This window comes from Argopecten irradians, chromosome 4 (genome assembly GCF_041381155.1).
Source record: "Argopecten irradians isolate NY chromosome 4, Ai_NY, whole genome shotgun sequence".
In the NCBI taxonomy this organism is placed as follows: Eukaryota; Metazoa; Mollusca; class Bivalvia; order Pectinida; family Pectinidae; genus Argopecten; species Argopecten irradians.
In genome coordinates this window covers 10,420,278-10,564,456 of record NC_091137.1, presented here as the reverse complement: position 1 = coordinate 10,564,456, position 144,179 = coordinate 10,420,278, and the positions used below count along the sequence as shown (strand labels likewise).

At 35.1% G+C, this 144,179-nt stretch overlaps 4 protein-coding genes and 1 pseudogene across 11 annotated transcripts; 2 read left to right on the top strand and 3 right to left on the bottom strand.

The window, feature by feature from the left end:
• Positions 1-14,452: 14,452 nt before the first annotated feature.
• On the bottom strand, positions 14,453-20,483 carry LOC138320574 (uncharacterized; annotated as a pseudogene).
• A 12,965-nt stretch (positions 20,484-33,448) lies between these two features.
• On the bottom strand, positions 33,449-55,191 carry LOC138320570 (contactin-like). Its single transcript, XM_069263627.1, is given in 26 exon segments — positions 33,449-34,371; positions 34,771-34,945; positions 35,430-35,545; positions 35,840-36,026; positions 36,295-36,416; positions 36,665-36,812; positions 36,928-37,026; positions 38,493-38,587; positions 38,852-38,915; positions 38,917-38,993; positions 41,347-41,511; positions 42,198-42,324; positions 42,447-42,610; positions 42,989-43,282; positions 43,722-43,994; positions 44,491-44,675; positions 45,033-45,138; positions 45,922-46,155; positions 46,553-46,648; positions 47,326-47,661; positions 47,814-47,921; positions 48,187-48,341; positions 48,551-48,636; positions 49,261-49,355; positions 54,032-54,101; positions 54,489-55,191. Coding segments are annotated over 25 exon segments (3,684 nt in total). The 5' UTR covers positions 54,093-54,101; positions 54,489-55,191; the 3' UTR covers positions 33,449-34,255.
• On the top strand, positions 50,329-62,487 carry LOC138320571 (toll-like receptor 4). Of its 7 annotated transcripts, XM_069263630.1 has the most exons (3): positions 50,329-50,493; positions 53,177-53,420; positions 59,075-62,487. In XM_069263630.1, the coding sequence occupies exon 3, from the start codon at positions 59,075-59,077 to the stop codon at positions 61,679-61,681; it is 2,607 nt and encodes an 868-aa protein (XP_069119731.1). In that variant the 5' UTR covers positions 50,329-50,493; positions 53,177-53,420; the 3' UTR covers positions 61,682-62,487. The 7 variants fall into 7 exon arrangements, with proteins under 7 accessions (XP_069119731.1, XP_069119730.1, XP_069119729.1 ...); XM_069263629.1 differs by lacking the exon at positions 53,177-53,420; XM_069263628.1 differs by lacking the exons at positions 50,329-50,493; positions 53,177-53,420 and adding an exon at positions 55,723-55,990.
• Positions 62,488-64,406: 1,919 nt separating this feature from the next.
• Positions 64,407-77,573, bottom strand: LOC138320573 (toll-like receptor 2). Its single transcript, XM_069263635.1, has 2 exons — positions 77,224-77,573; positions 64,407-67,111 (listed from the first exon to the last, which is right to left on the bottom strand). Exon 2 carries the CDS (start codon positions 67,109-67,111, stop codon positions 64,568-64,570), a length of 2,544 nt encoding a protein of 847 aa, XP_069119736.1. The 5' UTR covers positions 77,224-77,573; the 3' UTR covers positions 64,407-64,567.
• Positions 77,574-96,916: 19,343 nt separating this feature from the next.
• Positions 96,917-104,278, top strand: LOC138320569 (NXPE family member 3-like). Of its 2 annotated transcripts, none has more exons than XM_069263625.1 (5): positions 96,917-97,392; positions 98,052-98,149; positions 100,421-101,167; positions 101,804-101,853; positions 103,072-104,278. In XM_069263625.1, the coding sequence occupies exons 1-5, from the start codon at positions 97,345-97,347 to the stop codon at positions 103,851-103,853; spliced, it is 1,725 nt and encodes a 574-aa protein (XP_069119726.1). In that variant the 5' UTR covers positions 96,917-97,344; the 3' UTR covers positions 103,854-104,278. The 2 variants fall into 2 exon arrangements, with proteins under 2 accessions (XP_069119726.1, XP_069119727.1); XM_069263626.1 differs by having other exon boundaries at positions 96,917-97,406.
• The last annotated feature ends 39,901 nt before the right edge of the window (positions 104,279-144,179 follow it).

Below are 144,179 nucleotides of genomic sequence, written 5' to 3'. Positions count from 1 at the left end.
TAGCAAAGTATAAAATGAATTCTGAGTATTACTCGTGTTAGAGACGTTGTAAGAAACATTAGCGTATTCTTATAAATATATCGGCGGATGAATGGCATCGTTCAGCGGGAGGTCGTTTGGGAATGTTTATATATAGAGTGGTCAGTTCCATAATCAGCACACTCCCACCTTAGTCTACATAACTATGTACTTAGAGTAACTAAATACGGAAGACCCGGACAGGCACTCCGGCCTGAAGGTCATTTCACAGTGTCTACATTCTTACATGTGACATAATGTACTTGTACAAGATAAAGATCCTTCTCTCATCGTTACGCGATACCTGCCATAATGTGTGAAGGGCAGTGATCTAAATCTTGGGACATGTTTGTAAGAGTGAAAGTATCGACATCGCAACATCTGCTTTAACCTGCCGAATAGCATGACTGGTGAAAATAAACATTTTCGTCATAAAAGGCTTGTAAGGCCACTATCAATTCACTGTTGACAGTTTTATAGGCCGGTAATATTGCACTATTACTTTCTCATAAAATCCCACTTAAAAATGAAATTTGTGTTCAATGGTGTAAAATTTCCAACAGTGGGTCAAGCTTCCTGTTCTATCAAGTATCAACAAACTCTGTGTGAACTTGTTATAATTCCATCAGATACGAAACATATAAGGTGGATAGAGAGTCAGATATAAAGCCGGGTAACATAGCGAAATCACATCTAGTCAGTTTATACTCTTGCATCGAAGAATACAACTGCATCAGCCATCTCAACAAAGGTAACTATTTGCAATAACAAGGCACGTGAACTTATCATATAATACGGAACCCTTTTTATTGTTTAACCTTACAGTGATATGCCTGTTGACTACAGGTAAATAAGAATATGGTTTCAACAAGGAGAATCTTTTAACAGAGGTACAAAGGGAGGCGACCAGATAAACTGGGATTATACCAAAATACATAAATTTACTAAAAGTCTTTTTCGTGGAATTATTTGGAGTCGTAGGTTCGATCAAATCGAGATGACATGTTTTACGATAGACATTTTTTTCCAGAATATCGACAATTACGAAAAAATATAAGCATTTAAAGATATTAAATACTATATCGCGCATTATTAAGAGTGTAAGGTGATTAGAATAGGGCGATCAAGATGTTTTCTTTTATTTAAATAACGTTACACGAGGAAGTCGTTATACAGATGTACCCGTATGTGGTCATTGAGGTTTTAGTTAGGGACGATCAGCCTTGGTTAAATAAAGAAACTGACAAATCATATAATGTTCGGTAGAGATAAAGAATGAGTGGTATAAAGTTATAGATTTTTGGAATGATGATTCATACAGTCTTCCAAACGAACCCCGTCGGTAGGCCTGTTTCATCATAGGATATAAATAATGACTAACACCAGATCGGCCTGGTCCGCACACGCTATTGATTTTAGCTTGTTCTTTTAAATTAATCAAAATTACAAAAAGTACCGTCCCGAAGTGTAATGATAAAAAGACCATAAGCGACCCCTTAACATCGTTGCCCATCAAAATAATGGTAGAATAAACCAAGTGACTTGTGGTCCCTTATTTCCAATCTGCTCTTCAGGAGGAGATAGTTGGCGGATATGACGCGATAACACATTTACGTCAGTTACACCGCCGGTTTGCTGGGCGACCCGGTCCCCTAGACAATTATGACTCATTAGCCTGTTAGGAAATTGATTTATTATGAGCTGAATACTATTATTTTAAAGTTTGTTTTTGAAAACTCGTATAAAAATCAGTTGTTACAATTTCAAAACAAGGCTACTTGAAGCGCTATTTTTGCCCGTAATTGGCAATGACGGATCCGAATATCCGTCTATCTAAATCCGTAATTGGCAAAGACGGATCTAAATCTCGGACTGCATCTGGATGATTGGTGATGATTTCCAAATGGAGTATTTGTCAATTATTATTTCATGGCGTTGTGCTATAAATGATACTATAAACCATTCCCATAGGCCTCCTTCGTGTCTTCAGAACTCCAGCAACTGTTGTCTGTGTGTGGTGTTACGGGGGTATTTTCTCAAAGATGTTTGTTTGATTAATTAAACGTCCTATTAACAGCTATGGTTATGTAAGGACGTCCTCCCATGCGGTGTTTTGCGTGTATGTTGAAAGAGGTGGTGTGTTTTGGTAGACTGCGGTATAATTTATGTTGTGTGTCTTCTTGTATAGCGGAACTGTTGCCCCTTTTATAGTGCTATATCACTGAAGCATACTCAAAGAAGTATGATTTAAGATCAACCTTAATCTCGACATAAAACTGAAACCATTCAAACAGTAAATCTGCAGTATACTTTGTTAATCCGAAATAATACCTAATTGCCATTTCTTTGCGAAAGCGTACTCATTTTAACTTACTTGCGTTTCCCACTTTTACGAACGCAACCACGCATACATTCATATGATAAACTCACTCGTAGAGTATGCTGTTATAGTCGTCCATTTTTAGAAAATAAATTTGAAAATCTTTCCTTCAGTCTAATGATGAGATTTATTATTTAGGAATCATTTTATAATGCTGATGATTCAAATTCATGCCATAAAAATTCAAATTTTGAGAGACTATGTTTACGTCGTATTGTTACAGTTATTACCCAATAACACCGTAATAGTCTAATAGGTGTAGATAACATGTTATAACTGTAATGGATCGTTCTTATACCGACAAGGATAAAAACGTCAACGGACTTACACAATACCACGTAACAAACAACAATGACAACACTTCGCATACTAGACTGGCCACCAGACCTAAGTTGTTGATAAGACTTTCTCAGTAGAGTTTTTTTTTACTAGAGATTTTTTTCAATACTCTAGAAACTGGTGACCAGTCTAATCGCATACATAAAAGGCCGTTGCTTTGCCAACGTAGTTGTATATAAAACGTATAGCATAATGTACTTACCATAAAAAAATGAGGTATTCATTGTGTTACTGATGATTTTTAGAATGCCAATCACCTCTGTTGGCAAAATTCGATGGCATTCGTTATTGCTTTTGTACTAATTTTTAAAAGAACTACCAGTCCATTATCGTCGGAGACTTTTCACCTGGATTTTTACATTGCTTACCTAAGATTTTATTTCACCGTACTATTAAAATAGATATAAGTTTTTTTAATGATTGTATACAAATAGTCATTTCTATGGGTTTTAACAATGCTACATATATCTAAACTTCAGATACTAAAGGTATCGTAAAATTACAAACGCCCAAATGTATTCACACGTCAGGATGTCGAGTCAGGTCGCCGGTTTCAGAACATATATAATGGTGTGCTTAATAATCTCTAATATACATGAAGTTATAAAGTCGATGGAGTTTAATTTTGTTTAAATAATTATGAGATGGAGCCAATGAGCATTTTCTTTTTAAGTTTTACTCTGGTTTTAATGTAAAACCACCCGTTGGTCCGACTAATTTGAATATCATTGTCAGTAACAAACTCAATACTTCAATATTATATGGAATAGTTTTAAAACCAGTGTTGTTGTTATTGAAGCTGTTGCCTTTCAATGCATTAGCATTGTATCAGCTGACAATATTACATGATCGTAAAAGGCGACTAAATTTAGAATGATTTATTTCTGACTGTTTTCTTCTTAACGTCTCTCCTGACATCGCCTCACTTTTGACCTCTAATTGAGGGTTCTGTCCCTTAACTATAGTCTATAAAAGTGGTAGAATGACTAATACGCTCCTGTTGAGCGTTCAACAACATTAAGTGAATTGGACGACTGGTTCGCCCGTTATCAATATAATTTAATGTGACCGAGTGGTGTGTGTTACTTGGTATCTTCGGAGGCATGCTCCGATGATATAGCACAAAAAGGCAAGGGTTCCACTATCCAAGAAGAATATACCAGTCTCCCAAATCACACAGGCAAGAAACAAACTGCGCTAGAGGTCGTCTTTTAGTGACCCTAGCTGTTAATAGGACTTACATGTAATAAACCAAACCAAACTATAAGGTGAGGGTACCCAAATTGTGACAGTACCCAGATTGTGACAGTTTTCACTAAAATGATCTAGAAGCTGTAAGATATCTTGTATGATGTCTTTAAGATATCTTTTTAGGTACCTCGTAGACTTGTATTTATCTGAAATACTGTCCTTTTAAAGGGACTTCCCGTGGTATGATCGTTTCAGTGAATATAAGTTATAACGGAGCAAACGATCACTATTACAACGAGATATAACACAAAGTGTACTGCTGTCTCCAACACATACAGACATACCGCGACATATTGCACACAAGAGAGTCTGTCCTGGCTGTCAAATATGACGTTAAATCTACTACACAAAGCCAAAATGAAAAGGTGTTATAATTTAATTTGATTAGAGAAATTGATACCAAATGTTTTATTCAAATTAAATACAACTTATAAGTATGTTCAATGTAATACGCATGTAGATGTTAACCTTTATTATTATACCTCCTGCAGGTAGGGCTTTTGGATTGTACCTGCTGCCCCTATCGCATGATCGTAAAAGGCGACTAAATATAGGATATTATCTTTTCTGTTCCTCCTTACTGACTTTATCTTTCCTAATGCCTCCCTTGGAACCGCCTCACTTTTGGCCTTTTGTAGAGCTCGCCCGTGTGAGAAAGACTCTGGGTTCTATCCCGGAGCCGAGACACACTAAAGTCTATAAAAGTGGTAGTTTCTGCTCCTGCTTAGCGTTCAACATACAGGGAGTATGGCTACTGGTTCGCCCGTTGTCAGTATAATGCGACCGCATGTGATGTGTTGCTTGGTGTCTTCGGCGACATGCTTCAGTGATATAGAACTATAAAAAGGGTAACAGTTCCGCTATACAAGAAAACACAACACGAACATACTGCAGTCTCCCAGAACACGAACCTCGCACTTTATACAAGCTTCACTCTTGAGGATGGCGCATGCGCGGCGATAGTTTACAAAATGTCGGTCGATTTTTAGCCGAGAAATTGTCAATATTGGATTCAAATGCATCTATCTGATTAAATAATGGTGATAAAGTTAAAACCTTGACGTCTACAGCTAGAAAAAACATCCCCTACTAGCATCCAGGTATGTGTCAAAGCCGTGTTTTGAACGGAATAATTTTTGACAAGACATAATCGATGGTCGGTCGTACCTGATTTGGTTTCCCACACCTTTACAGAGGGACCTTGCAGTAGCGGAAAAGTCAGTCAGAAGGTGATATCTTTTCCGCTACAACAGTAGCTACCCTTTGCCCTGCAGGTAGGGCTTTTGGATTGTACCTGCTGCCCCTATTGCATGATCGTAAAAGGCGACTAAATTTAGGATCTCATCTTTTCTCGTCTTCCTAACTGACTTTATCTTTTCTAATGCCTCCCTTGCCACCGCCTCACTTTTGGCCTTGAGTTGAGCGTTCGCCCCTGTGAGGAAGGCTCTGGGTTCTGTCCCCTGGCCGAAACACACCAAAGTCTTTAAAAGTGGTAGTTTCTACTCCTGCTTAGCACTCAGCTTACAGGGAGTGGGACGACTGGTTCGCCCGTTGTCAGTATTATGTGACCGGGAAGGGTCTGTTGCTTGGTGTCTTCGACGTCATGCTTCAGTGATATAGCACTATAAAAAGGCAACAGTTCTACTATACAAGAAGACACAACATGAATATACCGCAGTCTCCCAAAACAAGCACCTCGCACAACATACACGCAACACACCGCATGCATGGTAGGCCGTCCTTAAATGACCATAGCTGTTAATAGGACGTTAATTGATCAAACAAACAAACAAACCACTGAACGTCATGTTCAAAACTCATGTTTCTACCATGCGGAGCCCCTCGTACGTTTCGTTCGTTTGTCGAAACTCTCCGAGGTATTCCGATAACAAACAAAATGGATGGCAGACGACGCTTCCGTCTGCGTTTAACCGAGGAAATTAATAATATTCTTATGATAAAAGATACAGATAACACAATGACACTCGATGTAATGCTCATATGTTGTGACATACTAAAGGGAGTTGATTTGGGCTGAAAGATACGGTAGGTCTAACTTATGATTTAAACAACTGTAACGTTAACCCAACAGTGTTTGGGAAAACAACTTAAATTCTTGCCATTGCGTTAGACTTGTATTCTGGCGCGAGAAAAACTTTGTTTTCGGGTATAATAAATAAGCTATTGCCCTGGCAGTTGGGGTACATGACGCTTTCTTACCCGCGGCAAGTCCTATTTCCCGAGGGCGACTGAATTAGCGATAACATCTATTTCTAAAATTTGTTAAGTGGTTTGGTCGTATTTGTTACCTCAACGATCCAAAACATTGACAAAATTGCGGATTGTTTTCCCGTTTTTTTTCTATCTAAGCTTTTCTTACCAATGTGTACATTGAAACTGTATCACATGTCAGATTCATTTGAGACTTTGCCTCTGTTTTGCCTCTCGACATAAAGTGAAAGTGAAGACCAGCTTGCTTCACTGTTTGGTTGATTATACTTAATTATGTCTTAACAAATGGTATACAAATGGACTTCTATTGCGCTTCAGTAAGGTAATTGTGTTGAGTTGAATATAATCTCTGCTATCAAACGAGAAATGGAAACTAAAAGACGGATATAGTGCAATCTTCCACTATCATAGGATGGCACCCGCATACTTTTTATGTATTACACCTTTATCACAGGTAAGATGACATACAGAATGTTACTATTGTAATAAATGTAATCAAGCAAATGCATTATCTTACATACAAGTCCGAGTCTTTATATTCATGGCATCTTTATTCGATATAATTTTCCAACAAATGTGGTGATAATATACAGTATAGCTATGTACTTAGCATATTTGTATACTAGTTATGTTCATCAAAACAAGGCCCCGTAGACACAAATAGTTCCGTTCGATTCCATTGAGAGTTTTTCAGAATAGTAAGTATTGCATTTGCAAAGTCTTGCGTTTGTTGAATACATATATTGAAATTACTGTTATTGTATTTGTAGCTTCAAGATAGGTAAGTAACTGTTTGTGTCTATAACAAAGATCAGTTTAAAAGGAGTGGGACGAATAGTTTGCCTGTAGTCAGTATAACGTGATTGGTTTTTAGTGTGCTGCTCAGTGTAACTATTACAAGGAAATATGGATATACCGCAGTCTCCCAAATTATTCAAACATTGTCAATATATTGCATACCGTCAGTAAATTATCTATATATTAATAGGCCTAATCGATACTGCGTCGACGTGGTTTGTAAAAACTGACCAAAAGGTACTGTATCCTTGAGAATGTAATATCAACACCAGATGATGGTATTTTGATGGATTAGCTACTGGTGTAGTTTCGGTTTGTTCTAGTAAATGTCCTTGATAATTTCCATGTTAGTTACAGCTGAACTATAGTGTCTTAATGTAATTATGTTTGAGACACATCACAGGTAAAATTTGATTGTCCGTGCATTACAATAGTGTTAAGTACGAAAGCCGATTTCTGGTACAAGTTTCCGGATAAATACAATCAATCAGTATCAATGAATATGAAAAGAAGGACAGCTGTCTATCAATAAGATACGTTTAATTTAATCTATTACAGCCTATCAATTTATCTCTACGTCCCTCAAGCAACGGTTGACATATATAGCCATTAGTAGAGAAGTGTTAGGTGTTTAACATGCAGGAGCAATTCATTCATGTACGTATATAGGTATATATAGATCTCCATTCATTAGAGTTGACATGTTTTGAAAGAGAAACAAGTTTTATGAACGCGGGTTTACTATAGATGATACATACAATCTTATTTTATTCGCCTTTCTTTGTGTATGCTATCATCAGTACTGATTCATAGAAAATTTACATTCATCCAGTTTATCTTTATCAGTAAGCAATACTGGGAAACCATTTTAACCTTCACTGATTTTATTCATCATTTGAGATATTTGCTAATTTATACGTCGTTTCCCGAATGACAAAATGTTTATACCAGATTATGTTATTTGTTTTTAAGACTAATTAAGAAGCTACTTCAAAACATTTCTTCAAATTTTCATACGGAAGGTTTTAGGGTATAAATATTGTTAGAAGTCTAAAAATGTAATGAAACGAAAGATTTGATATTAGGGTGGTTAATGTTTCTATACATTTTGTTTGTTTGTTTGTTTGATTTATTAACGTCCTATTAACAGCTATGGTCATGTAAGGACGGCCTCCCATGTATGCGGTGTGTTGCGTGTATGTTGTGCGAGGTGAGTGTACTCGGAGACTGCGGTATGTTCGTGTTGTGTCTTATTGTATAGTGGAACTGTTGCCCTTTTTATAGTGCTATATCACTGAAGCATGCTGCCGAAGACACCAAGCAACACACCCCACCCGGTCACATTATACTGACAACGGGCGAACCAGTCGTCCCACTCCCTGTATGCTGAACGCTAAGCAGGAGCAGAAACTACCACTTTTATAGACTTTGGTGTGTCTCGGCCAGGGGACAGAACCCAGATGTCAAAACAGATGATCTATCATCATAATACAAGACCAAAGAGGGCAATAAATTAATTGTTTTAGTTCATAAACTCAAATTTAACATGTTTTCAGAAGTTTCCTCTATTCAGAAGTGACTCATAAGTATTTTTAAACATGGAACTCTGGCCGACGTCTATCGCCAGACTCCAGCATGACTAATTGACTTGAATATCAAGACAATATTTCAGTGGATTTTAATAACAGCCCGCAAACTTAAATTGACAGACATGTTAGATTTTCACCAATCCTGACTAATGAAATTGAATATAATAAAATGATGATTTACTTTGACAGATGACGATAAAGTAACAATTACTTCAAAATTACAAATATTGCAAATCATACGATTGCGTTATTATGTCTTCTAAAGGAACTATAGAAATAACATGCTTATTGCTATGTATACATGATAATGACGCTAAATACATATTAAGTAAAGTAATAGTTTAAGCCTGAAAGATCAATCAGCATAATGAAGGTCATCCAAGGACATGTGCTATAAACTGGTACAAAAATTAAAACAAGGTCGAAAATGAACATACGAATTGAAGTTTAAAAACGGGAATAGCTGACACAGTCATGACTTATGCATTCGGTTTGTTTAGTTTTACGTCCTATTAACAGCCAGGGTCATGTAAGGACGTGCCAGGTTTGTTGGTGGAGGAAAGCCGGAGTACCCGGAGAAAAACCACCGGTCAGCGGTCAGTACCTGGCAACTGCCCCACATGGGATTCGAACCCGCATCCCAGAGGTGGAGGGCTTGTGGTAATATGTCGGGACATCTTAACCACTCGGTCACCGCGGCCACTTATGCATTCAATATCTCGCGTTTAACATTAATCTTATAGGTACAATCAATTAAAATAACATCTATTTGTAATTGCGTATGTTAAAAAGTAGTTAAACAAATTGTTCAATGTAATGGAATAAAAATATGATTTTAAGAGAAAATCTCCAAGTAGCAATTATTCGGGTCGGATCTTATCGAATAACTCATAAAGTACACAAGTGATGCTTTAGGTCTGTCTGATATTACCTGCAAAAGTTAAATTGACATTCAGAGAATCAAACATGCAAGTTAATCTAATAGAAAAATAACACCTTTATAATAAAAAAAAAAGATAATTACATTTCGAATATTTAAAATTAGGTTTGTGTATAATTATGATATATGTATATATTCCATCACATTGAGACCTTAAAGGCATTAATCAAATCATTTCGTGTGTATTTGGCTATCACAATACATGAAAAAATATCAAAATTATTACAATTAAACTATCACATATTTTATAAACTACAAATCTCAATATCTTAGAGCAAGTAATATCTAGTTGATATCAATTTTCTTTGAACAGAGTGCTTATAAGTTTGGAGTGTTGAATTGGACAGACCTATTCATCAAAACCTAGGGAAGATCATATATTATTACACTTGTATCTCACATGTATAGGGTAGTTACACCTGGTCATGTTAAATGCTCTAAAGGCTTTTATTTCGTGAATGAATGTTCGCTGAAGCGTAAAGCTAAGAAGATCTATTCAGATAATCGGATATAAAAGCGTATTGCTAACCCTGAATCCTTCGATCACAATCACAGACACTCTTAGCATATATCGTAAACTGAATGTATAAACAGGAATCAACAAATAGGGCAATGTATTGTAGATCTGACCTAAATTGGCAAAATCTCTGAAACGTGATACATCAATTTAAAAGATCGAGTATAAGTGACTATCAATTTAACAACATTAATGTTTTTGTATTTCAATGAAGATAGAAATATACGAGGCGATTTAAAGGTACATTTATAGTCTGAATAAGCAAAGACAAGCCTCGGATATAATATATAGGTTACACCTTTTTGATATGAATGGATGATACGGTCGCCATTATTCCAACCTATCTGTTTGTTTTCTATAAGGTTAGCGTCTTTAACAGCATCTGGGTATTTATAGTGTCACGTGTGATTGTAACAGAGTGACAGGTAGTTGTTTTATAGCAACAAATCCCTTAAATGTAGTTTCCGTTAGGTAGTGAAGTCGTTAAGTCGGAAAGAACTACAACCAATTTGGACTTTACAGATCCTTAGGTCAAGGCCAGTGATACTTCGGTGCCTATTTGCTAGCAGTTTATCGAAAAACAGTAGATATTTAAATGACACACAAGATCTTTAACTTGTACATGGAAACAAGGTTATAATTCTACTTGCAAAAATTAAGCTAGGTCAAGTCTATACAGATCTACCTTATCGAGTTTGTCGATTAAAAAAATATAAGAATCCATGTATCGACAAAGAATAGCGTATCACAGGGTCAAGGAATTAGGAATGGAAAGAACTAAACGATTGGTATAAAAATCAAATTTTCCAAAACATATAAAAACAAAACTTCTTAATTGAATGATTGTCCCTTGTATTTGTGTTCCCATATGTTTTCTGGCGACGAAATTTGCGCTTCTAGATTATTTCTTGAGGCATATAAAACAACTCATTCTCGTTTCCATTTAATTATTATATTGCTGTAAACGTGGAACTTTACGCGAGGGGCGAATTTACGAAAAGTACACGAATGTCGCTTGATCGCGAAAATTTTCCCCACGCGTAATATCTTTTACATGTACGGAATTTTACATAAAGTTTGACACTGTATCTATCAAAAAAAAAAGCGCGAAAGTTTATGCAGGCAAATCGCGACATTAAGCATTCTAAAAGTATCCATGTTTACAGAATCTGACCATAAATAAAATATTTGTCACGGCTTAAGATGTTGGTACCCATACAAGAGAAATGAAAGTATGTCAGGGAGATTTTCCTGCACTATTCTGTTGTGAGTGATCAAAATGAGTTTATTTGGACTTTTTTACCCTTTTCATTTAGTAAGTCCAACATATAAATATATAAACGTGGTCTGAATGAATGATATTTTTTGCAGTTGATAATGGTAATAGTAATTTCGACAGGTACGTAATGTAATGAGAACCAAGACGTCCCTAAGCAATCCCACAGTCATATTATTGTCCTCGAGTATATCCCTCATAACCCAAATGTACTTATTTCCATCTTCTAGTACACAACTAAAAAAAGAGGTGACCTAACTAAATAACATTAAATAAGCAAATGATATTTTACGCAATGCTATTTCATAAACAGCTGAAAGCTTCGAACTGACTTCTTCATTGAAGTAGTTTTCTATGTCATGCATTATAGATAAAAATGTTCAGTTAAGTCAATATAATGATGTAGCATGGGTTCCCCAAAATAATAAGGGACGCTGTCTCTTGGTACAAATGTTTATTAATTGGTACGAAGACCTGCAAAGCAGATAAAGTATAAAAGTATAAGTTCTCTCAAACGTCATTCACACGGTGATATAAATGGACAGAAATGGACATATTATATTTACATGATGAATACGTTTAATGAACACTTTCATACAGATACTTACCAGGGCTTCTTGGCTCTTTGTGAAACTGGTGATAGCTAGGGTTGAGCTCGACAGGGACGTCCGTTCCTGTCGAGAGGTGAAGTGAGAGTGCGGTGGGGAGAGGCCGGTGATAGAATGTGGACAAGTGGTCCGTGCCGCACGTGCACTTACATACATTTAAATGACGAATGGCGCGATGATTTAAAATGATGTAAACAACACCTGGCTACATACTCCCCCGCTTTGTTAAATGACACCTGGCATTTCTCAATAGGACATTTTTAAAGATAATTTAACGATAAAAATATCACGGAGACTACCGCTCTAGAACTGGTAGTGCCCTAGAAATAGGAACTAATATAGGTATGGTTTACTATAAAGGAACCCTATTTAGGAGCAATAGCACAGGAGAGACAGGAACCATCTTTGCAGAAGGGACCTTTAAATGGGACATGCTAATAATAGAACATTTATACTGGCTTAAAGAATAAAGCAGTCTAAGTTCTGGATGGCATGTGTAACGTTAACAAAAAGAAACTCACTATAATTCTTTCTGGTTTTACGACCGAAATAACACACCCACCATCGTACTATAACACACCACTGCTGACGGTTTGGGGGCCCCATACCTGACAACAGGTGGTGGTTGCTTGTATCTGGAAGGATACTAATACATAAAAAACATGGTATCAATAAAATGAGGTTGATCACAAGATAAAATATAAAATGACATTAAAAAATACATTCCCACTCTGGAACTTAATCTCCAACGGTTGGGGGACCCCCTACCAGTCGGTATCAACTTTCCAAGGGAGGCTACTCATAGTATTGGATAAAATTGGATATTGTGTAAGTTCTAATCACACAAAGATTTCCCCTGACTCTTTACTCACAGCTGCTAAAGAGGAAACCGTATAGCCCCAACGCTCTGGAGGTTTAGATGGCCGAGTTGACCTCCTTGGAACAGGTTGAGAAACCACGCTCTCATCAACCTCAATCTCGTCCACAACACTGATGGTATCATCAATAGGGTGTTCCGTAGACGGAGTGGCTGAGTGGAGACTCTCCGGAGGGTCGATATGGAGTTCCTGTGGTGACACAGGCTCGTTAGGTCCAGTCGTACCTAAATCGATAGTGGATCGACTAGGTCGGGGAATTGGACTAAGGCCTATCTCACTGGGCTTACGGTTTCTCGACTGTCTTGTACGTTTTCTTACAACAGGATAGAGCTCAGTATCTGACTCTGAATCAGATTCAGATGTGGAAGTTGGGTCTGGACTATGTCGTCGCTCAGGGATTGACTGTTTTGGTCGGTTAACCTTACGGTTAGCTACCTTAGGAGGAACGTCCACTGGAATTGAGTGGAAAGGAAGCAGCATATTTTCTGTGAAGGGTTCGTTTCGATCCCTTACCACATTCGGGTGCAACCTTATAGACCGGAATATCACTATTTGGAATAGAAGTCACCAAATAGGGTTCCTGTTCCCACCTATCAGCCAATTTATTCTTTCCCTTGAGACCAGTTTTGCGTACCAAAACACGGTCACCAACCTCCAACTTTGACTCTCGAACTGACCGGTCATATCGGTCTTTGTTCTGAGCAGCTCTTTTAGATGCGGTACGACGGGCAGTCTCGTACGCAAATTCCATGCGGCCCCGTAGTTTACCAACATAGGATGACGGGTCCACAGATTCCTGTTGCTCGGCTGGGTTGAAGCCAAGAAACGCGTCTACTGACAATCGAGGATGCCAACCAAACATTAAGTAATGTGGTGGATAGCCGGTGGCATCGCTCTTTGTTGCATTATAGGCTTGAACCAGGGGCGCTATATAAGAGGTCCAGTCTGGTTTTTCATGCTCCTCGAGGGTTGCAAGCATCCCTAGGAGTGTTCTGTTGAACCTTTCGGCTGAGCCGTTTGCCTGAGGATGATAAGGAGTGGTTCGGGTCTTCCGAACCCCTGCGATTTTACACAGCTCCTTTATCACCTTACTCTCAAAGTTACGCCCTTGATCACTATGAAGCTGCTCAGGGAAGCTGTAGTAGGCAATGAACTTTTCGTACAAAGCCTTAGCTGTTGTGTGTGCTGTCTGGTTACGACATGGCACTGCCTGCGCATACCTAGTGAAGTGATCGGTTATAACCAGAATGTTTTCATAACCACTTGAGGATTTCTCAAGACTGAGGAAATCGATACAGAGTATCTGAAGTGGTCTAGAGGATTCTATTGGCACCAACTCAGCAACTGGTTTAACTGGAGTCTTACGTCTTATACAGCGGCCACAAGTGTCAACTTTAGTGTTTACATCCTTCTCCATACCAGGCCAGTAAAAGCGTTGACGTGCCAACCAAAGAGTTTTCTCCCTTCCCTGGTGTCCAACATCATCATGGACACCCTTAAGTGCTAGGGAATGATAATGCTTTGGAAGGACGAGCTGATTTACTTTCTGACCATCGAGAGAAGCGGTTCTATAGAGAACACCATCTCGCAAACACAATTTGTTCCAAGCTCTTAAAAGTTTTTGCACATATGGGGTCTCATTCTGTAATGGTTTCCCCCTGGGATGAAAACCGGTTCTCACCAGATCGGAAACCCTAGCAATGTCCTGATCCACCTGTTGTTCCTGTTTCCAGTCTACTGTGCTAATAGTATCAGATTCCATCGCAAACTCACTGGCCACATGAGCTACGGCAACATCCGATACACTGTCCGCTAATGGAGGCAAGTTAGACACCATAGACTGACATATGGCATGAACAGAATCGGTTTGGACCTGTGACATTCTAGAGAGACCATCGGCATCCAGGTTTTTTTTCCCAGCTCGGTATCTCAGAGTGAAATCATAGTTGGCTAGCGCTGCTACCCACCTCTGACCGGTAGCATCCAGCTTGGCCTTACCCAGCACATAAGTTAAGGGGTTATTGTCTGTGACAACTTCAAACTTATTACCATAGAGATAATCATGAAGTTTCTCTGTAACCGCCCATTTCAATGCTAGAAATTCTAATTTATGTGCCGGATAATTCCGTTCACTGGGTCTAAGGCCCCGACTCGCATACGCAATTACTTTCTCCTTTCCCTCTTGTACCTGGTACAAAACTGCACCCAAGCCTAAAGAACTGGCATCTGTATGTACAAGAAAATCTTTTGAGAAGTCAGCATATGCCAGAACAGGGGGTTGCGTCAGTTTTTGTTTAACCAAATCAAAGGCCTCCTGCTGGGGTGTACCCCAAACCCATTTGGCTTTAGCCTTAGGCTTAGACTTTCGAGACTTAGCCGTTTTGGTTTTTTCTTCTTCAAGTCATGGCCTTGAAGCAGACTATTAAGAGGCTGGACTACCTTGGCATAATCCTTTAAAAATCGCCGATAATAGCCGCTAAATCCTAAAAACTGACGTAAATCCTTTACGTTCTTTGGCTCGGGCCAATCCTTAACAGCAGACACCTTTTCAGGGTCTGTTGCTATACCGTACTCTGAGACGACATGACCGAGATACGTCACTGAAGACTTAAAAAGCTCACACTTGGATGGTTTAAGTTTCAAGCCGTGCTGTACGAGTCTTGAGAATACGGACTCTAACCTTATGAGGTGTTCGTCAAAAGTTTTGGAGAATATCAAAATATCGTCAAGAAAGATGAGACACTCGCGCAGATGCATATCACCCATGCACTTTTCCATTAAACGCTGGAACGTAGCTGGTGCATTGGTGAGACCAAAACCCATCCGCTTGGTTTCCCAGAAACCCAAATTGCCCACGGAAAATGCGGTTTTCTCTCTATCAGCTTCGTCTACCTCGACCTGCCAATAACCCGAACGAAGGTCTAGCTTCGAAAAATATCGCGACCCGCATAAAGTATCCACGGTGTCGTCGAATCGAGGTAACATATATGCATCTCTGCGCGTACGAGAGTTCAACATACGGTAATCAATACAAAAACGTAGACTACCGTCTTTCTTGCGAACAAGTACCACATTACTAGAGAATGGACTTTTACTCTCCGTAATAACATCAGCTTCCAGCATATCACGTATATGCTGTCGCACTTCCTCATACATGCCGGGAGGTATTTTCCGGTAAGGCTGCTTAAAAGGCCTTTCCTCGATGAGGTCGATCTTGTGCTTAACAATGTTTGTACAGCCGATATCAAAAGCACTGGTGGAAAATGCATGCTTCCAATTACCTAAAACCTGACGAACCCTCAACAGCTGCGCCTCAGAAAGATTTTGTGTGTCAACATGAAGACCCAGTTCCTCGGGTAAGGACACTGGAGAGTCAACCTGTGAATCTGAAGCCAGATTATCAACAATTTTAACCTCATTAGCAAGACAGAGGGTTGCCCTCGGGTTAATAACTATTGGCTTCGCTGTAATATTACAGATCTTCACAGGTAACTTGACACTAGACACATTCTGTCTAACCCTAACAACTCTGGGGCAGACTGTATACTTAAGGTTAGTATCATAAAAGTTTTCTGTAACGAGATTTGAAGTACCCGGGTCAATACCCCGGACCATACCGTTAACAACCATGGACTCATAAGGAGCCAGCTTGACAGACTTCCTGTTAAAAGATTTCACAGTGTAAGAACAGGTAATACTATCGATTGCTGTTTGCCATGATGTAGGTATACTTGAATAAGTTTCATCAACGTTTAGATCTCTAACTAAACGAATAACATTTGTTCCTAACAACACAGGACAAGTCTTGTTATAATCAGTGTCAGGCACGATCAAAGCTAGAATGCTAAATGATTTGTCATTTATGAAAGGTATACACAAATCTAACTCAATATATCCTAAGTAATTTAACTTAGAACCATTGGCCACTGTTATATCTACAGCAAGTGTATTCAAATCCTGTAACTCAGGTTTATTGGACAACTTCTTATAAAATCCATATGACATAGTGGAAACCATAGAACCACTGTCTATCAAACACTTGACTTTGTGTCCCTCAATGACCACATGACATTCGTTGGATACTCCTACCAAACGATTCAAAATATCAGTGTGACCTTGACCTTGACCTTCATTGACGGTCTCTACGCGGCCACTAGCAGAGACCGCTAGTTGTTTGGGTGCTCCTTGGACTTACCCTTATCCTGACCTGATTTAGGATTGTTTCGGTTACCCCGGTAACCACGACCTCTATTTGACCTCTGTCCTTGACCCTTATTATGACCTTGGCCTGATTTGCCATGCTCCGCATTACCAAGTTTGGAGAGAATCTGATCAAATTTTTGATCGATTCTAGCCGAGAGTCTGTCCTCAACATCTTTGAGTTTATCCTTAAAGTCCTTGCTAATCTCTGAAGGATTAGTAGTTACCTGTTGCTGTTCAAGTTCACAAGTAACAGAGTGACTATGACTCTTAACCTTTTTCTTGTTATCAGTGGAATGTACAGTATCCTGTTTAGAAATATTGATTTCTTTTTCCACCATGCGGATTTCTCGCAATAGTTGGTCATAACTCGTAATTGAGTCATATTTGTGCCTAGTCTGACTCCGTAACTGATCCGAGTACAATGACGTCCAAAATTTGTGACGCAAGAGATCATTTTTTGCTGACCTGTGTAAGGAACCATTATCTATCGCTGTCTGTAATAGTGATTCCAATCGACACCCAAAATTGACAACACACTCATCAGGTCTTTGTTTTGAATTAAAAAATTCCGCATGACCATACCATGAGTTGATGTATCGCCAAATAAAGAACATAATTTGGACAAAATCTGAGGTACAGTAGACCCCTCTCCTAACGTCATAATCATACGTCGCGCAGTACCACGCAACGACCGACGGATCGCCTGAATCAACAAGCTGGGAGAGACATCTGGGTCTCTGTCCAAACTCCTGATCTCAAATCTCCACTCCATATAGGATATGTCCCCTTTCATGGGAGGGTCATCCCCAGAAAATGGTGGAATCTTGGGTACAGTATGGGACCTATTACCCGAAAATGATGAAGTGCCATCATTACTTGTGCTATTTAAAAATGAAATAGAACTAGATCTCCCTCTATCCAAGGGGGGAATAACTGATGGTTTAACACCAGTTCCATCCACAGTACCCTTAGTGGATATAACATATTTCCCTTTGGATAAGAGATGTCTAATCATGTCATCATCAGACATTGTAGGTGATTCGGGATCAACTTTGACCCCAGGTTTAACCTGTTTATCCCCTGGGCCGCCAGAAGCTACTCCAGCTCCCTTCCCATCATCCATACCTACTGTATCATGATCCATCTGTATTGGACTGGACATAACTGCATATATATATACAGGTTATGTCAACATACAAGCTTACAATAAGTAATAAATGCAAAATAAACAATCATACACAATCATGAAAGATTTTAGTGACAAAACGCCTCATCCATACCCGAGCCAAAACTCTGCCGGGATGAACACCGTCTTTAAATAAATCAAAATTAACCACAGGTTTCCTGCCTTTTCTCTTGTATTTCAAAAGGTCTGCTCTAAAATTTAGAGATTTTACACCTAAATGTTGGTCTACCTCCTGAATGTAATTGTTTAATAAAGTAATTCTGCCATCCAGAATCCTATCCTGATCTATAAACAAATCAGGGCACTGGTGACCCTTATAAGTATTCCAGGATACAATTGAATATGGAGGAATATCTAAAAAAATATTAGCTTGATTGTTGAAAAGTTCTTAACAAATGATACAATCCTATCAATTTGAAAATGAATAAATTCCTCACACTCATTGTCGCTGTTTTGAGCGAGATCTATAAATTTGCCCTTCTTGCTGGTTAAGTCACACGTACCTATCCAGATGTATAATGTGATATCCCCATAATTTCTTTGTTTACCAGCAAGATTTGACTTTAGCCAATTATAAGTTTGATTGAAATTTGCTCCAGGCCAACAATTTATTTCTAGTTCGAACCCTAAACATTTGATTAAATCCAAATTCCTTAATAAAGAAAAACCTTTACTACTAGTTACAAGTATAGGTCTACTAGATAACCTTTGCGGGGATTCAATTGGTTTATCTAAATACTTCTCCAACTTACTCAAACTCATTAGAATTATCTGAGGTCCAAAATGACAAAAGTGGATACAAAATATATATCGCCCCTATTGATAACACTAGTTATAGATATCAATGACAACTATCAACAGTAAACAACAATTACAACATTAATATACAAGAATTACCAAGAGTAGGCAGCCAGGTGCAAATCAATGAATAAATATGACAATATGATGAAACACAGTTGAAAACAGGATCAATGCAGATATACATACATGCTTACCTTACTCTATGATGTGCATTTGGGAATCAGGGTATAGTGCAAGGGAGGTAACCTATCATGATGATGAGTCAATGATGATGATGATGATGATGGTGATGGTGATGGTGCTCAGTGACAGTGATCAAATCCTTCCAGCCCTGGCAAGAAAACTAGAACAATGAATACATGAAATATCACTCACAAACCCACACAAGCATCCTGACAGTTATGCAACTTATGGTCATAATAATCATACAAAGTACATGATAAGCTGAGAAACACGAGGACAAATTTAAGTTAACTAGCAAAATAGAATGTGAAATGGAAATTAGGCTACTGAAGTCAATTTTGAGATCAACAACAGTTACAAAAAATTAATGTGTAAATGTGTCAAAATTTATAATTAATTCTAATGACTATATCAATTTAAAGTTATATATGATTTACGAATAATTATTGATACATAATAGCAACATAGAAATCAAATTATTAATCACAATAAAGTATTTGAATGTCTATAACTTCACACGTTAGCAATGCCAACAACAGTCACTCGCGAATCATCAATTATCAAATGCACATATGCGCAAGCACACGTGGCGATATCAAAGTCATCCTGTCACAAGTACAGTCTGTCTTCAGCCAAACTTGGTACGATACACGTTATACAACCAATGCAAACACTAACGAAATGCCGTATTCTTGGCGTCGAAACAGGACGATACGTAAACACACACTAACACAAAGGTCACTTCCGGGTCACAGATCCTCCCAAACGGATCGCGGATCGACCGCCATGGCGGGCACCTGCTCCGGTTTGTCGGCGCAGCCCTGGTCTTCCTCAAAATACCAAACCACGTTGGGCGCCAATTTGTAGCATGGGTTCCCCAAAATAATAAGGGACGCTGTCTCTTGGTACAAATGTTTATTAATTGGTACGAAGACCTGCAAAGCAGATAAAGTATAAAAGTATAAGTTCTCTCACACGTCATTCACACGGTGATATAAATGGACAGAAATGGACATATTATATTTACATGATGAATACGTTTAATGAACACTTTCATACAGATACTTACCAGGGCTTCTTGGCTCTTTGTGAAAATGGTGATAGCTGGGGTTGAGCTCGACAGGGACGTCCGTTCCTGTCGAGAGGTGAAGTGAGAGTGCGGTGGGGAGAGGCCGGTGATAGAATGTGGACAAGTGGTCCGTGCCGCACGTGCACTTACATACATTTAAATGACGAATGGCGCGATGATTTAAAATGATGTAAACAACACCTGGCTACAATGATAAAATAATGTAAGACTCATTAACCAAAACAATTCGTTTTGTTGTTTGCGACTAGTGTTACTGAACATATTAAAAACTATTATTCTATGATTGAATATTTCTAAATGAATTAGATTCTTGTTTGCCACAAGTTTTATTGATTATTCTTATTTTTCTTTTTAATCGCGTATTTGTAGTTTTAGTTATAATAGTGATGTGTTGGATGGTGTAGCAATAGATCCTTCATAGACCATTCCAATTGATAGCAGTTCAGTTAACAAATTACTGATACCAGCGGAGTTTAAATATTAGTTGGTCTTCTAAACAACGAATATGGACAGGAATTTAGCTCCAAATGACCACATATGTTAAATTTAGCATAGTCAGTTGATCTATATGTCTTCCTTAATAAGTTATGTATTCTTATATGAATAAAAGGATTTTTTAAAGGAATAAACAATAAATAAACAGTATTTTGAGAAATACATATCAAAGGAAACTGAAATATAAATCATAGTCTCATGTATTGGTCCGCACTGGGAACAATCATATCAACCTCTTTCTAAACATTATTACTAGTTTACGACATGTATGTAAAGTAGACCAAAGCTTGGAAAGTAATACGCCATTTCGAAATAAAAAAATGTATAAAGGAAAACTCGAAGGTATATAATTGCAAATACACCTGATAAAGAAAGTCTTTAACAAACATAACACCGACAATCACACGTTGCGCATTTACATCAAATGTCGAGGGCATCAAAGTTCCATGACTTCTTTTGAATGACGCCATTTGCAGAAAACTATCAATTTAACTTCTGACGATTTCTAACTACTTCCGACCGGATGTGAGACATTCAAGCGTCACGCAGGCTTCCCGGTATCACGTTTCAAGCGTCGAGATGACAGGGACTACTTAATTGTGTAATCGCAGCACCTAGCCCTCTTCAGACTTCCGGAAGACAATGAAGCGTTGTTGAGATATAGATGACAATCAAAGCGTTGTTGAGATAAAGACGACAATTGAGCGTTGTTGAGAAGACTGTTGATTGACTTGCAGTCAGGGAGCCCTTGACAGGGACAATAAGTGAACACAGTGTAAGAGGAGCTGCGATAAGATTGTCCCCACTTGAATGTGTCACGAGAGCCGAGGGCCGTGTTTGCTAGTTTGCATCGATTTTACTGTCTTCTTTATTTTTCTCAAACGATTTCCACTTTAATTAAAGATTCCAATTTAATTGAAAATTGTCATTGTGAAATATCACATTTCAAAAAGATAAAGAGCAACATTTGCATTACAACAATTCACTTCCCGACCAACATTAATCTGAAATCAAAACATTTATATTATCTTGTGATGGTTGATAAAATGGCAAGTTTTTCTGTGTTTTGATTTGAATGTTTACAAGTTTGATCAGTGACTTCCAGAAAGGCAATGACATCACTGTTGGAGATTTCGACAATCAAACCAATCTGTAAATAATGTGAAAGCGGTGAAAGTTTGTGTTCAAGATTAGAATAATCTATTTAAATATGGAAATTTGTATGCAAGTCCTTCTGTGAAAGCAATATAATGTTATTTATATGTCTATTGTACGATGGCCCGTTTGAGCCTGTCAAATTACAACTACGTTATTGAATAAGTTGTACATTTATAAATTGACAAAGTGTACATGACTATTTACTCTTTAGAAGTTGTACATTTATAAATTGACAAAGTGTACATGACCATTTACGTTGGGCAGGGCAAGGTATCGGCGTGAGATATTGAGAGACTACTGGTGAATGGGGATTTTAGATATGGTTTAGCCTTGATTCAAATTGCAGCGCTAACGTGACAAACAATAAAACGCAGGCTATCATCAGTTCGACATTCCCTGTAAATGCAGTCAGTTATATAGGATTTGGTCTTCAAATTTTATCTATAAACATACAAATACAACTTAGATACTGTCTTGAAAACATGACTTCAGCAAATATAATTGTCTGTATACGGAAAACAATGAGGGGACGTGGTCTGCGCTTAATTTTTTGTCACGTTATCGCTGCAATATTAATGAAAGCTGAACCAAAGGTCAAGACTGGAATCTAACATTCCCCATTCACCAGTCACCCAATAACTCACGCCGATACCTTGCCCTGCCCACCGTAAATGGTCATGTACACTTTGTCAATTTATAAATGTACAACTACTTAAGAGTAAATGGTCATGTACACTTTGTCAATTTATAAATGTACAATTTATTTAATCAGGTAGTTGTAATTTGACAGGCTCAAACGGGCCATCGTACTATTGAATAAAAAATTTGTAAAAAAAAAGAAAAAAAAAACCTGAAAAGAAAATAATAAGAAAACCGTGTTTATCAAAGATATTAATGAATGCAGTTTAATTCCATAAACCTATTTTCTAGGTATTGGATAATATTGGACATCTGGTATATGATCTTCAGTTCAGTATTGGGTCTTAGAGACGGACTATCTGGTCCTTTGTATGTAATTTTATGTCTCGGATTATATCTCTTTAGGATAGTTCTTTAAATCGTAAAATACTAAATTGTACAACACATCACTGCCATGTGTACTTTAAAAAACTCTTTGTTAAACTTTCAGATTGACCTTGGAACTTCAATTGTATATTTATTGATACTTATACAGATAGGAAATGTCACATCAATGAATAATTCAATGTACACAATTCAACCATCTTTGTGTAGTTTCTGAATACAAAATTTATCATTGTACGATTAAGTCACTCTTTACAGGTTATCCCCATTTAACATAAACATACATGTAGAAACTGTTAAATGACACTTCATATAAATGAAAAAAAAAACCAATATATTACTTATATTCTCCACTGAGGCAAGATGGACAAAACAACAGGACAGTGACTTGTATCGAGAGTTAAATGCAATATTTGCCTGTTTTCTGTAAACTGTGACCTGGTCGGTGGGCTTGTCTGGGTTCTATATACTGTGACCAGGTGGGTGTGCTTGTCTGGGTTCTATATACTGTGACCAGGTGGATGTGCTTGTCCGGGTTCTATACACTGTGATCAGGTGGGTGTGCTGTTCGGTGTCAGTATACTGTGACCAAGTTGGTGTGCTTGTTCGGTGTCTTTATACTGTGGCCAGGTGGGTGTGCTTGTTCGCTGTCAGTATACTGTGACCAGATGGGTATGTTAATCGGTGTCGTGGTCGGCATATTTCAGTGATATAACACTATACTAAGGATTTCCGCTCTCACAACACTACTACAGCCTCCCAAAACATACAGACATTCATACATTGCAACACATTGCACACATGGGAGGCTGTCCTTAAATTACCTTGACCTGTAATAATAACGAAAAACAAAAGCTGGCCTATGTCATAAGTAAAGAGTGAGAGGGATAGGACATAACATCAAATTATAGATTGAGCGGAAAACAATTAACATCTAATGCTTTACTGTAGAGACATTTCATACTTTATGCATAGTTTGCTATCTACTGTAAAGAAAATGGTATTGCTGGATTTTTACATTGACAACTATTTGAGGTGTGTATTATGTTGAAAAACCCCAGTAAGATATGCGACCTACGCCTGTATGGTATTCATGTATTCCTATATCTCCGTTAAGATATTCTCCATCGGGGTGATCAATGACATCTTTACCAATTCGTCAAATGTAGTCCAGACTTTCATTTTCTTCGGCAGTTCCTCTGTCCACTTGCAAGTCCTTCATCCATATCAACTTTGCTAGCCAAGGATAGTCTGTACGATATTCTTATGTTTCCTCCCCGCGCCACCTGCTGGATCGCCGCTGATAACGTTGTTACGCCCTATCCATTTACTAAGGAGCAACCAATAGGTTAAAAAAATGGCAGCGCCCTTTAAAAAGGGTTTTTTGCGATTTATTCAAAATACCAAAATTTACCATATTTGTGAGATTTTTGTTTATACGGTTTTGTGATTCATGTTCTAGTGTGTGACTTTTGTCACTAGATCAAAGTATAGTTTTGCATATTTTTTTTACTTTGTAAAACAACTACGCATGCATTTATCTTTAATATCTGTTTGGAGAGCAACTTGACAGGCATGGCGTGCCTTGATCTTCTTTGCCATCACTTCTGTTCTGTGTGGTTTGCATATAGAAAGCGCGTTTCCATAAGTCGGCTGAACTAGCCGCATCCAATCAGAATGGGAAAGCAGGAACTTTCCGTTTGATATGAGATGTGTTAAGGGAAAAATATCACAACTAACGTGTGTCTTCAAACGTGATATAAAATGTCCGTACTTACAATGTTCGCGTGATGTATGTGCGTCACCATCGTTTTACCTGTTTGTCATACTTCATAGTTACACTTCACTTATCTTTTATAACCTGCTCTGCACTGTATCACTTCTCTCCTCAAGTATCATGTAATAACGATATGTGGCGATTGTAACTATTTAAGGTGGAATAGGGAGATGAATGAAACAGTTCGTCGACATCACCATGTATGAAACAGTCCGTCGACATCAATATGCATGAAACAGTCCGTCGACATCAACATGCATGAAACAATCCGTCGACATCAACATGTATGAAACAGTCCGTCAATATCAGCATGCATGAAACAATCCGTCGACATCAATATGCATGAAACAGTCCGTCGACATCAACATGCATGAAACAATCCGTCGACATCAACATGAATGAAACAGTCCGTCGACATCAACATGCGTGAAACAGTTCGTCGACATCAACATACATTCAACAATCCGTCGACATCAACATGCGTGAAACAATCCGTCGACATCAACATGGATGAAACAGTCCGTCGACATCAATATGCATGAAACAGTCCGTCGACATCAACATGAATGAAACAGTCCGTCGACATCAACATGCGTGAAACAGTCCGTCGACATCAACATACATGAAACAGTGCATTGACATCAACGTGCATGAAACAGTGCGTCGACGCTAACATGCATGAAAGAGTGCGTCGTCGTCAACATACATGAAACAGAGCGTCTACATCAACATACATGAAACAGTGCGTCGACGTCAACATACATGACATATAGTGTCGACATCTACATGCATGAAACAGTGCGTCGACATCAACATGCATCTAACAGAGCGTCTACATCAACATATATGAGGCAGTGCGTCGACATATCTTATATATCTTATTCATTTATACTATGCACATGTTGTACGCTTACTATGCTGACATCATTAAGCATGTAAGTTTTTATGTATTTGTTACATGTATATGTTTGTGTGTTGTTGTTTCTTTTATTTTCTTTGTTTTTACATTTCATGTGATAACAACAGTTTGGATTTATGAACTGAAGTATTTAAATTAATTCCAGAGGGACATATGATATACACATTACCTATTAAAACAGGTTTACAAGGAATAGATTACGAAACTTTAACAATATGAAATAAATAGATAAAAAGACCATGGCCATTTCTGTTAAACGTTTCAGATGTTGATTTTTTTAAATAAGGGGTAGAGGTAAACAGAAACACTGTAACAAATTAAGAACACTGGCTCCTTAATAAAACAGGAGTTACAGAAATCCAATTTTCTATCCCATCGGACAAATATCTGCACTTCCGGTGAGGGTTAGATACTTCTGTCTTACCCATGGCAATACAGCCTGAACGCGTAGAACATATTCGCGTAATAAACTGGAAGATGTAAAACGTCAAATGCAAATAAAAATTAATATGTGCAGTCCATCTGGACAATTTATAGCACATTCGAATGCGAACTGAACTTTGGCCTAATTTTCATCGGAATCTGAATTCCATCTATCTTCGCATACTTTGTTAATGTATACCCGGTAAGACGACTTATTTTAATGGTTTTCATACAATATGTATAATACATGTAATTCTATGATTGAATATTTCTAAATGAATTAGATTCTTGTTTGCCACAAGTTTAATTGATTATTCTTGTTTTTCTTTTTAATCGCATATTTGTAGTTTTTAGCATTTTTAGAGAAATTTCAGGTGCAGAAAAAATAATCATTACCTAGAAAAGTAGACAGGGAAATATCTACCCCCAGGGGAGATTCACAGCAACTATAACCCTCGGCCTAGACCGTCGTGAATCTCCTCCTCGGGCAGAGGTTGTCCTGTTCTACCCTCAAGGTAGGGGAAGATCCTATTAGTCCTTTTGATTGATAAATAATAAAAAGGAATCAGTTCTATATCGGAACGTTTTGTAAGAAACATATCTATCGAGGATTCTAGTATATTAATGGTAACTGATGTTATTGTAAAGAAGACATTGGTGTTGTCAGTTCTCTTATATATATCAGGAAAACAACACTTTGACTAAGTTTGGCGTATGTATTGTGAAAAAGCCCTATAACAATGTATAAAACCGCTCGAAAACAATCACAAAAAAAGATCACTAAACCATCTAATTTTCTCTCATTTTCTATTAGTGTTTATGTTTGAACACATTTCCTTTATCCATCATTTTCATCATCAGTCATTTCTATATAAATGGAAAAAAAGTTTGAATTCATTGTCCTTCATCTAATAATTTCTTTTACGTGCATATCATTATATAGTCAATTTTTACAATACATCATTCTGTGAAGCCAATATTTGCTTATTTAACTGAATGGCGAAGTAGAGATAACCCAAACAAATATGGTCGAACATTTCACAACCCCTTTAGCGTTTCCTGTATACTGTATTTTCTTGTGGTTAATACCGTGGAATATATTGAATTAAGCGGTAATGGGGGCTCTGCAGTTAGGGTTTTCAAATTGTACCTGCTGCCCCTATTTCTTATGTTAAAATGCGACTAAAGGCGAAGTGTCAATTTGGGCCCTCAACAAGACGGTCAATTTTCTGTTCTGGCTACTTTAGTTGGAACCAAATGATATTTTGAATGATTTTCTCATGTGCCCTATTCTAATCCTGTTATGTCAATTGACATTTTCGACTCCTCCAAAGCCGCTGAAGCAATGTCAATGAAATTTTGCACAAATCTTCCAAGGCATATGACCAATACAAATTGTAAATTATATGACCCTCGCCCCCAGGGGGCTGTGGTAGTGGCTAAAAGGGGTAAAATTGACTAAAATTTCAAAAATAATTTTCTCTTCTCACAAATATGATAGAATCAAATACTCTTCATAGATAGAAAGGTCTTAAGGTTCTTTACAAATTTTGAATTATATGAATCTGGGGTCACAGAAAACACATTTTTGAGCATTATTTAAAGGTAATTTGCAATATGAAATCATTCAAATGTTGTCAGAATTATCCCTATAGGATGACCATTGAATCATATTAACAAAATTTCCATAACTTACCCCAAACGCCTTAGGGGCGGGCGCCAAAGGGGGTAAGTCTTCTTGAGATATTCTGGATATGGTAAAATAAGGTACTCTTCATTAATGGAAAGGTCATATGGTCCTTTACAAAAACTGTGAACTATATGACCCTGGGGTCACACGTTGGCTGATAGGGAGGGGTCAAGTTTACTATAGTTTATATAGGAAAACATATTTATGAACACTATTTGTGTAGTTTTTATAGGAAATGAGTCACACTGGGAGAGCATTTTAACATCATATTCATATTTGTCCTGCTCGACCCCTAGGTGCCAGAAGGGCGGTGCAAAACTTGGTCGAAATGGCTAAAATTCAAAAATCGTCTCCTGAATTCACAGATATGATGGGAACAGATACTCTTCATAGATTGAATGGTTTAACGCCCTTTACAAAAATTGTGAATTTCATTGCCCTAGGATCAAGTTTTTTTTCCAAGGGGAGCTTATATAATTTATGTAGGAAAAACACATTTATGAACCTGTTTTGCTTAGTTTTCATAGGAAATGAGACAAACCAGGTTAGAATTATTAGCCTGAGATAGCATTTTAACATCATATCCATAATGGTCCTGGCCGACGCCCAGGATAATACTTTTTGACCCTGCAGTTAGGGTGTTAGAATTGTACCTGCTGCCCCGATTGCATGATCGTAAAAGGCGTCTAAAATAAGGATCTTATCTTTTCTCTTCTTCCTAACTGACTTTATGTTTCCAAATGCCTCCCTTGGAACTCGCCTCACTTTTGCCCTCGAGATGAGCGTTCGCCCTTGTGAGGAAGGTCCTGGGTTGTGTCCCCTGGCTGAGACACACCCAAAGTCTATAATAGTGGTAGTTTCTACTCCTGCGTAGCGCTCAGCAAACAGGGAGTGGGACGACTGGTTTGCCAGTTTTCAGTATAATGTTACCATGTGGTGCGTGTTGCTTGGTGTCTTCGGCGGCATGCTCCAGTGATATAGCACTATAAAAAGGGAAACAGTTTCTCTATACAAGAAGACACTAACATACTACAGTCTCCCAAAACACGCACCTCACACTTCACAAACGCTACACACTGCATACATGGGAGGCCGTTCTTAAATGGCATGGCTGTTAATATGATGTAAAACAATCACACAAACAAACACATTTTTATTCAGTCTGTAATCAAACTCAGGTGACCGTTATGTCCCTCGGGCCTCTTGTCCTGAATTAAAATGTATTTTTATGTTAAAAATTAATTATTATATTAAATATAACACATAAGTGTCAAAAAATAGGTTACAGTCACCTAGTTTGGTAAAATGTATCTTATGTAAGAATAAGATTTATCTAGTGCCATAATAAAACGTTACGTATTAGATTGCATTGAGCAATATTTTTGCATATCATAAACTTTGGCAAATAACATTATGGATTAGGTCGGGGATATCGTGCAGGAGGGAAGAGTTTTTTTATTGAACTTTATAATACCAATTTACGTATTGCTATTTGCAGAAGTAAGATAAACTGGTCAGGTATTACTATTTTTCTGTAATAAATGGTTTGAGAACATTTAATTAAACATGATACAATGCACATTTAAAACGTTTACAAAGTCTTCGTATTTCAAAATTTTATAGCAAACTATTTAAGCTAGTGTATGACACTCTAAACGTAAGCAAAAACATTTATTGGTGTTTTAAAGTTTAAAAATTTGAGAAAATTTTGTTCGATATCTTAATCTGTAATGATAGCACAAATAATTCAATGAGGTTATAGTTGATTTGAGGATACACGTTATATAAACCATAGCAATCACATTCCATCCTGTACATTCAAAAGTATCCATGTTTATATATGAATGACAGTTCTAATGGTGCCATTAACTGATCTTATGAGCCGAATAACCTCATTATCTGTGTAAGGGATATCAGTCTGAAGCTTAACTTGTCTGAGGCGTGTCAAGCGCTGAAGACAGTCATATACTTTACATAAACGCAGTCCCTTTTTGTGTTCATATATTGTTACTCTGTCCATTAGTATGTGCAATCGAACAAAAGTTTGAAATGAAGCTTAGCTTTATAGATCATCTCATGTTTGCTTTTGCGAAAGGTAGGTGAAATCATGGGCGATGTCATTTTATATTCATTTGCCGAAAAGATCATAAGAGGCTTTTCAGCACAATAATGGAATACTTTTTACAAAGTGGCACTATTCCACTACCGTATGTATACAATGGTGTAAAATATGCGGAAGGATTAATATTATCATTATTATATTTCTTGGATTATAAAAATAGTTGCAAGTGAATCCCAAAGTGCGGGTGCATGAATTAAATAATGTGATACAAGGAACTTCATTGCCAAAATTATAGGGATCCAATTAATATTTTGTTCTGGATGTGTATGTAAAACGTAAAAAGTAGTTGTCATTGATACAGATCCAATAGAAGATTGATGAAAGGGGAGTAACTCGAAGTTATATCTAATTATTGTATCTATATGGATATAATTAATTTTTGTTTGTTTTCATACCAAATCTGGCTTTCTGATTGGCCAATATTTTTTTTTGCATACCACTATGAAAAAAAAAATCCGAGAATGGCGCGAAACCCCGACGTTATCGTGACGTCACAATAGAGACATTGACGTTGTGTATTGATTCGGGGAAAAAAATCCCTTGAAAAACCATTATAATGTTACATTTAAACATACTTCATTTTATCAAATAGAGTATAAAATTAATCAAAAGTATTGATGTCACCATTAATATTTCGTGCTGGATGTGGATACAGATCCAGTAGAAGACTGATGAAAGGGGAGTAACTCGAAGTTATATCTAATAATTGTATTTATATGAATATGAAAAGATCAGGAGTCATATTGAGAGAGAAGCAGGTAATGGTTTCCCTGAAATATGGATATGAAAAGATCAGGAGTCATATTGAGAGAGAAGCAGGTAATGGTTTCTCTGAAACTAGGTCTGCAACGATACACCAGTTTCTCCGATAAAATACGTATCTTGATACATGCTTCTCGATTCGATTATTTGCGATATGATATTTTCGGTCTAATTTTGTCATGCATTTCTAAGTATTTTTTTATATTTGGATTTAACCAAGAAACAGATAATGGAACTTTAAACCTAAAAACAGACAAGGCAAATGAAAAAGTGACCATCTGTAATGTTTAATAACAATGAAACATCAAAAACTGAAAAGACCATGACTAGAGATCAGAGAGGTAAAACAAAACTAAACTAAACTAAACCATAACTTAATTGGCAGTTGCAGCAGTAACAGAAAATTTCACTTACTTACTTACTTTAGCTTACTAAAGTTTCTAGTCAACATAAAATCAATTTAGACTTCAGAGGACTATCTTTCTAGCAGATAGTAGCAGTCTCTCAGTTCCGTTACATATATAATCCGAATTGGATATGAAAAAAAATACAACATATTTTAATTTACACTAAATCCTCTGGAATTTTGATGTTCTTTTTTTTTGTAAAAATAGCATGTCCACTTGGTTACATGTGAGACGTGCCTCTCTGGGCACTAACAAAGTTTCTAGCAGTGTTGAACACTCTTTTTCCCGGCTCCACTTGTTGCATCCGGTATCCCTAATATCTTCCTGGCTAGTACTGATAAACAAGGATATTTCCCTGTCACACCGACCCTCCACCAACTCAGGGGATTTGACTATAGAGGTGGTCATTCTTTTTGATTAAGTATACGTTCAGTTTAAATTGGCCATTTACATTTGGTGACTGCACAACTTAAGTGATAACAACATCCCCAAACAATTCACCAAGGATACTAGATTGTCTTTGATCCCCTACTTTGATTTTCTTTGCAGGTTGTTCCTCATACCTTTCGCTTTCAGTGGTCAAACTTAGGGCAGGTAGACTGGGTGCTGTTTTCACATCATCCTGGGGACTGGAGCTCTTTGATGCATTAGACTCGTCTGAAGGATCTGTTTTTATTCTCAATGGAGTAGCTTTCTGTGGATGTCAATATTATGATATTTGTGTTCATATCATGTTACTCTGTATATTCTTAATAACTTGTGTATAGCTGATATTGATTTTTCAATGTTTCCTGCAGAATATTCATATTTGTTTTATTTTTTAACACATTATTTTATATTCATACTCATATATTAACTTACCTGGATTTCTTTGCAGATACCAGGCAGTACTGATCAGAAGAGGGACCTCTCTGGGAATGAAGTCAATGCGTCTGTAGTGGTAGCTATGGAAGATGCCTAGCTTTAATCTCGATTTTTGAAGTTCTATGAATGATAGTTGTGTTGCCTGGAAATATCGTAGGGCTTGTATCTGATACCGTGGTTCTCATCATGTTCAAGCATCTGCCGAAATCCTGCATTTGGGAAACCGTACTCTACGGCATTACAGTCCACTACATACCTGAATTCACCCTACAGTTTTCCGTATGATACTAATGTGTCTTTTGTTGCTAAAATACCAGCGTTGTTATTAATGCTTTCTGCTTAATTTCCGGGGATTGACTTTGTATTTGCAGTTCCAGATTTTATAGGTCGGGTACCGGTCCTTGTCTGCTTGGTTTTATTTTCTCGTCAAAGTTCACCTACATTTGGTGTACTCTTCGTCCGAATGCACAGTACTTCTTATTAGAAGTTGTTTTCGGCCTTACATGAAACATATGTATAGCATAGTTTACACGTACCCTTTTTTGTCTTTATCGGCAGCGGAGCAAAAGTGCTCCCATACTTTAAAACGGTATTTTTAGGAACATTCATAAGTTTAGGTTCCATCTTGATTAGGCTTAACTACCACTGTTACGGTTAGTAACACGTACGCTGATTGGCCGGGATCCTCATAACCAACCAATCAGAGAGAATTTTACTGATTCAAGTGTAAGAGTAAAACTACATCGTACCGAACCGAAACAGCAAGACTGTATCGAAAGATCGAATCGACAAGCAAATATTGCGATTCCATTCGTATCGCGACTACCTGAAACATTACATTCGTGTAAACATAAAATAATTATACGAAAAAGAAACATACAACTCATTTCACCATATTTTATTTCAACATCATTTTTATGGTTTGATCTGCATTCATTGCTTTCCAAATCTGATACATTTAATTAAGCCAAAATACTCTCATGAGGTGTTAGCGACTTTCTTCTATCTGATTCATTTAAACATAACGACAGAGTGAATGTTGTTGCCTTACCACCATCATCATTAAACATCCCCTGAAGAACAGCATATATATATATAGAGGTTCCCAACAAGTGACTGTTGTTTTTCATGCTTATCAATTTTAAAATTTTGACAAGACACGAGCTCGAGCTTTAACGGGGGTCCTTTAAAAAAAATTAACTAACGACAGTTTATTTATCCCATAACTTTAACTCTGTATTTTATACCATGATGACCATTTCCACGTCTTCATTCATGAAAAACTTGTCAAGATACAATATGTAGTGATATCTTTCCGCTATAAAACATAGTGCCTAAATAGAAAGCAAATACATTTTTATACTTTGAATAAACTGCCATCTAATTAAACTTTAAATACGACTAATGATATTTAAAATAATAAAATGCGCTGTGAAAAGTAACCCCCGAAGTCTTGGAGTTGACCAATTCAGAGGCGCCATAAGTGTTTACACATTGGTCGTGTGTAAACATGAACTATAACCAACTGCTATGGAATTTATCAAATTGGTTTTCCATTGTAAAACATGCATAGTTATGGGATATATATATATATCTATATGTATGTGTGTGTGTACATATGTGAGCAAGTTAATGTTTTTTGCTGTCTTGTATTGTTTAATATGATGAAAATGGAACCAAAAAATAATTAATTATCACAGATTTTATTTGAATGATTCACTGACATAATACTACTTGATCAGCTTTATATTGTGCATTCACTTACGGTCATCTGTATCTCCTCAATTATTGGACAATGTCACAGTTTATGACACAAGTTTGGTAGTATCATAATAACGTATCATATAAGTGCTTTAGTCGATAGACACTTCTTGTTTATACTCCTAACATATACATGTAAAATCACACAACATCCGTTTGTTGTTTTGCCTTCTGCGCTGTAATAGAACGTGTCATACGTCTTTTCCACAAACTATACCATTATGATATCAATAGCAACGCGACAAATGTTTCAAACTATTCTTCGGCGCGCGGGAATCTTTGATTAAGTTTCAATGCGACATATCATTATTTCATTAAACTAATTTAATTAAAATATCACTAGAGTTGACACAGCAGTTAATTTTCATTTTATCTACTCGTGTTTTACACATCATTTAACATTATAAATAGAACCATGTCGCACGTCACGGACGTAACACTAACATGTTAATATCACAAAAGCTGACAGGTATAAAACATACTACCACATACATCACATAGATGTTGTATTACATATGATTTTGGTTGAAATGATACTTGTTTTTTACCGTGGAAACACATTACATCATATCATCACTAACGTCAATACGACGTTTAGTACCAGAACTAGGAAGAATGATTTTATTTGTTGAGAAGAAGCTCTGATCTCAGACACTGACGGATCTACGTACACCATCCCACCTACAACAGAAACATAGATAATAGTGACCAAGCCTACGTACACCATCCCACCTACAGCAGAAACATAAATTATATTCACCAGACCGGTATAGTCAGCAGTGACACCTCACATAGTCTCCTGACAAAAGTCATGATAAATGCTTAGGATTTGTGTGTGTGTTTTTTTTACATTTACATTCTTACCCTCTATTTTAACAAGGCTTAAATGACACCATATAACCGAAACAGTCGGGGATGTATTCTCAAAAGTTGTCATCATTCAAACAATAAGTTATAAATAGTCTTCTACCGCCATATCGCGAATTTTCCGGTTTTGAGTTTCAATTGCGAATGGTTTTAGCGGGGAACGAGATTGGATTTTAGGATTATATGTTGCACGGTAATTAAGATATAACTTACCAAGAGTGAAATAAATGGTGTCACCCAGATTACCATCTCCTCCTTGACTGTAACCAAGTACTCTTAACTTGTAGAGATTATTTTTCTCCAACCCGTAAATAACGGCTTCGTCTACTTTCCCCACGACGACATCTTTAGCGGTCCGTATGTCATCATTACTCAACCAGTACCTTATCTGGGTATAATACGACGAACACATTAAAAACAATTAAATCCGAAAATGGTCTTCGAACATTATGGTATATTATAAAACGTCACAATTCATAGGAATTCATTTATATACATTTGTAGCCTCAAATGAGTTTCGAAGCCAGGAGAGTACCGTCGTGCATTTGTCCGACATAAGGTCAATGATACAACTTTTTCAGAACTTCCTCAATATCAACAGTGAGATATCAAGTTTGTTGCATTAAAAACTAAAATAAAAAGAAAAAATATTCTTTTCTTTTCTTAAAGCTGACAATTTAAATTCAAAAGTATGTAATTGAGATAAATACTTTATAACTTGCATTGTCAACTCTAATTAGCATAAAACATATAATATAGAAGATTAAAAGTGGAAAAAGTACAGAACTTTACTATGCTAAATAAAATTTAGTTATATTTACATGTACATATAAATTATCCCACTTCAGATTAAGCATCTGGAGATATGGTACCTTAAATCCCTGGAGAGGTTCCTCATACACTCCAGTCGATACCCCCCGCCATTTCACCAGCACACTGTTCACTCCGTGTGAATGTACGTACACCTCGGTAGGGTAAAGTATAGGAGCTGTAAAAGGTATCAGTATCTGGTTAGTCTGGCATCAATCAAAATCATTATATGGATAAACAGTTAATATTTTTATTAACAAATAATATAACTTTATATACATAATTTTCAGTACTATGTGCTATGCTATTAGCCCCCTAATAGTATTAGTTATTTTGCAGTCATTTTTATTCTCAACATTCTCAATTTAGATACCACCCTTATTTTATAATTTGATGCCATGCATATGAGTGGATTCAATTCTAGAGAACATATACATTAGTTACCTTCCTGATTAATCGTTTGATGACTCACCGTTTTGGTAGGTCCGTTGATGGAACTTTTCACTGATCTGCCCCATCCCCGCCGTGTTGAGGACCTGGACATCAAACGTGTACCACGTATAAGGTAGAAGACCTATCACGAGCCCCTGGGGGTCGGACGTCCGCCAGCTGATCGAATTAATGATTGGCTCTGAATCATTCCTCTCAAAATAATTCACCTACAATACAGTTCAGTAAGCAGATCAAGATTCAACCGAAATAGGATTGCAGACAATTTTACTAAACAAAACGTATAAATTGTATTGAAGGTACACAGAATGCGTTATAGACTAATTCATTTATTCAATTGTACATTTTGTAAAATAAAGTGCAGTTTACAACAACAGGAATATCAAAAGTGAAGAAATCTTTATGAAGTGAAACTAATCGTTTACAATAGAAAATAACAACAGTTATATAATAACAATAATAACAGTTCATCTGTACCTGGTATCCCATCAATCTGCCTCGCATTATCTCCCTTTCATCCGGAATGGGGTCCCACATCACTAGGATTGATGTGCAGTTTTCCCGCCAAGCTCTCACGTTTGTCGTCACGGCAATAGGCACTGTATAGAAACATGCTCTAAAGGTTTGGTTTAATGTATTTTCTTCTATCAATATCATATGCTTCATGGACATCACACATAGCGAGTCTCATTGACAGCTATCGATGTACATTTCCTTTTGCAATATATTTCTGATGAAGGTAAGAATTTGAAATTGATAAAATTCCATTTTCAAAATTAAAACTAATGCAGTAGATAACAGTATTGGTTATAAGACACAACCTCATGTTTCTGTGAGAATTACTTACAATCCTCAGCTGAATATACTATAGCGATGGTAGAGTTCGGCCCCTTTCCAAAACTGTTGACTGCCTGAACTTTAACCTCATACTGTGTATAATAGAGCTCCTGTCCAACGGTTTGAACATATTTCCCTACATCAGCAGGAATATCATACTGAAAAAGGAATACGAATATAATAAACATGATTCATTTTAGTTTATATTTAACATTATCTGCAAAAAAAAAGAATGAGCGAATGTAAGAAACAATTTCTGTAGGAATAACTTACCTTTGGCCTCGCCCATGCCGAATCACCTACACTCCCCAGGCGGCGCCAGTAGACGATGTATGACACCACAGAACCACCCCACTCCTCCTCTGTCAGGGGCTGCAAGGAGGACATTAGAGTACTAACGAAGCCAACATGTTTTATGTTACTCGCTTGGCAACTGCTTTACTAGAGTAACTGTGTTGTCAGCTGATATGTCTCATGTCAGCTGTATCGGCGAGTGTCTGGTTTTTGAAACAATTAACATTTCTCACCAATATCAAGCTGAATTTGACGCTGTACAGGTTTGCTGATTAAATGATCTTTGAAAACAAAACGATATTTTACGACACATACCAAGACAAAGGCGATTACATTTATATACAAATAACATACTCATAGTGGTAACAATTATTTCGGTAATTAAAGTACATTTATAATTATCAGAGCCGAATGGGGGAGGGGCTACTGCCCTAGGGGGACACCGAAACGATAGCTTGAAGGGAAGGTAGTAGACTGGCCACCAGACTCAAATTTGTTGATAAGTTTTTCTCAGTAGAGTTTCTCTTCACTAGATTATCTCCCCCTAGTTTGACATGTAGTAAAGACAAAAACAATAGAGCCACATTTCAGTGATTTGTTTTCAATATTCTAGGGACTGGTAGCCAGTCTAGGAGCCGTATTTAATGCAGGTATTCAACTCACCTAAATCTCTCATTTAATATTTGTCCCTACCTAGGGAAAACCAAAATTTCCACACAGTACCTCATATTATCAAAGATGTATAAACATGAGTATTAAACTTTAATTTACCCTCTATTGATGTACTTCACAAGTCTAAAAGACTACCTTCATTCCATCGTCAATATTAGACACAGATTGCTTCAGTGTATAAACCCTTTATCTTCGTCACCTACCAATGATTCTAAAAAGAAAAAGTGTCGTAAAATATCGTTTTGTTTCAAAGGTTATTTAATCTGTACAGCGTCAAACTCGGCTTGATATCGGTGAGGAATGTTAATTGTCTCAAAAGCCAGACATTCGCCAATACAGCTGACATGGGCTATGCGTAAGGATGACAAGACAGTTCTTTAGTAAAGCAGTTGCCAAATGAGTGAAATAACAAAAACATGTTGGTAATTGTTGTTTATTCTATAAACCGTTGCCATAACAACCATCACAAATGTATGTACATCTACAGTTTAGTAAAACAGTTGCCATATCAGCTGATATGGGCCATCGTAGTAACCACACACGGGAGTCTAAAAGGCACATGTTAGCGATTAAAAATTGTAAATCAGTTATAATGCATTAGAGAGTATCACCTACATCATACACAGACACATCAAGATCTCTCTAAATTCATCAATATTACTAATGGGTTAATGGAATATATCCATCATTGTCAAATACTGATAAATATTGCGTAAAGCATTAGCGCATGTTTGACAACGATAAATGATGTTTTTATAACAAAAGGCTTTTAAGTTCTAAGGCAGAATTGAAAGCATTTGTATAAGTCAGAGAAAGAACACACAACAATCGGTCAACAACAGTAAATAACATCACGGTTCAGAAATGCTTACCATCCAGGTGAGCGTGAGGTCCCCTACACTTCCCCCTCCTCCTCCCACTTCTTTTGGGAAGACCGATGGAGCGGCCGGTAGCGTTTGGAATATATCTGAGGAGGCAAAATATATCCAATGCAATTTATCTGATAGATTTATCTGTCGTTTCAGTTGGATTGGTTTATATCCTATCAATAGTTCTGGTACTTAGTGACCGTATCACCTGTATTTATGTATATGTGTTGAGCGGACGAGAAATAGTAATAGTATACATTAAAATATCACTTTCGTTTAAATGGTGCTGTATAATAATATGATATATCGATTAAGTTTTAAGTTAGCTAATTGGCCATGACCCTCAGTGCTAGAGTACCAACCTGACGGTTTGCTGGGCTGCCCGATCCCTAGCGAGTTGGCTGCGGACACACGAAACATGTATCCCCACGCCGGACTTCAGACCTGGGACATCAACGTTGTGTTTGTCACTGGTAGGTACGATGGTATCGACGTCACTAATAACTGTCACGTGATAAAGAATAAGAAAAATCAGCAGCCATAGGAAAGACATGGAAAGCTTATACTTTTTACATAAAGACCGTAACAACTTGTCGAAGGTTTATTCAGTAAAAATGCTTCTGGTGATGAATTATATATATTTTGCTCCATTTTGGAATATATTTTGAAACTGATATATATATATATATAGCTGCGCACTCGCGCCATATGATATTCCAGTGCCCAGGATGATGTTTCTCACTATAGCTGTGTAAAATCTTTGTTTAACACTGGCCAGTTTTTTAATTTTGAGATTATACTTTACCTATATGGTATCATTATGAGATAACACTTTACCTACATGGTATTATTACGAGACAACATTTTACCTACATGGCCCTGCAGGTAGGGCGTTAGAATTGTACCTGTTGCCCCTATTGCATGATCATAAAAGGCGACTAAATTCAAATATTATCTTTTCTCTTCTTCCTAACCAACTTTATCCTTCCTAACCTCACTTTTGGCCTTAAGTTGAGCGTTCGCCCCTATTAGGAAGGCTCTTGGTTCTGTCCCTTGTTTTTTGCTCCTGCTTAGCGCTCAACATGCCGGGAGTGAGACGACTGGTTCGCCCGTTGTCAGTATAATGTGTTCGTGTGGGGGTGTGTTTCTTGGTGTCTTCGGCGGCATGCTTCAGTGATATAGCACTATAAAAAGCGCAACAGTTCCACCATACAAGAAGACATAACATGAATATTCCGCAGTCTCCCAAAACACGCACCTCGAACAACATACACGCAACACACTGTATACATGGGAGGCCGTCCTTACATGACCAAAGCTGTTAATAGGACGTTAATTAATCAAACAAACAAATCATTACGAGACAACATTTTACCTACATAGTATTATTACGAGACAACACTTTATCTACATGGTATCATCATAAGATAACATTTTACCAACATGGTATTATAACGAGAACACTTTACCTATATGGAATTATTACGAGATAACACTTTACCTACATGATAACATTACGAGATAATACGTTACCTAAAAGGTATTATAACGAGAACACTTACCTATATGGTATTTTTACGCGATAATACTTTACCTACATAGTATGATTACGAGACAACACTATACCTACATAATATCATAACGAAATAACACTTTACATACAAGGTATTATTACGAGACAACATTTTACTAATATGCTATTATAACGAGATAACAATTTACCTACATGGTATTATTACGAGATAACATTTTACCTTCATAGTATCATTACATAATAATACTTTACCTACGTGGTATTATTACGAGATGATACTTTTACCTTCATGGTATCATTACAAAATAATACTTTACCTACGTGGTATTATTACGAGATGATACTTTACCTTCATGGTATCATTACAAAATAATACTTTACCTACATGGTATTATAACGATATAACACTTATCCGAAAGGTTTTATAACCAGATAATACTTTATAATTACTTACCTGATATTTTTATGAGATTACACTTTACCTACATAGTATTATATAAGGAATAGATTTTTTTTATTTTTTTTTGAGGTTATGATGGTATAATGATAATTACGCAACCCCGGCGAAGAGCTGATTGGAATCCCATCATTCATATGGTCCCACCAAAAATGGAGTCATGACCCCACGTTGCTACGCCATCGACTATTCTCGTAACAATAGAATCGCCGCACGTGTTGTGCTATCATTATACAATGATAATGATAATACTAGAAAGCATGGTTATTGAGTTCATGTCAGTGCAAACTGTAAATATAGCGAGATAACACTTAACCTACGTGGTATTATAACGAGCTAACACTTTACCTATATGATATTATTACGAGATAACATTTTACCTACATGGTATTATTACGAGATAACACTTTACCTACATCGTTTTATTTCGAGATAGCATTTTACCTACATGGTATTATAACGAGCTAACACTTTACCTACGTGGTATTATTACGAGATAGCATTTTACCTACATGGTATTATTACGAGACAACATTTTACCTAAATGGTATTATTACGAGATAGCATTTTTTACCTACGTGGTATTATTACGAGATAACACTTTACCTACATGGTATTATAACGAGATAACATTTTACCTATATGGTATTATTACGAGATAGCATTTTACCCACTTGGTATTATTACGAGATAATATTTAACCCACATGGTATTATTACGAGATAACACTTAACCTACGTGGTATTATTACGAGATAACACTTTACCTACATGGTATTATTACGAGATAACACTTTACCTACATGGTATTATTACGAGATAGCATTTCACCTACATGGTATCATTACGAGATAACATTTTACCTACATGGTATTATAACTGTCCAAGTGTGTTCCTTTTCTGTTTTTCCTTCTATCATATAAAAGTCAATAGGAAGGCCGTTCAAAGCTCCTACACTCCATTTAATCCTCATGGAAGTTGTGGTAATAGTCGTAGGGTCAGCATACACGCCGGCGGGTGGTCCTGGAGGGCCTAGAAAACAATAAGCTTCCATTTCATATATACATCCTGAGAAGGTCTCATTAAGGAAGGAGTGAAGAGGCCGGAGACCTCTGTAAGTCTTGCATATGTATCGAATGTAAGTCATCACAAAATATGATATTTCATTTACATTTGTTCATCTTTACAAGAAACATTGTCAGAAATCATGCATTTTTTATATACCATCTTGTGCTCATTTCAAATTTTAATTGCATAGATCATGTTAAGTTAAATTGCAAGACGACAGGTAAGATACGGAACACAGGCATACCCTTTTACATTATCTGAAAATCATTGATGACAATACCATCCTAATCAATCGTTTAACATGGATGGGATTGATATATAAAACGTGTAAAGAAAGATCGAAACAATACTCATTTGTACAATGTCACGTTTTATATCTGAGGTAAGTCTGATTCGTTATTTGGATACACTGTTCTTGTTTGTTTAAGATTCAAATTGATGAATCAGGCGTTTTATTACGTACAATATTCCGTCAGATTTTATGATGTCTACTAGTTTTATCTAATATTAATTATTGACAACGTTTACCTTATTTATCCTCCATAACTTCTTTGTCAACAGTGAATGGATATAGTTAGTTTCAAATGTTGATGACGCCACTGTATACTTTTTCTTGAACAATCAAAAATCATTAACAATATTTTCTTTACCTAAAACTGTCAGCCGAGCGGTAGCACGTGATATGTCCATGGTTGTCATGACGACACATTCATAGTCCCCCGCATGCTTGAGTTGAGCTAGCCGTACGTATAGACCCTGAACATTTTGTGATGTTCCCTTCAAGTAAATTAAGTAGTGTACACTATTGGTTATATAACATATATCAAAATCTTATGCCACGTGTGATTATAATTTCAGATTAGCGAATTTGATATGCAGGTATGTTATAAAGCTGGTACCAATGAATAGTGTAGGTTGTCCTTAAGATCAATTGACTTTCCATTATAGTTCCATGTCTGAACGAATTCTATATCAGTTGATGCAGAGGCTGTACACGTGAGGAAAGCCGTGTTGTTCACGTGCACTGATGTTGGCTGTGGTGCAATATTGATCACCGTGCTTGCTGGAATATGTAATCAACAAAAATGTTAAAAATGGAGTAAGTAGTTCCTAAATTACCTAAAATGAAGCAAAGACTGACAATAAGAGATTTTGTTTTACAAGTAAAATAATTGGAAACAATATGTATGGTTTTTAATTTATGCTGAAAAGTACACCAATAGAAATTACTATAAACTTTCTTCTGTAATAATCAATTACAACTACATGAATATTTTAACATTCTTACATTATAAAATTCTATTCATCAATTTCAACTGATTGCATTGTCTAATAAGTAATCATTTTTGTATAAATGTTACTCATTTCATTTTCATGCTTTAGATAGCACCAATTTAATGCAAAATTGATTTTCCTTACATTACACTAGCCTGTAACTCACATGTAACGTCCAATACTCCGGCGCTAGAAGCAGACCCGTAGGTATTTTCTGCTGAACACATGTAAGCCCCTGCGTCACCTTGTCCCACATTCTGTATGAACAGGTTGCCGTTCTGTAACATCCGGACACGTGACGTCGTGTCGCCATGGTTCAGGCCGAGGTCGACACCATTTTTCCGCCATGTAAATGTCGGAAACGGCGCAGCCTCCGGATCACATATTATAGTAGCATTTCCGCCTATTGCTGCAAACATTCTCTCCTCCACTGGTTTTTTCACGAATGATGGCGGGAACGCTAATTTCAACATGGCAAATAATTTTTGTTTAATAATACCTCTCCCGATTAATTCTTAAGTACAGTAGTTGTAAAGGGTGTCCCATAAATTATGTCACGCCTTCAAAGTTCAATATCTAATTAAAACATAATTGAAGACTGGTCTTTAAAGTATATTAGATCTAGATATCGAATTTTTATAATGAATAATAAACATATGAACTTTTAATCAAGGTTATGTCCCGTCTGTCAGTGTCGCAATTAGAATATACTATATTTCATTTGGATCCCTTCAACATTTGTGGTGACAATTTCCTGGGACAAATCCGATCGTTTATCGCATATATGAATATGCTCATATATGCCATCAGTTCATTTGTTAAAACTTTCTTAAACCAATAATAAACTGAGGGGCATTCATTCTATTTCACGCTGTCAATGCTTTTTTATTTCGCCTTACCAAGCACCCGTAACTGTCCCTCAGTGAACACCTCTCCGTACACGTTTGTTGCTGAACACTGGTACATCCCGTTATGTTTCACAGGGTCCAGGTTGTTTATCAACATGACATTTTTGGCGATCGTTATCTCTCCTGGGACACTCGTGATCCTGACACCATTTTTGTACCAGGCGTACGTCGGTGTTGGTAGTGCCTTGGCCTCACATCGCCACGTCAGTTGGCTCCCTATGTCTACGTGTTGGTCACCTAGGGGGAAGCTGAAGAATGGCTTCGCTGTGTAAAGTAAAGTTCGACGATATACTTAGATGTCTTAAAATTATATTATACTATATATGAATCTACCTTATTTTTCGCTATGAACGTCATCTAAATAACACTCATCAACAATGATTCTACACTGCGCTTTCCCAGTATGTTTGTCAATTTTCCATTTCATTCCTTTCATTTTGCTTGTTGAACAGCAGGTATAAATATCTAATAATTGCAAAATTGGATTATTTATAGCAAAACGTTAATGATTTTTTTAATTCGCTTTATTAAGATATAAAACATATCTATCCATTATTTTGAGTCGTCTTGTAACCATCAACTCCCTAGAAACTAAGAGCAGATTGTTATTTAAAAATGTTTAATAACTATTCATACCTATGGCGATAGGGCCATATTCATACCAATGGCGACAGAGCCATATAAATATACCATTAGACTTCTGTGTATGCTTAAACATATCTTTGAAATTATGTTTGAGATCATTTTCAGCGTGACTAACCTTCAATATTGATAGTTAGGGATTTGGACACCCTAACACTAGAGCCTCTAGATGCATGACACGTGTAGGTGCCGCTGTCCTCGATTTGTGCGCCCTCTATCATCAAGACTCGGTTATGATCTAATGACTTAACTGTAGTTGGTAGGGGAAGTAACTGCCGAGTCCAGGAGTACTCGATCGTCATGCTAGAATGTCACCAAATTTTACATATATAATATCGTTTTAGAAATCTGTATCATCAATTTTCTTATTGTTCTTGCGCGTGGGCCTGATGAAGCAAAAAGAAAAAATACTACCCAACCGAACATCTTTAATCTTATTACATGTATCAATTTATTCTTTTAGTCGATTTTATGTTTTCGCTTTCGTTATTGTGTAAATGTACATGTATATGTAGACTATGAATGCATTATCATGACATTATTATAACATTGCATCATCATAAGATTTAATTCTTAAGATTAAAATGATTTTACTCATTCCATGAAGCAGCAGTGATTCAGTAGATTGAACTCACATGTGTTTATTTTCAATGTTCTCACCTGCCGTAGGCTAGACACTCCAGGTAAACGTTCTGTCCTCTCACTGGTCGAGCGGGAAAGACAGCAGGAAAGTCATTACCAATCTCCGGACCCCAAAGTGTCTCCACTGTTATAGATAACAATATGGTATAAGGCCATAAATTAACAGTACAGTACAATTCTTTAGATTCATAATCATTTCTAGTAATAGTTTGATAATTCACGGAAAGTTAAGGACCGCATCTTTTATATCATTTTTGTTATACCATTGTGCCATATGATAAGTATCAATACTTCTTCCTTAATCGGTCTATCACATAATTAATGATTTCACTACTTTGACATTCTACTACGTTTTAATGTTTTTATCGATCTAAAGATTGGCACATTTTTGTTATGAAAGGGAAGTCATGGAATATCAGGTTGGTATGCCACTATGCTTTAACGTGACGCTACCCAAATTGGAACACTTTTTGAAGATAATAGTGAAAATTTTCTATTTGTGCATGGATTCAGATTGTTCTCTTAACTTTCCACAAATAGATGACTTCAGTTTTAATTTCATGAGTTATCTACTTATCAGCAGTGCATATAATTTGAAATAGAGAGCTTGAAACATGCCCGGTTACCCGAAATTGAACACCTTCTAAATAAAGTTTGATTAAAAAATGTATAGACATCATAAAAAATGTAAACTGAAAATCCTGTATCACATATTTCAAAAGTGTTTCAATTTGGGTAGCGTCACGTTAACCTTTTTCTGCTCCATTGTGTGTGTGGATTTAAAAAAAATAATTTGCTAAAACATTTTCCTATATATAAAATTCCATTTGAGCTTAGTTAAAGTCATAGCTTTCCATTGTCTGAGTTCCTAGCAAACGTTTTGTGAATTTGTCAGTGAGATCCTTACCTTGTTGTATGACATTGAGCAGGATTGGACGGCTTGTTCTACTCGGCGGCTGATTCGTACCGATGGCGGCTCCGTTATTGGAAGTCAGCTCTACGATACAGAAGTACTCGTCCTCGTCCTCCTTAGACACGACCGAGAAATACAGCTTGCCGTTCCGTGAGATGAAGATGTAAGGGGTGAGATCTGGGCGGACGTAGGACCCTGTCCTCCACCTCAGCCACTGGTACGTCACAGCTGTACAGAGGTAACGTAAAGGACAGTGTATTATATGTGGTTTGGTTTATGTGTTAATTGTTTCGTTTTTAAATATAAATGACCGTCGTAAGTGAAGATCCTCCAAATTCTTGACGTGCAAACCTAAGAATGGCTGTATAAAAGGAGGTTGTGTTAATATTATAATTTGTAATAGTATGGACAATAAAGAGCAACTTGTCTACTGTATCTTCCTACCCTGTCTTTATCACTGTCTGTTTATGTATTTTAAATGCCTTACAAATTATTTCCAATACCCTCTGACGAATATAGCATTTAAATATCAACGAGATAGATCTATTTTATATGACAAAACACAGTGTAGTGAAAAACGTGAACTATGACATTCTGAAAAACATGTGGTGTCAGCTAAAGTTACCTGGTTTGTGGATTGGCGGTACACAGTTTATTTGGGCACTCTCATGAGAGAAGGCGGTAACAGGCTCTCTGTCAACATTAGAGAAACTTCCGAGACCTTCAATCAAATAAGTAGACAAAATACTTAATTTCCTATAAAGACAAATCTTTGCTGCACAATTATCAAACATTCACTTTGATATAACTGTGAATTAAACAATGCACTGTCTTAAATAGCAGATATACTAATGGATTAGAGCATGGAGAACTGACAAAAACTGAGCAATCTGTGGTAATTATATTTTGATTTTTTACTACATTGTCATACAAAACCGGTTAGTAACCAGGCAAAGCCACGGTATACTAATTCACCAAACATTGTATTAGTATATGTCACAATTAAACATATTTAACGAAATAGAAAGATAATGTACAATATTATTCCTCCTCCAACTTTACGATAGAGAAAATCTGTTTCAGATATGTACAAAGACACCACTTACTTCTCTTTGTAATTATAGATAACAAGGTAAAAGCTATACAGAAGAGAAGTATACTATATGTGTATTTGACAGAAGTTTCACTCTATGTGTTAAAACGCAAATTGTCGTTATTGGCTTCATTCGCTTGATACGATTCATTATTTACATTTTGTGATTTGTTTCATTTTAATTATGTTTGCTTATACGTTGACCATTTCACATGTTTTTTATATAATCTAAAAAAAGTGGTTGTGATTTCTGTGTTGATATAAAGTTAAAACTAATATCTTAACATGCTCAAAATTACACTTACTCCCAAATGTGAAATGCATTGTGTTTCCTAAAATAGCCCCGAAACTATTCTCGGCGATGCATTGGTACGTTCCAGAATCGTTTCTCTCATCCGGATACTGTATGGTTACCTTTCCATTAGTTACTGTGTACCTCGAGTCAGCTTCCGGTGATATTACAGTTCGGTTGTTTTCGTTGTCAATGAAAACAATAGTGTATGTAGGTGCAGGATTCCCGGTGGCAACGCACTCAAAACTTGCACTGGCAGCTGTACTTACTGCTACTAAACTGACTGGCTGGATAATCATGTCTGGGCCTCGAGAAGCCAGTGCAGGGTCCCTGAACGCTGTTCCGTAGTCTGCAATTAAAACATGAATTCATGGTGAAATGGTCAACTGTTGGGATGCACCTAAAACATATTGTAATACAAATACGCATGAATATGTGTTAATGATATGGAGAATAATAACGTTAACGCAATATATATAATGACTTTGAGTCGTATATTACCATAATCCCGATGAGTCTGTGTTATCCGGTAGGCTTCGTTCATACTGATTTCGCAAATGTATGGAATTTGTGACGATTCCGCTTCGCGGCCCCAAAGGTATCCAGTTACTGTAGTCAAGGGGAAAGTATTTATATAAAGCAAAGTAGCAATTGGTATTTCTCTTAAGGTGCTTAATAATTAGATAAGAAAAATTACTACAAATTAACTTCTACGAAAGTAAGAGTATGCTCCTGTTAAGCTAGAATGTTGGTAACTACTTGTAAATCACTATTCCACACTACCTATAATATTGACATATTTGTTAATTACTTTATGACCAATTAGCCAGAAAACCTCTTCCATGTTGCTTGCATATTTCAGCACAGTACTTACCCGCGTACGTGTATACGATGTGGAGACCAGGTTTGAACATTTCCTGGACATTAAGCCAGTACTGGTCCGCCTGTTGTATCCTTGTCCCGTCCCCCTTCCATTGTAAGTCTCCTGTGGCCATGTCATACACAATCCCGCTTGTAAACCAACGGTAGCTGCGCATGCACAAGAAAATATTTAAATCAGCTGTAATGAACACTCATTTGACGACTGCTTTCAGGGTATATGTGTAAGAAAATATCAAGTCGGGCCAATATTGTATTAGGATTTCGAAAGCGTTTAAGATCCTAATTTGAACTTTTTGCAATATTTTTTCGCATGTTTGGAATTATTTACTGCCCAGTGACGTGTTATGAGTACTTACGCGCCGACATCGTTGACGTCTAGCCAATTGCTGATGAAGTTGTGCTCTTGGATTGTGTTAACACTGAGTAGGGAGGCGCCGTCGACCTTTATAAAAGTCAGATATTATTCTTAGACAGGATGACATTTAAAATTTATAATGCCCTTTGATTTGTTATCATCTATTAAGGTTTACTTCTTAATACCTCCTTCCCGCCCCTCATTCATTAGTTAAATCAGTCTTATCTATGTATACCAAATCTGAACCTAAAATATATTTATTCCTTCTGTTATTGTTGACCAAGATGTAATATTTTGTATATACATAAGATATATAAAGTATATTGCTTATCAAAACCATAATAGCTCTCTTGGGCTGACCCCAAAGCCAAACATTGGCAGTCTTCACATGTTTACATGTCTGGGGGAATAAAATGTTGGTTTTTAAAAGCAAAGGCAGTTTTTAATTAAAAAATTAAATAATAGCTCTCTACATGATAATAAAACTCATTCCCTATAGTTGTGTTTTTTGGTTATGAATTAGATTCCTGTTGGACGCTGCTAATTATTTTATTTTCTTTAGTGATACCCAGGAAATTGGCTATAGTAGAACCCGTATAGGGAGAAGGAATCATATAAGTTGGAAAATTCGTTATCAATCCCATTGCATATAAAATACCTGCATTGCAATGTACAGAAATGTATGTCTAAATCATGTAAAACAATACCTACCCCACACGCCTGCTTCGCTCCATCGTACGTCTGGTAGGGATAAAATACAAATAGGTAACATTGAGTTTCAAAGGCTACCCAAGGCTCAGGACAATCTGGAACATAAAGTTACCACATGACACCTCGACGTTAACAATGGTAAAGGATGGTATACAATTTAAGTTAAAATATAGTCATGAAAATATATATAGATATGAAAAAACAAAAAGATAGCACATCTTATTGGTTTACCAGAATGGAACAATATTACATCAACTTAAGTTCTCGCGTTATAATTGACAATTTCCTTACAACGCGGATAAAAAAAACCCACACCATTTTCAGTTTATACTGTCTTCTATAAACGATTGTGTGTAGATCCAAGTGCATTATTAAAAAGGGAATACCGTATCGGGGCTAGATTGTGTTGATCGCCGGCCACCAGGTAGGTATAGCATCTGGCTAGTGTTTGAAAGATCCCGGGTCTGAACCCCTTGCTTGTATTCGCTCCTACTACAGTTATAAATGTCGCTATATGGTGCACATTATTCAGGAAATGCGACGTAACATTTACCGGTATAATATGATTGTATTTGTTATCTAGGACTCCTCCCAAAATAGCCTTTAATGTACATGCAGGATATCAAGTTACATTAAAGATGTGATCGCTCTGATGAATCGAAACAAAAGTCGTCTGATTGTGTCAATATATCCCTTCTCTCTACATATATTCCCACTTTCTTTAATATCCTATAAGTATATTCTTTGTTTGATACGTATACTATACCATATTTGGTATGACATTATATTTGTTTTTCAAATATATCTTCCATGTATATAGGAAATATCACCATCCAATGGCCATTTCATACATTTTTTTTAAAATTCTGGCAAGATGGTGGATGCATTAAAACATCCTGACTTACACACATATCCTCACTTGAACCTCTTCAGGCAATCACACATAAACGATATTGTCAGTGCTTACAGTATATTTGTATATTGTTTAGTTCACCTTGGAGCAAGCTGTGAATCACAATGTATCCGTTACGTAATATCCTCAGTACATTGAACATTTTGTGCGCCGTTACACTTAAGTATGTCTTTAGCGCTATAATAAATATCACGGACATTTAGTTACACCATGTAAAGTATACAAGCTACGTTTAAGACAACCCTAGGGTAGATTTGTATTAAGTCAAAGTACAGTAATTGGAACCGTCTCAAGTGATCATCCTGAATATACATATACTGGTAAGTATAATCTAACATCGGTATACCATTTGAGGTTAAATAGCAACCTCTACAACAGTAAACGAGTATTCGTTCTCTCATGTATCACACTACTAACCAACACTTTGTAGTAAATCTAACTGCGTACATGCTTCACTAATTCCATTGTTTTGAATGTTCATGGGACGAAGTTCTCCATATATGTTTATTACTTATTACAATATAACACCGCAGCTTGGTAAATTTCTTTATTATATCATCCTGTCGTCTGGTTCCGAATGGATGTGTATAGTATGGGTAAACATCACATCGACAACTTTCTTTTCCTTGTTCGCTGTCGTTATTTTACGATGGCCGACAAGAGCCTAGCAAAAAGATATGAAAAAAAACTGTAACGCTTTTTATCATGGTACAGTTTTTTCACATGTTTGTATACCATGAATGGTACAAAAACATATGAAAGCATGGTACTCAAAGATGTGAAAGCAGTATTTATGTGAGTGGTCACTTTTATATCTTTCTGTACCAAAATAGCGGTCGAAAACAGCCATGGTACAAAAACATGTAAAAGGCGAGAGACTCAAAGGTTACCGAGTTTGACAAATGACTTCCCGATAAAGTTGTCAACAGTTAGATTGTATACAGCTTCACGGGAAAATACCATAAAACAATTTAACAAATACTTTAATGTTGGAAACCATGTTTCATTTATTTATCTATACAATCGGAATGCCCACATCTTACAGGTTTTATTTAACAATCATAGGCCCTAAGTTACACCCGAAAAATAGCAATATAGTTTTGTTTCTGTTTGTCCTCAGATGTGCTTAACGACATTTTACGCTTGTTGTGACGCCCTAATCAAACCGCTGCTATTCGGGGTCAGCTTTGGTCATGGTGTTTGATAACAACATTATGGTATTTGATAAAAACATACCAATGCTCCTTTCACATCTTTGTGTACCACAGTTTCACATGTTTTTGTACCACAGATGGGACCATAAAGATGTGAAAGCTCAGACCCTTTCATATGTTTTGTACCACGTTTTCACATGTTTTTGTACCACCGATGGTACAGAAAGATATGAAAGGTAAATCGTTTCACATGTTTATGTACCATACTTTCACATCTTTTTGTACCATCAGTGGTACACAAACATGTGAAAAGAAAATAGCTTTCACACCTCTTTGCCGGCTCATTTCGGCTATTGGTACATATACATATGAATGTAATCTAAATTTTCTCGAGATGTTTATAATCTTTCTGTACCGCACTTTCACATGTTTTTGTACCATATCGTGGTATAAAAAGATGTGAAAAAAACTGTACCATGATAAAAAGCGTTACAGTTATTAATATCTTTTTGTCAGGCTCTTGTCGGCCATCGTATTATTTGCAATAACTTATGAAAAGATCAAGATCGAGAAAAATGATTTGAAAAAGTATTTTTTTTCAACTGGATATAATACATCGTGTTTTAGCCGGAAGGTTGTCTAATTCATTACAACAAACAGTATTGTCAAAGTTTCATAAATCAAATAAACAGCATATGTAACAAATATTTTGGTAATACGAACATTAACAATTGCATCTTTACATTCAAAATGTCTAAAAATACGAAACGAAACTTTACAAACGAAGCATATTAAAACAATTAGTATGATAAATTATTAATTTTCGTGGACTTTCCGTGTATTGGATTTTTATTTGGTCGTCTGACCCGAAGGGTTAGGATGACCTATAGTCATCATGCTTCGGCCGCCGTCGTCTTCCGTGCGCCTTGCATAAGCATTTCACACTTTCGGATCAAACCAAAATCTAAGATGGCCTCAACAGTCAACATCTTGAAAACACATTTTGAAAACTTTTGTTCTACCGGTGCGATTTACATGGTCCTAAAAATATTGTTATTTTTGGGTCGATCCGAAATATAAAATGGTCGCCACTGCCGCCAGCTTGAAAACATACTTTGAATTTCTTGTCAAGTTCTATCATTGCGATTTTGCTGAAAATTCCAGAAATGATCCTGACTTAGTCCCAACAAAGTGTTATTATTTTTCGGGCCGATCCGAAATTCAATATGGCCGCCACAGCCGCCATCTTAAAAACACATTTTGAACTTCTCATTTTGCTGACACTTGCTTGAAAACATTCTTGATATGAACTTGACAAAGTGTTGTAACATGTCATATGATAGATCCCAAATCGAAGATGGCTACTGTTACACCATATCTAAATTCCTTTATGATTATTGCTGAGGTAGTCAGATGACCGTTAAGCGCCTTTTGTTAGACATTACATTTACTTCCTTTGATGGCATATTCCCATTTAGTCCTGGACTTTTTTAGTAAATGTGGCAGCAGACAGACTTCCTTTTTTATTCCATTTTAGCTTGTTTATGAACCCTTAATAGTTGCTACACAAGCTCAAGTGAACCACAATATATTTTGTAAGATCTCGCCCCATGCTATAATGTGAAAATATATAAGGAAATGACGAGGTTTATATATTTATGGTCACGACAAGATAGTAATATTCGATTAATAGACTTCAAATATAGATCTATATATTACTACATATCTTTGTCATTTTCATAGATGGGCTTTAGCATTTTTTAAAGTTTTTAATACAGAGGAAAAAATATCTAAACGACCCTCGAACGGTATGCACACTTTTGAGTTTTATATATACATGTAATTTCAGATTATCAACCTACACCAATCCTTGTGTATGGATCCGATAGAAAGTGAATACGTCCGGTTACTCAACTCGTGTTTATTGTCGTAGCATTCATCTAAATTATGAAGCCGTCGGACAGAGACGCGGATGTTATTTCTCTGGAGTGACTCACGAATATTTACAAATAACCGAGCTTACATATGGAAATATGATGTCAGTTTGAGTGCACAAACATCTATATCGTAATTACCGCAATAGGAAGCCAGAGGTATATCCCTGATTCAGCTGTACTGTCAGTCAGGTTGACAAGATACAAATAAACTCATATTACAAGTTCGTTCTCCTTTCCTTTGCTTTCATATCTAACGCATGCCATAAATTTGTTTGAGTTTTACGGCCCATCGACAACGGTCATTTAGGGCCATACCATAGGAAATGCTAGAACTGCCAATGGATGCTACACACACACAAAAATGTCACAAATAAAGTCTATTTTATCAAAGACAGATAAGAATAAAAGCTACGTGTTACATTTAACAACGAAGTTCTTCAATAAGTCCATATTTGTCATCAATTAGTTTAATGTCCATTACACTGCCAGTGAAAACATATGTTACACTTTGTCATAACCCCAAATAGTGAAAAAAAACATGTAACACTTTGTCATAACCCCAAACGGTGAAAAAACATGTAACACTTTGTCATAACCCCAACCGGTTAAAACAGCTCTAGTAACTGGGCAAAATAATTCGATTAGAAACGGAGAAAGGACGTCAATACAAACTATACATACCAGACCTTACACTAATATGACGATGTTTTTCCTTTATCTAATTGACTGTAATCATCGTTTAGTGATTGGTAAGGGTTAATACGTACAGCGATAGTCCTGTGTAGACAGCTGGAGAAGACAAGTCAGTACAATAAGGACTGACAACATGCTTCACACCTATACAGGTATATAAAACATGGGTTAAACAATTAAATCTGATAAAACGAATCATATCTTATAAGATACAAATATATATGTATGTGTACGTTATATTGAATATCGATAAAATACTGTGAATTCCACATATTTCCCCATAACCTGAAAAGATTAAAATCCCAGCAAACATTAATATTATATTATCATGTAATCTATCAAATTTCCGGAAGTATCGACTTTTAGCGGAGAAAAAGAAACGTACTGTATGTGGAACTCACTGTACTACATTGAATTAATTGTAGTATATAAATCTGCAAGATTACTTCTGTACGTATAACTAGCATTATCTTAATGTAATTGAAATGTAATGATTATTCTATTTAGCATTATTTAGAACACACACCTTACCTCACAGACCAAATCTCGAACAGTTTTAAATCATTTCAGCGTTTGATAATAGTGGTAAATTGGACATCGATTTCCCCAGACGCCGGAAACAAACGTGTGTGTAGCATTTATTGTTTTATGGTGCAATAAACTGCCGTTCTGTAGTATTTCCCATGTTTATGGGGTACTCGAGAAATAACAGAGTGGCTGCCTTCTGCTTTAATGTTGTAAATCACAATCGGGATCCTTTAAACGGTACAGCCATTTTGTGTAATGACGGAGATTATTCATACCTTTATTTATCAAATCAACAGGTCCTCATTTTATCTGTGAGTCATTAGATTGTCAATAATATGTTTATAATCTAAACTGTTTTACTGTTGTATTTTTAAAATATATTTATATGCATTGTGTGTTCCGGAATTGTTGCAGTATTTTCATTAAATATTATTGTCCACGTGGTTTTTATTTCCTTAGTGTCTCTTCTAAACTGTTTTTGGTTTTAAAAAACCTACAAATAGGAAGTAAATAACATTATATGCCGGTATGATAATAAAACATACACAAAACAATAACATCTTTTTCTGTGACCTGGACATTGTTTTCGTACAAAGGCGAACGTTTGCTTTAAAATGTAAACATGTGTTTTATCTTTCAATTTCACCGTCTTACGTCTTTTAATCGGACAATAACACTGAAGTCGATATCTAACAAGACATTTAATAAAGATATTTCTCTCATACCTACACGTGTAATACTGGCTGGTCCAGGGCAATACACTCATGACGCCTGAGGCTGTATTTCATGGCTACCCATTCAACAAAGCCTTATGACGTCAGAGTGTCTACAAAATTACTATTTTCTTGGTTCAAGTTTAGTTTTTTTCGAGAAACTAGGCTGTGTTTACTTTAAAAGGTAAAAACAATGGAAATTGTGTTAAAAATATCACGAAATTTTCATGTATGGACTTATAGTCGCGATATTTTTTTTCTAATTTATTTCAAAATGCCAGGAAAGAATGGTGGTAAAATTGAAATAAAACGTCGAGTATGAGAGAAAAATACTCTTTCATACGTTGATATGGCAAGCCTTGGGGTTTACAACATTTTGTGACCCTCAGGTAGAATATCCCTATCCTTCATATCCACGTAGGAAAGATTCTTATAATATTAGTTTTAAAAACCATAATAACGGATCTCCATGGTAACTACAACAACATCCATATGATATTTATATTAGTTCAACTATATAGCTTATTCCTGTTTTAAAAATAACTAAAAGAAAATGTCTTTAATATAACTTTTTTTCAAAAATCATGTTGGAAGAGTGGAGTGATGATATACATTGATTAAATCTTGTACAATGTTAGGTACGACCAATACATATCCTTTAATGACAAAATATATTTTCAGTGGTTTTATATTAACAAACGTCCCTTGTGACAATCCCCGCCTTAAGCAGAACACATGGATAGCTGACGGAGTTTAGTGGTTTATTTATTTAAGGTCTAGCGACATACGCTGGTGAGTGCTTCTAGATTATTTACTTTAATCATGCTTTTTTTGCCTCTTAGCGCAAGAATCACCTAATAAGTGTAATTGGAAAACTATTCACACGCCTTGTTGTTACCACGTCTATTAGTGAAAACTGTACAGCTAATTTGAAGATTATAGTTTATTTTTGGCACTGATCTTTAACATATATATGACATTTTTTCTGTAGTTTTCTACACATTAGCGATGTTTATTCAGTGTAGACTGTCGCAGTATATACGCCACATCCGGTTCATCTCATATGCTTGATATACAGGCACATTAGTAACAGTCATGCGGAAGATTGTGTATATTATTCCTCTTTTCAGTATTAATCTTTAAATAAGTGTAGTGTTTCTAAATTAAGATTGATTTTCTTTCCGCGAACCTACGCAATTCATGGTAAAATACAGTGTTTTGTGAAATGATGGATGTCTTTTATTACATGTAATTGAACCTTTCCTACGATAGTAGTTTTCATTGGTAGTGCTTATAACAGTTCCGAATGTTATAGGAGTCTTTATTGGTAGTGTAAGTATACAAGAAACGTATAACAGTTCCGAATGTTATAGGAGTCTTTATTGGTAGTGTAAGTATACAAGAAACTTATAACAGTTCCGAATGTTATAGGAGTCTTTATTGGTAGTGTAAGTATACAAGAAACTCATAACAGTTCCGAATGTTATAGGAGTCTTTATTGGTAGTGTAAGTATACAAGAAACTTATAACAGTTCCGAATGTTATAGGAGTCTTTATTGGTAGTGTAAGTATACAAGAAACTTATAACAGTTCCGAATGTTATAGGAGTCTTTATTGGTAGTGTAAGTATACAAGAAACTTATAACAGTTCCGAATGTTATAGGAGTCTTTATTGGTAGTGTAAGTATACAAGAAACTTATAACAGTTCCGAATGTTATAGGAGTCTTTATTGGTAGTGTAAGTATACAAGAAACGTATAACAGTTCCGAATGTTATAGGAGTCTTTATTGGTAGTGTAAGTATACAAGAAACTTAAAACAGTTCCGAATGTTATAGGAGTCTTTATTGGTAGTGTAAGTAATCAAGAAGCTTATAATCTTTCCGAATGTCATAGGGATCTTTATTGCTAGTGTAAGTTTTCAAGAAGCTTATAATCGTTCCGAAGGTCAAATGAGCCTTCATTGCTAGTGTAAGTATTCAAGAAGCTTAAATCAGTTTCGAATGTCATAGGAATTTTATTGGTAGTGTAAGTATTCAAGAAGCTTAAAACAGTTCCGAATGTCATAGGAGTCTTTATTGGTTGTGTAAGTATTCAAGAAGCTTATAACAGTTCCGAATATCAAAGGAGACTTCAATGCTAGTGTTAGTATTCAAGAAGCTTAAAACAGTTCCGCATGTCATAGGAGACTTCATTGCTAGTGTAAGTATTCAAGAAGCTTATAATCTTTCCGAATGTCAAAGGAGACTTCATTGCTAGTGTAAGTTTTCAAGAGGTTTAAAACAGTTCCGAATGTTATAGGAGTCTTTATTGCTAGTGTAAGTACTCAAGAAACTTAAAACAGTTCCGAATGTCATAGGAGTCTTTATCGGTAGTGTAAGTTATCGAATGCCATAGCAATAATTTTTGGAATTACTTTCCATTGTAATTTTGTTGTAACGATAGGTGTCGCTAAGAAGACGCTTAACGCCTGCACGTAATATTCATCACACATTTGGCATCGTATCATTAAATTCCAAAACTTCATTTGCATGTCTTAATGATACTCCAAATGTAAGAGGAAATTAGTGACTCGATCAGATATGAAAGATAATGATGTTCTAAACGAGGATTACAAAATGTTGTAAAACCCAAGATATGTCAAAGGTTTTACAACATTTTGTGATACCAAGGATAGAATATGTCTATCTTTCATATCCACATATGAAAGAATGTTTTCTCCAAAATGTCGATGCTTTTATTGCAATTTAACATTATAATATCCCGCCGTCTATTGTAATGTAGTCTCAGCCGAAATTAGTATACTGTACATGATAAACCAGTACTGCACCCATAGATACAAGAGAAAAGAATTTCTAGTTAGATTTTAAGCAGATGCAATGATTTAATTTTGAATCGCAGATATCCTTTATGCAAATGTACCAAAATACCAAGTTCAAGCGTTCGACAGAAAGTGAATCCCTTTATTTTTATACAACCTTTTCTTGATTAACATTGTAATGCAGCTCAACTGGTATAGTGATACATCTTTTTTGTATTCAGTGTACTTTATTATTCGGAATATTTTGATCGGTGTGTGCATAGCTTACATTTACCTTATATACCTAATGAATTTCTTTGTTTTCTAATACAAGACGATTGGCACCTTGCAGTGGCATATTATCACATTGTTATCTTACACGTACACTGTAGCGTTTGTCACACAAAATAAATTATAGACAGCTTCTTAATTTAGTTTTATTAAGTTTAAGCTCAATTCAAAGCATTGTGGTAATGATACAAAATATGTGATAGTATGCGTACAAAATTATTACGATATGCACGTAACGTGACTACTTTCACTTTCGTATGCAAAATATAAGTGGCATTGCGTGTATCATGGTGTTCCCTTTAGTAAGTTATAAGGCGTAAGTTTAGATAGAGGTACGCTGTATTACAGGCTCCACAGTGCGGCTATGCGTAGTTATATATAACTGGAGGTACAGACCAGGAAGTACCAATATATATTATCTATAAAAGGGTGGTACACACTGTAACATGCTCGTACGGATAACGCAACATTATTACAAGGCCACAAGTGTAGGAACATTCGTCACAAAAAGTCTGCATCTTCAAACAGCAGGTTGGCTTTCCGTGATTTTCTTCATTTTAATGTAATCCGATTACATTTTTAATATATTTACTTCAGTTATTTTGCAAATAGAATAGAACTAGCAAATTAAGTAATGGTTGTTTTGTTCCATTTCAAAATGTTAAAACGTAATCAGACACTAGGTTTAGAACATGTGATAGAAAGTCATTGGAATGCTTTGTAAATGAAGCAAACATCGAAATGTATTTGGACATTTAGATTAAATGATCTACTTTCTACTTGCAGATGTATACCATGTACACCAAACTTTGCCTCGTCTGTCTCATCGTCCCTTACCTACATGCAGTACTAAGTCATCCCTGCTCAATATCAGAAGACCAGAGAACAGCCGATTGTACCTATAGGCACCTGACCCGGGTACCTCTTCTATCCAATCTGACAGAACACTTGGACCTAACGGGAAACAACTTCACCAGATTATGGAATTATTCGTTTGATCATCTTCCACTTCTGCGAACATTGAAGCTGGACAGCTGTAATATTGACCGCATGGAAGGGCAAGTTTTTGGAAGCCTTATATATTTAGAATCATTATCCTTGAGTAACAACAGAATAAACATCTTACACAAAAGATTTGGACGTCTACGGTTTCACAACAATCCGTCACTAACGAACTTGGATATTTCCTTTAATACCGAGGCGGTTCTGAAACAGATCGAAAGTGTTTATCCCCACAAGGTGTTTGCATCAATGACGAGTTTGGAGCAACTTACAATCGACCTCCTACCTAATCCCGTGTTCAAACAAGGCTTTCGAAAAATGACGAATCTTACATCACTGATTTTTAGGGATTGTACTATAATGCATCTAAAGAATGATACATTTAGATATTTCCAGAACTTGACCAGTCTAACGTCCTTGGAAATGTCTGGGTGCCAGGTCCATATACAGCCTTGGTTCAAAGTAGAGACAGCCGTCCTTCAGTATTTCTCGTCTCTCCAGATCCTTAACCTCTCTAGATCCATGATAACATTTCCTGTTGCTATGGATATACTGTATGGTTTAACGGTCACATCGAATGGGAAGTATTCTGCACGGAAAATGAAGGTTCTCGATTTGTATAATGTGAACCCATTAAAACTGTTATGGCTGTATGGTGTAAGTTATAGCGTTAAAGTAACAAAATTTATGACAAGGTACTTGCAACAACTTTGTGTAGAGGATTTCAATATTGGCAAAAATGGAATTGTTGAAATTGATGTTGAGTCAGTTCAAGAGTTTCGAAACATTAACTGTTTAACCCGGTTTGTAATGCGCGAGAATAATTTCATACTGCCGTTTCCTAAATTTCTGTTTATAGTTGTGCATTTCATTTCACATGCTACAAACTTGCAGGAATTTGATTATTCATATATTGCTATGCAATTTTCTGATGTGACAAACCAGTCCCCAGGAGATCTTAGAAGTAATGAAAACAGATACAATGGGTTTTCTGTAATGGATACAACCCATCATTTGTCCGTTAAAGAAGAGGATAGTAGGTGCATGGTTCCACTAGCGTCTGCTAATCTCAGTGTACTCCGACTGTCCCATCTCTTATTTCCGTTTTTCTTCCTCTGTGACGTTGACGTATCGATGTGCCCTAAATTGACTCATTGTGATTTTTCGTACACTAGTATTTCAACGATGGACTTTAAAGTTAAAGGCGCGAACTTGTCGTATATAGACGTTTCCGGAATAGATTTCAGCACCTCGGGAAGTAGACTTCTCGGAAGTTTTATACACGTGGGACACCTGGCAATTCGTGACGCTAATCTCGATAGAGCGTTCAGCAACAATAACTACATATTTAGAAATATATGTCACGTTGAAGAATTGGATATTTCCTCGAACCATTTAAACACTCTGTCAGACGAAGCACTAGAAGGACTTGAGAGTTTACGGAATATAAATTTAGCATTAAATTTTCTAGAAGAATTTCCCCATGGAATATATAAAATGACCCAACTGAGAGAAATTGATCTCAGTTATAATAAATTATCATTTTTCGACAAGAATACGAGGGAGTGGTTGGACGGTAGAAAGGAAGCGACTGGTTCCAATATAACTGTGCTTTTATACGGTAATCCATTAGCTTGTAATTGCGACACATTTGATTTTGTTTCTTGGATGATGACGACACATAATGTGAGGTTTGATAATTCACGGAACTACAACTGCACATTAAAATACGGCTCTACTGCTAGTATCAAACATGTTTACGAGCATCGCGATACTTATTTTGCCGACTGTAATGATCATTTGTTCTGGTTACAGTTTTCTATCTCAGCAATCAGTCTACTGACTTTGGCCCTCGTCCTCGCCGTTATAGGTCATACGTTCAGATGGAGAATCCTCTACTTCTTTTACAGAAACTGTAAAATTAAGTCTGGCTTTGAGGACACCACGTCATATAGTTTTGACCTATTTGTAGCCTACACTGCCGCGGATTCTCCTTGGATTTGGCAACAACTGAGACCTACGATGGAGCTACAACACAGTTTACACCTCTGTCTGCATGAACGCAACTTTGAAGTGGGAGAATCCATCTCACAGAACATCGTAAACTGTTTACAAAAGAGCAAGAAAATTCTGTTCATCATCTCACAGGATTATATTAATGCAAGGTGGTGTGACTTTGAACTTGAAATGGCGAATATGGAGCGGGTACAGCGAGGTGGTACGAACTCTATCATAGTGGCTATTAAAGGGGAAATACCCGTGGAAGATATGCCTCGCCCTATCCGAACAATTTGGCAGCATGTAACATGCATTATATACCCATCTGATACTACAGATAGAGACGCTCTGGAGTTATTCTGGTGTCGACTACATCACAGCGTTATATCTTAACGTATCCACTAATTTCAATACATGATTCAAACGTTATATGTCTCGGTGTTTGAAGGTGGACTTGTCTTCATTTCTAGTCTTTTTCTTACACAGGTATATAATGATATAGCATTATTTGAGAGTATTGTTTTTTTAAGGAATCGTGAACAACTTACACTTTTACTTAACATATATTATATCTGTTTGTTGAAGCTTTTTACCATATGCATTTTATGTGTATAAGTGTTATTATCAGGTCTATGGCATTGGGTCGATAGATCTTTAGAAATTTTGTTCAACTTACTTTATTAGGAGTCTCACTAACAGTATTACAATGTGACTTTGAATATGTTTTCAAATATGAAAATTGTCTTCCGTGCCAAATTCTATTTCATTTGTTATCATGATATATGATATATCGGTCATTGGGTCGGGAAGTTATTATGCCATAGATTGAAATCGACATGTCATTGCATGTGAATTCTCTGTCAGATTTTTTTTCTGATTTTACATATGGTATACTTTTTCGTGCAGGTGTAATATTTTTCACACGTTTCTGGATTTGATATAATTCTTTCACATGGCTGCGGATGGGGAAAGAGATTTCTACCCTTCGTATTCTGTTTTTTCACTACAAGACTACATAGGGTTTGTAATCTCTGTGGCGGTTTTTGTACTCCTATCTTTGACTTAATTAATAGTGTTGCACAAAACGTTGATGAGTTAAGTTTTGTAAATACGTAATTTCACACGTAAAATGAAACAGGTTGTTTTATACAAAGTGATATGTATCCGTGGTTTTAATAAAGCAGTCATTTTCAATCCAATTTACGTGTTTGTCATTTACATCAATTAAGTCACACGATCTTGCCATGGAAGATACATATTAAGTTTCAACCGCATAGATTCTTATGGTTAACAATCGATTACCTATTATTAAGGATTTATTGTCGATTATGTTGCTTGCATTGACTGATGAAGAAAGTTGATCACGTGCAAATGAATGTACCATTTTTAAAATGTCCGCTGGTGAACAAAGTCAAATTCTATGTATTCGGTATAACATTTTTATACAAATTTGCAACATTATCGTATATGTATGTACACCCACGACACAGCCGACAATCTGTTCTTCTCGTCACCAAGGCAACACAAAATAAAATTCCGAAAAAAACTGAATTCTTTGAGATTTTTTTTACGATTAAAAACGACGATTTTGGAATATTGTTTTCATGTATAAAAATCATTGGCTTAAATTTTATCACAAAAACATTCTGCGCAGAAAATGACGTTTGGTGAAAATGGCGAACAGTTGGTATTTATACATAATCGAACCTTTTAAAACTCGATTTCAAGGATTTTGGAATGTAACTGAATGTTGTAGTTCCGTCTGATAATTATTTTCAGCTTATATTTAAATATTTATTAACTAAACCTAGTGTAAAACCCAACCCCTGTGTCTATTGTATTCGATGCAGTCCAATAACAAGGTGCTTTCGGGGCTCAATAAAATGTTTTAAATGTGGAATCAATCGCAGATCACTGGAAGAAGTCTGTGTTATTCTTGAAGTGTGATAACTTCATTGTCAACTGGAGTTTTAAGATTAACATTCTAAATGAAGTAAGCAGAGAAACATCGATTTTAAATGTTGGCAGTTTCTAACGACCCTCCGAGCCATTGTCGTGGGTTGACACTCACGAGTCACAACATCGTTTCGTTGATAATAGATAGTAGGTAGCCTGTTTATAATTTGAGATTAAATCACATTTACACCTGAATACATTCCATGGGCTAATGCACACTACTATTGCATCATGCCCGCATTGAGTTCTATTGACCCAACACTCTCCTGTTCGTGATTGGGAACGCCATACACATTGACAGAGATTTATTGTAACGTCCAACACTCCAGTTGTCATTGATAAGGCTTATGCATTTTATTTAGGATAGATGGCTAAATATTGATGCAAAATTCGTTGATTTATCATGGTCATTAACGCGTTCACAGCATTTAGGGGTAGACGAAAGTACTCGGATACACTGTTCAACAGGTGTTTTAAACAGCCCAGAGACAGAGGATTAGTTAGTTTAAGCATGTCTCGGTCACCCGCTTCCCCTACCCAATTTAATTCTAAAAGGAAACCGCACTAGTAGCTCAAACGCACTATAGTTATATTAAAGTATGATTTATATACTGACATTGGTGATAGATCCATGCATGTAGAACGTCTGAATTGTTCTAAATTTCGCTTTTTTATGTCGGACAACAAATTTACTACGAATGAAATTCGTGATATACACTTTAAGATGATTCAACTTTACTTGTTTTTGAAACAATTACTTTCGGGATTTCCTTTCGGTGACGAAACACGCGAAAATTAGTCGCAAGCGAAAATACTTTGTCTTCTTCCTTACACACCTTCCTAACACCTCCCTTTGAACTGCATAACTCACCATTAACCTGTATTCTAGTGCAGTCTGGGTCTTGCGTAATATGAATGCTATATATAGATTTCTCTGTAACCAGGATTACGCGTGATCTGTACATATACACATATGGCTAGTGAGTCACAGCTTGATTTCCAGTTTGTCGCAATTTACTTAATATTGAAATATGACATATGATGTAATCTCACATCTTTAAACGGTTTAAATATCAGAACCGAAGAAAAAATCCGTATATATTAGAATGTTATTTAAATATTGGTAATTTCTTGGCCATGGGATCACAACAAAACACTGTGAGTCGCATCACATGTTTATAGCAGACGTAAACTACATGGATACAGTTATCATTGAAAAACACACATATATATATATCAACTATAGAACTTCCGATTCCAATGATATGGGATTGTTGATAAACGAAATAAATTTTATTTAGCCGTTTAAAGAGATACCATTATTTAAAGCATTGTTTGACGGATTTCGTACCAGAAGCCTTCTCTATCGTTTTCCTCCTCAGGAAAAGTTATAGTTTTACAGTACTTATACGCACTCGTTATGTATTCCGGAACATGCCGGAAGTCGATATCTTTAAATATCATTAAGAGACAGTCAGGATGTTTTCTTGTCACACGTTCACTTATACACGTATTAAATACGAATTCACACCAGTTGTCGGTAAGGAAGTCCTCAGTTATTACAAACACTAGTTTCTCGCTTGCCGGTAAGCACTCAGACAATTGCCTCATCATGTATCTATTTTGTTCAAAGTCTCTCTCTTGCCAGCAAAACCGGACATTGTTTTCAGCTTCCAATTCTTCCATTTTAGTTAAAAATGACGTACGGCACCACCAATCGTCCTCGGAACACACTATAAACGATTTAAATCTGTATTGTATTAAAGCATCCACTTCTACTGCTGCTGGCTTATTCAGATTTCTCCAGAAGAAATATTGTATTTTCCATCTAAATTTAAAAGCAAATGATGACACTACTAGGAACAATAACAAGATACTAATTCCAGAAATTGCAAAAACTATCCAAAAAGACTCATCTTGACAATTTCCTAAATACAACGAATAATTAACATTGACATGATGTAGCATTACAGTGGAGCCGTTAGGTAGGGTACAAGTGTAATTACTATGGTGATCCAGCATCACATTGGTGTTGTAAATCCAGAAAACAAAGTCCAATGTGTCGCATGTACAAGCGAAGGGATTTCCATTCATTAGGATCCTGATGTTACGTTCGGGTCGAGAGTTCATCTGCTCTAACCATGCCCGTGTATGCTTCCTTAGGAATATCAGCTTATTGAACCTTAGGTCTATCTCTATAAGATTATCCAAATTATACAGACCTTTGGGGAAATCATTGAAGAAGTTCCATGAGAGACTGATCTTATTCACTCTCTCTAAGCCCTGCACACTTTCCTCGTCTAGCATAGACAGATGGTTCAAGGACATGTCTACCTCTTCCACCTGCCGGATGTCTTTAAATATGTAATTCCTGTTACTAAAGGCGCGGTCTAGATTGGCATTTTGAATTACAAGTCGATGGACCCATTTCAGATTCCCTAAAAGCATTCGTCCAGAAGAACCGAAATCCATACTAGAAACGTTCATGTACTCAACGCGAACTCCCATGATTCGGAAATCCTCACTTAATATAGTTGTTCCTGAGATATCTAACAATCTTAATACAGGACCGTTAGATAGATCAAGATCACAGTCAAGAAAGAAGGGGAATAGTAAGTGAGTCAAACGTATGTACTTCATGTTTCTCCCGAGTTCTAAAGGCATGACACACCTAAATGTCGTCTGCTTGTTCTGAATCGCCAAGCTGTTATCATCTATATTTGAATTCATTGAAAACTTAATCGCTACGTAAGAATAATCAAGTTCTTCTAGGTTAACACTTTTTGCATAAAACGACATGATGCTGAATGCAAAGCGTGGAAATGTAAACATGAAGTTGTTTTCTGACAACGTCATGCGCTTTAAGCAACTGAAATCGTCAAAGAGTTCCAGGGTACCGACTTCAATTTCAACAATGCCGTTATTGCCTACGTTAATGTCCTCCACACACAGCTGACGGTAGTATCTAGTCATCTCTTTCGTGACTTTTACCGTGTAATCAATATTATACATCCACAGTAATAGTAGGGGATTCACATTGTACAAGTTGAGTACTTTCATTTTCCTAACAGGGCTGCTATTGTTTTTAGTCAATGTGAGGCCATAAAGAATTTCCATAGCAACCTGAAATGTTATATAAGAACGTGAAAGATCCAGGTATTGAAGTGTCGGAAAATGTTGTAAGAAAGCCTTCTCGATCTTAACAAAATAGCGGTCATTCACCTGGCAATCCGACATGTCCAAATACGTCAATGATCCGAGCTTACGAAAATGTTTAAATGTATCATTTTTAATGCGCATTAATACACATTGCTTGAAGGTCAGTTTCGTGAGATTTGTCATGTTTCCAAAGCCTGATTCAAATATAGGGTTGGGTAAAAGGTCAATATGGAGTTCACGTAGATGTGGCAGAGTGGCGAACACAGCATCCGGGTATAGTGCTGTTTCATCCAAAGGCAAATTACTATTGTAGGATAAATCCAAATAATACAAAAACGGATTCGGGGTAAATCTAATTTCACCAAATTGAGTATGCAAAATATTGATTTTGTTGTGCCCAATTGAAAGATTTTGGAGTAATGAGAGTCCTGAAAATGTGTTTTTATCCATCGATTTGATTTTATTCCAATTCAAGTTCAGCCATATGAGATTAGATAGATTTTGAAATGATGATGTTTCCAGTTGGGTTATTTCATTTCCTGATAAATCAAGGTATCTAGTGAGATTCGATAGAGCTGGGATCTTATCATAACCACGGTTTGAACAATCTGCTGTTGTCTTGTCGAACGAAATTTCACAAGATTGCCGACAACAGGCCATCGAGATAACCGAGATGAATCCGACGAGTAGCCCACAGTGGGTAGTCATCTGAAACAAAATATATTATCTATAATGCAAAACTATAACACAAATAGGTTTTTGCATTGTCTGAATGCAATATTACTTTCACATTACCGTTCCAACCGGAACCAAAATTGTATATAACATCACATTCCAATAAAAATGCCATGACACTTGTAAGTCGAAAAGTGTCGGGCAAATATTTTTTTTATAAAAAAATCTGTGTTGACACTTTTCAGTCAAAAAGTGACATTACATTTTTTACTCAATGAAGGTATATGGAATTTATAGGAGTATACGAGTGTCCTATTTCAGTTGTGCTTTCTCACGGTCATCAGGTTTTGTGGGATACCTTAGATCTGATAGAACCGTTGTAATTAATTTGTTCTGGGTTCAGGTACGCACAACAGCACATCGTTTTATAGCAGTATTCAGTGTTTGAAGATTATCTAGCATGTAAGTATAAACATTGTTTTATAGCAGTATTCAGTGTTTGAAGACTATCTAGCATGTAAGTATAAACATTGTTTTATAGCAGTATTCAGTGTTTTGAAGACTATCTAGCATGTAAGTATAAACATTGTTTTATAGCAGTATTCAGTGTTTTGAAGACTATCTAGCATGTAAGTATAAACACCGTTTTATAGCAGTATTCAGTGTTTGAAGACTATCTAGCATGTAAGTTAAAACATTGTTTTATAGCAGTATTCAGTGTTTGAAGACTATCTAGCATGTAAGTATAAACATTGTTTTATAGCAGTATTCAGTGTTTTGAAGACTATCTAGCATGTAAGTTAAAACAATGTTTTATAGCAGTATTCAGTGTTTGAAGTCTATCTAGCATGTAAGTATAAACATTGTTTTATAGCAGTATTCAGTGTTTGAAGATTATCTAGCATGTAAGTTAAAACAATGTTTTATAGCAGTATTCAGTGTTTGAAGACTATCTAGCATCTAAGTATAAACATTGTTTTATAGCAGTATTCAGTGTTTTGAAGATTATCCATCATGTAAGTATAAACACCGTTTTATAGCAGTATTCAGTGTTTTGAAGATTATCCATCATGTAAGTATAAACACCGTTTTATAGCAGTATTCAGTGTTTTGAAGTCTATCTAGCATGTAAGTATAAACATTGTTTTATAGCAGTATTCAGTGTTTTGAAGACTATCTAGCATGTAAGTATAAACACCGTTTTATAGCAGTATTCAGTGTTTTGAAGACTATCTAGCATGTAAGTATAAACACCGTTTTATAGCAGTATTCAGTGTTTTGAAGACTATCTAGCATGTAAGTTAAAACATTGTTTTATAGCAGTATTCAGTGTTTGAAGACTATCTAGCATGTAAGTTAAAACATTGTTTTATAGCAGTATTCAGTGTTTGAAGACTATCTAGCATGTAAGTTAAAACATTGTTTTATAGCAGTATTCAGTGTTTTGAAGACTATCTAGCATGTAAGTTAAAACATTGTTTTATAGCAGTATTCAGTGTTTGAAGACTATCTAGCATGTAAGTATAAACATCGTTTTATAGCAGTATTCAGTGTTTTGAAGTTTATTTAGGATGTAAGTATAAACATCGTTTTATAGCAGTATTCAGTGTTTTGAAGACTATCTAGCATGTAAGTATAAACATTGTTTTATAGCAGTATTCAGTGTTTTGAAGACTATCTAGCATGTAAGTATAAACATCGTTTTATAGCAGTATTCAGTGTTTTGAAGACTATCTAGCATGTAAGTATAAACATTGTTTTATAGCAGTATTCAGTGTTTTGAAGACTATCTAGCATGTAAGTATAAACATTGTTTTATAGCAGTATTCAGTGTTTTGAAGACTATCTAGCATGTAAGTATAAACATTGTTTAATAGCAGTATTCAGTGTTTTGAAGTCTATCTAGCATGTAAGTATAAACATTGTTTTATAGCAGTATTCAGTGTTTTGAAGACTATCTAGCATGTAAGTATAAACATTGTTTTATAGCAGTATTCAGTGTTTTGAAGACTATCTAGCATGTAAGTATAAACATTGTTTTATAGCAGTATTCAGTGTTTTGAAGTCTATCTAGCATGTAAGTATAAACATTGTTTTATAGCAGTATTCAGTGTTTTGAAGACTATCTAGCATGTAAGTATAAACATTGTTTTATAGCAGTATTCAGTGTTTTGAAGTCTATCTAGCATGTAAGTATAAACATTGTTTTATAGCAGTATTCAGTGTTTGAAGACTATCTAGCATGTAAGTATAAACATCGTTTTATAGCAGTATTCAGTGTTTTGAAGTCTATCTAGCATGTAAGTATAAACATTGTTTTATAGCAGTATTCAGTGTTTTGAAGACTATCTAGCATGTAAGTATAAACATCGTTTTATAGCAGTATTCAGTGTTTTGAAGTCTATCTAGCATGTAAGTATAAACATTGTTTTATAGCAGTATTCAGTGTTTTGAAGACTATCTAGCATGTAAGTATAAACATTGTTTTATAGCAGTATTCAGTGTTTTGAAGACTATCTAGCATGTAAGTATAAACATTGTTTTATAGCAGTATTCAGTGTTTTGAAGTCTATCTAGCATGTAAGTATAAACATTGTTTTATAGCAGTATTCAGTGTTTTGAAGACTATCTAGCATGTAAGTATAAAACATTGTTTTTTATAGCAGTATTCAGTGTTTTGAAGTCTATCTAGCATGTAAGTATAAACATTGTTTTATAGCAGTATTCAGTGTTTGAAGACTATCTAGCATGTAAGTATAAACATCGTTTTATAGCAGTATTCAGTGTTTTGAAGTCTATCTAGCATGTAAGTATAAACATTGTTTTATAGCAGTATTCAGTGTTTTGAAGACTATCTAGCATGTAAGTATAAACATTGTTTTATAGCAGTATTCAGTGTTTTGAAGACTATCTAGCATGTAAGTATAAACATTGTTTTATAGCAGTATTCAGTGTTTTGAAGTCTATCTAGCATGTAAGTATAAACATTGTTTTATAGCAGTATTCAGTGTTTTGAAGACTATCTAGCATGTAAGTATAAACATTGTTTTATAGCAGTATTCAGTGTTTTGAAGTCTATCTAGCATGTAAGTATAAACATTGTTTTATAGCAGTATTCAGTGTTTGAAGACTATCTAGCATGTAAGTATAAACATCGTTTTATAGCAGTATTCAGTGTTTTGAAGTCTATCTAGCATGTAAGTATAAACATTGTTTTATAGCAGTATTCAGTGTTTGAAGACTATCTAGCATGTAAGTATAAACATCGTTTTATAGCAGTATTCAGTGTTTTGAAGTCTATCTAGCATGTAAGTATAAACATTGTTTTATAGCAGTATTCAGTGTTTTGAAGACTATCTAGCATGTAAGTATAAACATTGTTTTATAGCAGTATTCAGTGTTTTGAAGACTATCTAGCATGTAAGTATAAACATTGTTTTATAGCAGTATTCAGTGTTTTGAAGTCTATCTAGCATGTAAGTATAAACATTGTTTTATAGCAGTATTCAGTGTTTTGAAGACTATCTAGCATGTATGTATAAACATTGTTTTATAGCAGTATTCAGTGTTTTGAAGACTATCTAGCATGTAAGTATAAACATCGTTTTATAGCAGTATTCAGTGTTTTGAAGTCTATCTAGCATGTAAGTATAAACATTGTTTTATAGCAGTATTCAGTGTTTGAAGACTATCTAGCATGTAAGTTAAAACAATGTTTTATAGCAGTATTTAGTGTTTTGAAGACTATCTAGCAGGTAAGTATAAACATCGTTGACTTTAAACAGAAACAAAATAAGTATTAAAGTTTCTATGACATTAAAAAAGTCGTTTATTTTCTAAACTAGGCAATGTTCTTGAGATGTCGAATGCCCTAATGTCAAATGTATTACAAAAATCCTATGGTAAGCACTCCCCATTGAATATTACACTATAAAGTACATCAAATAGGACGCTTTTTACAATGCATATTGTCATTTCATATATATGTAATTAACCAAGATTACACTTGTAATTACTTACCGTAGAGCTTAGAGTACCAGACAATAAAAACTAACGAGTCATTTATATGTAATCGATCGTTACAGGAGACTCTGGTAGTAAGGATACTAATTTTCTTTTCTTCTGAATATAATATGTTTAATTATAGAGAACTATGCTACCAATAGATTATTTCAATAATGTTACTAGCACCACTCATTTAATAATTAAAGATATTTTGGATACTGAGTAACATTTCTCCAGATATACATTCAGAAGTAAAATGATTACATAGCATGAAATTTTACACCTACACGCTATGAAAATTCAAATTTATACTTTTCATTTTGTAAATCATCATTTTATAAATATTCTTTCATCTCATTGTCAACCCGTTATGTATAGCACGATTTATGACGGGAATTATTATTTTTCCTTTTTTAAAATGTGATAAATACTGTTGTTTGCCGCCTTTCATAAACTTAATCCTGCCGATTAAACCTGAAAACAGAATACCTTCGATGCTGTATCGCATTGACATTCCTCTCATTCCTCAACCTCACAGTAAAAAATGTGTCATGACAATTTTGACTAAAAGGTGTCATGACAGATTTTTTTATCAAAAAATTATTTGCTAGACATTTTTCGACTAGAAAGTGTCATGACATTTTTATTTTACCAAAAAATAATGGCAGGCCGCTCTCGGCCATCGTACTTTTTTTTATGACATGTTCATATAATAATGTGATATTACATCATCATTGCCATCTTCTTCTTCATCATCACATCATCATTGTCATCACACCACCGTCAACATCATAGTCATTAAACTCATCATTTCCATCATCGTCATAATCATCATCAACAACATAAAATATCATCATTATCATCAAACTTGTCATCATCATCATCCTCATCATCCTTGTCATCATCATCATCATCATCATCATCCTTGTCATCATCATCTTCATCATCATCCTCATCATCATCATAATTCATCAAACATCATTATCTTCATCCTCATCATTGTCATGATCATAATCATCAAAAAGAACATCATCATCATCAACTATATGTAGTTATCCTCAATAATTAGTCACATTATCTTCATCTACATAAATAACATCAACATCATCTTCAGCATCATCAGCCATATTATTGTCATGTCTCGTTTTGTTATTTGACATACACAACTCTATACTACCACATCCACACACCGATTCAAAAACATACATTCAATAATATATATACCAGAGAGAGAGAATGAGAGAGAGAGAGAAAGAGAGAGAGAGTAATGACTATATTAAAGAGTCTATAGATGGAGGTTGCAGTTATGTAAACTTTTGTATAAATACTTAAAGAAGTGTGTTAAAATAATTTTGTAATAAAGTCTATTTTATCTCATACTGTCAGGGATTTAGTGAAGTTTCTATAAGTTTAATCCATTTTATCCAATTACGGTTACATTTTTCTATGTATTTATTACCTTTACCAATACTAATATATTTCTGAATATCATAATTTTCCTTTATAATAGATTTTAATGATGCTACTGACAGGTTTTGTTGAAAACACCTAGATCTATAAATGTACTGTTTCATGATTAGTAAAATCAGATTATCAATTTTACAATACATGTTTTTATTGTTTGTTACCCCGAAGAGAATGGTTTCTTTATTGAAGGAAAAATGAATAAGTAATGCACAAAGTAAAAATTCAAAGTGTTCAAAAAAAAGTTGTACTTCGCTGCATTCCCAAAATAAATGTGTTATTGTTTCTATCTCTGTCTTACAAAAAAGCAGTGTGGATTGTCAGATAAACCAATTTTAAATAAATATGAGTTTGTTGTATTGCAGCCATTGCAGTCTTTAACTTGTAGTAACTCGGAAAGGAGTAGAATATATTTTTTCCAAGTTTCATCATTAATTTAAAATAAGTTATTCCATTTTCTTTTGCCCGCGGACATAGTGTTATTTTGACGAAGTATACGGTAGAATTCTTTAGATATTATTTTATGTTTAATGAAAAATTCTCAATTGTTTGGTATAATTGGATATGACAAATAGACATTGTCAAGTTGTTTGTGTGTTAGGTATTCTCTACATGAGTTTATAATTCCCAGGTAACTTATAAAGTTAGTATTTACATTAAATCTATCAGTGAATTCTTGAAAATTGTAAAAACTTAATGAGTATGGATATTTCAAAAGGTCATTAAGAAAAACAACACCTTTCTGATACCAGTCTTTATAAAATACCATCTTCCTGTCAATTACTATATCATTATTGTACCAAATTGGTGTTCAATATTTCAGGAGTATCATTTAACTGGTTTTTTTCTCCATAAAGCAGTTCAAAGAATTAAAAACATCTTTCCAAAATTGATTTTTACATTTAGATTCACATTCTTTAATATATCCTTCTCCACAATTCGCCAGCTTGACTATGTCAATATTTTTACCTAAAATCCTTTGCCATTTACTTGACCTTGTATATAATCTTCTTATCCATGTTAACTTTAGAGCTTTGATAAAAGACAATATATCTATCATTTTGAGACCACCATCACTATATTCTTTTATAACAATATCTCTCTTAATTTTGTCCACTTTACTGTTCCAGAGAAAATGATAGGTGATTAAGTTGCGAAATAAGTAGTGATTTGACAACTTGTACTTTACCAATAGGTGTAAGTATTCTTTTATTCCAATTATTCAAAAGTGATTTATTTTTGACTAGTTATTTGTCAATTCATTTTAACTATTCTATGCAGATCTATATTGAAATCAATATCCAACATTGTAAATGTTGTTTTTCCCCCAATTCAAGTTCTACTCCGAACAAAATTGTTCCTCACTATATTTTTTACTCCCTATCTATATTACTTCAGTCTTATTTTTGTTTATTTTCAAGCCAGATATTTCTGCATATTTTTTAATTCACTCAATGATTCATTCAATGATTGTTTTGACCCATCTAGAATAATTGAAGTGTCATCGGCGTACTGGGATAGTAATATAGGGGTGTTTTCAATATTAATACCCTTAATATTTACATTATTTCGAATTCTAATTCCTAACACTTCTGCACAAAGTATAAATAAATATGGGGAGACAGGATCTCCTTGACGACAACCTCGATTTATAATAAAAAAAATGAAGACAAACTTCCTCCCTGATTAACTGCAGAGTTAAAACCATTTTGAAAAATATTAACCCATTTACGTATATCATTTCCAAAATTGAAAAATTTAAGTACTTTGTCAATAAAATCCCAGCTGACTGAATCAAAAGCTTTTTCAAAATCAACATTTAACAACATGCCTGGAATGTAATTTTCATTTGCATAAATCATAATATCGTAAATGATTCTAGTATTTTCCCCAATATACCTATCTGATATAAATCCAGACTGGTCAGTATTGATTATGGTGTCTAATACTTTCCTTATTCTATTGGCGAAAGTGCCTGAAGCGATTTTATATATAGTATTTAAAAGTGAAATAGGTCTCCAATTTTTCAAGTACTGCCTTGGTTTATCTCCCTTTGGTAAACAAGTTATGATTCTCTGCCTTCGTGTGATTGAAAGTTTGTTTATGTTAAACCCATGTTGAATTGACCGAACTACAAAGTGACCTAGCTGTTTCCAAAAACATTTTAAAAATTCCACAGTGAAGCCATCTGAGCCTGGGCTTTTATTATTTTTCATTTTTAAGGTAATACCTGCTTCTTCATAGGTTATGTTGCCCTCTAAACTTTTGGATTCTGAACAATTTAATTTTGGTATATTGTCATAATCAAGATATTAATTTAAGTTGGTATTGAGTAAATCTTAATCCTCTGAAAACAAGTTTTTATAATATTCTTTTACTTCAGTTTATACTTCATCTTGGTCTCTAATTATGCTCCCATTTTCTTTTTCAATTACTGATATAATTTTTGTGGTGAAGTTTCTGTTTTCCAAACTTAAAAAATATTTAGATGGTTTCTCCCCCTCCTCAACCCATTTTACTTTAGATCTTAATATACTGCCTTTCAAATTATATTTCCTTAGGGACTCTAGTTCTTTCTGTGCTTGTGATAAGTCTTCTAAGTTAACATTTTTTGGTCCTCTAATTCTTTAATCTTTTCCCTTAATGATATTTCTTGGCTCATTCTTTGTTTTTTCTTTTAAGATGAGTATGATATAGATTTCCCCCTGATCTCAAATAATAGAGTTTCTAGAAATAATTGATCGTCTATTGAAAATTGTATATTTTCATCTGAAATGAGAGGTAAATGTTCAAGATTAAGGCATACTGCATTTTAATATCTATTATATGTTTATTGATATTATTAAGATATTCTAAATCATGTAATAATGAGTTATTAAATTTCCATAGCCTTTTACCTTTTCGAAATTCATTAAAAACTAAAGTTATGTTTGGTATGGAATGATCAGATCGATATCCTGGTTCAATATTTGTTTTTTGTATACTTGAAGTAAGACTATCTGAAACTAAAAAGTAATCTAATCTTGCCTGCTTTACTGGCCTTGTTCTCCTCCAAGTAAACCGTTTACTATCTGGATGGTTGTTTCTATATATATCGATTAATCCTAGGTCATGTATCATATCAAAAACTTTTTCCCTAGCCCCAGGATTATTCACATGTACACAATTAGAACAATCTAGACTTGGGTCTAACACTAAATTAAAATCTCCGCAAATGATGAACGAGTCATTTCCAAATTCATATGCAACATCTAGTAATTTGCTATAAAAAGACAGGGTATCCGAATTTGGACCATACAGATTGATAAGTGTAAAACGTATGTTATCGATAGAGAAATTAAGAACAATAAAATTTCCATCCAAATCATTTTTTGTCTCAAAATTATTATTGATTAAAACTGCCACTTCCCTGGAGTTTGAATTAAAAGAGCTAAAATAACAAGTGTATCCCCATTCTGATTTTATAATAGTTTCGATTTCTGGAGTAAAGTGCGTATCTTGGATGCAGTATATATTAGAATTCAAGCTTTTAAAATATGAGAACACGTCTTCTCTCTTAAACTTGTCACCCAAACCCCGACAGTTAGCACTAAGAATTTTAACTTCTTCCATGTGTTAGAATGTATTCAGCTCTGCTAACCTGCCAGCGATAGATTTTTTCTTCATTTAGTTGATAGAAGGACGGTATAAAGTAAGGATAGAGGAAAGAATAGACTGTAAAGAAGAAAGGATAGATAACAAGATAGTTGTGGTATCTAAATGACATGAAAAGAGGTCAAATCGGTAGCGACAACCATACACAGCAGCATGAACTTAACTTCCGGAAGTAATGAAAAACTAATTATAAACTAAGACACATACTGGAGTAGTATTTCCGGAAACAATATTTATAATATCAAGCGACTTTAATTTCTGAGTTCAGAAGGGACTTATCCATACATTCACAACCTCTCATAAGAAAGAATGCTAAGTTCACAGGTAAAAAAAACTTATCTAAAAATTTCATATGCATACAAAACATATACTGTACACATTGCTCGACTTCCGGAAATGACAAATGTAGTCGGGGGCCGTCGGCACCCTCCGTGAATAAGTTCTCGGAAATTGCCGACGTCTCCCGATTGATCACAAAAGATGTAATGTAATAAAAAAAAATAACATCGTTTCCCGAAAGAATTTGAATTTGTACATGGATCGTAGTGAATCTTTCTGATATTTCGATTAAATATACGCTTTATATATAATTTAATATTGATTCGATGCATTGTAGAGCGATTCATAGCGTAAATTGTATAAGCTTCTAGGCCAACTGTATCTTTTATACATGTGTATACGGATTACAATATACCGACGTACAAAACATTATGTAAGTGAATTTAGAAGTATTTCATAGAAGTACAATTTCAATATAAATTAAATGAAAAGGCCCAAAATAACGAGCATAACTTGTATATCTAATTTTGACATCAATTTAAATTGATTATCAAATATCGGTATAATACATCCATAAACACATGTTAAAAAGACTTACCTTTGATCAGAATATATTTAAATCCATGAAGTGAATATTACTCACTCGGTAAACTCCTACAAACACAATGAGCACACTTTCACTCGCGAAATATATAATTTCAATGTAAATATAAACTGTATGAAAAAAGTGCCATCGTACTTACCTGATCTGGTTAGACTGTTCCGACGATACCTCAGTGTTTTTGTCACTGCTCTGGCGATACCTCAGTGCTTATATCTGTCACTGTCCGACAATACCTCATTTACGAGATTTGCGACCCCACTATATACCACAGTTAGACTTATATCAGAATCAGATTCAAACATATATGCAATAGCATCATACGTCATGCTGACGATGGTGTTTAATACCTGTAAATAGATTTCGCGGAATAGAACGCTCTGCTGCACTTCAATGGAACATTAACATCAATGGAAAACCCACTGGAAAATCAATATAAATGAATGTGTGTAGAGCAATATAGGATTGCGTCATGATTATGAACGACAAACTATTTTTAGTACCACGTATCAAGATCAGAATGCATCCATTACTGCAAATTACTGTGAAATATGTCAAAATGGTCGCATGTATATATAAAGAAAAGAAAAACAGGTGAGTGAATGATTTCATTTTTTAATTTTTTTTTTTTTTACTTTTATATTTTGTATTTTGAAATTAGAAAAATCATTAAATAATCTAAAAAAATGGGTTATTGTCGTTTATTTAAACCAACATTAGTACTGCGATTCCGCCATTGAAAAATACAGAGTTATCTGCCCTTTGTGTATGGATATTGATTATGACGACATGATTACGCAATCTCCTCTGAACAATATGTCGTTACTATGTCAAGTCAATCTAACATTTATTGAAGGTGCAATGTGTATCCCGTATTTAATCGAATTCTGTCAGATATCTATATATTTATATAAGATATTTCATATACAATAAAGATATTTAATATCTATATAAGGACATGTATACGAGATATCTTCTATGAATTCAACATAACACATGTTGACCAAAACCTCAGTAAACAAATGTTTAATTTCATTACGCTTACATAACAAAAATATGTAGCAATTTACCAGTCAGTTACTTACTATGTACCAACTCCTGACATATTGCTCTCTATTGCCTCATTGACCGCTAGTTGAGAAGAAGACACGTATGAAAATTGCGAGGCTGTATTGCATGAATAGCCATGTAAAACTACAGGCAAACGCATTTTTGTTTTAATAAAAACCTAATTACTAACAGACGTCTTGGTAATATTCTCTAAAATCAAGGCTAGTAACTCGGTCACGTGACCTTCGGCACCTAACTTTATTTTAAGCGATTAAAAACACATTTATTCCAACTAACTTACTACAATTTTTAGGTACAAAAACCAACATTTAATCCCTCAGAAACATGTTATACACATGGAGGCTGGCAAAGTTGGGGCCTTGTGATCACCCTTCAAATTACAAACACAGGGCGGCTCTCACTCACTACAAAACTTATAGTCAGACTCATCTCCTTATCCCATAATATAAACATTTACCATTTACACACTGATATTAATTTATTTTCCGACAGGACAGAGAAATTATATGTTTACCTTTTCAAAGTTCCACATTATATTTTATATAACTGTGTACATATGTAAAGGCGACTGACAAAATGGGCCCAGATGAGGAAAAATCACATTTTCATATTGTCACATTTTCATTTACTTAATGGTGTGTAGATCACGTTTAGAAAATATTAAAGCCGCGGGACGAAGCATTTCAGAGATATGCGACTTTAAATGAGGCAATATGTACATTCTTTAATGACAAAATTAGCGACGTCAAACCATCACGTCATGATCATTGACGTCATGTCACAAGCCTGCCAATGATGTTATATAAAAACATATACATGTGTATATGACTATGCTTTGGACTGGAATTTAATACTTGTAATTTATCAACAAAGTTTAGCTTTAGCTCGATCTGTACATTATGTAACTACATCAATTGATCTGTGACACGTACATCTAGTTCTACGATTTGACTGAGTGACACACTGCGTGCTGTGTGTAACAAAAATATCCGTGTGTACTCTAGTTTCGTGGTTTAAAACTTTCAAATGTTTTCGTGTGTAGATATATTTATAGTTCGCCAATGATACCATTAATACATCAAATATGATAATTTGTTTTTATATACATGGTTCCACAGCAACTGCCATAAGAACAACTGCATGAGGAAATTTTTATGCAATATATTAATTTGTCTATATTCGTATTCAAAATTTCACAAAAACCGAAGATCTGTGCATTTAATAAGGGGGTAACTTATTTTACAAACTTTAATAATGATTGGAACATTAGAAAATACTGCTTGTTTCTACATAAATAAAAACTGTTTAGAGGCTTAATTGTATTTTGAAGTCATATTTGTACATGTATAATAAACTAGTATATCACGTCATATATTGTAAAGTTTGGTTTATTTTTGTTTTATGTCCTATAAACAACCAGGTTAATTTAATGACGTGGCAGGTTAAGATGGTTGAAAACCGGAGTATCCGCAGAAAAAACATCGACCTACGGCCAGTATCTTGCAACTGCCCTACGTGAGATTCGCGACCCAGAGGTAGAGGGCTAGTGGTAGAACGCTATAGTGTATCCACTCCGTCACCGCCACCCAAAAGTTACGGTTAAAGGAATGATATCTTGATAAGAAAACTTTACTGGCAAACTTGCAGACTAAACTTTAAACGTTAATTAAGAATCTAATTAGCATTAGATCTAGATAGCTCTGGTCACTCATTCTTCGCTGCTCTAGTCCATTTAGCCTGTTAGGTCACCCAAAGTGAAAGCCAGGCTAAAGCCAAATGTACAATTTACAGTTATTATTACTATATGACATTAATCAATTTGCAAATTATTAGGAACGACCACATTGTAAATCATGAAATGTTTAGAATATATGAATCCATCATGATTTATACGAAATTATCATAGTCATATAAACATTTGATACTAAAAAAAGAATAATCATAAAATCGCTTTAACCACGTTACGTTACATTACGTCAGTCTTATTTTGTTACACTATACATTCGCACTGTGTCGAACATAATCACACCTGTGGGGCTCAAAAATATATATAAAAAAATAGCTATCTATACTTAGCCTTCGTTTGCTATTTAGTGATCTAACAAGATCTTCATATCCTCGTAAGTTCAGCGATATAACGCGTTAATATCACATAATAATTCGCGAAATAAATTATTGTTACTACTTTAATAACTCCAACCGACTTTCGTAGATCAGAAACTGGCCGGTGACCTCATAGTCATAATTTATAAATACATGTTCTATTTCGTTGAGGTTGGACATACATATTTCAAATAATTGTTACATTTTAAGAACGTTAAACAATATTTTGTCTTTTGATTTTTTTACTAGATGTGTAATTGTGAAGTTAAAACATCTTTACAATGTTAATGTCTGTAGATCGGCCTAGATAAATATGTAATGTTTAGTTTGACCGCCTTTACATTTCTCCATTTATTTGCTTCATAATATCGTAACAAAATTGATGAAAATGTACAAAAATAAATCTAGGCCATCGAAGATCGAGTCATTGATAAAATGTTTGTCGATATCTAGTTTGTAGAGTTTGGTTACGTCACAGGTTTACGACGCGCAAAAAATACTAAAAATACTGAAAGGTTGTTTACTTAGCCCTGTATCCCATTTCCAGAAAATGGGGTAATTAATTTTAAAATGCTCTGAACACAAAAAAATCATCCGATCTGAATATTTTTAGCTAACATTAAAGACAATTCCTTACTGTTCACTATGGTATATGATATGATGGGAGTACGTTATTACGAGGGTTCGTGTAAAAATCGTTAGTCGGAAAAGTACACGCTACATCCCCAGGTCATGATTCCCTAATGAGCACAGACCGTATAAAACCGCCATCTATTAAACGAATGCATCACTGAAGTGCAGATCCTCAATATAAACTCACTTACTTATAAAAATTGCACATTGATATTCCTTAGCGATCCCCACACTCCATTTATTGCCATGCAGACCAGATGATCACCGATCTCAGCCATTTTGTGTCTGTCGTCTCCGATTTGGTACCAGCTCTCTGATTGACTCCGAGGAGCGAGTGGACCAATCAGAGAACGGGTGATGCATTCCTTGTTATCATCGTCGCATAGTTCTACAAGAAAACTTATTCTCGAACAAAATTAATGATTATCCATTATATCCATTATAGGTGTTCTATAGTTATTTATATATATACCTCTCCTCTCTCTCTACTAGAATTGCATATCTATACATGTAAAGAGAAAAAAAATAGAGCCAAACGCCTGTGGTTCATCTACAGAATTCAATTATCGGCTGATGAAATCTGCATCCTTGTCGTCTAAGATTTCTGAAGAAATACTTCTAACACATTTTGTTGCCTTTATTTTGTCTTTAAAACAACCACCATTGTCTGCATTTTAAGTTTCCGCACTCGTGATATTTTTCGCTACATGCATATTATTATGTATATCAATGTATGCAGTATAATTTAAGTGACGTTTACGGCTTTGATTTTCGATATTTCATTTCAAATATATAACGACATAATGCAAAATATTATTAACTTGCGAAAGAACAAAGCATTCGAAATTTCCATAATATCCGTGGAGAAACAATATTGTCAAAAATGTTAAACTGTATTCAATTTATTTATAAATATTTTTGTATGGATCCTATGACATGTGGCATACTGAAATTTCAGTCGAAGAACTGTGTTAACCACTGACTGAGATCAATCAGGATTTTTTCACTCTTATCTTTGATTGATTTCCATAAATTTATTAATTGTCATCTCTACAAACGAAGAGAAAAACAAACCTAATATTTTTTATATCTTATGTGCTGAATATTTTTAGTTTGCCAGAAAGTACCTACATGTATATACTGATCACCCGACCCTCACTAGTCTACCCTTCATATTACATATATGTATGTATTAATATTGTACAGGTAGTTAAATTTATACATAAAATGCGGGCTTAATGAACCGTAGTTTCTTGAAAGTTTCCGCAAACACACGTGGTGACGTCGGTAGAAAACGTGCGAAATTTCATAACGTCATTCATTCCGACGTCAGCATCTTGGCCCATTTTGTCAGTCGCCGTCACATATAACTGGATAAATACATTTGTAAAAAAAACAATAATAACAATACAATGAAGACATACATTAATAAAACTGTTCTAATATTCAGAGGATACTCAAGACATTATCAGCTCTTCCCGCTCTGATATGCCACTAAAGTTTATATGGGTTGCTTTACATAAAAGTTAAAATAGGATTAATTTGGTTACCAATAGTAATTTTATGGCATCATTGATTAATTATTTCCAAACTATCCAATTTCAATCAATGTGATCACATTGGAATTCAATTTAAAATTATTTGCAACACTGCATCCTTTAAGACACATGGTCGTAACTTTTAAAGGAAATATGAAGAAATTAAGAGAAATTTGCAAGATAGAGCCTATGAACCACTTGATTCAACTCCGGTTGTGGACAAAGCTTGGCAATACTTGGCTGTTAACCTTGAGAAACTTATTGAAATACGTGTACCAGTGAGCAAAGAACAAACTGCGGGCAAATTCCTTAATCAAGAATTGAATCAGGAAGCCATCATCAACTCTGGAAACGATTCATTTGTATCTTCACTGTACAACACCGGAAAACTTCCGACAATATCAAAAAGTCAGAAACGTCGCCACGAAACATACAGGAAAGCAAAATATCTCTTCGAAAAAGATTTGGCAACAAAAATAAAAACAAATCGAAAACTCTTCTGGACTCATGTAAAATCCAAAACTGATAAACGATTAACGTCATGGACAATCCTGATGGAGAACCAACAACTCACTCTAGAGAAATTACAAACGTCCGAAACAACTTCTTTGCAAGCGTCTTTGTAAACGACCATTTGGCCACTGTACCTCCGTTTCCACGTAGACACCATCGGGAACAAATCAACACTATTGATATAACTGAAGACAAAGGCTACAGAGCAATACTCCAAATAAATCCCAAACAGTCACCTGGACCAAACAAGTGATATCCGAAGTTTATCTACGAAAAAGTCGATGTAATAAAAACACCTCTCCAGATAATCTTCAAAAAATCTCTGAATCAAAGTAAATTACCAATCTCCTGGAAAGAAGCTATTGTGAATCCAATCTTTAAAAAAAGGCTTAGGAAAAGACCCTAACAACTAAAGGCCAATTAGTGTGACTTCGGTCCCATCGAAAATTATGCAGAGACTTGTTCGGGATGAGATCGTGAAATATATGAACGACCTAGATCTCTTGTCAAATACCAACATGGTCTTAGATCATGCAGATCGTGTCTCACCCAGCTTTTAGAATCTATGGAGAGATGGATCAGTGAATTGGACGCAACGTAGGCATTATCTATCTGGACTTCACGAAGGCTTTTGACAAGGTGTCGCACAAACTACTATCGTACACACTACAACAATATGGGATAGGAGGAAAATTACTAGTCTGGATTAAAGCCTTTTTGAGGACATGACACAAAGAGTAAAGATTAATGGAAACTTGTCTGACCCCCTACCGGTGACTAGCGGGCCGACACTTTTTCTTGTCTATGTAAATGACATGCCAGATATGATCAACTGTACAATCAAATTATTCGCAGATGATACAAAGCTGTCATATGGAATTCACTCAGACCTTGACAGACTTGTTCTCCAAGATAACATCAATAAAATGTGTGAATGGAAAAAACTGGCTGATGAAGCTGAATACATCAAAATGTAAATATCTAGAAGTAGGAACCACTCGAGGAAATCATTAATACCAGCTTTAACAGGACGGGAATAATTCGCAGATCATGTGCAGATACAAAAAGGTTACGCCAGAGAAAGATCTGGGAGTGTATGTAGAACAATCCCTTCAATTTTCAGTCTATGCTACTTACCAAGCCAGCACTAAAGCAAATAGGATGATTGGACTTGGATTCAGAACATTTTCCTATATGAGCCCTGAACTTAACTAGGTCACTGTGACCTACTTTTTTTACATTTATCATTTTACTGAACTGAACTTCACAAACCCAATATTTACATGCAAAATCTTCAAAAATTATTATCTCTATTCTAATATATACATGTAGTTAATTAGGACTTAAACAATGAAAATATGATTTTTTTCCCTTTGACATTTGACCCCTATACTTACCATGAGCGCAAAAAAATCTGATATTCTGAATAATATATAATATGCAGCTGACTCTCAGGCAAAATAATTTACTTATACTGAGTTTCCAACTTTCCGTAAAACGGCCCAAAGTGATACCCCTCCTTTGCAGCAAGGATAGGTCCAAAATTCGGATCGCTAATTCAATCAGAAAATTTACTTTGACATGATAATCTACTCTGAAATTTGAATATTGGTGGCAAAACTGCTTTTATAAGGCTTGGTTCAAGAATAACATAATTGTAGTATATTATTTAATGAAGTTTAGTGACACGCTTATGTTTTTACAGTTTTGATAAATTCATACAAATCTTTCAGATTAATACTAATTTTGTGAAATATCACGGTATTATTATATTATCTGCTACCTGAATTAAGCTGACTCTTAAATATGTCAAATTGAATATCCCTTTATTCCTACTAACATTAAATATTGCATATTGTCCTGTATGATATAATAGAAAAAATAACATTACTCCTACCGGGGGGAGAAGATGGGAAGAATTCGTTCAATCGAATCCTTTGAAATTGGTTGATATTTCTAAAATTTCCTTTACAGTAACGAAAAATTCTAATCTTCAGTGGTTTCAATATAAATTATAGCAAATTCACTCATCAATTTTACTTTGAAATGACAATTTACTTCGAAAAGATAATGTGTTACAAATTACAAAGGTACGTGTACTAGTACAGAAGACCTTGTAAATATTACGAACATGTGTTACAATTTCATTATATATATATATATTAAACACCTCCCGATTTTTTCATTTACATGTAATCTGCGTAAACAACCAATTGACAAGATGTCGTTATAAAATGACACTAAATCCTCTAAACTATAGAACAGCCAACCCTAGATCACTGCCTATTGTTTTGATGCTGTCAAGGTATCACACCTTTACGCCTGGCTGCACACTGCTACATACCGGTATATATATATATATATACACCCCGTGGTGTCGAAATGTAAGATACCTAGATGCGGTACATGTCCAATTATTATTGAATGTAGTACATATGTTTTTTAAAAATGGCTTGCATTTTACTGTAAAAGCAAACATGAATTGCAAATCGAAGTGTGTGATATATGCTATAATTTGTTCTCGTTGTGGTGATTTTTACATCGGCCAAACTAGTAATGAACTTAGAACACGTATGACTGTTCATAAGCAACAAACAAGAGCGGATTCTCTACGTAATTTGAATGTCAATAAGCATGTTCATGATTGTGCAGGTGATCAATTTAATGTTATACCTTTATATCAATTACATTCTTCAGACTCTGTTTTGTTCGAAAACAAAGAAAATCAACTTATAAAAATATTAAAACCAACTCTCAATAGGCCATAATAGAAAATGGCGCAACTTCATATTATTGTTATATAAACGTGTGTACCTTGTGACGTAACGCTATTTGTGACGTCATTAATTTGTTCTTTGAAAAATAAACATTTCTACTCCTGAATAGCCATCATGAAATGGTGAATGTACAAGAGGAAAGTCGTTGACTTTTATTTTTTATATATTCAACTCTACACGGACACGTACTTTTTTCTTGGTTTATATATATATATATATACATAGATAGGTGCACGGGGTTACCTATCCTGAAATTTTTTTAAATATTTTTTCTTGCAAACCCAGCTCCCTACCGTTCCGAGCGATCGCTGTAAATGAAAATGTGTATGAGCAAGGAAGGTACATGTATATGACGTACATGTACTTATAATCAGTGGAATGAGAAACGTGTGTTGAGAATGTGTATTACAGTATTTACAGTAAAACCTCTCTATTAAGATTACCAAGCGGCCTGAGTAAAAGTGTTCTTAAAAGTGAGGTGGTCTTAATTCTGAGGTTAACTACATTCACACTTCTGCACTACTGCTACATTATAGGTTTCATCTCTGACGACCAAGAACAGTAACTCTGTATCGTAGCTGACCGGTACATAATACATGTGCAGTGTTTTTGTTACATGTACAAAATTCAAATTTAATGAAAAATATAATATATTAATGTATATCATATATTAATGCATGCGTATCTAATCAAAACCAAGAATTTACAAATATTTCTAATTTTTAAAGGTCATATAAAGACTATGCCATTTATTTCTAGAGCATAACCATACATTTTTCATTAAAAAAAGTTGATGGTGTGTGCTTATTTAAATCTAAAACTGAATTTTACTGAAGTTATTGTTGACAATCCAAATGAAAATGCTTTTATAGACATAATTTCTATTATGTTCTAAATATATAATTCAAATATATATTGTTAGTTAAATCATCACATCGTATCATCTGAGGTAAATGAGAAACTGTGTAGTTTTAAAATTGGTAATGACCTGTGTAAATTCCAAAATATTTACGTAAATCGTTTTCAATTATCCCGCCACGTGCAATGACTGGTCAAATAATAACTTACGATCACAGTCGGTAAAGCGTTGAAAGACTTCTGCGCAATAGTCAAGCGTATTTTTAAACAATGCAAACCACCGATTGATAGATATTCACATGTTTACCCTCCATGTTTCGATCTTTTTTCACCTAAAGAAAAGTGCAATGGCTTTTATTTCATCGGGCCGGATATTTTTACCTAAATGTTAAGTTAAAACAATACGCAAATTGTTCATGCACATCTCAGTCTACATACTATTTGCTGAGTCCTTTCGATGTTTCATTTTCAAAATATCAAATTGTATTTTTGACACCTGTTAAAACTTTATTTGATAAACTTTCTTTTTTTTTAACAAACTTAGCTGTTGGAAAAATGCTGTGCTCCATAGGCACCAACGGTTTTCTTAAAAAATAACACAATATAATTAATTTAAAATTTTCTGGATGGAATAATCTGTTCTAAAGAGGTAGATATGATAATTTTCTCGATGTTTGGCAACTTGTTTTTAGAAGTCAATGTTACATAAATAAAATCAGGCATCGATCATATATTGACAAAAATTGAACCATTTGAAAACGAACGTTTCAGCCGAAACTGAGTGCATAAGTAGTCTATTCCGTAAGCAGTTAAAAAGTACTTGAAAAATTCCACATGCATGTGCAATCGGTTGCCCGTCCCGCCATGTTGTTTTTCTGATTTGTCCCTAAGTTTACAATATGCATGTTCATAGGAAAGCGGGGTAATATAAAAGAAAATGAAACTCACTTCAAATACTTTCCGAGGATAAGAATTACCTGTAGCCGGTTAAACAAGAATTATTAATGTCTTATCGGACGGGGCCCTGGCATAAGAAATCGACGGGCAAGATAGGGCGCGTATTATTTAAGTTATATATAAAATTTACGTTTATATAATTATGAATTTTTTTTAGGGATTTATTGCTTCCAACGTAGCCAATCATAAAATGCACACGAGCTGTATTGATTAAATACGCAATATATTCAGAGTGGTATCATAATTATATACGGCCGGGAGAAGCATTGGATAGTTGCTCAGTTGCATCTCTTTTCTCGTTGACGATAGTCAGACCTAGGCATCAATACATGATCGGTTTTTGTTAAATACAAATGTGAATGCTTACAGACCAATTAGCTTCTCGGTTCGCGTTGAATGTTAATATTTACCGACTTATCAAATGTACGCGTCAATTAAATATCGACATCAATACAAAATAAATATAATGTAACTAACATAGTTCAGAACTGTTAGTATTCGATTTGTAGAGTTATTTTTCGCGGGCTGCTTTTTTTGGGTGTTACTCGCGCCGGCTGGCAATATATGGTTCAGAATTTCTCTCTGATTAATGTGAATAAACTTACACATGTACATGCATACGATTTTAATGCGGACTCGTTCGCCTTATTAATCTTTCTGAACAAATAGATTTGAAATGCACAAAGGTCTGCACATATTTTGAAACTCATCAATTATATCATTTGTTCGAAGTCCTTATCTCTTAAAGATTGCTCACCGTGACGATTGTAGTTTTTTCTCTATCAAAAAAACAGGAGCATTCGAATTTCACTTTCAGTTTATAAAAGTTTGAAACTTTATCATTACAACCATTGAAAAGTTTGAGCGATAATTTTACTTCAAGTTAAAAATATAAAAACCAAGATAAAAATTGCATCCGAAAAAATTACTATCCGTCGCACTATATCCTATATGGAATGAAGTAGTGATTGGCATACTTGAAACCAAAGGAAAATTATAAATTATCTTATGTTATTTATTGTGTTAATTAGGAATTTAATTACAGATTTTGTGTTAATTTATAGAGATTAAACACAAATTATATTGTTTTTTCACAAATCTATGAATGACTATTATCATTATGCTCTAATCGGCTTGGAGCATCTTTAAAAATAAAGAAAATTAGTGAAGTTATCGATTACACCTATCGGTAAAATTTGATTAGATACTTCATTTGGGTACTTGGATTGCTATGTTGAAGATATATAGAGACCAGAGGCGTTAGAGCTCTATACCAACATGTTTCTATATCTAATAAGCTCTTATTTGCTTATATATATGTAATACTGTGACACAGTATTACCTTGTATAATATATATAAAAGAGAGATAAATGAATATAGAGAGAGAGAGAACTATCTATTAGAGCCTAAACCCCTGTGCTTATACCGTATCGCTGTACCATTCTCTTCGTTCCCCCATCCACCGCTATCATTTATTTACCGAAATGATATACAATGTATCTCGGTTCTGATTCTGTTTTTCCTATATCATTCTTAGTTTATTTATACATTTTAGAGTGATACAAATGTGCGAATACGGTACGTTCAAGATACAAAATCAAAGATTTTCCGTCGATTACATGTAAGACACATGCTATACATGTACAGATGACGTCACGAAGAATAAATGTTGTTTGGTTTTCTGTTTGGAATAAAATGTGATTTGAGACGATACATTGTTTTTTATTTCAACGATTCATATAATTCTATTTAAAAACTTCTGTTAAAATATCTGAAAATAGACATATAGCACATGACCTTAAACGCTACATCAACAGTTTCGGGTCAAAAGTCTTTCCGCATTGTTAAATTTTCCTATATATTTGTTTTATTTTCATTTTATCTTTGAATTTTTCTTATCTCTTTATTAGTGGATTTTTTCCAAATTCATCTATATGTTCAGCTCATTATATTTGCTTAGTTCTCCAATGTTTATTTTTTTAAGATATCATTAGTTTTGTGCACAACTCAAAGCTGACACCTTCCTTTCCTTGTTATGCTAAACATGGCGATGAAGATGTTTTTTTTGTTTATAAAATATGTTTTTTCTCAAAAGAATCAGTGACGAGAAACTATGCAAATATCATGAGCTGAAAGAGTAGAAAATTTCCCATTAGTATGTCAAATTTGGTAAAAATTCACTTGGCTAGGAACTGTACACAAACATGTACTTTTATCAAACTACCCTGAAAAAAGTGATATCCGTTTATCTACGAAAAAGTCGATGTAATAAAAACACCTCTCCAGATAATCTTCAAAAAATCTCTGAATCAAAGTAAATTACCAATCTCCTGGAAAGAAGCTATTGTGAATCCAATCTTTAAAAAAGGCTTAGGAAAAGACCCTAACAACTAAAGACCAATTAGTGTGATTTCGGTCCCATCGAAAATTATGCAGAGACTTGTTCGGGATGAGATCGTGAAATATATGAACGACCTAGATCTCTTGTCAAATACCAACATGGTCTTAGATCATGCAGATCGTGTCTCACCCAGCTTTTAGAATCTATGGAGAGATGGATCAGTGAATTGGACGCAACGTAGACATTATCTATCTGGACTTCACGAAGGCTTTTGACAAGGTGTCGCACAAACTACTATCGTACACACTACAACAATATGGGATAGGAGGAAAATTACTAGTCTGGATTAAAGCCTTTTTTGAGGACATGACACAAAGAGTAAAGATTAATGGAAACTTGTCTGACCCCCTACCGGTGACTAGCGGGCCGACACTTTTTCTTGTCTATGTAAATGACATGCCAGATATGTTCAACTGTACAATCAAATTATTCGCAGATGATACAAAGCTGTCATATGGAATTCACTCAGACCTTGACAGACTTGTTCTCCAAGATAACATCAATAAAATGTGTGAATGGAAAAAACCTGGCTGATGAAGCTGAATACATCAAAATGTAAATATCTAGAAGTAGGAACCACTCGAGGAAATCATTAATACCAGCTTTAACAGGACGGGAATAATTCGCAGATCATGTGCAGATACAAAAAGGTTACGCCAGAGAAAGATCTGGGAGTGTATGAAGAACAATCCCTTCAATTTTCAGTCTATGCTACTTACCAAGCCAGCACTAAAGCAAATAGGATGATTGGACTTGGATTCAGAACATTTTCCTATATGAGCCCTGAACTTAACTAGGTCACTGTGACCTACTTTTTTTACATTTATCATTTTACTGAAACTGAACTTCACAAACCCAATATTTACATGCAAAATCTTCAAAAATTATTATCTCTATTCTAATATATACATGTAGTTAATTAGGACTTAAACAATGAAAATATGATTTTTTTTCCCTTTGACCTTTGACCCCTATACTTACCATGAGCGCAAAAAAAATCTGATATTCTGAATAATACATAATATGCAGCTGACCCTCAGGCAAAATAATTTACTTATACTGAGTTTCCAACTTTCCGTAAAACGGCCCAAAGTGATACCCCTCCTTTGCAGCAAGGATAGGTCCAAAATTCGGATCGCAAATTCAATCAGAAAATTTACTTTGACATGATAATCTACTCTGAAATTTGAATATTGGTGGCAAAACTGCTTTTATAAGGCTTGGTTCAAGAATAACATAATTGTAGTATATTATTTAATGAAGTTTAGTGACACGCTTATGTTTTTACAGTTTTGATAAATTCATACAAATCTTTCAGATTAATACTAATTTTGTGAAATATCACGGTATTATTATATTATCTGAATTAAGCTGACTCTGAAATATGTCAAATTGAATATCCCTTTATTCCTACTAACATTAAATATTGCATATTGTCCTGTATGATATAATAGAAAAAATAACATTACTCCTACCGGGGGGAGAAGATGGGAAGAATTCGTTCAATCGAATCCTTTGAAATTGGTTGATATTTCTAAAATTTCCTTTACAGTAACGAAAAATTCTAATCTTCAGTGGTTTCAATATAAATTATAGCAAATTCACTCATCAATTTTACTTTGAAATGACAATTTACTTCGAAAAGATAATGTGTTACAAATTACAAAGGTACGTGTACTAGTACAGAAGACCTTGTAAATATTACGAACATGTGTTACAATTTCATTATATATATATATATATTAAACACCTCCCGATTTTTTCATTTACATGTAATCTGCGTAAACAACCAATTGACAAGATGTCGTTATAAAATGACACTAAATCCTCTAAACTATAGAACAGCCAACCCTAGATCACTGCCTATTGTTTTGATGCTGTCAAGGTATCACACCTTTACGCCTGGGCTGCACACTGCTACATACCGGTATATATATATATATATACACCCCGTGGTGTCGAAATGTAAGATACCTAGATGCGGTACATGTCCTATTATTATTGAATGTAGTACATATGTTTTTTTAAAAATGGCTTGCATTTTACTGTAAAAGCAAACATGAATTGCAAATCGAAGTGTGTGATATATGCTATAATTTGTTCCCGTTGTGGTGATTTTTACATCGGCCAAACTAGTAATGAACTTAGAACACGTATGACTGTTCATAAGCAACAAACAAGAGCGGATTCTCTACGTAATTTGAATGTCAATAAGCATGTTCATGATTGTGCAGGTGATCAATTTAATGTTATACCTTTATATCAATTACATTCTTCAGACTCTGTTTTGTTCGAAAACAAAGAAAATCAACTTATAAAAATATTAAAACCAACTCTCAATAGGCCATAATAGAAAATGGCGCAACTTCATATTATTGTTATATAAACGTGTGTACCTTGTGACGTCACGCTATTTGTGACGTCATTAATTTGTTCTTTGAAAAATAAACATTTCTACTACTGAAGAGCCATCATGAAATGGTGAATGTACAAGAGGAAAGTCGTTGACTTTTATTTTTTATATATTCAACTCTACATGGACACGTACTTTTTTCTTGGTATATATATATATATATATACATAGATAGGTGTACGGGGTTACCTATCCTGAAATTTTTAAAATATTTTTTCTTGCAAACCCAGCTCCCTACCGTTCCGAGCGAATCGCTGTAAATGAAAATGTGTATGAGCAAGGAAGGTACATGTATATGACGTACATGTACTTATAATCAGTGGAATGAGAAACGTGTGTTGAGAATGTGTATTACAGTATTCACAGTAAAACCTCTCTATTAAGATTACCAAGCGGCCTGAGTAAAAGTGTTCTTAAAAGTGAGGTGGTCTTAATTCTGAGGTTAACTACATTCAGAGATTTAAATACACTGTACATTATAGGTTTCATCTCTGACGACCAAGAACAGTAACTCTGTATCGTAGCTGACCGGTACATAATACATGTGCAGTGTTTTTGTTACATGTACAAAATTCAAATTTAATGAAAAATATAATATATTAATGTATATCATATATTAATGCATGCGTATCTAATCAAAACCAAGAATTTACAAATATTTCTATTTTTTAAAGGTCATATAAAGACTATGCCATTTATTTCTAGAGCATAACCATACATTTTTCATTAAAAAAAGTTGATGGTGTGTGCTTATTTAAATCTAAAACTGAATTTTACTGAAGTTATTGTTGACAATCCAAATGAAAATGCTTTTATAGACATAATTTCTATTATGTTCTAAATATATAATTCAAATATATATTGTTAGTTAAATCATCACATCGTATCATCTGAGGTAAATGAGAAACTGTGTGTTTTAAAATTGGTAATGACCTGTGTAAATTCCAAAATATTTACGTAAATCGTTTTCAATTATCCCGCCACGTGCAATGACTGGTCAAATAATAACTTACGATCACAGTCGGTAAAGCGTTGAAAGACTTCTGCGCAATAGTCAAGCGTATTTTTAAACAATGCAAACCACCGATTGATAGATATTCACATGTTTACCCAGTTATTTAAATATACTATTTAAATCTCTGGTTTACCGCAACAAAATAAATGACCTATATCTTTTGAAATGAGATGATTGATATACAGTTCATCATACATATCTGAAATAAGATCAACATTTCATACATTAGAGAATTTTAATTCCATTGGCGTTACATGTATGAACAAGAATTGCCTAAATCACTCGATCTTGCCACCAGGGCTAACGAAAGAACGTTGTGTTTCTTGTGGTTTTGATCACATCAACTGCAAGATAACGTTAATCACAACAAGTATACAAAAATATTATGATAATTAACAAAAGACTGACTGATGTACCTGCGGACAGTTGTTCACGGGTCACTGCGTGCAAGAATGTGAGGCACAACGAGGTGTGAAGTCACATTTGCCCGTGGTCGTAATCAAAGGTCAATTAGTGTTAATTTTGTGGTCGTTAGGACTATGACAGAAACATATACATGTATACATATGTATATATGTTTCTGACTATGAAGTCTTGTTGTATTACTGAAGTGACCAATACAAAGACATCGGGATGTTCGTAATTTTGAGGTGGTAGTTAGGTGAGGTGGTACATGTAGTTCGGTGAGGTTTTACTGTACATGCTATACTTGTGTATATTTGTAACAGGCTAGTTGGAATAAACGTGTTTTTTATCGCTTAAAACAAGGAGTATAAATCCGTAGGTCACGTGACCGAGTTGCCAACCAATATAAAGTATGACTACCTTCGAGTTATTACTCGGACAGCCGAACGCGCAAGGTTCTTACTCGATTATGCTAGAGCTAAAATAAAATGTCTAGCAATAGGAGATTTCAGAAAAGATGGCGATGACGTCACACAAAGGTACATCCGGGCGCTCAAAGGTACAACTCTGTATATCTGTACACATTAACATGGTGGGAACACAGCCGCTTCGATTTTTGTTTACATTTTATTGTAATAAATAGTACGACCATCCGAGAATTGTTACTTTATCTTAATTTCAAAAGGTGTAAATAAAAATATGTAACAATAATATACAGATATAAATATATGGTATTCATATATTTTACGATGTTTATACTCCATTTTCGGCCGCCACGAGGAAAAACACGGTCGCCATTATGTGTAAACATTGACAGAATATTGCAAATATCAGCTTGAAATTACAAATTAAATTCCAAGTTCCGCAAATATTGAAATTTTAATAAGCGATCACTGTTTTCTTAGTCTTACTTTGTAAAACACCTTAAGATGTGTGATTGTCACCAAATTAAAGTTTGCTTTCGTAGATCACCCCAAGCGCACGGCAGCCATTACGTACAGTACTGCCGAGATCTCGAATTTCGCCCTTTTTTAGAGTCACAAAATTACGTATTCTAGATAATTTGTTCGTCAGAAATTTTGGATTTTAGCTCATGACATACAAATGAGTCAGTTTTTAGTTACTTTTTATCGTATTTTTAAACAAACTTTTAGTATTTTAGGATTTTCGAAGCCGTGCGCAATGTGTCCTGGTCGGCATTTACAGTATTACGATCTGCATTCATAAATCTAAATGTAGTCTATCTAACATGCATTCAAATTATTTTAAAGTAATATCACTTCAATTTGAGACTTCACTAGCAGTCCATGGAATAAAAGCGACTGACATTAAAAAATAAACTCTACAGCATTAAAACTGAACGATTTCACCATTTTAATTTTCGAGATCTCGGCAGCCATACGTTTACGTAAACATGTACATTGCGTAGATCTGCATATAAGTGTAACACAGTGGTTTATAGCATTCCTTTAAAGCAAGATATACACGGAAAAGAACGAAATATATATGTTTTACGAGTACTTATTGAGATATGTGTTGGTAATTACGTATTTATATTATTAAATTCCCAACTATGGGCTGTGTCCTGAGGTGATCTACCAGCAAAGGCTCCATGCACGAGCGGCCGTGGTCTGGCAATGTGGTTCACATTTCGTTATATTTAATAGTATTGTGAACAAGTTTTTCATGTATAACAGAAATGTTACACAATAAAATCAATGATCTATTCATAACTTTTTCACAACAAGGATTTCTACCTGTGAAGAAAAAACGGGTACTGTGACGGCCCGACACCGCTTGGCAAGCTGGCTTCAACACTCTATCTACACAAATTGATATATTCAGCAATAAACAATTGTAAATACAAAAATATAAATGTCTGTAACCTCTGAAACAATAAGAAACAATTTTAAAATCGGAATTTGCAAGTATGAATGTGCATACTTTTGTCAAAGTATCGATTGTGTAGCAGCGATGTACGTATCTGTTATTGTTTTTATTAGTCGCCATACTGTGTTTGTACCTTTGAGGACCCGGATGTAAACTTTCTGTGACGTCACGCCATCTTTTCTGAAATCTCCTATAAATAGACAACTTTTTTCACAAGCGCAGATACTGGATTTAAATTTCCCGGCTTTATTTATCAGAATGCGATATCATTGGCTAAGCGACATCACGTGATCGATGACCCCTTTTTCCGAGTGTAAACCCCATAGGGGCCAGATAAAATTTTCAGCTGACCGCCATCTTTAATTCCTCCAGCCGTTCCAGAAAACTTCTACATATAGATAACAGAAAACATTTTCAACCCTCCCACCTCAACTCATACACTATAATTTCATGCAACTGATTTCTTGAGATGTGGATTATGCAAACTGTTGATATTTAATTTTGTTTGCCATATAATATAAACTTTTGATGTCTATATGTATAAACTTTGGATGTCTATATGTATAAACTTTGGATGTCTATATGTGTGTTTTAATGTTGATAAGACGCTATTTTACACTATTTTCATGTGTATATTGATGTACGTTTGTCATATGGACATCTTATTTGTATGCTTGTTAGCTTGTTCATAGGTGGGCACTTATTTATAGGCCGCACCTTTACTCACAGAAAATACAAGTTAAAAGTGTTAAATAACCTAAAAATAACTTTTAATAAATATTCGGCCATCCAAAGATGAGGATGAGCCATTTTCCGCCAATTCCTTGTTGTGTCATTTTCTCTGAGTATGTAGAGATGTTAGGGTTGAACACGCAGAGAAGTGAAAAAATAGATTTTATAAGGATGGTGAAGGTCAATTTCAGAGCCCTTGTAAGGCGGAACGAGACTGGCTGTTTTCATTTATTAGAAAAAACCGATTCGGCCGTTTGTTAAAGTCATTGTTTCAAGTATAGATCATCATTATACAAGCTTATGCGGGCTTTGTCACTGCTCGTTTGAAATGATATAAAATCACAAGATCTGCCTTTAATTCACAGTCTGACAGAGGGTTTGACATTTCTATAAATAACCTCAATCATACTCGAGAGTTGCCAGTCGAAGGTAGCCTATATTATTGATTTTTTGTCTGCAAATGCACTTGATAAAACAAATTTAGATGACACGAGTGTATATGATGTCTACACCCGTGGGTATATTCAAGGTACAGCCTTTAACAACACCGGATTACGTGCGTTTGTTCATTTCTGTGTCGATAGTTATCAACTTACCTGTATTTTTTTCACTGTATGTTTCTACTAAACTCAAGCCACTGTTATTGTTCTGACCAGTGTGATGTCAGCCTGAATGACCCTATTGGACGGTATGCGCAGTATTGAAAGACATTAGTTGACACGATAGGCTGTAATACGGTCGGTTATATTTATTTCATCAGTGGTGTACCAAATTTAAACAGACGAACATTTTTTAACATGAAAACTTGTAAGAAAGTACAGTGAAAACATAGGCATATGACAACATCAACAACACCACAAGTATGTATACCGTAGAGCATTAACTATCACCGACGGCGAAGATTCTATCTAACTGGGTTATAATTTATCGTAGTATTTACATTGGTCGACTTATCGATGTTTTACTGCAAACAGAATTTAGACTGCACAGAGGAAAAGAAACAGGTATTACTTAAATGGTAAAATATCTTTATTAAACATTGAATATTTTTCAGAAACAGTTGTGGTTAAAGAACATGTATTTGTTATGGTCACCAATTTATGATATAGCGTCAATTTACAATGCTATATGGTCAACAATTTATGATATAGTGTCAATTTACAAAAATGCACAATGCTATATGGTCAACAATTTATGATATAGTGTCAATTTACAAAAATGTACAATGTTATATGGTCAACAATTTATGATATAGTGTCAATTTACAAAACTGTACAATGTTATATGGTCAACAATTTATGATATAGTGTCAATTTACAAAACTGTACAATGTTATATGGTCAACAATTTATGATATAGTGTCAATTTACAAAAATGTACAATGTTTTATGGTCAACAATTTATGATATAGTGTCAATTTACAAAACTGTACAATGTTTTATGGTCAACAATTTATGATATAGTGTCAAGCATTTCAATTTTGTTTTCAAGATGATATGAATATGTCTAAACACTGATGTTTGCAAGTTAAATTCACAGAGAGAAAAAAAATAATAAATTCTGTATTCTTAACATGCTAATAACGTCGAAAAAAAATTAAATTCTTGCTTTTTATGTTACGTTATAATAAATGCGATCAGTAATCCTGCAACATTACTTCCAGTTTGAGGAGAGAGTGTCTAGGGATTCCCAAACAAGATCGACAGTCATGAACAATCTTCGCGCCATTTTATGTTTTGTCCCAGTAGCAGTCATAATTGTGTAAGTGTTAAACCTTTTTGCATCTATTTAAAGCATCATATAGTACAGTACCATGGACATTGCTATTTCTAGTTGTTAACTCTTGAAGCAATGTACATGTACGTAGAAAATCCAAGGAACAAGGATTAACACCTGGTAGCTGCTGTGTGTGGGTTTCACAACCCAGAAGTGGAGAGCAAGAGTCAGAATAACGTTATTGGGCACTTGTAAAAGTATAATGCAATCACATTTATTACGTAGACATTATCGGAGGGCGCAGTACATAATTGAAAATGATAATCCACTATCTCTCACATCATGAAGTGAATATGTTTGTACTGTATCTTTTCTTAATTCATACTCTTTTTTTTAATTTTTATGTTAAGTTTTGGTAGCATTCGTGCATGTTATGATCTTTAAAGTTTGTTAATTTCCTGGAATCGGAGTTCATACTTATCACTTTATCGAACTACTACAAAGAGATGTCTGTCACTGGTACCTTTATTCATAGTATTTTTTGTCTATGTGTTACAATAAAAATATTCGGACGGTATGCATACTCTCGTTCACTTTGATAATGTATATCCTACAGGCATTGAAGTAATTCTATTTCTTTATAGTGTCTTCTTTAATGTCGATGAGGTTTAGATGGTGTAGAGTAAAGCTGAACGCTGAGTTGTGGTTTAAGTACTTTATTCCGTATGACTAATATGGCCCAGTGCTCAAGGAGCACTGGCAAAAAGTGACTACTATAAAATGGTTTCGATGGCGTTTATATAAGCCAAAATGTTTGTGTTGAGTAATATCTGTAAATCAATGTTAGTCACAGAGTCATTTTAAGTTACATCAAATGCTGACCATTAGCAGACATGATAAATCACAGTCATGTGTAATTGTTCGGTTAAATAGCTTTCATTAATGTCTGGACAACATGGGCTACGAACATGTACAGTTAAAACATATAATATGTATTTCAAGGGTACAAATAATATATCTAAATTTTAACTTTTCCATATTATATCACAGCATATCATAATACTAATGAATAATACTACATATTCAACGAGAGTAGGTTTGTCCAAATTGTTATATCATGTTGTCACCAATTTGTGATAAAATGTGAATTTACAATGTTATATGGTCATCAATTTATGATAAAGTATCAATTTACAATATTATTTGGTCACCAATTTATGATTTAGTGTCAAATTGTTATATCATATGGTCATCAATTTATGATATAGTGTCAATTTACAATGTCCTATAATATATTCATAACGTAAAACAGGTAAGAAAGTAATATCTTACGGTCTAGAAATAAACTGTTGCTTTTCTGGCGAATATCTCCTCATTAAACAAAATCTTTTGATATTTTCACTTAATATTGACTAATGAAAATATCGTTTTGAGAGGAAAAACCTTTTCTTTTGAAAAAAATCAAACCAAAAACATGATATTAAAAACATTTTTTATTTGTAATTGTTTTAGCATAAATTTGTTCCATTAGATCATTCTTGGATGTTATTTTTCCTCGAACTTTGTCCAATGTGTTGAACTAAATTAGCGTCCGATTCAAAAAAATGTAATAAACAGAATAATCCTTGTTTCTTGATGAATAGCAGGTATATTTCGTTTCCTGCGGTGGAAACTGAAATTTTTCATTCGTGCTTTACTTGTGGAAAATATCAAAGTTTCCATGCCACTCGATAAAATATAACTGTTATTCATCAAGAAACAAGAAATGTCGTCTATGTAATCAAGTGATTTGACGCCCTTCAAATTATTAAGTTTAATTTGCGGATTTTCGATAAAAGAAGCGGAACTATATCAATTAACAGTTTAGTTTTAGTACTCATAAGGTAATTAGTTGCGCATAGAACTGTCATAAAATATGATGATTTCAGTAAATAAATATTTAATTTCTATATTTTATTTATTAATTTTATATTTCGTCATCGCGAGGCAGACGGCAGTAGATGTAGGTTGAAATAGTTCATTATCACCGTATTTCGATCGATCGGCTAAAAACGGCTATAATTGTGGTAGAAACAGGTCACATGGCTCGTAGTCAATGAATATAAAATTTAATCCACATTTGTAAGTTATTTTTTTAAAGTTACAAAAGGCATGAGCTTTCTAAATCGTGTGGAATAAATTCCATATGCAACGAACTACTGTTTGTGTAACCTCTATTTCCACAGCTAGGTTTTTGAAACAAAAACTTGTAGCTTGGACAAAATGTGTCTCTATATTCCTGTTTTATATCGGTTCCTGCATTATTGTTTGTTTCAGTAACATATACCTGGTAACACAGTATCGGTTATTCTCCGTTATACCATACCCACGTTTGCCACTCGACATTGCCAAGAGAAACGCTTTAACTCGAGACGCATTACCTATAAATAAAGCTTATAATGTGACATCACTAACTGCAGAGTATCTGCGCAATGTGACGATCTCCAGCCGTTTTCTCTCACCAGATTTGACGAAGGTAACAGTCGTACCGCACCCTGATGTCATACGTGTAGGTGACAGTTTCCAGGTGAATATTCAGCTTTTCTGTACGGACGGTAAACCAGTGAATATGGGCGGAGACTACCTAAAGATGTGGTTAAAGGAACCTGATCTACAGGCTAATGTCAATGGTCATGTCAAAGACCACGGAAATGGGACGTATACTGGGGTAGTATTATTACCATGGAAAGGTCATCCAGAGGTCACTGTGTCAATAGCCAACACAAGACACCATATATCACTGATAATGCGGTATCTAGAGGAACACGGTACTTTGAATACAATGGCTTCAAAGTTTATAGACGCATCTGGAAAATATATGGAAGATTTGGTATGTTCTCCTAAACCGGACGTAGACCTTGAAGGTTGTGGTTTTAGAGACAGATGCAACTCCACCAATTATAATTACGGTTTACCGTGGTTTTGCTGCAAACCGAAATCTAAATTCCTCACTTGTGATGACATCAAGACCCAAGAGAGCCGTGACCACACCTCTCTCAGTAAAATAGCAGTTGATGTTTCTAAGTAAGTATTGCTCGGTTCTGTTATTAAGAATTGACAATGGACAAGGGTTAAAAAGCATTGTACTATAGTCGATTCAAAATACCGACAGTAAGTTATTTATTTTATACCGGCACTCTTTACATAGTTTTTTACCGCGGAAATCATTGTCTATTTGTTTCTAAAGGTTTTAAATAGCATTTTGAGATGTTTTAAATCGAGACAATGTCATGGTTCTGTCGTGTATGACAGCGCCATCAGTGTTTTACATATACATAGTTTATTTTGATCTGTCTCGCTTTAATGGAGCTTGAGTTCAATAGATTAAGAATAGATGGCTTGGATGTAGATATGCATTTAATGCATTCGTTAAAACTCTGTTTAAATGAAAAATTGCTGTCAGTTGGAACAGTGATTTTCTGATGCTCTAAATGAAAAAAGCAGGTAAATTGAAAACATACATTCACTACATAATGTTGTATATATATTGAATACGAGAGAGGTATCTTGTAAATAAATATGTTATAACTCGCAGCATGAGAGCCAAAATAAACCCATGCCCAATTTGAGGGTATAGAGTGTATATAAACTAGTATGAAACAATCATATTATTCACATTATATAACCCGCCAATGATATGCAGGTCCTTTCGTGTTTCAGGAACCATAAACATATCAAAGTAATGTCAGTCAAGACAAAGGTTTTAGAAGGTATGTAAGAACATTGAAAACAGTCCTGAAATAAACCCAAAGGAACTGTATTTACATAGCACTGTCAAAACTTGTATATATACACAGTCAAAATAATAATATTTTTCCGGTGTATGTTTGCTTGTATGAACGTCATTTTAACGTGTAGGGATACATTGACGGTGAATGGCATTTAGACACTGTTTCAGCAAATATACAATATATATATAATAATGTTATAAATGTTTGAAATATTTTATGAACACCAGATAAGAGAAACTCACTCAGAGTTCAACACAGTCCCATGAATAACGGAGCGCAATAATCCCTAGAAGAGGTTGCAGGTAAGACAGATATGTTGTTGCGCTCTGGAAGGTTACACAATATACTGTGAAAGCTGGATCGGTTCATGGGCTCTTCCAACTGTACGTATATACCATTGCTGTTAACAGAATTGTTGTGAAATGCCTGTCCAAATATGAATATAAGAAATAACTATTATTGTTTGTTGTTTACTGGTGTATAAATGGTATAAATTGACGGATACTGTAACGTAACATGCGTCAGCCCCATGTAAATTATCTTTAAAAAGTCATTGATATACAGTAAGCAACAAAACATAACAAGAATTTCTTACATACATTTGGGAGAGGAGGAAAGAGATGTTTTCAGCAAACGGTCTTTTCACAAAGGTAACAAATAAGACAGATGCCATTGTTTATTTTGTCAATCGTATCTATATGATTAACATCTAATTTGGTGTAGGTAAAACGTTCGTTTTCGTATCTTATTTCTGGAGCTATTTGTAAATATTCAGCTTAAGCATACGTAAACAGCTTCATGATTGGATAAGTTTCCAGATTTAGATGATAAGCGCTATAGAAAAGCCGGATTTTTCCATAGTGGTACATCTAATTTTCCTTTGTTTTTATACCAAATTCTGCTTTCTGATTTGTAAATTCTTGGCGCGTAAATCCAGCGTTATAGTGATGTCACTGATTTCGACGTTGCGTATTGATTTGGAAAAAATAATCATTCGGGAAATTAATGGAATTGTACATTTAAACGTATTTCATTGTATGATGCAGTCTGAAAAAATAATTATTTCAAGCATTGATCTCACTATTTGGTTTTTAATTCGTCGGATCATGAAGAAAATGCATGTAAAGTTTGTGAATCCAAATGGCCAAAGAGAAAGTCAGATTTAGTATAAAAAGGACGAATCATTCTCTGTTACAGGGGTAAAGGGTAATGGACACTTGATGTCACCTCCGCTTCCATGTCGTAACCATCCACCAGGCGCTACCTGGCAGGAACAGACACCTTCCGGATATTACTATAAGAAATCCTGGGTAAACCTTAAATGTAAAAGTGAAGTAATCGATTACAAGTCATGTCTCAAAAACAGAAACGTTGTAGTACTAGGAGATTCGAACAGTCGAGGAGTGTATGACATCATAAAAGAGCGAACCAGCGCTATAGAGCAAACAAGTCATTATACAAAAGGTAAACCTTGGCATAAACTGCTTAGGGCGCTGAACACAGAATCAAACATTGACCTGATGTGGGCTCCTCATAATCCGCCATTTTATGTCGGTCCGCATCAGTCATTGGACACGATGCGCTCCGTTGGAAACTGGCTGGATAGAGTATCTCATGACAAACCTAATGTAGTCATCATACATCTATTTTATCATCTCACCAGGACAACCTTGTCTGTATTTCGCGCTTTCGTCAAGGACGCACGTGCTGGCGTGGATCGTTTGCTCGCACGTGATCCAGGCTCAACCGTGATTATACAGGGCCCACATTCAATAACCTTCAAAAAGGTATTGGAACCAATTGACTACTTACGGCGATGTCAGGAAGATATTTGGTATCAAGAGTTTCTAGGGAGCCACGAAAAGGTCTACTACGTCAGAAACTGGGATAGAACATCAGGAATGGAAAATGTTAATATGCATCCACAAGGTCAAGCTATGTTGGATTTAAGTAATGAAATGTTGTCTTATTTCTGCTAAAGATGTTGATAAATATTATTGTGTTAAGGTTGGGTTCTCGCGTATTTACGCTCAAGTTCCATTCCCCACCGCAAATACATTTAATTTATATATTGTCATTTTCTGGTCTTAGTCAAGTATTTGCGTTAAAGCTGACAATGCAAGTTAAAAAAAACCATGCATTTGAAATTTAAAAAAAAATAATAATGATTTTTTTTTCAAAGATTGTTTCTGAGATATTCCCCAGTTATGACAGTGTCGTATCCAAGAAAGTGGCAGCCATTTTTCTTTTTGCTCTGCTGAGTTACCTTAACTTGTCAACCTCCTATATAAAGCAAGGAACTTGACACACGTGCATCATTTCAAACATAGCTTGCCTCGGATACACACCCCGATATTGCAAATAACAAATGTCAAACTGAAAATAAACACTGCACTCACCTGATAAGGTTTCATTGAAATAATACATAATTGTGTTGTCAGCTAAATCCCAAAATATATCCAAAACGAGCTTATGAAACACTGCAATATACACTAGGTTTTACACGTACACCGACACGTGTGTGTCCTTGCATTGGTAGTTGTCGCTTGTTCGGGACAGGTAATCACGTGCACATGACCAGTCGAGTACATCGGTTACGATAATATACGTGGAGATATGTGGACGGTTTATCATTTGGATTTCTATTCACTTGTGTGGAAATTTTATTTTGGCAATCATGTAAATGACAGCTTAGAGGACTTGACGTATTTTGTTGCCAAACAAGCCCCATATACCTTTTATAAGTAAGTGTTTTGTTTACGTAACAGTAGGCGATATACAGTGGACAACTGCTAGGTGTGTATGTACGTGTATGGACTGAGCGCACGTGTGTCGATTCACGCACTTTATATAGGGGTCGGTGAGAGAGCACCGGATACAGATAGAGCGAAAAACAAAAATGGCTGACCTCGATAGGGGGTTGTCTCATAAACGATTCTTGGAATACAAGTGTGCATATTTAAAAAAAAAATCTCAATTAAAAACTTTTTAACTTGCATTGTCAGCTTTAATGACAAAAAGTTATTGAAAGACGTATGTCTATACCATAATAAATATAAACTACTGCAAGCAACTTTATGCTTTCAAACTCAATAGAATGCACAGGGAGAATATTAAAACACGATTATGTTTAAATGTCAGTTGGTGATTACTGCTGTCAACTCTTCAGCGACCCACACAATTACTATAACACACAACTCCTTTGAATCGTAGCTGATACTATAATACAATCTTCTCATACATTTATGACGGCACCATAAAGATAAAAGATACAATACGTCTTTTTAATCATGACTAATAGTAACTTATAACCATTACCCCCACTCTCTGAAATTTCATCTAGTTATAAAGCATTGCAAATATTTGTAAAACTACGCCACCCGAATACATGAAAAGTTACATTAATGCGTAAATGAAGAAAATTCAATTTATCAGAACGAAAACCATTCTGCATTCTATAGGTTTAGTTGACGTGAACATTGTCACATGCAATTGTGATATATATGTCCATAATCAAAAAGAAGGCATTTCGGCTGTGAAAGATAATATTTTGTCAAATGAATGCCGATCACTACCGAATAACAACATCGAACCTGTAATAAGGCTAACACAACGTTTCTGTCGGAGTAGCCCCCCTTTAATCATACAAGCTTCAATCAATTTAAGGCAACACTAATTTTTTAAACCGAATAAGAAAGACAACTTCTTTTTACATTTTATTGTAGAAGGAGTAATTTCAAGCTGTTAATTGGATATAATATAAGCTTAAGGAAACCAAGTCGTATTTAATATGAAAGGCCTACTACTTTCTAGAAACAAACATTAAAAAACATAGGAAAATTTTAGTCGACGTTCAGAAAACACCAATGTAATTGTTTCTTTAATTTTGGATCAGAATATGAGCATTGTTGAGCTTTTCTTTTGAGTTTTACCTATTTCTATTTTTTTTCGGCAATAATTATTTTCGGTATTTTTGTGGTGCTAAGGATGAAATGTGTTTCTAAGGTACAAGTATATGGTAACTAGCACTGTTTTTTTAATTTCCCAATATAGATCTATAGACATTCCAACAGCTTCAGTGTTGCAGACGTCTTATCAAAGCTGTAAGCACCTTAGATATTATATATAATAATGATGACATATTTCTGTCAGTGGTTGCTAAGGAAAAGATTTGTTGCCAAGGTGCATGTTTTGGATAACTTATATGCTTTGCTATTTCCCTATGCCATTTTCTTGATTGTAGCAGTATTATTGTTTTTTTTATTAAAAAGTGAACACAGATATGTTGCTATATGGCAAGAATTACCAATTGATGTTCTACTAGTGCGATTTGGCTGAAACTTGCATGAAATGATCCTGACATGGTCCCGACAAAGTGTTGTTATTTTTCGGGTCCATCCAAAATCCAAGATGGCCGTCACAGCCGCCATCTTGAAAACACATATTGAACTTCTTCTCTTCTCAAGTTCTACTAGTGCGATTTGGCTGAAACTTGCATGAAATGTTCCTGACATGGTCCCGACAAAGTGTTGTTATTTTTCGGGTCGATCCGAAATCCAAGATGGCCGCCACAGCCGCCATCTTGAAATACATTTTGAACTTCTTCTCAAGTTCTACTAGTGCGATTTGGCTGAAACTTGCATGAAATGATCCTTACATGGCCCCGACAAAGTGTTGTTATTTTTCGGGTTGATCCGAAATCCAAGATGGCCGCCACAACGCCATCTTGAAAACACATTTTGAACTTCTCCTCAAGTTCTACTGGTGCTATTTGGCTGAAACTTACATGAAATGATCCTTACATGGTCCCGACAAAGTGTTGTTATTTTTCAGGTCAATCCGAAATCCAAGATGGCCGCCACAGCCGCCATCTTGAAAACACGTTTTGAACTTTTTCTCAAGTTCCACCGGTGCGATTTGGCTGAAACTTGCATAAATGATCCTGACAAGGTCCGGACAAAGTGTTGTTATTTTCAGGTTTATCCGAAATCCAAGATGGCCGGCACGGCCGCCATCTTGAAAATACATGTTGAACTTCTTCTCAAGTTCTACCGGTGAGATTTTGCTGAAACTTGCATGAAATGATCCTGACATGGTCCCGTCATAGTGTTGTTACATCTCTGATTGATCCCAAATCGAAGATGGCTACCATGACATTATATCTAATTTATTTCCTATATGATTATTGCCAAGGTAGTCAGATGACCGTTAAGGCCATTGGGCCTCTTGTTATCAAAAGCTCATTTATCAGTATGATGTTAAAAACACATTTTAAACTTCTTCTGGAGTTCTACCAGTGTGATTTGTATGAAATTTTACTGAAACGATCCTGACTTAGTCTCGGCGAAGTGATGCCGTTTGACCTCTTGCTTGCAAATGCGATTTTCATATGTATTTCAGTGGTAACTTGGGACATTTTCTATTGTTAAGACAAATTATTTACGGTTATTTATGATTTCTTCCAATGTCAAGAGTTATGTAACTTTTCATTTGCATAGATTGTCAGAAACTATGACTCACATGGAAATAAATGTACAAATACAAATTGTACAGTGATGTATTGTGTTTCTATGGAAACCATAATTAAGCAAATGGCGGGGAGAATATAGACCTACTTGGATTTGTTTTATTTGATAAATTTGCTTAAACCAACCCAAATTATCTTTATGTCAAATTTGAGGAAATCCCGATGCTTAGTAAAAAAAATGGTGTTGAATATCCTTAGTACTGAAGAATCTTTTTCGCTGTTTTGCCGTCTTATTGGGAAGGAATTGTGCAGCCGTCTTATTGGGAAGGAATTGTGCAGCCAAATTTTTTTTTGATAATATGTCAGGATATTGCTTTGGATGAATGAAAAATCAAGTCCCACCTAACGAATCGCCTAGCTTTTAGCGCTATCGGTTGGTTTCGGTCGTGATTTACGGGTAGTGTCGACTACGGTTCAGAGATGAGCTAGTATAGGCGGTCACTGGTCTTGTGATGTCAGAGTAGTCCGCGGCTACACAAGGTAAGCCTAGTACTATACATGTATACAGAATTTATACGTATACGTTAGATTTACAATTTGAGTTTTTCGATTAAATTCAATTCAATTAAATTCAATTCTTTTATTACATTTCGGCTTCTCGGCTTATCGGTTTGAAACAAACATATATACAAATAAAATACACAAAAACCACACTCACATCAATGCTCTCGCCATACTTACATATACACTGACACACAAACAACCCTCGTAAGTATACATAAGGCTAGTGTTGAGGCATTATGCTAATATCTAACTTATAAAATGTTACTTCTTATTTTATTACTTAATTTAAAATATTTTGCTAAATGTGACAACTCTTTTTTGTTCTCTGTTTCTAAAAGTAGAATCAATTTGTACATAGTCGGTATAATGAAATAATATTTCTTGATAAAACGCTTTCTGAAAGCTAAATAACATTCACATTTTAAAATAAAATGGAACTCATCTTCATCTGACACTGGAAGAAATCAGACATTCTTTTCAAACTTCACACAACATTTTACATCTTTATATAATGCTCTTATAATATTAAGCAATTTTCCTTCAATACCTTCTTTAATAAGTTTGTGTCACAAATTCTGTATATCTACAAAGTTAAAAGCTTTTTTGTAAACAATAAAACAACAATATATTTTTTTCTTATTTTTTAATATTGATATAAAAATTTTGCTTAAACAACTTATTAGAGTAATTTTTCTGTTATTATTTGTATCATTTTTATCTCCTTTCTTAAAAATGGGAATAATATTACCTAAAGACCAGCTTTTAGGATAAAAACCAGAGTTAAAAATATTATTTAACAAAACAACGAGACATGGCAAAAGTACCTCTTTACCCTTTATAAAATACTCGTTTATCAGTAAGTCTGGTCCGCATGCCTTAGAGTTGTTCAGGTTATTTATGGCTTTTAAAACTTCACTTTCAGATATCTGTTCATCTAATTCATGAATCCTATTATTGGTAACGTTAACGTCATAATTGTTAAAAAAATCTCTCACCATGTCATTATCAAGTGTTTCCGTTGACGACGGATTACTAAAATAATTGATAAAATCTTCATTGGTTAGACCGCTATTTACTTTAATCTTTTTTTTCCCTAAATCTTCTATAAAAAAACCTTGGGATTACTTTTTCTTAAAAATTCCATCACATTACCTTGTTGGTATATATATTCGCACTTTAACTTAGCTTCTAACTTTTTATATAATTATACGGAGCCCGCGAAGGGACATGGAAATATATTTATTAATCCGTGCACACGGTTTGTCAATCCGTTCGCACGGATTACTAATCCGTGCACACGGTTTACTAATCCGTGCACACGGTTTGTCAATCCGTCCGCACGGTTTGTCAATCCGTTCGCCCGGATTACTAATCCGTGCACACGGTTTGTCAATCCGTGCACACGGTTAACTAATCCGTGCACACGGTTTGTCAATCCGTGCACACGGTTTACTAATCCGTGCACACGGTTTGCCAATCCGTCCGCACGGTTTGTCAATCCGTCCGCACGGTTTGTCAATCCGTTCGCACGGATTACTAATCCGTGCACACGGTTTACCAATCCGTGCACACGGTTTGCCAATTCGTCCGCACTGTTTACTAATCCGTGCACACGGTTTGTGAATCCGTTCGCACGATTTACCAATCCGTGCACACGGTTTATCTATCCGTGCACACGGTTTGTGAATCTGTCCGCACGGTTTGTCAATCGGTTTGCACAAACCGGATTACTAATCCGTGCACACGGTTTGTCAATCCGTGCACACGGTTTGCCAATCCGTCCGCACTGTTTGGCAATCCGTTCGCACGGATTACTAATCCGTGCACACGGTTTGTGAATTCATGCACACGGTTTACTAATCTGTGCACACGGTTTGCCAATCCGTCCGCACGGTTTACAAATCCGCCTATAATTAGACTAGATCAATGCAGTAGGATTACTAGCTAACTAGGGTTATGGGTTCAATTCAATTCTAAAGGTTAACACGGAGCTAGTATTAAGGATTACACGGTCATAAAAGGACATGCTACTTTCTCTTATCTAACCTTTTTCTGTCAATTCTTTGCATTATTTTGTTTGGGAGAATAGCTGTATTCTACTTCTGACTTCCTGGTGATATAATCAAAATGATGTGAGAAAACATACCAAGTGTACAATTGTCACGTTTTTCTTCGAGTTTAAACGACGTTTTTATTCATCATAGCTTATAAAATGCTGAATATAGACAATATTGTTAGAAGATAATGGCTTATAATCAAATCCAGATTTCGGGATACATAAAATGTGGTATAACAGTGAACTGTCTGTAGTTTATGCAAAATATTTTATTTTTTCTGTTACAGTTATAGATGACAGATGTACATGAATGCCATCGGACAAGCGATATTTCGTCAAATACATCCATAGGATCGCTTGATTAAAAATCATAAGATCAGTTTTGATGTTGAATATGCACATTGGGATAAATCCTTTAAATCCTTTTAGCAACCCACAGTTTCTGCAAGCTTGAAATACCCCTATAGATATTATCCACGGTGATACAACGGGCTTAATAAACTGTAAAGTACAGTGCAGATAATTGTCAGAAATAATTAATGATCTTAGTTCCCGACCAATGAAGGGACTTATTTCACTGAATTGAAATGCGACGTATTTAAATTTAAAGCAATCCTGAATCTTGTGTAAATATGATAATCTAACTTGTTAAACAATACAAGTGAATATAAGACATCGTTTTAAATAGATCGAACAACGTCTTAGAATGTGACGTGACAGTCGGGGAAAACTGAGTACATGTACATGTACCTTCGATGTACATGTATGAGTAGTGCCTTATTATGCCATAGCCATCGAAAAGCAAATTTCGAACTGGCAATTTATATAGTTAGGGGCAGCATGCCAGCTGACGCCTGATTCACAGGGATATGATAATTAGTTACACTTTATATAACCATGGACACAAAACCAGAGTGCCCACAGACCATTTTAGATGTTTTAGGGGCTAGATAAAAAAATAGATAAAAATCATACTCTGTAGTTTGGTATCAGTGTCATAGTAACTCGGGCTACCTTGCTTGTCGGGACATTACTCGGTTGTCTGACCGATTGGGGGCCCTACGCTTTATGTTGTCATATTAAAGAATGCTACATATTATTTCTAAACGCGTGCACAATACAGGAACCTAAAAATTGGTTAAAGGAGAGTGGCCAAGTGGTTCAGATGTCCTGACATATTACCACAAACCTCTGGATCGCGAGTTCAAAACTTTCTTCCCTATGTATACAACTGTATACAGTACAAAGAGGTATGATTTTTACCGATTTTAATCTAGACCCTTAAAACATATTATATACATTGCCATCCAAAAGGTCTGTTACAAGTGTCTAAATTCTGTATAAAATATTTCCCATGTGTAACAAAACTTTTGGAGGGCAGTGTATGTCCAATATTGCGAGTTTAAGTACATATTGACCATCAAGTCCCTGTGGTCAAGGATTACGTCCTTATAGAGAACAATCAACTAAATAATTTTACATAGACCACAGTGTTAAACTTTAATTAAGTTTTGTACTGTATAATTAAAACAAAGGAATATTAGTTAGCTATTGAGTTCTATAATTAAAGTCTAGGTTCGCATATAACACTAGATAGAACAAAAATGGGTCCTTCTGCTCAAACTCCAACCAGGGTAGCTATATTGAAATCAGGCCATTTTGCGCTAAAAAATCCTTAAATTCTATTTTACCTATTCATTATCAAAATTGATATTTTTGACTTAAATCTCAATATGAATTTCCAAACTCATATCATAGTTATCTAGGAATAATTACCTGTCAGAAAACATTTTTACTTTTGAAATTCATAATTAGTCAACCAATCAGCGGTCGAGTTAAATTCTATCCGGGGCTCGTATACACAGGGGCCATTTCGAAGGTCTTTTTTCATTTAGTTGGTTGTTCTCTACTGTGGTTCACAACGTGTACAAGGGAAATCGTTGTAGTGTGTGGTGTATAGATAGGAGGCTGCGAAGAATCACTTCATATTATAGATTGACGAAATACGAGCACGAGTTTCATGTTTTCCTATTATTCAGTCAATATCCTATCTTTAAAAAAAAACATCATAATTTCTACAAGATAACTTATCAATCTTTACTCATCCTCGATAACCCAGGGGTTAATATGACTTATATCGACCGTGGATATAACGTCAGTGATAGCAACCCATGGAGTATCGATGATGATCGCCCCTCACTGATAATCCTTTTCTTGCGCTGAACCATGCAAGTAAATTGAGGTTCATGGAATTCTCAAAATCTTACATTTTCTCCCTTTAAATGTTTTTGCATATACAGCAATAATTACCATATAATAATGTAGAAAGCAATGTCATTTACAACGGCTAACTAACCAAAACCAAATTTGACGCCGACGCCAAGGTGATTCCACAAAACAAGGAATGTGTACCTAAATACTCAATGGTGTTTTTACCAAATTCTGTAAAACATTGCTGCACACAACGGTGTATATGGTACATGTAAATATTAAAAAACAACATATATCTGTGCCTTTCTGTGCTAAGTCATATGTACCTGTATATAAAGAATAACAAAGTGCTTGGGATTTTGAGCACAGGTACATGTTTTCGTCACATCTCCTCTGTATTCGCCAATGTTATCCACTCCTACTTCAAAGTACTCGCACCTCATGTTTCGAAATTTGTGACAATGCTCAGCCGAATACGTTCAAAGAATATTATAAAAATAACTTTGAAGCTATTCCGAACTGTCTTTATACCAAACTTGATATCGTCTTTAGACGTCACAGTGTCAGATTGGTTTCCAGTCGTCAGTAAGCCCAACACAGGGATCTGATAATTAGTAACAGTTTATAGAAATATAGCTTACATGAGTCGTTGTTGTTGAATACAGAATATATTCCACAGGGTGAGTTACTTGTTGAAAATTACGAGCTTGAACTCGTGTATGGAAAACATTTTATGACCTGTGTCTACCACAATGCGTTTTAAATGTCTAAATCTTACATTTGTATTATACATGTACACCATGTAGAGATGATTCTAGCCGATTTATTGTATAAATCTATACAACGACTGAAAATGGTTATACATATATATAAACTAATTAATTTGCAGATGCCTTTGAGCTCCAACGTTCGGACGAGGACAACTGTACAATTTTAAAAGTGAACGAATCCATGTACAGGTTGATGTTAAGAAACAAACAATATATTGTGTCCATTTAATACTAGATTATTATACATGTATTTCACCACTATATGAAGATGGACCATGTTACAACTCATTTAAATATTACTAATGTAAGTATTTTCATATGTATAGATCAGCATACATACACTGATTATACATGTAACAAAAATGTGAAAAAGTAGCCAAAACAAATCGATTAATTGTGATAATCAATCAACTATCATTTGTAAAATAATGAGATACATTTGTGTATCAGTCAGCGTATATACATGTTTTTTTTTATCAAAGTCAACAATAAATCCATGGAAAATATCCCGTTTAACATAAAACCCCACAACATGTACCTTTTCGAAACACCTTTTAATTTAAAAAAAAATAGGAATATAAAACCAGACTGATAATTTTGTAGAGTTGCAAAAGTTATTAACACTATACTTATCATCATCTTCTGAACATTTTAAATAAGTTCATAACGTGGGTCGTCTTATGCTTTCCGCCTCGTCCTAATCATCGTGCGTTAGTTGACTATCACTGCGTCAGACGACAAAACAGCTCAATGAATCTTTTCTTCACATGTAGTTTTGAAGAAACATTTTTTTGGAATGGCAGTGTTTATTGGTGTTTGGTCCGATTAGTGACAGTCACGCGATGTCTTTCACCTTTGAGTTCGAAACCTATGTGGAGTGTGGCAGTTGTCAGGATTTTGAAACATATCGATGGTTGATGGCTTTATTTTATCTCTCGATAAGACTCGTCCTTACATAGCCCTGTCTGATCTTATCCTTGATCACCAGACGAGCGTGACATTATTTTAAGGACAATTAATGATATGGTTAACTAATCAATGTCAGCTTTTAGATAGAGCCATTTTAGCATCACATTGAAGCACTTGTATTCTTCTTAAAAACTTTGGTATCGTTTTACCACCAGTATGTCGTCTCTCCGTTGAGTTAAACAATAATATTTGACTACTTTTTCGCATAATGGAAGCACGTGTCTTTGTTTTTGAATTGCCGTCAACTGGAATATAAAGTAGAAATTATCTACTAGATGAAGTACATATACACATGCATTGTGTATATTTTTAATATTACTCTTTACTCTGTGATCTTATTATTTAAAAAGTTAACATCAACTTCTAAACATAGCAAATTCGATTTACATGTACTTATAACAGGTCGTTTACTTCATACTTACAAATTGAAAATAATCAATTATCTGTAGGCATCAATTAAAAAGCACATTAAACGATACATGTTTATAAGCCAGAGATACTCTGGCCCTGACACCAGACTTAGACATTATAACAGATAGATGTCTGGTTCCCCTAAACCAGACATCTATCTGTCATAATGTCTAGGTCTGGTGTCAGGGCCAGAGTATCTCGGGCTACATGTTTATATGTCTCCATTGTATTATCCATTAATTAAAACTGTAGATTTCCTTACCTCATGTTGCCGCCGTGCCCTCTATAATTGACTCGAAGATAGTCGATGGTTCAATGTTCAATGTACATGTCACGGTTTAATAATATATCAAATGGACAACGGATTAGTAAACAGTGCGGACGGATTGGCAAACCGTGTGCACGGATTGGTAAACCGTGCGAACGGATTCACAAACCTTGTGGACGGATTAGTGTGACTTTTACCGGGTCCGTCCAGTCACAATTAACTGATGATCTATAGTGTCTATATTATGTACTGTTCCTATCAAATTACTCAGTGCAAATATATACAAATAACACACAGCTGACCTAGCTGTGATTCTATATATCCCTAAATATTATGATTAACAATATCAATCCTACTGATCACTCAGTGCCTCTGAGTGATCATGATAACTTAACTTCAAAATATACAAACAGCATAAATCATACAGATCAGAATAATCATTAAATGATTAGCAACAAATACTGAGTGATCTATAAGCCTATGCGAGAAGTCTCCCCTACCTCGGGTATAACAAGACTACGATAAAATCAATGTAATATTATCTATTAAGAACCTTTCCCTAAGGCCTAATACAACCGAGCTACCGAGTACTCAAAATCACTGTGTACTCACAGTACTCACTGCTACTGAGCACTCACGTTTACCGAGTACTCTCAGAGCAATCACTCCAGCAATGATTCACACACAATCATTACATATTACCGAGTACTCACAGAGTAATCACTAGTACTCTCAATGATTCACGTAAACGCAATCATTCAACGAGCAATCCCAAGGCTCAGTTTACAACTTACTCTCCAGAGTATTTAACGCGGAGGAGGAAAGCCTTAATCAGGCACGTCAATCTCCGATCTCAACTCTACCGTAAGTTATTATCAACTGACGTATATAGGCAAGCCTTGTTCAGGCACATCTATATTTACCTTGTACTAACTAGAAGGTGTTCTCGCTTCAACAGCTCGTTCAACAATAAGAAAAACTCTCGTTGAAACCGCGGCTTTATATACTGCCGGGCAACGACATTAACGCCCTCTGTTTACAATAATCCTAGGCCCTAGCACGCTTAACTTACATATAGCTTAACATTACAAGCGTCTACTTGACGGCGAGACTAACAGACAAAATAGAGCGGACAGCGATTCCGGATAGCATGGTAATACAACCGTATTTCATCACACTACCCACGCCTCCGAGCAACACGTGTCCTCACGTGCCATTACAGATAACTATAAGATACAAAATAGATTCGACATCTCGGCCGTTCTCCGAGTACCTGGAGGTCTTTTCACCATCTTTGATATCCGTATCCAGAATAAACATTTTAATAACGCGAAGTATAATCAGAATGCCACTTCGGTTTATGTCGTGTTCGCCTTGGGATTGCCCTGTCAGATTCACACTCATTCTCAACACATATGAGTTTCTTCTCTGATTCACTGACATTTTCTTGCTCTTCACTCTCAGGCAAACTAGATTCAAAACATGACTCATCAACTTGAACTTGTACATCCTGACGCTCAAAAGCTTCTGCTTTACTCTCACCACGCAATATCTGAGGATGTTTCAATCTCATTCTATCAGCATGGATTACTTTAGGTTTCCCCTTGTACCCACATGAGACTCTGTAAGTCACATCTGTCAATCTAGCAAGTACCCTGAATGGTCCTCGCCAACGACTTGCTAACTTGTGTGTGGTGCCGGCTGGAATATTCGGGAAAAAGACATACACAGAATCACCGGACTCAAACTTGGTCCAAGACAACTTCTGGTCATGATAACGCTTCTGTCGGAGCATCGCACCTTTTGAGTGTTTCCTGACTAACTCATGTGCAATTTCCATTTTCTCTTTCAATTGTCAAGCCCACTGATTCTGGGGAATCGCTTTTATGTTCCTAGGCATTTCATACTGTATGTCTAAGGGAGTACTCGTTTCCCTTCCTAGCATCATGGCGTTCGGAGAGCTTCCTGTCGTCTCATGCTCTGTGGAGCGATAGGCCATCATCACATATGGCAGGTGTTCGTCCCAATCCGTGTGATGGGTATTCACAAACGCACTCAGCATGGTTACGAGGGTTTTGTTGAATCTTTCAACCATGCCATCTGATTTCGGATGGTAGGGAGTGGTATGCGTCTTGTTGATCTGCAGCAATATACACATCTCCCGGAACAACGCGCTCTCAAACTGAGATCCTTGATCTGAGTGAATGGCGTATGGAACACCAAACCTAGCAATCACTTCTTCAACGAGAATCCTGGCCACTGTCTGGGCTTCCATGTTCGGCATTGCAAAGCTTTCCGTCCACTTTGTGTAGTAGTCTGATACAACTAGTATATGCCGATTGTCCTGTTGTGTGAGGGGGAGTTCATACAGGATATCGATTGCAATTCTTTCCATGGGGAACCCTGACTCCACTATTTGCATAGGAGCTCGTTTAGTTTTACTTGGATTCTTTCTTTCACTGCACTGCGGACATCCTATTACATATTGTTTTACGTCTGCCTATAATCCTGGCCAATAGAAACTCGGTCGGATTTTTGCCAAAGTCTTCTTTATTCCTAGGTGTCCCGAACTCCGATTGTCATGACTGTGAGTCAGCACGGTTCGTCTTTCCGATGCAGGTACAATTGCCTGTAGATTTGCTTCTGAATCGGGATTTTTCCGATACAACATGTCCTCATGTATCACCAGGGATTCAAATTGTGCCCATAGTGTTTTCACCACTATGCTCCGGTCACCAATTTCTTTGTACGGAGGTTTTGCTCCTCCCTTCATCCATTCAACCACTACTGCAATATCAGCATCTTCTTCCCGCTTCTGCTGAAGAGATGGCTTCATTTCAATTTTGTGATCTTTTGAATCCACCATTGCTACGGGATTGCAGGCCTCAAAATTTGCAGTTGTCTCTGATTTGTTCTCCCACATGGGGTCAAACCCGCATTGTCGACATGGTATCTGACTCAATGCATCGGCATTGCGGTGTTGAGTTCCCGGCCTGTGTTTGATGTCCATGTTGTAGGAACTCAGAACCTGTAGCCATCGGGCCATTTGCCCTTCTGGTGTCTTAAAATTGAGCAGCCAGCGCAGAGAACTGTGATCCGTTCTCACTGTAAACTTCCTACCGTATAGGTAGTGTTTAAAATATTTCACGAAGTGTACGACTGCCAACAACTCTTTTCTTGTTACACAGTAACTTCGTTCTGCTTTGGTCAGCGTACGACCTGCATAAGCAACTGGTCTCTCATTTCCATCAATGTTCTGTGAAAGAACTGCACCGATAGATTTGTCGCTTGCATCGGTGTCCAAGATGAAAAGCTGCTTAAAATCTGGATGAGCCAGTATGGGGGCATTAATCATGTGATTTTTAAGGGTAGTGAATGCCTCCTGACAGGCTTCAGTCCACTCAAATACCCTGCCCTTCTCAGTAAGTCTGTGTAGACAGCTCGCAATCAGTGAGAAGTTTCTGACAAATCTTCTGAAATATCCGCAAAACCCCAAAAATGATCTCACTTCCTTGGTATTCTTTGGAATGGGCCACTGCTCTACAATTTTCACTTTGTCATCATCAGTGGCTATACCTTTCTCAGATATCACGTGTCCAAGGTAGACTACCTCCTTTCCAAATAGTTGGCATTTCCGGCTTTTTAATTTCTGCCCTGCAACAGAGAGTCTCTCAAACACAGTTTGTAGATTTAGTAGCATATCATCAAAATCTTTTCCTACCACAATCACATCATCCAAATGGATGAGGCAGATCTGCCATTGAAGTCCGGCCAACACAGTCTCCATTAACCGTTCGAATGTAGCTGGGGCAGACGTCAATCCGAATGGCATCACCTGGAATTCATATAATCCAGTTCGAGTCGAGAAGGCAGTTTTAGGACGATCTTCGCTTTCCAGTTCAACTTGCCAGTATCCTGCATTGAGGTCGAGTGTAGAAAACCACGTACACCCTGACAAGTGATCAAGTGCCTCATCAATGCGTGGCAATGGATATGCATTATGCACGCTAACCGCATTGAGTTGCCTGTAAATCAACGCAAAATCTGAGACTTCCGTCCTTCTTGCGTACCAGAACAATACCAGAAGACCATGGGCTAGTAGACTTCTGGATTACTCCTCGATCGAGCATATCCTTAACTTGTCTATCTCCTTCAGAACTCAGATGTGCTGGTACTCTTCTGAGAGGTTGTTTGATGGGTCGAGCATCACCTGTTTCTATCTTGTGTTTTATGACTGTAGTCCGTCCAAGATCACTGTCGGATGCTGCAAACAGGTAACTATATTTCAATAGTAAAGCCTTGACCCTGTTGCTCTGTTCTGAAGTCAGATGTTCTTTTGATCTCTCTAATAGTTGATCCAAATCTTCTCTGAGTTTTCCTGTTGGTGCATCACTAGAGGATTGCACTGTCTCCATCACACTTGATACAGGACTAGCATGAGCAACATTGGTTCCTAAGTAAATGGTTTGTGGATCCTCCTGCAGATTCATCAGCCTCACTGGAACAGTAGTCTCGCTACTCACCAAGGATCGGGCTACCAGAGCTTTATCATTCTTCAGAAAGGAGTTGGTACCTTCTATAATAAGTGATTCATCCTTCATCTGTTTACCCACAGGAAAATTAACTTGTCCAGTAATGATCATTTCGCTCTTACCAGGAATGGTTATTTTCTCAGTAGCCACAACTCGAAAACACCCTAGTGTTCCCTCGTACTTTGTGTCAACAGGCATATCATCTAGAACTAGCGATCCACGCTTCAGATCAATCAGACCATTTCTTGATCTCAAGAAGTCAAGGCCAAGGATTCCTTTATTACTTATTTGTGTAACTACTGCCTCAAAGTAAACATCCCTGCAGCCTTCAGGTTTTATCATAAAACCTCCCCGACCAAGGACTTTGAGTTCACTTCCATTAGCTGCCAAGATATCCTTTTTAACTTCTCTCAGTTTTGGTCTCCGCTCTTTTGGAATTCTCTCATACACTTCTTGTGACAAGATTGTCACAGTAGTTCCGGTATCGACCAACAGCTGTACATTGGTATGCTGAACTTCTGCATTGATATATAGTCCAGCCTCCTGAGCTGCAGAGGATACTTCGATTCCGGCTGCTTGTTTACTCCTGTGCCTTCTTATTCTAGTCCTAACTGGATTAGCAGCTCCATTCGATTTCTTATCTGATTTCTTTTTGAGCTGAGGACAATCCCTACGAAAATGTCCTGCTTCATGACACTTAAAACAGCGTCGCTCAAAGTTCGAATCCTTCCCACCTTGTTTTTGCTGATCGGGCTTATACTGATTTTTCATTCCCGATTATAACTGGCTGATATCTCCTTGCATCTTTTCTAACTTCTGTTGGATGCTCCTCAACATGAATTCCATCCCAGACTTCTCAGTCTCTACTGGATGTTTGGCATCAGTACCCTCAGTACTTGTATTCCTCAAATAGGCATGACCATCATTTCCATGTTTCTCTGCTTTCTTATAAGCCTCCAACTCAACCGCCAGATGAATCGCATCTGTAAGGTTCTCAGGTATCGCCTGTTTAATGCGAATACGCATATCCGAATCAGCTAGTGACTCTAGAATCTGTTGCTTGGCCAAAGTTTCTTTCACTCCACCTTCAACAGTTGGATAGGTTAAATTATCTAACCTACGAATAGCTTGACCCAGCTCTGGAAGTGTTTCATTAGCCCTCTGCCTCCTTTCCAACAACTGTACTCGATAAAGTTCAGTTTGATTTGGTGGGGCAAATCATTGCTCGAGAGCTCTCACTAATGAGAAATAGTGATCTTGCTTCCGGGTAGGTAAATCACCAAGTATACCCTGAGCTTGTTCTCTCAAATTCACAGCAAGATATAGTCCCATCTCATACTCTGACCAGCGATTCATTAACTTTAACTAGGAGGAGTTATGTCCCTTGAATGGAGTAGGTGGACTTCATCTCGGTTAGTGGATATTTTCTTTTTGAAATGTGATTTTTCACCTTATATTCACCCCGATTATGCCGCAGGATCATCATACGAACTTTGATGAATGGAATTCTATGTCCTGGGTAAGATATATCCGATTGCCTTTTGGATATTGAACATTTTGTGTACGATCATGAATATTACTCAGTGTGTAGCCATCTTGGAACAACATTGACTATACAAATACTATACATATACTGTAGGCCTACAGTGTGTATACAGATCTACAGATCTACATATCTACATGTACATGATTACCACATCATATACGGTACAGTATGTCAGACCTACTCACTAGACCGATGTCTGTACATTTTTATCACAGATTTTTGAAGGGACTAACCCATGAAAAATTCTTTACGCGGTTGAACAAATAATCAACAAAGAACGAGTACGTTCTATACAAATATTAGACAAAACTTGTGTGGTAACATTAAAAGACGAATCATCTAAAACATCGCTTTTAAAAGACGGTGTAGTGATAGACTACCAGACAATTCGCTTCACTAGTGTTGAAAAAAATATTACCAACGTTACCATAAAGGATGCTCCAGTTGAAATGTCAGACGAATTTATTTGTGCACAGATATCAAAATATGGTGAAGTGGTAAGTGGAACGCTGAAAAGAGGAAAAATCAAGGGGACCGATATAGAAAATGGGACAAGATACGTGTCACTTGTAAATTGTGTATCCGCCTTACCTTTAACAGCGAACTTTGGGCGTTTCTCGGTCCGCTTATTCGGTGACAACAATCGGACACCGTGTTTTAGATGTGGCCAGACAAGCCATCCCTCATACCAATGTCCGAATAAGAATGAGACTATTCGAAAATGTCATCGTTGTGGTAGTTCTGACCACCTTATCAGAGACTGCACTGTCACCTCCAGACAGTGTCACTTCTGTAAAGAAACAGGCCATATTCAACGTGACTGTCTCCAACGAACTCGCTTCGAACAATACGGAGAATACGCAGCTGAGATAGAGGAGGATAACAACATATCCACGTGTTCCGAGGTCGTGTGTACTGATGACGAGAACAAAAACATAAACAATGAGGAAATACCGCAAACGAATCTGGAGGACGGACAAAAAGCGCCTTGTGTACCAACAGTCATCTTGGGAGCATCTAACGCGAACCGAATGGACATTGTTAATGACAACGTTTGCAACGCGTCCATCAATGGTGCTTCATTTGGAGAAATAGACAGACTCATTGATAAGGCAAAAAACATGACAAATGAACAAATAGAAAATGTTATATTGCATTTAGGCACTAACGATATTATGACAACCAAGAACGACACTGATCAAGTAATGATCAGGGTCATAGATGCGCTTGGAAAAGTCGGCAAGGCATTTCCGGACCACACAAAAATCGGTGTATGTACGATTTTGAAAAGGAAGGCGAAAGGTACTAGGCCTCAAGCTTTCAATGAGGCAGTGCTGAAGGTGAATACTTTCCTTGAGAAATTATGTAATAGCAAGGATAATCTGTATTTGATAGATTGCTATGAGGGTCTGACTAAAGAAGGTCATCCCATTGGTAGTATGTATGACAAGAACGACGCATCTGGCGTACATGTAAACAAAGACGGGGCAAAAAAGATGTGGAGTGTCATGTGGGAATTCATACGTGCTAGCAACATTATTGCTAATAACGATGAAGGACCCAAAACCCCAGTCGATCCAAATTTTAAGAAACGTCTGTTAAGTGACAATTCCACTCCACCAGAGGATAGATTATCCAAAAAAAACACAGAAAATCGCATCTTAAGTTTCTTAATGCAAACACAAACCTATAATGTAAATTACCCTATATCTGTAGTACATTTAGTATTTTTCTGTGTATACTTTTTCCACATAGTGTTAACAGGTAAGGGAATCAATGAAAAGTGGTTCCTCATAATAGACATTATTCATAATGCCATCTGCAAACAAAAATTATGTAACGATTAGCAGTATAAATGTAAATGGTTTGAGAGACAATAAGAAAAGAGAAAAAGTGATGTATTGGTTGCAGAGCCAAAAAATAGATATAATATGTTTACAAGAAACTCACTGCACAGACACTGACCAAATTTCATGGAGCAAACAATGGAAAGACATAACTAAGAGGGGTGGAAGCATGTGGAATAATGGCACTAATTCATCAAAGGGGGTAGCAATCTTATGGAAAAATATTTTTGCAGCAAATGTATCAGAAAAACACAAATGTGGTAATGGCAGAATTATATCAGCCAACATAGAATCTGAAGATAAACTATTTGAACTGTACAATGTGTATGCACCTAACCATGGTAATGAACGTAAAGATTTTTTCACACAAACAAGTAAGATAATAGATGACAACAAAGGTCAATTATCAGAATGTATTTTAGTGGGAGATTTTAATTGCACGCTAAATAATAGCATAGATAGAAAACCAGCACTTAACAAACAAGATATAGGACAAAGAGAATTAAGCATCCTGATTAGTGAAAAAAATCTTGAGGATATATGGCGTTCTCAATATGTTATTAAGAAGAAATTTACATTTAAGAGATGTCATTCAGAATCAAGAATTGACAATATGTTCACTCCTTCTAAGATGCGACACCTTTTCAGTGACCCTTGTATAAAATTTTGTCCATATAGTGACCATAATATGATATTAGTTAAATTATTACCACAAGAAATAGAGCGTGGACCGGGAAACTGGAAGATGAGTGTTAAAGTTTTAGAACACACACTATTTTCACAAGCTTTCAAAAACTGTTGGAGATCCTGGGTTACTAATATTAATAAATATACAAACATATTGGAATGGTGGGAAGTGACTAAAATTCAAATAAAGGAGTTGTCTATGGAAATTGGTAAAATTCTAAGTACAAAAGATAAGATAATAAAAGAGGATGAGAAAACATTAGAAAAGTTAAGGGAAGAAAATGGTTTCAGAGAAGATATTCAAAAGTTAGAAAAAAGTATTAAAGAACACTACACTAACAAAGCTAATGCTGCACGGATAAGGTCAAGAATACAAAACTTTGAAGAAAACGAAAAATCAACAGCTTATTTCTTTAATTTAGAGAAAAATAATGCACAGAAGAAGCAGTGGTATAGAATAAAATCTGCAGATGGGAACTATAAAACTGGAATAAAAAATATTCTACAAGAACAAGTGAATTTCTATGAAAAACTTTTTAAAACAGAAGGATGGGATAAAGAGAATGCAGAATATTTAACTCAATTCATTGAAAATAAAATATGTGAAGATGATAAAGAGAAAACAGACAGAGATATAGAAGATGAGGAACTATACTCAGCTATAAGAACTCTTAAAAACAATAAATCTCCAGGAGAGGATGGAATTATAGCAGAATTTTACAAAAAATACTGGGAAATAATTAAGCAAGAATTTCTGGAGGTAATAAAATATGTATTTAAATATAATACTATGTCTAAATCTCAGGGGAAGGGAATACTGAAGCTACTATTCAAAAAGGGTGAAAGAGAAGATATAAAAAAATTGGCGGCCTCTAACGCTATTAAATACAGACTATAAAATTATTGCAAAGGTTATCAGTAATAGAATCAAACCTCTTCTTGCTAAAATTATACATACAGACCAAAAGGGTTTTGTGCCAGGAAGAAATATCATGAATGCCAACAGACAATTACAAGACATAATTGAATATTGTGATATTGAGGAAGAGAATGGAGCCATTGTATTCATTGATCAACAAAAAGCCTTTGATAGAATAGAATGGGATTGGATATTTCATTGCTTTGAAAAATTTAATTTTGGACCTAAATATTGTAATTGGATAAAAATGCTTGTAGGTAATGCTACAACTTGTATAGAAACAAATGGTTTTACTTCAAGATATTTTCAGTTATCAAGATCAGCGAGACAGGGTTGCCCAATGGCGCCAATAATGTACATTTTACAAGCAGAACCACTGGCATGTACTATACGAGCAACTTCGGATATTAAAGGAATCAAATTACCAAATACCAATAATTCAGAAGTAAAATTAAATGGATTTGCTGATGATCTGCAACATTTTCACAGAACTGAAGAATCTATTACACAATCCTTTGAACTATTTGAAATATATGAGAGAGCATCAGGCTCAAAGATAAATTATGATAAAACTGAAGCTATATATCTAGGGAAATGGAAAAATAAGAAACCAGTATTTGATAAGATAAAATGGACAAAAAATTCTGTCAAAACTTTAGGTATACATCATGGATATAATATTGATATAGACAATCTATGGAAGGATAAAGTTCAAAAAATAAAAAACTGTGTGCAAATATGGAAAACTAGAAACCTTAGTATTGGAGGTAAAGTGTTGATTATCAGGTCTCTAATATTATCTACAATAAGCTTCGAAATTGAAGCTAGAGGTATCCCAGAAAAGTACAAAAATGAAATTAACTTGATTGTATGGAATTTCATATGGGATAGCAAAATTAATCTTGTTAATAGAAAAACGTGCTGTAACAATAAAAATAAAGGAGGAATTAATATGGTAGATATTGATGTTTTTATATTAAGTAAATATGTGAAGACTACATACAGGATACTGCAGTCAAAATTGGATAATTGGAATGCATTTGGGAAACACTTCCTACAAAAGTTTGATGAAATACATAACACAAAATATTTTATATATGTAATTGCTCCAATCTACAAGGACTAGATTTAAGTGGAATACCTGTCTTTTATCAAAAATGTATCAAAGCATGGTCAACTTTCAGAACCAAAATCCCTGCCACTAGTAAAAATGAAATTATGAACCAAAACCTTTTTAGAAATACCAATTTAATGGTAAATGGTAAATCACAATGTTTTAAATCCTTTTTACGGTCACAGCTGACAAAAATTAAAGATATTTGGAATGAAGATGAAAAAAAAAGTTCATTGATAGTGAGCTACTTCTAAGAAAGCTACACAAAAAAAATAACTGGATAGCAGAATTTACTATTATTAAAAATTCAATTCCACAAAATTTTTTACAAATACTCAGAGATAACTATGTTCAAGATACTGAACAGTATATAAATTCTGATTTAAAAATAATTATTAAAAACAACAAATTGAATAAAGAAACACTAATTTCTTCTGAAAAGCTAAAAGAGAAATATATACAAAAAATTCTGATGCCGGATTGTGAACCCATTGCAGAAGTAAAATGGAAAGAATATTTCCAAAACAGTAATTTAGATAAAAAGAATTGGCAAATAATATGGACAAAATTTCAGTATATTGCTATATCACAAAAAATTAAACAATTTGAGTGGAATTTTTTAAATAGAATCATTTTTTACTGAAACAAAATTGCAGTTAATGAATAGATCGGATGGAAAATGTCATTTTTGTGAAAATGCTGAAACACTGTGTCATTTATTTTATACATGTAATTATGTCCAAAATCTCTTGTCTTGTATAAAACACAATATTTCTAATCAAATCACTTGGAAACAGAAAATTATTGATATATTTAGTAATGAAGCAAAATTTCTGCTAGGTAATTATGAAGATGAAGAGAAAGATTTATTGGAAACAATTGTTATCAGCACTAAATTTACAGTATGGAAAGTTAGAAATATTGTGAAGTACCAAAACAAGAATATAAGTGTCCAATCTGCACTTATTATCTTTAAAAGCATTATTATAGAAAATATTGGGAATTATTTGAAATGTCAAAATTCAAGAAAAAAGGAACTGTACAAAATGTTATCAAATGCCATAGCATAGTCAAAATATCATAATCTTTCTGAATTATTTCTACTATATATAGAATTTGAACTACTATGTACAGAACTTCAGTTGCGGTATGAATAGAGAGTGAATGAGAAATGAGAGGAAGGAATAATACGGTTTGTATATAGGAGTTGTCTCCCTTATACAATTCCCTTTGTAGAAGGAGTTACCTCCCCTTATTTATTACCAGCAAATATCTTATCTACTGTAATATCAAAACTCTAACTTTATATATTAACATTTCCTTTTTTGATAATTCAATATATATGCAGATATTGTAGACCGCACTGTAAAATAATGCTTAAGTGGTCAATTAAACACAAAATTTAAAACTTAAAATAAGAAAAGTCTTTTCAAGAATTATATTTATACATGTATATAAATAAGTATAAAGTACTATATTGGATGGGTGAGAGAGAGAGTAAAATATGTAGAAATATGGAAATTTGTAAGAGAGGCCTTCGGTGGAAGGGACATTGTATTATATTCAACATGTACTATTGAATAAAAAAAAGGTTTTGAAAAAAAATTCGAGCACATGTCTCAAAATGAGACAAATAATCCCTCCATGGTGTTGTGCCATCATATGTAGAGGCTTTTGCTGACACATGCTTTACATTGGGTTTCCTACTCAATGATTGGTCCTCATAATCACTATCATCCATATCAGCACCAGACTTTGGATTCATTCTCCTCCGCTGAGGGGAATGATAGCTCGATATATCATCTTTCTCCCTAAATCGAGCTGTACCTCTATGATTTCTATCTCGATAAGGGATATTGTCTGCTCTATCATCATCAAATCGCGAGGAATGGGTGTTCTCCGAGAATCTCACCTTATGAGTGCTCTCCCCTTTACTTCGGACTCCAAAATTTCCTTCGTGTGATGATTTCTTCAGTCTTTGCTGACTAGCAGACTCTCGCAGGCTCTGATTCTGAACATCTAGTTGGCGTAACTGTTCTTGCATTTTCTCTATCTCCCTATCAATCTCATGAGATGAAATATCTTCAGGCGTGCTCATACTGCTATATAAATCAGCAATATTTGCCTTTACCTCAGAAGTTCTGCCATCTGCAGACATAGATGTTATACCAGAATCTCTATCATGACTGCTCCCCTTCGACATCTGTAGTTTTGGTGTAGAGTGAAATCCCTGTCCACTATCCTCACCAAAATCCATCTCAGAATCTCTCAACTGAGTGCGAGATGTCTCATCAGAAATCATATTCACAACAATATAACAGTTAAATCTAGAATCAGATTTTATTTAAAACTGAGTAATCGAACAACACAAAAATATAGACAAGATCACCACCGCTTGCCACCAAATTATGTGACGTTTACCGGGTCCGTCCAGTCACAACTAACTGATGATCTATAGTGTCTATATTATGTACTGTTCCTATCAAATTACTCAGTGCAAATATATACAAATAACACACAGCTGACCTAGCTGTGATTCTATATATCCCTAAATATTATGATTAACAATATCAATCCTACTGATCACTCAGTGCCTCTGAGTGATCATGATAACTTAACTTCAAAATATACAAACAGCATAAATCATACAGATCAGAATAATTATTAAATGATTAGCAACAAATACTGAGTGATCTATAAGCCTATGCGAGAAGTCTCCCCTACCTCGGGTATAACAAGACTACGATAAAATCAATGTAATATTATCTATTAAGAACCTTTCCCTAAGGCCTAATACAACCGAGCTACCGAGTACTCAAAATCATTCTGTACTCACAGTACTCACTGCTACTGAGCACTCACGTTTACCGAGTACTCTCAGAGCAATCACTCCAGCAATGATTCACACACAATCATTACATATTACCGAGTACTCACAGAGTAATCACTAGTACTCTCAATGATTCACGTAAACGCAATCATTCAACGAGCAATCCCAAGGCTCAGTTTACAACTTACTCTCCAGAGTATTTAACGCGGAGGAGGAAAGCCTTATTCAGGCACGTCAATCTCCGATCTCAACTCTACCGTAAGTTATTATCAACTGACGTATATAGGCAAGCCTTGTTCAGGCACATCTATATTTACCTTGTACTAACTAGAAGGTGTTCTCGCTTCAACAGCTCGTTCAACAATAAGAAAAACTCTCGTTGAAACCGCGGCTTTATATACTGCCGGGCAACGACATTAACGCCCTCTTTTACAATAATCCTAGGCCCTAGCACGCTTAACTTACATATAGCTTAACATTACAAGCGTCTACTTGACGGCGAGACTAACAGACAAAATAGAGCGGACAGCGATTCCGGATAGCATGGTAATACAACCGTATTTCATCACACTAGTAAGCCGTGCGAACAGATCGACAAACCGTGCGGACGGATTGGCAAACCGTGTGCACGGATTAGTGAACCATGTGCACGGATTCACAAACCGTGTGCACGGATTAGTAATCCGTTCGAACGGTTGACAAACCGTGTGCATGGATTAGTAAACCGTGTGCACGGATTCACAAACCGTTTTCACTGATTAACAAACCTTGTGCACGGATTAGTAATCCGTGCGAACGGATTGACAAACCTTGCGGACAGATTCACAAACAGTGTGCACGGATGGATGAACCATGCGAACGGTTGACAAACCGTGTGCACGGATTAATAAATATATGTCCATGTCCCTTGCCGGACTACGTAAATAACACCACTAAGAGGCAACTTATATTTTATCGGTTACATTGGCCTGATTAAGCGTAATAGCCGATACATTTACAGCGTATCTCAGTGGCGTAGAAAGAAACTTAATGGGGGGGGGGGGGGGGGGGGGGCAAAGGTCCTCAATATTTGGACCCCCCTCCTCGCCCCGCACCAACAGGAGGAGATTAATTCTTTAATTCAACACACAACCACATATACTTTATAAACTTTTTTCATGTATCGTTAAGTAGAATCCTTGTACACATTTATAGACAGTGGCGTCGATAAACGGAAACTAATGAATACGCAAATTGCCATGCAAGCGCCGAAGGTGCGATATTTTGGTGTTTGGGGGCCGATAATCTCCTACGAGAAAAAATATTACGATTTAGAATGGCTAAGATGAGTTTAACGATGCATTTTGATGAATTTGCGAGCGATTTAGAATTTTACGATGTATTTTGATGAATGTGGGAGCGCCCAAAGGCGCGAGATTTGGGTGTTTGAGGGGGTCCGAGGGTCTCACCCGGGTAAAAATATTACGATTTAGAATGGCTGTGATGAGTTTTACGATGTATTTTAATGATTTTAAAGCGTTCTTAACATAATACTTTTTTTATTTAAAGTTACCTGCATTAAGAATTGGTAATTGTGAATGCCGTCATATCTATGCAACTCTGCTCGATCTGAACATACTGGCTTCACACCATCGGTACATTGTTGTTTAACACAAAATAATAATGAATTAATTGTCTTGCTAAGTCATATAAATAGGTGAATCTTTTAAGAGACATTTTTTAAAATAGTACGTATAATCCCCTGATTGACATTTTTTCGTCTGGTTCACGAAAATGTGCAGGAGGACCCTTTTTTCTTTCAAATGTGCAATTTTAGAAAATTTCAGTCGGCGAAAATGGGGGGGGGGGGGGCAACAAGAAATGTTTGCCCCCGTCCTGGGAAACGGGGAGGCAATTGTCCCCTCCCTGACCCCCTCCAACCCCTACTCCCACCTCCCATCCCCCCTTCCTACTCCCTGTATCTACATTGCAAAGTAAAACAGCGTAGTTCTATGAAGCTTTAGAGCTTTTGATGGAAATATGACAAGAAGTGAGAGGTATTTTCACCCGTTAATTATGTATATATTATACATGAATACAGGTGTACATGTACATTATTAACCAAACATATACATAGGTCTATAATGTATATGTAAGGTATATTTTTGCTTTGAATACATAAAAGTACACATAAAATTTAGATATATAGTTAGGCTGATTTTTAAGTAAATCAGATGGAAAAAAGTTATATAACTAGTGACATGTAGGGGAATGTCCATTAGACGGATAGAGACTATAACTAGGTATATATAGGGAATGTCCATTAGACGGATAGACACTATAACTAAGGATATATAGGGAATTTCCATAAGACGGATATATATTATAGCTAGGGCTATATAAGGAATGTCCATTAGACGGATAAAGACTATAACTAGAGATATATAGGGAATGCCCATTAGACGGATAGACATTATAACTAAAGATATACAATGTATACGGAATGTCAAATATTGATACAATGATAAAAGAAATACACGTAATTACTTAGTCCGCTAAACATGCCTATATTATTAGTTTTTCCCCATTTTTTCCTTATTATTAAGTCTATATATTAGGCCATTTTTTTAAAAGCCTAATACTATTGGCAGGTTTAGCAAATAGTACATAATATCATGACAAATGAAAATAAAATAATAGTAGAAGTATAAAACCATATAATGTAATGAAAAACCTTCTTCATGGCTGCAAAATCCTGTACAGTTTAGGATTATTCACACTTAGAAACTCTTCACAAAACTTTTGCATACGTTTCAACGTTTATTAGATTAACACAGTAATCAGGAACCTGTAGTCGATAAATTTGTGTTTTCAGTCGATAACAGATATGTCCATTAGACAGATGAGATTTCCTTCGATCGGATGTTTGGAATGTTCACGCGTCGCGCATGCACATAGGGGTTGTTTACACTCGCCGAAAGATAATTATATGGAATAGTGACTAGGTCGTTCCTATTTATTTTCAGTTTTTCTCCATTTTGAACAAAATTGTTATACAAACTTTTAGATATTGTTATTAACACAAAGTACACAACTTTTACAATTAATTTTAGTTCTATAATTCTTTTTATCTTTTATTACATGATTTTTTTAACGATTTAGTCCCTTTAAAAACTGGTATTACGTCACTTCTAAAGTTAGGTGCTCATCCTAATGCTCTTAACCCTGCAACTATTGTCAAATTGGTCAAAATTAAGATCATTTAGGATGAGGACCAGGACTGACATGTGTGTTTCATTGCTCGGTTGGGTTACCAAAGAATCATATATTGACATCAGAAAATCATAGTTTGTAAGAAGAATCATTGCCATGGATAGTGAATTCTTGATTCACAAAATTTTTGTCACCAGATTTTTTACGTATTTTTTGAATGCAGAAAAACAACAAGGTTTCATACCAGACATCATAAGTATATTACGAAAATACTCATTGTATGATTCTTTTACTCATTATATTAAATCTGGTACTTCTCCTAGTAAAAAATATTGGCGAAAACTTGTTAATAAAAATGTTTACAAATTTGATGAAGATACGTCTAGAACGTATGTCAAATGATATAGATTTTATTAGATTCAAATGTATTCACCCTAAAAATAGGTTGCACTTTCTTTGGGAACTCGCTGTAAAGTTCCCACAGTATAATAATCATGTACATTGTATTTTGAATGTTTGTGTAAACTCACGAATATCAAATTGTATAGAATTATGTTAATATTGTAGAATACTTAATGATCATGTTACTCATATTATTTTGCATTGTGATAAAAATAGCGAAATTCGTGACGAGTACTGGTGTTTTTTTAGTGAATAATATTGGATTAGAATTCATGTCGTAGCTTCACAATTTAACATATTTTGATTTATGTAATACCTTGTTGGGTAAAGAATGTTCCTATGATTTCTCAAATAGTGCCTTAGAGGAGTTTAGATTAGGAAATATATCTTTTTTGTATAGACTCCTGAAAGCATGCTATCCTTATTGCTTTGAATAATCTCAACTAACTACTAATTATTACTAGACTTGAACTTGTACATATTTTGTAAATTTCTATTTGCTTTGTTTTGTTTCTTGTGTTCATGTTAAATGCCATTCTTTATGTAATCTTCAATTTTGGAGGAAATAAAGATAATAATAAGAGACATTATGAAATGAAATCATTAACGCTGTCACACCTAGATTTTTTCAAGACGACATTATTGTTTTTGTATGCTTTATAAAAGTACATATCTGAAAACAATCGGTAAGCTAATAATTTTGCTACTCTTAAAATTATCAATCTCAATTACAATGAATCAATTAAATTACCATTTCAAGAATTAAAAGCCGTTTCGTAAGGTAAAATAAATAAATTATACTTTCTTTATTTTTGTTAGGGTTATTCCCCTTATGCCACCTTTTTGTTATGTACGGTATTGGCGCTATCAAGTGAGGGAGAGGAGCTTGAGAAAGTTTTACATTTATTACAAAAATGAAAGATACATACGATTGAAACGGGAGGATGAATTCCAGTTGGTACAAGTTAGTTCCTCGACACACTCTCCAATTGAAAATGCATGCGGGACCAGTGTAACGTCATAGCGATATCGATGTAGCTCGCTTCAAGTCGAAATATAAAATATTTCAATGTTTTCCAAATTGTTAAAAATAATTGTTCAACCAGAGACGATTGACAGCAAGTAGCATAAACCTAGGTTTCGGTTCCTAATCTTAATCAGCTTTCTATTAAGGACAATGACAGACTACTAAAATACTACTTAATGAAGACTACGTCATGCTGGATCCGTATTTTAATAAACATGTTACACTCACATCATATTGTAAATGTATCTTCTTTGTGGTTGGGCTCCTATGAAGGTGTACATCATTTCATGAGTTGACGTTTGTTTTCGGGATTTCTATTTTTACTTTTGTTTAACCTTTGTAAAAATGAAGGACGATTCAATTTACTTCGTCCGTGTTTGTTTCATCGAACATGGATCTCTTTAACTCAATTATCAGTTTTTTTTATGGATCTAACAAAAGCATATTGTATATGTGTTAATTTAAGTGTGGGTGTGTGTGTGTTTAGAAATATCTCCATGGGAAGATTTATTTTTCTCTCTGGCTTCGCTCTCTGGCTTCGCTCTCTCTGGCTTCGCCCTCAAGAAAATAACACTTTCCAGGGAGACAATTCTAGAGGGCCATAATTATACAATGTAGGGTTAGTAAGGTTTGTTTGCAGGGTATATCTTCACACTATAAATAAATAATAGTCTCACACTTTCAGAGTTGGGTCCTTATCTAACTTCGCCCATATCCTCCCTCGGTTTCAATATGATATAGGTATTCAAGTGAAACAATCTGTAAGTCAAAGCAATCGGTAGCTATAGTCATGTGTATGACTACATAATTCGTTATTTTGCATTTTGAAAGCATTCTATGTAAATTATTTGAAAATGTTTGACAAAATTAATTGTCTTGCCGTTAGAATGTTTAGATCTGCTATCTACTATATCCATGTCTAACATCGAATGTTTTTGCACCATTTCTATGTTTAAAATTCGATTATCCACCTTTTAGCAAGTTAACGGAAAACTGAAATAAAATTTCAATGCACATTTTTAATGCATAGAATACAATTGTTCAGCAAATGTAATAAAAATGACTTGGTAATATCATTAGAAACTAATTAACAAATAAATTGGCGAAAGTTTATCTGTGTGATGGCATATATGTATCAAATGACGTTGATATACATTTCTATGAAATGATTAAGATCCCTAATCTTAATTGTAATCCTCACGAAATAGTGGCGACCCTTGGATTCTAATGTATTTATCCATAGGCCAACGCCTATTTGATGGCATAGTAAACGCATACTATTCTAAATTTCTGAATATTCATGAAGAGACCTTTCACAAAATGACAAGGCAGTAAGTCACTACTAGGTAGAACTTTGCCCCTCGCCTTCGAGACAGGAAGGTATGCCAAATCGTCGTTACCACTGGTAGATAGAATATGTCAATATTGTGGAAATACTACGTACCAAATAAAGGATGAGACTCACTTATTGTTCGAATGTGACTTTTATCCTGACCTACGGCATCAGTTGTTTTATCAAATGCAAAATTTCAACGGAAATTTTAACACTTTAAAGATACTCTACCGGCGACAGAGCATAAATGATATTCATCATTTGAACAATAATTGGTGTTTAATCGTGTATATATGTCTAATTAACACAAAAAATATAATCAAATAATATATTTTGCCCTTGTTGCATGCGCAATCAGTCTTTCATTCGATATAGGATATAGTGACGCGGAATTTTTTTGGGATGCAATTATTTTGGTTTTTTTTTAATATTTTTAACTTAACCACAAATTAGAAGCTCAAACTTTTCAATTGTGGTAATGGTATAAAGTAAGTAACTTTTGTAACTGAAGAAAAATTCTAAATCGTTTGTTCCAGTTTTGAAAGTAAAAAAATTCCATTTGTCAGCGGTAGAGCATATTTAAGTAATATCAATATTAACTTGAGTTATTTTTAATATGTTCAGTCACAGAAAGGCATGCAGTTTATGCAATTGAATACAATGTAACTTTAAAATTGTGTATAATATTGGCCGTTGTTATTACGTCCTTGACCCCTTATAACATTGTATCATAAATTGCCAGATTCTATAGGTACTGACAGCTCCGTTTGATAATAATAATGATGCTTATGGCAATATTGGAAATAGCATACTGTCTTAAAGTGAACAGTCGGGCAAGGATGGCTAAAGTCGGTAAAAATGGTGTGAATGTATCCAGTATAATTTCATATGAAATGGAAAATTTAAAATCTCTCGTCAAAATCTGTCTGCGTACGAAGAAATTAATTTAAAGTATGGAAATTCTAAAACGTCCTCCCGGCTCACTATGTCCGTGGTTACATTTCCACGCAGCCTCGCTTTCAATGCTTTCAACTTTTCTTTACTTTAATGGTCAGAACTGGGAAACTAAGCAGAACTTGGCCGTCGTATTAATATGTGAGAACTTTTGGAAGGCCAATAAATGCATTTAGACTGGTTTTCTTTGCCCGACTATTCACTTTAAAAATCAGTTTCTCGTAAGTCTTTTCAGACTGTACATTTTGAATTTATTTTATATGTACATACTTGTATGTGATGTAATGTATGATTTATTATTGTTTTTAAAATGTGTGACAATATAATAAAATATATCTTATTTTTCTAAGTATGTAAGGAATTAAAGTTAATACGTGGTCAGCGATCAACATCAAACAGAGTGAGTTAACTAGTCTTACCCTTGTCAAAACCGACTTGAATGTGGTGTTCTTTTTGTTTTGGAAATATGCTTCAGTGAGATAACTATCAAAAGGATATCTATCCCCAAACCATACGTATCCTCTCGGAGCACTCGTTACACACAGGAATAGCTGTCCTTATTTCACTTTTAACATTGTTCAATTCTACATCGGGTATTGGGTGATCTGACTATTCTCCTCTCACTCCCGCTATTTTAAACTTGAATTACTAAAATCTCTAACGAGGAAGAGGATAAGACGAAATGTAGCCGCCAATATATTTCCATGCCATGAGAAACACATTAACATCAGTGTGTGGTCTTATCAAATCATCAAGACAGTCTGAGCAACGTTAAACGGCGACATTATTTCTATGTTATGTAGATATGAAAACAGAATTTGTTTGTTTAATCAAACTTCTCGGAAACTTATCTAGTATCTACAATGTACATAATGAAAGATATAGATAAAACTTAGATGGTTTCGGATACATAGAGAAAACCAAAATCGTTTGATAGCTGGTGTTTATTTTGAAAAACAGGACATTCACTTAAAACTGTTCCTAGAGTGGTAGACATTTGCCGACTGGGCTGAATAAGTAATCAGAATAGAACAAACAATGTCAAACAATTTGTTAATTAACTCATTAATGCCGTTCCTCCGAGTCTAGAGGAACACTCGCCTCAACGTCAATGGAAGTGAAATGCAGCGTGCAAGCTTACACAAACTGGCCAATCGTTCTAACATCTCCTCTAACGACACATTATACATCCGTTTAAGAAAACAAGAACTGTTATAACGACTTTTCAAGTCAATGTTTATCTCACTTTTCTCCTGCTTTTATCTTCATCAACATTCACTTGTGGATAAAAAACAGAGGAAAGAGAGGAGAAAGGACCTCCGCTGTACTCAGATGAGAATTTGATTCCACAGTTAACGAAGGGAACACGGTGTGTTGAACATTATATACAGTTCCGCGCAATCGTTTCGGGACATTAACGACAATATAATAAGAGAAAATAGAAAACGCAGGACATGTTTATTATGAGTTAAAAACTCAATTAACACGAATGGATGTGACACAGGATGGTATGTTTCAGTGGTGTTAACATCATTATGTAATCTATTCTTAATGCGTACATGCTGTCATGACAAGGCCAATTCGCGAAAATAAGAAAATATGGAAACCAGATTATATTTATTTTGATATCCAAAATCAATTAACATTTATATACCGTGAAAGTTAAAGTGAAATAATATTGTGTAATTTAGACGCGTGAAAGTGTTACATGTGTAATTGCGAGGACCGGAAAGCTATTCTTTACGAATTCCAAAACAATTTACAGCCATGTCTTAACTAATCAAATGCAGCTCAAGTGTTGTCATAAGCATACACAAGTGTTTGGTGAATGGCAGTGGAGATTGTAAATATAAAGGATATTTTACTTCGAGAAATAAAGAAAAAAAACATTTACAGTAATATTTCAATTATCAAATCGTGATTTTTTTATGAAATAAATACTGAATGTTTAATGTCCAACAACATCCAGTAAATACTTCTGTCGTCTTAACCACAGGCACCTACCTAGTCCATCAACACCAACTTTAGAATAGTTATAATAACTGCTGATTCAAACCTGTCAAAAGATAGACTTGATGGCATATTTACTAGAAGAAGAAAAAACAATCTATTTTATAGATTAAATGATTCCAAAATATATATCGTCAATACACAGGTGCATAAATATTATATTAATTTTTGTTTTTGATTCACCACATGCATTTGCTTTATTGGTAATGTATATATAGTATATTATTGTTTTCAGACTGTGGTGCTTGAAAATTAAACCAAACGGACTATAATCATAAAGACTACCAAAATACATGTATTTTTCAATGGTACTTGTATCTAAAAGCCTTTTGAAAAGAAACAAGATGATAAAATATTTCTTAGAAATAGTTATATATACACTATAAACAAAAACCATACTTTGTAAAGAACCGAAACATATCCGATATGATCTTGGCGAAAAATGTAAGAAGAGATAATACTGTAACTTAACATGTTTGATTTATGACTAGATTTTTCATCCTTTTAATCACCCCGTCCATAATTCTGTCTTGTCTTCCATTTCTTTCACATCTGTAGCTGCAGGATAGCAAATCTTAATCCTTGTTTTCATGTGCTTCTTTGCCAACGAAAATACATTGTGTATTGTATACCAATAAGTATTGCAACAATACATTCGAATTTTTGAATATTGAAAATGTTGATGAATATATGTGTGTGTGTGTGTGATTGAAGGTTTGAATTCTGTCAATTTTCAAAAGACAACATAATCAGATGCTATAAAATCTTAATACTATTTAAAACATAGACCTTTGCTAGCTGAACAGACGTTACGTTGAGTTTGAGTAATGGGCGCCCGTGTTGCCGCCGCCGCTTGGCTGGGTATAGGACATACGAGACAACAATTATATTGATGGAGTGGCGTTACAAGCACTTCTTCATCACTAGGAATTAGTTTTTCGGTTTGTCTAAAATAGAAATTTTATTGTTTTTGTTTTTTTGTTTGACATCTTTACGATATTTCGTAGTGTTGCAACATGGGATGAAGGTATTACAGAGGAACATCTTTTGTAGAGTGTTACAGCTTACTTTCATTGACAAAAGAACGTCTTCAAATGATGTAAGCAAACGGAATATCTCAATACTGTATAATAAAGAGAGGGGTTTAATTTTGTTTACATGTTTACATGTACCATCAACATTGTATATGAGGCTTTGAACATTTCGTTATTTCAAACTATGGTACGAGACCAATCAGTAACGGTACATTGCTGTTCTGTTTGGAACACCGGGGGACATTTTGACAAAAAAAAAGTAACCGCTTTTTTCAAATTATGTTATCTCGTGAGATTAGCATATTCGAATGCAAATGTTTTGGAAATAATTGTGAATAAACGCACAATTATCAGTGAGGGCCCTTTATCGCCAATTTATGTATTCGAAAATAGGTTGAAAATAACAAAGACACAGTAATTTATTTGCATAAGATGAAATATAAATAAAATCGCGAATGAAAGCTAACATTTATCTGGTCCACTCAGATCCGCAGAAGACTCGCTCTCTGCTGATTCTTTTAAGTTCCTGCTAAACCGTTTTTCCAGTTATTGCACGTGCCTGCGTGGCGCTTACATAGAGTTCTGTCAATCGAACAGCGCATGCCGTATCATCACAACTATCCAATGTAATTTGTCACCGTTTAATTTCTCCTCGACGTTTCATGTGGTTCTATCGACTACTTGTTCCTGGCATATAAATAACCGATAAGAAAGCTCTGTATCAAATTAGCCATTTGATATCGGTTGTAATGAGCTTCAGTTGTTGATAAAACACGTATTAAACATCGGGCACAGTAGGAGATGGTCTTTATCAGAATCAAGATCCAGGGCATGATCAGGACACAACTGTCTTTTCAAATCTACGTATTTCCATCGTTTTCTTTTTATTTTGATCTTTTGTTTATATTCCATTTCCTGTCAAGCTTTTCTTTTTTTCACTTCGATGTTAACTGAATATGGTATCTTATGGTATTGATTAGTGGAAGACAAATGCATGCATGAGGGCCCTGGAAAGCATTTCCCACAGCAAAATATGATATATATGTGCTATTAAAATTAATTGTGATTTCATCTAACATTTCTTTCTATTAATGTCTTTGATTAAAACACGTATGTATAGCAAACAATTATGTGAACAATGAAACTTTTTATATCTTTGAGACTTTGTACAATGTAACTTCAATAAATACATGAGTAAGAATATCCTTTAGATGGAACTGATCTTATGTTATAACAGCATCGGGATTCTGATTAGTAGTCGATTTTGAGAAAGCAAATAACAAAAAAAAACCTATTGCGGGCATGGCAGTATTGGTATTTTAGGTTCATTGCCATATGCAAAGATGGAAAAAGCGTAAGGGTAAAGTATACCATACGTCTTAAGGTATATCAACAGAAACAGTATACACATCGTTAAACAATAGTTACAACTGACTTCCAAATGTTTCCTTTAATGTTTCAGAGATGAATTATGACAGAGAATACATTTTGTTAGAAAGCCATGGGTTAAGAGCGGTGCCATCACTACCATTGTCCGGAGAGCTCCAGTTACATTTGAAGTATGGACTCCCACCCTCCACAAAGCGTTTGGCGGTTAAACACGGCGTTATCACTTACATCACTAACACAGATTTTGGAGGATAACATGCCGGCTAATGTTCCCAGAGACTGCTGACGTAACTGAAATACTTACCCTAAGTTCTGGTGATTTGTCACTGCTGAGATGGGCGGGAAAATGGTGATGTAACGAAAACGTTTTTTTTTTGTCTTTCTAAATTATTGCTTCCTTTCAAATCTGCTACGTGGCTCAAGAATTATTTCTTTGCAGTTGCATTGAAAACAAAACCCTAAACTTTATTTTTGTAAAATTTGCTAATTGACAGAGTTGGATAAGACTATAAGAACAACGACCCAATGATATAGATAAATCATTAATTAATATATTTGCTTATTATGATATAAGAACAAACAGAGTATAATAAAACGTGTAAACACGTCTTTCCACAATCTAATCAATAAAGAAATTTTCAATCGTTGTCAAAATTTTTGCAAAGTTAATAAATTTCATTATTGATAAATTTAATCTTTTAACAAAAAATGTTATCTTAAATTGAAAAAAATACATGTATTGCATAGTTGCTTTTATTTACGAGGATATAATGTTCTCTATATTTGTGATCAAGTTAAATTCTACAAACGTTTAAAAACACACGCGAATGAAAGAGAGCATATAACAAACAAAAAAATAACAAAAAATGTATGATTAAGTATTTTTGGTCATAGGCAATTTGCTAAAGATATCAAAAAGAATGTACTCCTCGTACAATTTAACAAACATATAGTTTATATCTGTTTTTGCTATATCTGTTCGCAAAAGAAAGGAAAATTTAAACTACAAAATATTGTAATTGGTTGATCAAATCAATCTTTAATCATGTTTAAAGCATATTGGTGTTTCAAGCAAAATAAGGTATTTCATCTAATATATGAATTGAATCTATCATTGTTGTTGGCCCAATGGATGCACGCGAGGTGTCTAAACTTACATTTCATCATGTTTTACACGTGCATGTTCGCGTGACCAGATGTAGGAATACCAACTGATGTCAATTACACGGTATGGTGACATCAGACCCGAGAAGAATACATGTCACGTGTAAATACATCACGTGATACGTCACGGGGAAGGGCACAGAGAAAGGGAGACGGGTAAGACATGATGGACACAAGGCAGAAGGGTGTGAGCTACTACAGCGTACAAACTATCCGCGACCAACAACATTTTAATGACCGTGTCAGTACGCTGAGAGATGTAGACCCTGTTTATACATTATAAAACCAATTATCACGGTTCACCATAGAATACTAACATGCCAGTTCCTATCAACTCATTAGGCTTTCCTCACAAACCAAACCTTGTGTTTGTTCAGGGGAAATTCCACATCAACATGTTCTCTTTGGGGATTATTAACAAACGATATCAGTGTGTTCTTTATGGTGCATAATTTTCTTATTTTTTATATAATTGTTACAATTAGCATAATCAAGACAATTATCAAGTTAAATATTAATGTTATCTGATTCACAAAGATGCAAATCTAACCTCCTTTATGCATGAATATGCACGTATTTTCATATAAGAAATTAGGATTATCATTCTGCATATTAAATAATTAATTTAAGTAAAATTCCTTGGGGGAATCCCTTGAGAGTAAAAATGAGGAAAATGGTAAAATATATTTTTTAGAAATTCTGAGATTTCATGAAGCCGAACCTCTTCTCTTGATCCGTCGCTATTTACTACCAGAAAAGCAAGCCTGAATGACCAATCGGGTTATTAAAAAATGAATGTACTTCTTTATAGTAAAGTGAAGGTATAGTCAATATAACTACACTAACACATTTACAGCGATAATTGATAAATAATGCCAATATATGTTGCAATGAATTATATTTACGATAGAATTGCTAGGAATAATGATATTATACATTAAACAATACTGTAAAGGTATAAAGTGTAGAGTAAAATTGATTTTAAACAGATTAACACAGAAATTAATTGACACATTAGTAATAATAATTATATTAGCGTTATGTAGAAAATACGATTACATTATGTATCGCATTATAATTAAGCGCAATTAAAAAAGTGTCTAGTGCGAAGAGCACTTATATTTGATAATTACTTAAATATGTACTTTAAAGTAAATATTCATCATTCAAAAACATATACATGCATATTAATTATTCTATGTTGAATTATCTACTTACAATAGCACGCTAGATTTAATTAATAAGATTAACATTATGACATGAATGTCAATTATTACTATGAAAGTGGGGAGAGGACCCAATATAAGCTACAAGCTTATATTCCCATCCTAACTTTTAATGTATTTGTATGTGTATGTATGAGAGTTGAATACAAATAATTCGATAAAACGAATCAAATAACCTACCGTCAATTATTTTTTTGTAGATATGACGTAGTAGGCTTTGATAGATTCTACATTATGTTACTTATTTTGCCATTTTTACCATACTAGACATGACATATCCTGTTCTTAGTTGTGGGTGGTATTCATCTTTACTTTCCACTTAACATAACATAAATGTACATCCAATATAAATTAAAATCCGTTAATTACAATATAAGCAGTGTTTTTATCAATGAAAAGGAAATCAGTATCATAAAATTGGGGGGTTTTATCGCTGATCATGGCCACTCGGCCATTTGATGTAAAATTGGATTGTGGCACGAGAGACAATTATCGATCATTGGCTGTGACAAGGCGTGTGAACAATGTAGAATTGAGTTCGTCAGCGCATGTCCAGATTTGTATTTCCTGCGGGGTATACCTAGTTCACACCATGTTGGTAGAGTTCCCATGTTCTGCTAGTTATACCTGGGGCCCCAACACGGCTTTAATTAGTTAGGAGTCGGAATTTACATTTACGACAGGTTTATCTCACTAGTTTTACGCTTTGTGATAGAATTTGACTAATTTTCTACCTCCGGACATCAAAAACCACCAAAGGGGGATAATTAGTCAGATAACTGCTATGCATGCTTTCCTTGCTTATGGTCCATTAATGTGTCAACGGTAAACCTGGTTGTTCACTCTAACAGTAACATAATGTACATCAGAGAGAAAACAAATCCTTAATCCTATTGGACAGTATGTTATATTGATTAAATACCTGTAGGCTGTATTTACTTAAAATTAAAAAAAAAACATACAATAGAAAAATCACACGTATTTGGAGGCCTAAATGTCGTCTACTTGCGTATGTGTAATATATAGGCGGACGGACACGCTGCATTCTATTTTACAAATTGCATTAACTATCAAACTTATTCAGAAGTTTGCTCACGGACATGGCACTTTAGTGTGCATGTATCGTTTTTTTTTTGTTTTTGTTTTTTTTTTGTTTTTTGTTTTTTTTTTGTTGTTGTTGTTTTTTTGGTAGTAGCGGATTCTAGATCCTAGATTTTATTTTCAAAAACTAACAAAAATACATATTTGTTCTAGGAGCAATGCTAGTGATGTGAATACATTAAAACCGCAAATTTGATCCCAGACACTAATTTGACATCTAATTTGATACTAATTACTAGCAATCTTTGATGTGTTGATCATATCATTAAACCTAAAACAATATCTTCTATTTAGTCATAACACACTTGCAAAACAAATCAAATGCCTTTTTAATTTCAGATTTACAAATGGGGATGTATCCAGTTGTTATTTTGTACATTTTAACAAACTCTGAACTTTAAAATTGATACGGAATCCATTTCACCGTATCTGCCATATCTGCTGTTTATATAGTAAAACGTTCTATTCTGTGCATTTCTTCCAGATATTTGGGTTTTTATGTTACAATGGATGTTTGTTTTCTCGTTTTCTTGATTTTTTTTGCTTTTTAGCATGAACACTTCATTGATGTTAAAGAAAATAAAAAATCTAAAGAATGCAATAGTTGTTTTAATTTATTTTTGTTTTCATCAGTTTATCTTTGATTTTATTTTTTTATTTTTTATTTTTTTTTTTTTTTTTTTGCACCCACGTAGTTACTATTTCTTTTTTTTCAATAGGCTTAGGAAACACACTGTGACAACAGGTGGCTTATGATAAAAATCCTAAAATCCGTTTTACTTCTCATGAGACATTTCTACAAAAGGAACATTTCGGAGTTTTTTTTTATTTGTCAGATGCCATCGTACATTAAAACATTTTTATTTGTTTTCATACTAAATCTGACTTTCTGATTGGCAGATACTTTTTATCATGCTGCTATAAAGAAAAAATCCGAGAATGGCGCGGGTGTGAAATAAATTTTTATTGCAAACTTTTGTGATAATCCGCCAAAAATAGAGACATCAATGTTCAGGTAAAGAATTAAAATGTATTCTCTAAGGAATTACCACGAGCCTAATTATATCATATATAAAATGTTGTATAATTACCGAATAATAGAAAGTATTTCGAGCACAATTTTACGTAGATGGCACAATGTCTTTGAACGGTATTTTGGCGCATTCAAAGATTATATATTTACAATTAGATTCTCAAGTCTTCAACGTACCATCAACATGTTTTATAATACAGCTATATTAGCCTTTCAAATAGTTGTTTTAGCGTATATTAACGTTATAAA

Bases quoted from the DNA above. Each gene is read 5' to 3' on its own strand.
- LOC138320571 (XM_069263629.1), top strand. From the start codon at position 59,075: ATGTATACCATGTACACCAAACTTTGCCTCGTCTGTCTCATCGTCCCT.
- LOC138320569 (XM_069263625.1), top strand. From the start codon at position 97,345: ATGTTTTACTGCAAACAGAATTTAGACTGCACAGAGGAAAAGAAACAG. The intron at 101,168-101,803 runs GTAAGTATTGCT...TTCGTGTTTCAG, and splicing joins ATAGCAGTTGATGTTTCTAA to GAACCATAAACATATCAAAG. The intron at 101,854-103,071 runs GTATGTAAGAAC...TCTCTGTTACAG, and splicing joins CAAGACAAAGGTTTTAGAAG to GGGTAAAGGGTAATGGACAC.
- LOC138320573 (XM_069263635.1), bottom strand. From the start codon at position 67,111: ATGACTACCCACTGTGGGCTACTCGTCGGATTCATCTCGGTTATCTCG.